General features: G+C 38.2%; 1 protein-coding gene across 2 annotated transcripts; it reads left to right on the top strand.

The window, feature by feature from the left end:
* Window positions 1-22,454: 22,454 nt before the first annotated feature.
* On the top strand, window positions 22,455-100,734 carry LOC129726874 (uncharacterized). Of its 2 annotated transcripts, XM_055684055.1 has the most exons (7): window positions 22,455-23,470; window positions 70,624-72,887; window positions 74,977-75,262; window positions 75,334-75,474; window positions 95,082-95,165; window positions 95,915-96,137; window positions 98,182-100,734. In XM_055684055.1, exons 2-7 carry the CDS (start codon window positions 70,789-70,791, stop codon window positions 99,798-99,800), a joined length of 4,452 nt encoding a protein of 1,483 aa, XP_055540030.1. In that variant the 5' UTR covers window positions 22,455-23,470; window positions 70,624-70,788; the 3' UTR covers window positions 99,801-100,734. The 2 variants fall into 2 exon arrangements, with proteins under 2 accessions (XP_055540030.1, XP_055540031.1); XM_055684056.1 differs by lacking the exon at window positions 95,082-95,165.
* Window positions 100,735-107,266: the final 6,532 nt, after the last annotated feature.

Raw genomic sequence — 107,266 nt, 5'->3', positions numbered from 1 at the left:
AAACCCGCTCCGTCAGCAGCTTTCTGTCCGGCCTTTAGGCTTTCGCTCTGTAGCCTTGCATCAACGGGAATCCCTGAGATTGTCCGTAGTCATGTGCCTCTTATTTACAAACAGGCATGAAAATTCAGTAAATATTTTTCGACACGGTCGGCGCGCGAAATGTTTTTCAAAACATGAACTGAACATTTACGGTCCACCTGATTAGAGTCAAAGTCTAGTTCTCTAAATTGTTCCGTCGCCGGCTGTTTTCTGGAGAACATTTCCCGAACCATCTATGAGCCACTAAAATGAGACCTTAATCAGGATCGACGGCGCTCCGTAGCCAGGAAGTCGGTACGGAATTCGTTCCACATGGTGCAAAGTTCGGCCCCGCTTCTTGGTTTCCACGAACGTCAGCCCTGTGCGCGCGCTGATCGTCCGTGACCAATTCAATTACTTGCAAATATTAACTGCACCCGTTCGTTGTTTATTCGGTATCAATTTCAGTTTTGTAACATCGTACGAACCGACCCGGCCGATTGTGCTGACGGCGCACAATGGCTACTGCTGCGGCCGGTTTAACTGCTGTTTCGACGAAAATCCTCCCCGGTTCAACAGCTTCTTATGACACACATAAAAATCGATATGGCATTATTTTGTGCTGAGAATCAGCGAATTGTTTGCGCTTTATTTATTTATGAGCTGGTGGCGTTTTTTTTTTTCGCTTTAGGAAAAGAACATTAGGAACCGAACGAATGCGAGTGACGAATGTGGCTACAGACGCGGCCAAGCTCACATAAAACCGTCCAGGTACGGCTATGGTGCGATTTTGCATACCACCAAACCCCTTCGGAACAGTGGCACTAGGTTAGTAGGTCTTTGGTGAAGCAAACATAATCAACTTTTTCGCCAACCATCGTCGGTACAGGTACAGCTATCAGCAGGGCTTACCATGCCACAAGTGATGAGAAATTGGATGGCTTTGGGTTGGTAAATGCGATTGTTTAGTTTCCTACATCTGTGGCCTAGTTGCGCTGGCCAGCACCGCGCGAGTCATGCACAATAGGGTGGGACAACAAATAAATATTAGCTCCCATGCACTTTTCGTGTTCCTTATGGGTCCTGTAACAACTGTGTAACTTTTCAGGTCGATCGGTGGAACGCCTGATTTGCGCCCGATTTTTAAAGTTTCCATACAATTTTATATGGGAAAATCCACTTTTTCAAAACTTATCCCCTAGAAATTTCCAGTTGACTCCTAAAAATATACCAATACATGATATTTGTAGGAAATTTTCCTGGGAATAATTCTTTTGAAGACTATAAGGCGCTACAAAATTTAAAGAAAAAGTTATTCACCTTAAACTGATCGAATGTCTGACGAACGGCTCAACATTGAATTTTTCCAGCAACACTGCTGCAGCATGCTGCTGTTGCAAACTCAACAACGTGATAAGAAACAGTTTCGCGTAGAATTAAGCTTGAAAGCGTGATTTTTTGCTCATAGTATCTTCGGAGAAAACGCTTAGAATATCAATCCCTATATTTTGATAGTATTCGTTGTGTGGTTTATACCCCTAAAAGTGAGAAATCAGCTCTCTAAACACCTCTACGTAGGGAAGAATATTTTCGTGTAGGATTGAGCTTGAAGGTATGATATTTTGCTCACGTTATCTTCATTATCGGAGAACTTGCTTAAAATATTAACTATCAAGCACAGCAAGTAGCACACAATAGTAAAAACCAGCATGGGATACGGGAATGATCTTTGAATGGAGATGAACAGTATAGGTATTTTTTCAGCGCATATATTTGTAAACGTGAGCAAGTTTGTCTCATGTCACTCACATCTTCTTCGGGGGTTCTATCTAATCGAGAAATACCTCATATGTGATGAAAATATGAGCGAAATCCCGCCCTATTTTCTCTATTTTTGAAGAAAAGTAGAAAACTTACTCGATATAGGTACTTTTAGCTCACTGATTTCGAGTAAGACTAGTTTTTGAGAAAGCCAAAAGCTATTTTACGAACAATGAAAAGATAAAAAACTACTACTATTGTATGAGGTACTAATTTTTTTCAAAAGTTTGTCGAATGCTTGCTTTATGTCCTTAGTAAAAGTAAAGGAATGCTTTTACATCTTCATTTAGTGAGTCATTTTCCTCCATCAGAAACTTTTTTCAGGATTACATTTTTTGTCAACATGCTGAAAACATATCAGTGTTAGTAATAAAACAGTCAAATTTTGATTAACGAGTTTTAGATTGAAAATGCAATGTCTGGGAAAGTCAGACAACTAGAACGAAACTTGTTCGATGCAATAAGCGGTTCTCCCAGAGTTTTGTGTGATGAAAAATAAAATTTGAAAATTTGAGTTTAGTTTAGGTAACTTTAGGGTCATCAAATAACTACAAAAAACGTTTCTAACACAAGGTTCAAACCTTCCCAAAATAACAATTCTCGTCTTTAAAACTTTTGATCATTTCCAGAACAATTTCCTTGAGATACAACTTAAGATAAATATTACAATGGAAAGGGTAAGTGTTTAAACCACTGTTAAACATCTAAAATTAATGATGGAGTGAAATTTTCCACACTATTTTCAAAGCGCGAACTACCAGGAATAAATGATATTGTAAAAAATGCCTAAGTCGAAATGTTGAAATTTATCAGAGCGTTACCGATCAAAAAATGTGTTTGAAGGTTTTGAAAATTAAGCAATGGTAAATGAAATTAAAATGTATTGTGACATCAAGAATATAAAATATTTTACAAGTTAAAGTGAATATTCAAACACGGAACAGTTATCTGCATGATTTTTGTTACACTGACATGCAAAACAAGGTACCCGCCTCATCATTTTTCTAATTTCTCTTGTTTTTTTAGTTCAAATTACAGTCGCACCACCGTACAGACTGTTCCGAAAATTATAAATACATCTTCTTTCCTGAATAAAACAAAAATTACAGGATTTTTCGGGTCATTTTATTCTGAAATATAGATAATAAGTGTTGTCTTTCCAGTTTCAATTCAAGTTGGGATTATTTTTCGTAGGATACGTGAGTTCTCTAACTTTTCTCTCAACACTACTCATAAGCTTTTGCACAGTGTGTTCTCCGACCATTTTTACCACTTTAAGCCAATCTTTTCTGAATTTTTCGACATTGTCCGCTGGTTTGACATATTTCCTCAGCTTTGCCTTGGTCAAAGCCCAGAAAGTTTCAATAGGGCGAATTTCAGGGCAGTTTGGAGGATTCATCTCACATTCATCTGACACATGTGACATTATTTGTTGTATACCACCCTAGTGCATCCTTAGAGTAATGGCAGGAAGCAAGATCGGGCCAAAAGATTGGAGGATTGCTATGCTGCTTAACCGTGGGTAACAACCTTTTCTGCAAACACTCTTTCACGTAAATTTTAGTATTCATTGTGTCATTCGTAATGAATGGACGAGATATTTTCCCACATTCACAAATGGCCTGCCAAACCATTACCTTCTTGCCGAATTTTTCGGTGTACATGGCTTTCACTGGTCCAGGGACATCCTTTCCCTTCGGTGATGTATAAAATTGCGGTCCTGGCAGAGTCTTATAGTCCAGTTTTATGTAGGTTTCGTCATCCATGATAACACACCCCATTTTTTGACGTAGAACTACGTTTTACTTTAGCATACCACACAGGGATGCAAACTGAAAAACTGGGACGAAATTTGTCCCTTTTCAAATGCTTATACTGCCCATAACCGCATAATTGTAACATTTGCAAAATTGGTTGTTCGAACAAATGACACTTTTATATATCGACCTTAAATGCATTATTCCCAATATATTTTTGCAAAAAGACAGTTCAACTAAACTTAGCATCACGAAGAAAGCACTATTTTACACTATGTAAACGTTGAACACTACTTTTGAAGTCAAATTGGTGGAAATTTTTGCAATGATACTTTTATGCCGTTACTTTCAAGCTACTTTTGGGATTTATCACAGTGGAAATGAAGTTTTTCTTGTATTCAACAAGCATGAGCTAAACATCAGAAACGGATCACCGGTGGTTGGTTACCGGACCAGAATAACTTCCGAGTTCCAAAGGATGCAGATGTGGATTTGGATGGAAGCTCTTATGAAAAATAAGTTGAAAAGGTTAAGTAGTGTGACAATTATGCGGTTATTTACGCTATGTGACAAAACAACTTGGTATTTTTTACAATTTTTTTCAAACAAACATAAGCATATTTTTTCAGATTTGAAAAGTACATACTATTTTAAGCATTTCCCAATAAAAAGCGCAAAATCCATGAAATGTCGAATGTTACAATTATGCGATCACAGGCAGTATAGGTCGGTTGGTTTTCAACCGATTTCTTTCATTCTTGCAGCAATCGATTGGAAAACTATACACGCATCTGCCCAAATGCAGAAAAATGTTGTTTGAATCTACGAACTATTGCACTATTGAAAATTGTCAAGCCTTGTTGAAATAAAAATAACGTCCTCTGATTGGACGCTTGCTTGCTGTGTGTGTATGATATGGTATCATGTGTGTATGTGTGTATGGTATAATGATATGGTATGATGTGTGTGTGTCTATGATATGGTATGATTTGTGTGTGTGCTGTGTATGGTTTTTAACTCGGCACGATCTGCTAACTGCTGAATCCGGTTCACGAAATTCACAACCCTTCATTAGTAGACATTATAACTCATTACCCAAGTAAAAATATTGGTTTTATCAAAGTTTTATAGCGCTCAAAACAGCCAAAAAAGCGCTATATAACTTTGATAAAAACAGTTGTGTTACTAGGGTAATGAAACACTCAATGCATTTGTTAATAGTGTACGTAGTTCTACGTCATTTATGCGGTCGTGTCTTAGATACACCCTCCTACTTTTTGGTCAGAAGTTTGTCATAAAGCTTCCGAGCTCTCGGTTTCACAGATTCAGCTTGTTTTGGATTTCGTTTTGGCTGCTTCTGCTTCCGACGGGTCTGCAGACCCATTCTTCCCTTGGCACGCATAACGTTACTCACCGAGGTTGCAAGCTTTCTCGCCACATCTCGTACTGATACTGAAGGATGCCGCTTGTAGTATTCCTTACCCTTTTTGTCCATTGTGGGATCAACAGGCCCGGGTTTTCTACCACGTCTTGGGGCATCAGTAAATGTGTACTCTTCACAATACTTCCGCAATGCGGTTTGAACTGCTTCGACACTTATACCTTCTTCTCTGGTTAATTTTCTTATAGAAAGACCACTCACGGTGCCCCATTTGTGCTCAATTCGCTCTCTTTGCTCGGGAGAAAGGCACGCATTTTCAAAATTTCGCACTAAATGTTGGAAAAAATGACAGCATCTGTTTCTTTTGGATGTAAAAAACAGGACGCAGCCAACGTTTGGTTGAATACTGCCCGTTATTTGAAATGAGGGTTGATCGTTAGTGTATTTATAATTATCGGAACGGTCTATAGTCTATTTTGGTATTTTATTTTTCATATTCTCTTGAATTTTCCATTATGAAACACTAAACGAAAAAGTGTTTTCACTGAAGAAAGAAATCTTAATTTTAATTTTCAAAAAGTGACAAAAAATTTAAACTCTAAAGATCGATGTTCACTATAAGTTTCCATTGGAAAACTCCTCGATGGCTTATGTTTTGAAATTTGGCATGTTTCCATGAAGGGGGATTGATCTTGGTTCGCACTATGAAAGAGTAATCCTGGTTCGAGCTATTAACTCAATCATTGCTAAACCATTGAAGATTCAGAGATTTTAAACTAAAATAATTTTCAAAGCTGCTTCTGTTTTTTACCGATACATACCCTTGATGTTTTTTATGAAAACTTCTTCGGCTCTGATAATTAAGCTAATAAGAAGATGTAATTTGAACTGCGAATAAAATTCTTGTAACTTTCGTAATTTTCATCCGATTTCGATAGCTATAGCACCAAAAGATTCAGCAACTTATCTACTGTCACAGAAGCGTTAGCAGTACTTACTTACTTACTTACTTACTTTAAAGGCGACAGACCGATTATCGATCCAATGCCGAATCCAGAATACGTCGCCATGTCCCTCGGTCTTGGGCTGCTATCCTCCAATCGCCCCTAACACCTATTTCGCGTGCATCCTCGTCGACAGCACACATCCAACGATTGCGGGGTCTACCTCGAAGTCGTCGACCTCTATCGGGATTCCTGCTAAATATACCCTAGTAACAAATTTGGTTTTATCAAAGTTTTATAGCGTTCAATCCAGCCAAAACAGCGCTATAAAACTTTGGTAAAACCAGTTTTGTTACTTGGGTAGCCTTCGCTTGACGCTCATCCGGCATTCTCGCTACATGCCCAGCCCACTGAAGCCTGCCGTGTTTTATCCGCTTGACTATATCCGCCGATTTGTATAAATGGTACACTTCATGGTTCATGCGTCTGCGCCAAACACCATTTTCTAGTTTGCCGCCAAGGATTGAACGCAAAATCCTACGCTCAAAAACACCAAGAGCTCGCCGATCAGCCTCTTTCAGCGTCCATGATTCATGGCCGTAGAGGGCCACCAGAAGAATCAGTGTTTTATAGAGTGCAAGTTCAGTTCGGATTTGCAGACTGCGGGACCTTAGCTGGTTACGTAATCCGTAAAAGGCCCTGTTTGCGGCTGCTATCCGCCTCTTTATCTCACGGCTAACCTCGTTGTCACATGTCACTAATGTGCCCAGGTAAATAAATCCGTCGACTACTTCAAATGTTTCCCCATCTAGCACCACCGAAGCACCAACCTCCGACGGACTACCACGCACTCTGCCAGCCACCATGTATTTCGTTTTGGCAGAGTTTATGACAAGCCCTAATCTCGCAGCTTCCCTCCTGAGAGGTCCGAAGGCCTCTTCCACAGTACTACGGTTGATACCAATGATGTCGATATCTCCCGCAATACCGAGAAGCATGTGCGACTTCGTAATGATGGTGCCGCGTCTCGGCACACCAGCCCTCCGTATAGCACCTTCCAATGCGATGTTGAACAATAAGTTCGACAGCCCGTCACCCTGCTTCAAACCATCTAACGTCACAAACGAGTCCGATATCTCACTGGCTATCCTGACGCTTAATGTTGAACCTTCAAGGGTTGCACGTATCAGCCTAATCAGCTTTGTTGGGAAGCCATGTTCGATCTTAATCTGCCATAACTCATTTCTCTTAACTAAATCGTACACTGCCATGAAGTCTATGAACTGATGGTGCATCCGCAAGTTTAATTCTCGAAATTTATGGAGGATTTGTCGCAAGGTAAACATCTGGTCCGTCGTGGAGCGTCCCCCTCGAAAACCGCATTGGTACTCGCCAACAAAGGTCTCCTGCAACGGCCTCAGTCTGTGGAACAGGATGCGGGAGAGAATTTTGTACACGGTATTGAGAAGTGTTATGCCCCGATAATTGCTACAGTCCAGGCGATGGCCTTTTTTGTAGATCGGGCATATGAGACCCTCTAACCAGTCCGAGGGCAATTCTTCATCAGACCACACTCTCAGCATGATCCGATGGATGGCACGATACAGCTGTTCGCTCCCGACTTTGAAGAGTTCGGCGGGGATGCCGTCCTTCCCAGCTACCTTGCAGTTTCTCAGCTCTTTCACTGCTTTCTTCACCTCGTCCATGGATGGTGGATCCACAGCTTGCCCATCATTCTCAATAGTCACCCTGCTCCTTTCGACTCCACTGTTTCCCTCACCGTTCAACAGCACACTGAAGTGTTCCTTCCAACGCCTGGCCACCTCTGTTTTATCGGTTAGCAGGTTCCCCTCCCTATCGTTGCACATGACAGGGGCTGACACGTGTCGATTCCTGATTCCGTTGACCTTCTTGTAGAAGCTCCTCGCATCGTGCCTGGAGAATCAACCTTCCACCTCCGCAAGAACACGCTCCCAATGCTGTCGTTTCTTCCGGCGGTGGAGTCTCTTTTCAGCGGCTCTAGCATCTCGATATCTACCCATGCTCTGACGAGTCACAGCCGTGGCCATCATTTGACCCCTGGCGCGGTTCTTCTCCTCCGTCACTCGCTGGCACTCAGCGTCAAACCACTCATTGGACGCAGCTGCCGCAGTTGTACCCAACACTTCTCGCGCTGTAGTACTGATCGAACTGTGGATGTGCCTCCACTGTTCATTCAGGTTCCCTTCAACTCTTTCCTCAATCCGTTCATCAACCTTCTGCGAGTACTCTGCAGCCACTCCTTCAGTTGATAGCCGCTGGATGTTCAACTGCATCCTCCTCGTTGCCTTGGATTTCAGCACGTTGGACAGCCTGGCGCGGATTTTGGCTACTACGAGATAGTGATCCGAGTCAACGTTCGGTCTCTGAACGACCTTACGTCTGTAACGTCTGAAAAGTGCCGTCCATCAATCAGAACGTGGTCGATTTGAGAGCAAAGCTCTCCATTCGGGTGCATCCAGGTGTGCTTACGTATGTTCCGGCGTGCAAAATAAGTGCTACAGATAGCCATCCCCCTAGCTGCAGCGAAATTAACAAGCCTCAGGCCATTGTCGTTCGTAGTAGAGTGGAAGCTTTCCCTACCAGTTACGGGGCGGAAGAAGTCTTCCTGCCCGACCTGTGCATTTGCATCTCCGATGACTATCTTTATATCGTGTCCTGGGCACTCATTGTATGTCTTTTCCAGGAGCTCATAGAACTCCTTCTTTTCGTCATCGGGTTTCTCGTTGGTCGGTGCGTACACATTTATTAGGCTGTAATTGAAGAATTTGCCCTTAATTCTCAACACGCATATACGGTCACTGATCGGCCTCCATCTAATGACACGCTTCATCTGTTTTCCAATTAGCACGAAACCGACTCCTCTTTCTGCTTTCACGCCGCCACTATAGTAGATGTGGTACTTAAATGAAGTGTCCGCAATAGGATCTACTGCTCGGAATTCGCGTTCTCCCGATTTCGGCCACCGCACCTCTTGGATAGCTGCAACCTCCACATTCACCTTCCGCAGCTCTTAGCAGTGCTCAGTAAAATTCTTCTCATTTTTGGTAATTCGGTTTTCCCGGGCTGTGTTCCGAAACTGAAGAATCCTAGGGATGTTTGAACAGAATCTTTCAATAATTGGTTCGAAGTTCATGAATCTTACAGGCCATTCTCATGGTTTTTGATGTTTTGGTGATATACATATCTTCCAAATGCAATGGGTTTGTCCGTAAACGGCCAAGGCTAGAGCTCTTGGCGGCTGTGATAATCACTTGAGCAATAGAACACACGAATAGTACACCTGACAGTCTATCTCATCTGTATTCGTTCTTTCTTTTTGCAATCCTGGTCGTGATCCTTTAAACCACAGATATGGAGCAAACCCATTACCACAGCGGCCAAAAGAATGAGCCGTTGAAAGGAAAAGTGGTACATGTGCCATTGAGTAAATTTTTCGGACGCGACGCGATAAACGGAAACACTCAAATAGTAAATTATTTTCAACATTTTTTTCCAACATAACTGCACTAAATCTTTGCTGGAAAGGGTTCAAAAGACGGTACATGAAAGCATAACGTGTTCTGGTTGAGAAACTTATACAAACTTCAATGGAAAAACATGTACCACTTTTATTCTATGAGAGAAATAATCACAACCAGAAACGTTGAGAGCAAAAGTGGTACATGTCTAATCTGAGCATGAAGGATGCATTATGGCTCACTAATCTTAGGACATTAAACATTCATGTCTTCAGCAGAGTTGTCAAAATGATTGAGTACTATAGGATGATGATCTTTTTGTTAGGGAATTCTGTTACTTCGTGGCGCTAGTGTATATGTATTTGGTAACAGAAGAAATTTTACATAATCTAGATTGACTGGGGCCAATCATTTTTCTTCTAGAAGTGGTTTCGAAAAAAAACAGGACGCTTTAGGAATACTTTTGAAAAAAGACATTTTACGCTAGCTCCGGATCTTCCGGTGAACCATCTGGTTGCCACCTTGAACCACCTTTCGAACATAAGATCATTTCATTTCTAGTCAATCCCACAGAAGCAGTTTCGAAAATTCTAGGAAGCTCTAGGATCACTTTAGAAAATTGACCTCAATTCCGGTATTTATGGATCTTCCGGAAGGCTATCCAGCGTGCCTAAAGCCAAACTTGGGTCCAGTGTATAAATAAATAAATATATATATATATATATATATATATATATATATATATATATATATATATATATATATATATATATATATATATATATATATATATATATATATATATATATATATACATATATATATCCTTCTAAAAATCCTTCTACGCATATGGTCAAAATTCAACTACTGCAGAGTTATTCTCTTTTTCTAGTTTTCGAATATGTTTTATTTCAACGAGATCTAGCACAAGAAGTATGATAGCTAGCTCAATTCTGTTGGCTTCTTTGGGAAGCTGAGAAAATTTTGTAATCGGTAGTGTCTTAAAAACGTCAAATTAGAGAAAAAAAAAGAATTTAGAAAAGAACAAATGTGAAATCGGATGTTTTTTGAGAACTGATATGCAATTTTCTCTTTGAAATGTGTGATAAACATGGGTTTTGTTGTTAACCAAATTTAACATTGAAGACTACTCTACGAGTTGTTCTTTGACATCAAGCACCTAACTCTTTTAGTTTAGCTGCTATTTCACTTTAAAACGATAAGTTGCGCCTTCATGCAACGACGCATCTAAGTAAGCACAGTGAAGCATAAAATTGTGATCCTTACAACACTGAATGAAGGCACGACTTATTGCTTTAAAAACGTATAAGTTGAAAAGGGGCAAGTGGAATCATAATGTCAATACTTTTCCTTGAAATTAAGCTCAAGTAGGTACCATAAACTCTTGTAGGTTCCATTTGTCCCAATCCTTCCATATTCGAGTACGGCGAGAGTATTTCATATAAAAGTTAATTAAAAGTTAGTTTTTGCACTTAACTTTCGTAAGTTACAATTTTCGAGAAAACGTTGTTCTAAAGAAGCATTTGGGCATATAAAACACACGTTTTTGTTGAAGACCGCACATTGCTAGGACTTTTCCTTACAAAGTTATAGGATATTAGGTTATTATTTCTTTTTTGGCCGCTATCTGTATCTGTTCCTATTGGTATCTGTTCCGGGAGAACCATTTTAGAGAAATATCACCAAAATATCCAAAACCATAAAAATATCGTGTTGATATCAATTTATGGATATTGAACCACAGAATTCTTCGGTTTCTGAAGATTTCCCCGGAAACTAGATTTCCAAGAAAGGAAAAAATCCTCAGAGACACCACTGACGCTTATTTGATAAACTATCAAAATGGGATGAAAGTTGCACAAGTTACAAGAATTTAAATTTATTGGTAGCCGGATAACCCGCTGGGTTCGTAAGGGGCGAACAAATTCACCCTCCATTCACCCCTCCCTTTTGTTACTATAGTAGAACTAATGTAGTTAGAAGATGCCCTTTAGCGAGTTCTGAGATGTCACTGATTTATATCACTATTGAGTCAAAATGAATCTGCTCATGTAGGCTTCTATTTAAAAATATATGTGTATGAATGTTAATATTTTGTACGTTATGTCATTGTTTCCATATGAGATAAATCTGACTAAATTTGTCTGAATTTATATTGTTCGAATCTATACATATAAAAATACAGTCCGGTCTGTCTGTCTGTATGTCTGTCTGTCTGATCCAGACTCGAAAACTACCAAACCGATCGACGTGAAAATTTGTATGTAGGGGTTTTTGGTGCCGATAAAGGTTCCTATGATAGTTTGAGACCCCTCCCTCTTCTGGAAGCAAGAGGTCCCATACAAATGAAACATAAATTTCTGCCAAACTCAAGAACAAACCAAGCAACTATTTGTATCTTCTCTGACAGCCAAGCTGCTCTAAATGCGTTAAAATCATTTACATGTACGTCAAAACTGGTGTGAGAGTGCATTCAGCTGCTTCAACAGTTGTCTAATCAGAATACATTAAATCTTCTCTGGGTTTTAAATCTCAATCTGGGTTCCGGGACATTGTGGAATAGCAGGTAATGAAAAAGCTGATGAACTAGCCAGACTAGGATCTTCTAAACAGCTTATCGGACCGGAAACGTTTTGTGGTATCTCTCGATGCTCTATAAAAATGGAATTCAAAAACTGGGAAAAAATGATGATAGATTCAAACTGGAAAAATACTATCACTTCCCGGCAATCAAAACAGTTTGTGATGCCACATGCATCAAACACACACAAAATTCTTGCTCTATCTCAAAAAAGCTATGCACCTATATAGGTCTAATTACAGGGCATTGTTCAGCCAAATATCATCTGAAAATGATTGGAAAGGCTGATAACGATATTTGTTGTTTTTGTAATGAAGAAATCGAGTCTTCAGCACATTTATTATGTATTTGTCCAGCACTTTACAACAAAAAAGCAAGGTTTTTTAATAAGGGACTGTTACAGCCCTTTGAAATTTTGCTGTCTTGTCCTAATAAGGTAGTGCAGTTTATACGGCACATAATACCTAATTGGGATCATACCTAAATCAGGGGCTGAGAGTTACTTCTCATAGTAATTTTTCACTCTGATCAGGTAATAAAAAGCTTATAGATCTAATTTATGGTCGCGGTAGCTAAAACCCAACAAAAAAAAGCAACTGAAACCGAATTTGGCATGTGGATGTTTTAAGGGGTAAAAAATAGGTCCGTAATAGTTGGACGCCCCTCCCTTTTCTGGAAGAGAGGGGTGCCATATAAATGAAACACAAATTTCTGCACATCTCGAGCACTAACCGAGTAAATGGAATCAAATTTAGCATGTGAATCTTTTAGGGGTAACAAATATGTCCATAATGGTTCCACACCCCTCCCTGTTCTGGAAATGAGGGTTTCCATACAAATGAAACACAAATTTCTGCTCAGCTCGAGAGCTAACCAACTAAATGGAACCAAATTTGGCAGGTGAATGTTTTTAGTGGTAACAAATAATGGCCGATTACCACCCGATATTATAATATCCGGAACTAGAATGATACACAGGAGCTAAAATCGACCACAGATACCATTTTGAATTTTAAGATGGTGACTTCCGGTTTCCGAAAAACAGCTGAAAATGACCAAATACCACCCAATATGAATGTTTATTTAACCAGTATGACGTTCAAAATCCAGAAATTGACTCCAAATGCCATTATGAAATCCAAAATGGCGACTTCCGGCTTCGAAAAAACAGCGGCAAACGACCAAATGTTGTTATTTCGATAGAACCAATCATTTCAAACGATTTGTTATTTCACTTTGATCATATCCTATGGCCGATTCGTCGTGCATTTGCTGACTTTAAACACATCGTAAGGAATCAATGAATTTGGAACGTTCAAATAGTACGACACCACATTTAAATTATGTTGAGGCCACATATATCGATCAAAGCAGCTATAGTTTTAAATAGTCTTTGAATTTCTTTTCTTTCCATAACTTTTGAGCCACATATCAAATTGTTATGAAGTTTGTTATTTGTTAGTTTGAGAGATGACTCGTTCGTATGACACTAGTATAATATAAATATGTACATATGTACCAGTTATTTAACACTGCCTAGTAGATCGGTTGAAAATAAAACTGTATTTGGCACAAAAGCACATTATATCACGTGTATTCCTTCAATTTTTATTGCTCCGCTTTTATTCTGTATGGCTGAACTAAAATTATAAATTAGTTAAACCACGATCAACATGGATTGAACCAGGATCAGATTTCTGTTTTCATTAAAAATCTTATCATTATTATTTACCAGCCAACATGTTTTTACAAGTCAAGAAATTTAATCATCTGCAGTTATTCTTTCCTTGAAATCTAAGTTTTAGTTGAAAAGTATTGCAGTTCTGTAAAAATATGTCATTCATTCGCAGGGTGCCATGAAAAACTATGAGAAAGGTGCGAGCCACGATCAATTACCCTAAACGGCAATTGTATACGGGAGTGAATTGATACAGTTGAAAAAAAAAAGAAGATCGCAGAGATTCCTAAAATAAATCCCTTGTGTTTCCAAAAATTGTTGGTTCTTGATGTGCAAAACGGTGAATTACACCAGGCTATATGCAGGAAGTACAGTGTCAGCTTAATTGCGGCTGGGAAAATTTTTCTGAAACTGAAAAGTTCTGACCAGTGACGATGGCAGAGACAAAAAACGCAAAACGGATACGAGAATGGACACCAAAATCATGCGCGAAGAAAAGAGGAACCACGTGATCCTGAGAACATTTCAGCGTCCCGTACCTGAAGGGTCCAATAACTAAGTTACCAACAGCTTAAGTTTGCTGATAAGCCCCTAGAGGTCTATCGAAAAGTTATCTGGACAAACGAATCAAAATTTTAGCTGTTCAACAAAAACTGAAATGCATTTCTTTTACTTCAGTTTTCTTTCTGGTTCTGAAGTGAGCATTATTGTGTAATGGGTCATTGTTTTTTTTTTAACTTTGGTATTTGGTAAACAATCTACAGATTTCAGTCAGCTTTTTTTTTAAATTTTGTTTATAATTATTATTTGCTTGAAATAAGAAAAAGTTAACAGATTTACAATCATTCTTTTCTATTTTTCTATGGCTAGAAAAGCGGATCCAATGGAATGATTGTTGAATAAAGTCCTCTAGATGTAAGTAAAAACATTGCAAAATGTTTAAAAACTGAATTCAATAGAAGAAAGCACATGTTCGGCATTAGTAGATCAAAAATCAGAACAAATAATACTTTTTGATGTTTTGATGTGAATGCAAATGTCCAACAATAACACCCTAGATAATGAAATTACATTCGTCAACATCTTTGCTGTTAGAAGCTAAATTCGCACGCTCGGTTAACCAGAGGTGGTTCCTCTGGTTCCTTTTGCGTAATATTCGGGAGCCCTGCTGATGTCAGTTTTATAAACGGTCCATTACCAAAAAAAAAAAAATTCTGAAAAAAAATAACTTTGACAAATTCACCGAAATTTACTGGAAGTAGAATTCATGTAGATTTTTAAACATTCTTTTTAAAACATACCGATGATGGCACATTCGTTTGGCAGCACTCCTACCACAAACAGCGGAAATTCATCTATCTCAAATTACTTAGAAATCTTTCGAACACTATTCTAGGATTTGAAAAACAGTTAAACATTTTTGAAAATAAGATAGCGGCAAATACAATTCAATATACTAGGGCGCTGAGGGCAACACAAAAAATGCGAAAGCCCATTTTGATCTGAATGATTTTATTCATCTACTAACAACTATTCTTATCTATTGATAAGGTTTATAAAACTTCGATCGCAAATTTTGTTGTTTCTCTCCCCCTCCCTTTCCTTTTCTTTCTCTTGATTTTTATGTTTCTTCGGAGCCTGATCAATTTGAGAAAAAATCAAACAAATGTAGCAGCTTTGAAAATTAAAGCTTTTTATATAAACTGTTTTCAATGTCACTACTACGACGAATAAGAGTTGAGGTTAGGTTACTACGAGTTAGAAACGGATAAAAAATAGTATTAAGCAAAACTAAAGTACCATGCTGGATCGAAATCCGTACACCTAAGCACATGATAATCTTCGACGGTCAATATAAAATCAAGAAATCACATATTGGTTTAAATTGACATGTTTACTTATAGGTCTACTTATATTTTATCACTATTTGCAAGCAAAATGATTAAAATCACTCCGAAACTTGAAAAATCATGTTCAAATAGAGCATGTTTTGAATCGAAATCCGTACACAGTTTTTTGTCTGAATCGAAACCCGTACACTTTTGAATCGAAATCCGCACACACGCGCTATAGACTGGATCAAAGTCCATACAACAATAAATCAAAATCCGTATCCTTATGGAAGTACAAAAATGAACATATTTTATTAATAATTTATCTTTAAATTAACGAATAAATATATTTTGAGGATCAATTGGTTCATAAAGTTTCACACGGTTTTCTAATTTTTTATATCAGCTGAAATAGTGCAATTTTCGTAGCGTTTCGTAGTAACCGGAACACCGGAACCTCTCAAAGCTTCCCGGTACGACTTTCCCTTGCGCACCTCAGTCACAGCTCGTTTAAAATTGTTTGCCGTATATTTATACTTGTTTGTCTTCCATTATATGCTGAAAACAAGAAGAAAGTTCAACAATATATGCATGATACACACGCTGTACGGATTTCGATTCAAGCGAATAACAAGAATCAAACTCCGTACGGCACAGTTTTTGTTGAATAAATACAATTTACACTATTTACCAGACAATATACAGCTCGAAAATGACAAAGACTTACCTTTTCTATCAATTTCAAAAAGATTCACAGATTAAAACACTTATATCCCACTTGAAAATCGTTTTTTCTGGAGATTCTTAGTTCTTAGTAAATTCTCTAACGATACAACGAAATGACAGCTGAAACCGATACACGATTTATTTTTATTTTTAATATTTTTATTTCATGGCCTACTGGCGCATAGTTTAATTTAACAGAAGGCCAACAGTTCAACGGATATGTACATGTAACTATCCTATGAATTTCCATTTTTATAATGCATAAAACTGAAGAAAAACATCAAGGTGTACGGATTTCGATACTGTACGGGTTTCGATCCAGCACGGTATATAACTGTACAATGGTGGCAATATATTTTAGGATATTTGGTAAAAGAGCTCAAAGCATGAAAAATATCAGGATCTTGATTGAGCTTGTAATATATACTAGTGGCTCAAACATCACATTTTGTCAAAACATCGTGGGGGTTTTCTGAATAATAGTTTGCATTCTTGAGCAGAAATAACAGAACTATTGCTAAAATTAGAAACGGTTTTACTTCTCATCTGTAGATCAAATTTACCTTCAACAGTAAAATCAAAATCAGCAAAAGTTATTAAATTAGATATAATTTACTTATTGTGATTATTAACAAGTCGATCCCCTTTGAAAGTGAAAATCCATTCAATTCAAATTTAGCAATGAAGCATTTCTAAAATTGTTCCACGCCCCAGTGGTTGTGCGGTTCTGTACAATTTTCACAACTCTAAGCTCAACTGCCAGACAGGCCGTTGCCAAGCCAGACCACAGCCCCACTAAAGTGCAATCCGAAGCGTGCGCGCCGGTCGATCTATCGATTCTTTATCTCTCCCCCAATAGGTGCACTTAGAAGCCAGTGCGCAACCAGCACCAACTGGCGAGCCGGCTTTGTCCAGTCCAGTCGGCGCGGATTCATCCATAGTTGTTTACTAAAACGCCTTTCTCTCTCCCGCGCTGGCTTGAAACACAATTCGTTAGACTAAACAGAGGAAAGCGCCCGGGAACTGAACCTCATCGAGTAATAGGCGCAACGTGTGCTCGGAACGATTAAGTTTTATCTTGAAAATGGACCGTACGTGCTTTCTGTACACGCAGAATGTCACCCCCGTCGTTGCCAGCGGACCAATCCACGTTATTTTCCATCGCTTTGTGTGCCCCGATCAAGTTCCCCTTTCTAATTCCGCAAATGCACTTTCTTCAAACTGGCCATGGGTTTGCACCTCATGAGTTGCAATTGCGATTGACGTTGAAATGCAGTGGAATTTTTTGACGAATGCAATGCAGCGTTGTTTAGACGTTGGACCGCCTGCATTGAGTCCTAGTTCCGAGAGAAGGTACTTCTTTGCACCATCTGGGGCAGATTTAAATTAACCCAGGTTTGACTCAGAGTTCTGAGAAAATCATTTATCATCTTACTCTGGTGGCGTGTGATGGAAGTGAAACCGTTCAACGAATTGAACCTATTCTTGGCCGTGTGCGGTCTAAAATGGCTGTGTTCGCTGTTACCTGAGCCACAACCGGATGGGACAACCGAGCTGCGAATAAAAATGACTGCAGAGTGTGGTGGCGTAAAGAGTGATTGACTGTGCCACGCCCTTCGATGGGAGGAGCTAACAGGTTGGCTATATGTGTGGAAAGTATTGCTGTAATAAACGTATATGCGATGCAGTGTACAGAGCATGAGAGTGAAATAACTGTGAGCGAAACTGATAGCAGGGCAGTATTCACCTCGGGGGTTTGAATAATCTTTTGGGACATGAAAACATGAAATGTGCAGTATCTAATGTCTCATCTCATGTCATATCAGTCGAGTGTAATCGCTTGCCAAAGAGTAACATCTTCAACTGGGAAACAGAAAATTGACGCTTGTTGCTGAATGTGTCGAATACAGAGTAAATTGGTTCATGGCGCAATCCCTTTAATTTATTTCAACGTGCAATCTATTTAATGGTGTACAGTAATATTGTTTATTGGTGGTTGATAAATATTATACCTTGCAAATCCCAAAAAAAAACACCAACACTTTATCGGCTGGTAGTTGCATTTTTTGGTGTTTCAAATGACTCACATCAGGAGAATCCATGTTTCATTGTCACTATTGCGCATAATCAATGTTATATTTTCCGTCGAAAGTTGGGCAAGTTGATCTTTTCGATCAATTGTTAGAAAACGCGGAATGACACTACTAACGCGATCCTTTGAGATACCTGTGGTCTTAGCTAGCTAGCTCAATTTCACCACAGATAACATATATCCAAGCTAGAACAATAGACTCCAAAAATCGCGTGTAAAATTTCAAATTCTTACTCGTTTGGAATGCTAACTACATCTTTCTCCAACTTGCGACTTTAACCACTTAAGTGATGGCAGCGCTAGATTATAGTCAAAACTGCGCATAAACACATGAAAATTCTCACAGATTCTAGAGTCGCTGTTTTGCAACGATATAACACTGTTTTTGTGAGGTTTGTGTATTTTTTTTTTTCATATCAACACATAAACAAACAAATTTATCGCAAATATAAACTGGGATTGAATAAAATTGTCGTCGAATCATTGACCATTAAGTGTTCTTAGCGCCACAATGCTGCGTATTGCGATATGCTAAAAAATCGTTGCGTCTTTTTACACATGAAGCAAAATCTGCTTAGATGTCTGTTATCTGTGATTTTACTATGCGATCATTTAGCACGATTTCACTTTTTTGTGACATTTTCCAACGTGACTGCCTCATTTAGTCTCTCCGAGCATTGTGCATCAATTGGAAAGGTGTAGTCTCGACAAAATTGAGAAAACCAATACTTTACGCACAGACTAACAGACGTAGTACTGGAACCTAGCTCCATCGCCACAAAAAGCGATTATTTCAAATTCCCAATCTAATAAATAAATAATTTCCAATCTAAAATCCCTGCATGACTTCGTTCGTTTGTAATCGCTACTAACAACAAATTGGAAAATATTTATCGCTATTCGAACTGAATAAATTTAGTTATTGTATTCTAACAGGTTATGGGCCCAGCAGCTAGTTGATATGACCGGAAACGATCTGATTTCCAAGGTTACTGTTGAAGTTTTATATCTTATAATGGTATCCTTCTGACACGGAGGGCAAAATCTCCATATGTGAATAAGCAGTCATTTGGCTAGGTCGAATCTCATCCATTAAACAGTCACAGCAGTGGGAAAAACAGAACCCCAATTCCCACCAATTAATAACGGTTGGGCTGGTAACCTGAAAAATACAAGTTTTCATGTAAAATTGATCGAAAAATCGATTAGTGAGGTTTTCATCCAGTTCAGGGCACGGGAGGAGACTTTTTACCCAAAAAAGGGAAAATATAGGGTGGAAAATTATTGAGCAATTTTACATAAGAAAAGCTTTATATAACTACACAATTGTTTTTTTATCTGTACTATTTTCGAAAAAAAAATCTGTGCGAGAAAAACATTGTTATCTGTTTTGAAAATCTTTGAAAAAACGATGTTTGTTAATTGTTTTGCGAAGCTTTGATTGCTTTTCTTCTGTTAATGCAGTACCAATCCACGCAATACCAGTACGCTTGTCAATCAAACATTTGGATATCAAGATTGCATTTAAACCGTCATTAGTCAGTTTAAAAAAAATTACTGTAAAAAGGGTGTTTAGGGTATATTTTTTGTGATTAGATGTATTTATAATTGATTTTTTTTTGCGGTGCAACTACACCAGAACTACGCTTTTGTCCTATAACTGATCTTTTTTATTTGCTTTTCAAGATGCACCAGAAATACACTGTCCAAACCAACGTTGATAATAAACAACAAACCATAGTTCATTTTTTATACAAAACCAAAACAATATATTTCGAGTGCCTAATAGTTTATGTTGTAAATAAATACCATTCTTTTAGAATCGTTATATCATAACGTCATAACACTAAATCATTAATAACTAGGATAATGAACATCTTAAGCAGTGGCACCTATTTCAATCAGTCGAAGGATACGGCCCTCAAACACCTGAATTTTGATCATTATCGATAATTTGAATGACTAGAACAAACACTCCGATTACCTAGCTGTCTTACGAATACATAAAATACCGTTTAACACAGACAAACATTTATCGAAAGAAATCTACCAAAATTGCAGCTATTCAGCCGCCACTTCGGGAGCTGTAAAAATCCCCTGCAAAACAGATGCAAACTGCTTAGATTAGGTTTGGGGTGATTGAAGTACTGCCCCTCGATTGGGGACTTTAATTAATTATTGTTAAAGTTTGCTAACTCAGTTTCTCAGGTTCTCAAGTTCTCAGTTTAATCTAGTGCTGACAGTGAAAAAGATAGGGAACAAGCTGATATACTTATTTTTGAATTCCACCAAACACATTTCGAGTCGTCACAATACACAGGCGGCTCCAAAAACTGCCCAAAATATGTTCCCTATCCGATAATTTCTTGTGTGCTGCAAAGAAAAAGTCTTAACCCTCCCCCATTTTTGACAAAGGAAACGATTTGCATACACATTTGGTGAAGCCAACATGAAATAGCGTTTTCACAGGGAACGCGTTATCTCTTTCCGAGTGTGGTGCTTTTGAAAATTTGAAGTGTTAGCTCGAAGTCGATATTTATGGTTACAACGCAGTTTCACCTTAATCTTTAAAAATACCCAAAAATAGTATTCATATTTGATTTTTGGCACATTTTCAAAATTTCCTTCGCCCCAATTCCAGCACTGTTGGGTTAATTACCAATGCCCAGGAAGGCGACTCTATCAAAGACCCTAACTAACCTGTTGACTAACGGACGCACCGACATCTTTACTTTCACATGAAATTTCTTCTTTCGAAACATTGCAGCAAACTGTAACAGGATTGCAAACGGAAAGTGTAAATCTAACTTCAACCTCAGTTATTAAAATTCGATTGCAAAAATATTGTGCAGCATAGTATTTGAAAATATATAGGTCAGCGCAATGCGTTCAGTATAAAACTCAAGGAAATGTACCTATCTGTTACATTTAAATATTTATAAATCGTATTACCGGCGTTACTTTATTTTGTGGGCGCTGCAATCCTAATGTGTGTGTTTTGTATGCAAGGAAAAATCTGGGCAAAAATCTATATGTCGTGAAATGACTGATTTACACAGCCGTATTCTAATACTAACAGTCAGTTCATTCTACGAACGACACAGAAAACCGTTTAATAACGATCAGAACCTGACTGTAATACCTGTCACTGTATGCAGTGGTTGTTTCTTGATATCGTTTCCCACTGAGAGTTCCCTCTATATGTCGGTACAGGAACGAACAGTTTGCGTTCTGCGCATCATCCGATGAAATGACAGCACCAGCGCTGACAGTTCTCGTGCATTTCGCTGTTGGCGAAAAAACGTCAAAAGTTTCATTCTCTCTCTTTTTTCTCACTTTCGGGTTATTCGCGTTGAAAGAGATCTCGAAGGCTGTTCGCACCTACGTGAACACTCATATGTAACTGTCAAAATGTGCGTGATGACAAAAGCAAAAATATTTTCTTCCTTCTTTTTCGCATGCAAAAACCAAACAAATATCAGCAACACCGTCAACGCGATTTGCGTTGTAAAAATTTCTGGTTGCTGCAGCGAGAGAAACCCCAACGTCGTTCCCGTTCAAGACTACAGAGTGAAAAAAAATATTTTCGCTGCTGGGTGACCACCACCGAATTAGGGATGGGAAATATCGACTAAAATGGCTATCGATAATTATCGATTAATTCCCTGATACCATCGATAACTATCGATAATTATCGATAGTTTGACAGCTAGAACTAGATGAAGAAAAACAACAAAATGTTGCTCCCGTTGTGGACAAGAACAATATTTAAAAGTTTATTCGCACACATAATTCGCACTTCGGCGAAATCTAGTCGTTGTCCGTATAAGGTAGAGTGAGCGAAAATGAGTATCCCTCAATTTTCTAACAATTTTAAAGAGGATTTCATGTGAAAGCAAACAATCATCGAATTCTCTTTAAAGGCCAAAGTCTAGGCCAATATATTTTTTAGTTCTGGCATCATTGTGGAGTATAAATGCCAATGCGAGGCAAATATCAATAACTATCGATAACGCGGAAAGCTTAACGATTCTATCGATAGCCGGCAACTATCGATACTATCGATAATTATCGATAGGTTTCCCATCCCTACACCGAATGCGTTTTCATTCTCGAAGGTTTTCCTCGCCGAGTAACATCGACGTCGTCGTCGCGCTGTTGCGTATCGCGTAGCTCCCCAATCCTATCAGCAGTCAGTGCTGCTATATAGAGGAAAGGGGCCCTTGTGCGCACTGAAGAAGCAAAATCTTGCCAACTTTGCAAATGGTAATTTTTTTTCGTACACGGTTGTGCAAATAGTTGCTCTAGTTGGTTTATGGTGAATTGTGAAGTGTTATTTGACTCCACAGCACAGGTCTTCGATTAGATTTCTATACTGTGCTGCTACTGCTGCCCCTAAAGGTGGTGATTTGTTTGCAAAAGTGTGAAAAAAATTAGTTAAAATAGGGTAATTTCGACAGAAGAAAAAGTGATGCAGTGAATTCCGTGGGTGGAAGAAAAGTGCTGCGTAAATATTGTTACTCAAAATACAGCTTGTGTGTTGAAGTTGATTAGGCATTTCCTTTAAGTGCGTTATTTCAAATATGAGGAGCAATTTTCAACCTTTATCAAACCGAGAAGAGGTCAATTCTGTGGACACCATTAGCCATTGTTGTTGTGATTGTATGCACTACTAGATTATTGATGTGTCTGTCAGCTGCACTGCACAAGAATGGTGATAAACAAGTTGAGCTCTGGATAAAATTGTTAATTTACGTGAAAGTAGTGTTTCTCAACAAATGAAAAAAAATATATTAATAAGTGTATTAGAAGTTGTTATATAAGCTGAAGTTAGTGCTAGAAAAGTGTGTAATTGTGATAAACAATTGAATATTATTGCAAGAAGTGAGAGTTTTACTATATATTTGAAGCAAATAAGTAAGGAACATCATATATACCCACATCCACTGGATGTGGCATAGCGTGCATCTTATTCCCCCTGCAGTCGCGAGTTTGACGTGGAGGAAAGAATCTGTCATTCCACTTGCGAAAGCTGAAACATCAAAGCATGAAGCCAACGGAACCAGAAACAACCGGAAAAATAATACGGTTGTTACATCAGTAGGGGTGCTCATTTGAGGTAAGACGGAATGCATTGGAATTTTGTCTCCTAGTTTAGCAAAACTTGATGTAGAGATTTTTGTCCATTGAGCGTTAAGATAAGTCAATTTCGATATTACTACCAAACCTACATAGGCTGTAAACATTTATCGATAGTATAGCTGAACTTTAGATTTTTTTAACAGCTAATTTACACGGAATTTGAACCACGCATAATCTATACATCTGGCTTTGTATTTAAAGTAACCATTGTCGTGCGCAGGATTTTCATTAACAATACCCGTGCGCAGGACATTACGGTCTTCTTGACTGAGATAAAGTAAATTTGTTAAAAAAAAACACTGATAAATACAGGTTTTGCCCTAAAGCTCGAACTACAAAAAAAAAATGAAAAAGGATAGCTTTTTAACCATTCCTCTGAATTTTGGTGCCCCTAGTGAAGATAACTTTTTAAGAAAATAAATGATGTTTTCCACAAGCCATCGTAGAAGCGACAAAAAAATGCAAAGGAATAAAAAATCATTTCTTGGGACACGGGCCATTTGAAAATTATCTTATTACATAGCAGCATTTTTTAGTTTTTTATCATCCTGGGGATCGGCTCACCAACACTTCTGTCAATTTTCCTTTCGAAAATTAAACTTTTTTTCGAATTGTTAATGTTTTTAAACAAATATTAACCTTTAAAAGTTAGCAGAACAATCTTTGAAAACAGCCTTTTGAACCCACAAACAACCCTATGATGTCGGAATAATTTGTTGCGTCGAATGTTAAAAATGTTCAAAATACAGGGTGCGTGTGATATTTCAGGACTTAATTTCCAATCGCTATGTATAATTCCACATGCTGATCGACGGCTGGTACTTTTCAGACGTCATAGATGTGCGATCCTTTCGAGGGCCAAACATCGACTCGGATTACTACCTCATGGTAGGCAAGTTACGTGCCCGGCTGTCCAACGTTTTCAAACCGAGATCGGCTAGGAAGATACGTCTTGCCATCCAGAGGTTATAAGCGGAAAGAGTTGCTGCAGAGTATACTCGGAAGTTGATAGACGGATCGATGAAGCACATCCATGATGCGGTCAGCGAAACAGCGCGAGAGGTGATAGGCATGACAACGAAGAACCACGCGTTGTTGGTGATTCGATGCTGAGTGGAGGTGACGGAAGAGAAGAATCGGGTCTACGTCATCACGTTAGTAGCAACTAATCTTGTGACGCTTCAGATTAATTCAGCTCAAAAACTAAACTTTCTTCGAAAACTTTTTTAAAAAAAGACCACACCTTAACTGTTCCGTATAGGAAACTTCATATCCGCAAGGTTACAGAGTCCGCTTTGATAATCGGGTGGTCGGGGGTTCAAATCTTAGTAGAATCAGGCCATTTGGTCGGCGCGATCTTGGCTGAAGGAACGAGGTTTCGATAAAACTCTTTCCTCTTGTCAAATAAGTCCCTCTTAGAAATCACCTGGCCAGGGAGGAACATTAGGTGTAGTCTCACTCCAGGATATTGTAATTTGGCGATATTTGCAGGATAGAAAGAGGCTCAGTATAGTAGATCAGTAAGCTTGAAACGAAAGGGTAAACTCTCACACACAAGCACGGATATAAATGAAAAAGCGTATCATTTACTCAATTAGTGATACTGCCAATAATATGAAGTGCGGAGTGCAGAAAACACCTGGGCAATATCACAATAGATCAAATGTCTCTGGGCGCATTGATGAGTCCACACAGAGAGAAAAAAAACTGTCCCATAAGATAAATAAATGCATAAATGAATAAATAATTCCGAAAAGACACGGTTTTCTGTAGGGATTGTGTGTGAAATAACTGGGAAAACAGCATTCAAGAGCGCTATTTTTCTCTCAATATCAATTCTTTGCGGTTTTCTTGGTATATTTTTAATTAGGGTAGCGAAAACCTTTGAAATCCGGAGTTTCATTTTTCGATCAGGGAAATTAGGCATTATCAGGGAAAACTGAATCATATTTAAGGAAAACTTTTACACTGGGATGCAATTCTTGTTTCAATGACTTTAGCGCAAAAAACTGATTTTTGCAACATAAAAGGATGATTCGGGACCTCTATGGTTCTTTTTCATATTCGATTGAATACTTTTTTCACTGAGGTTTCAGAGTTGCGTTCATCTACGTTGCACTTTTTTATGCCGAATACTGAAACATATCAGGAAAATTTATGTTATATTTCAGGAAAAATAAGGGAATTTGATTTTGAAAAGTTTTTCACCACCCTGGTAATTGTTCCACTGATTCCTCGCACATCAGTTTTAGCTGTTTTTTTTGTGGACAATGTGCTCGAAGTCAATCCAGTGCCATTATTAATAAAAGTGATGTATTTATTCTTCAGATATGGAGGAGATTGGCATTTGTCAATGGTGTATTATGAAGGGCATCTTCAGCGGTGGTCTATTTTTGAAACAACTTTATACACTAAGGTCGATTTTTACGCGGTTTTTTCTACGCGGCTTTTTTTACGCGGCACGTATCCCCCGCGTAAAAAGCGACTTTAGTGTACTAGATTTACAGCAGTGGAACCTGAATAGAACCAGCTAATATAGACCAACTTTTCGTTCTCCGCACCGGTATTGTATATCTTGTTGTTTTAAACCGCTTAGATCTGTCACACTGTCAATTCACTACCCCATGCTATCAGTTTATGAGACTTGTTATAATAAAAAGCACTCAATATTTCACAAACGGAAATTCGATATTTTTACGCACATTGAACGATTACTTTGGCAAGACACAAGACTTTATGGATTTGACGGTTTGACCCGAGCGTCAGTGACATTTCTCAGGATGGATTGGTATGATCGAAAAATTTCTGCTACAAGTAGGGCTTCGGAGGATAGCGAAAAATATTTGATCGCGAAGATATTCGTTTTTCGTTTCGTTTCATTGATTTCTTAGCTCTTAAAATCTCACAGTTCTTTAAACTTGGGCTCGTTTCTGAGGATATTGTAACAAGCCTGCGTTTTGAAAGTGTCTTCGAGGAACATTTTTCTGGCTTCTTGAGACTGATCGGTCTTGGTAGTTCCACTATGATTAAGGCAGTTAACGAAGGCTAGATATTGTAATCCTTTTCGGCTTTTCAGAATTCTCCCTTTTGCTGGTCGGATTCCTTGATGGAGTCTTTAGTTTTTTTCAGCCAAGAACGACAAAGCTGTTCATTTTTTTCTTCAGAAAAGCCACAAAAATGAATTGTGAAATCGATGTGAAAAATCTTTGTTTTGTTTATCCCACAACGCCTACAAAGCTTATTTGGAAATACCTAAAAATGAGGTATTCAATTAAAATATGACATTTTACCTACCAATTGGTAGCGTGTAACGTGTTTTAGAACGATCTATTTGTTCCAAAAAGTGACAAAAATAGATCAAAACGTATATCAGTTTCAAAATTTTTCAGTTTAGATCTGGTATAAAACAAAATTTACAACACCACCGGTGCAACAGTGAGTTTGAGTTTGTTTCAAAAAATAGAACGAAACAACGTTTTGGACCACCGCTGAAAATGCCCTAATAATACAGTAATACTGCCAACCTTTTATACTAATAATTTTCAAGTGTTGTATTTTGATATTTTCTACAATAAAAGTTTGTTCATGGGCTATTGTTAGGGTAATAAAGTATTATCCTTGAAGAAAGTAAAACAATTCTAACCTTGAAGAACATAACAAACGAATGAAAGTTTAATGTCAACATATCATTTTCAGTTATGCTTTTATGGGCAGTTTAGTGAGAAATCGAATTCGTAATAATATTTTAATTGGATTTTTCCGATCTCAAACACAGCTTTTTAAATTAAATTGTAAATCCCATTTTCGCAGTTTCAATCCCGTCACCTCGTTTGCATTCTTGACAATATTTGGTATTCTTAGTCAATGGGAAACAGTGAAGGAATGCTTGTGAAACAATACCAATTCATTTATTTTTATTGTTATGATTGTTCAAAGTACACTAAAGTCGTTTTTTCACGCGGGGGATACATGCCGCGTAAAAAAAACCTCGTAAATTCTGGAATCCGCGTAAAAAAACACGTAAATTCCGGAATCCGCGTAGAAATAAATCGCGTAAATTCAGGAATCCGCGTAAGTTCTGGAGTCTGCGTAAAAAACCCGTGTAAATTCCGAGTGAAGCAATTATCGCGTAAACTCCGGAATCTGCGTAAAAAAACCGCGTAAATTCCGGAATCTGCATAACAAACCGCGTAAACTCCGGAATCCGCGTAAAAAAATCGCGTAAATTCCGGAAACCGCATAATAAAGCCACGTAAAAAAACCGCGTGAAAAGCGACCTTAGTATAAGCGGAGATAAGTTCTGACGCCATCAGGTTCGTATTCTCCAAGGAAAATTCATACTAGTGAAGTCCTTTCTATGGGTGTGTAAGATGCGCGTTCGTATACATGAGTCTTGAGAATTCGATACATGCTATCGTAACTTCCGCAAAATATGTTTCTGCTCTGTAAATTGTTACTATATATATTTGATTACCAACGTGATCTTTTTTATCTTCTCTTCTATACCTATAAAAATGCAGTCCGGTCTGTCTGTCTGTCTGATCCATATAGGCTCGGAAACTACTGAACCGATCGACGTGAAAATTTGTATGTAGAGGTTTTAGGGGCCGAGAAAGGTTCCTATGATGGTTTGAGACCCCTCCCTCTTCTGGAAGGGAGGGGTCTCATACAAACGAAATACAAATTCCTGCACATCTCAAAAACTAACTAAGCAAATGGAACCAAATTTTGCGTGTGGATGTTTTTAGGAGTAACAAATATGCCCATAATGGTTCGACACCCCTCCCTCTTCTGTAAGGGAGGGGTTCCATACAAATGAAACACAAATTCCTCCACATCTCGAGAACTAACTAAGCAAATAGAACCAAATTTGGTAGGTGGATGTTTTTAGGGGTAACAAATATATCCATAATGGTTTGACACCCCTCCCTGTATGGGAGGGGTCCCATACAAATGAAACACGAATTTCGCACAGCTCGAGAACCAATCAACCAAATGCAACCAAATTTGGTATGTGGATGTTTTTAGAGGTAACAAATATCTCATAATGGTTTGACTCCCCTCTCTCTTCTGTGAGGGAGGGGTTCCATACTAATGAAACACAAATTTCTGCTTATCTCGAGAACTAACCACTTAAATGGAACCAAATTTGGCAAGTGAATGTTTTTAGGGGTAACAAATATATCCATAATGGTTTGACACCCCTTCCTCTTCTATAAGAGAGGGGTCCCATACAAATAAAACTCAAATTTCGCACAGCTCGAGAACCAATCAAGCAAATATAACCAAATTTGGCAAGTGAATGTTTTTAGGTGAAACAAACATGTCCATAATGTTCCGACACCCTTCCTTCTACTCGCATATCTCCAAATACCATTTCGAAATCTAAGATGGCGACTTCCGGTTTCTGAAAAACAGCGGCAAATGACCAAATTCCACCCAATATGGGTGTTTCCGGAATTGTTATGATGCACTGAAGCCACAAATCGACCTCAGACAACATTTCGAATTGTAAGATGACGACTTCCGGTGTCTGGAAAACAGCCGAAAATGACCAAATACCACCTAATATAGGTGTTTCTTAAACCAGAATGACGCACAGAGGCCAGAAATTGTCTCCAAATGCCATTTTGAAATCTGAGATGGCGACTTCCGGTTTCCGAAAAACAGCGGCAAATGATCAAATACCACCCAATATAGGTATTTTCGGAATTGTTATGACGCACTGAAGCCACAAATCGACCTCAGACAACATTTCGAATTGTAAGATGGCGACTTCCGGTGTCTGGAAAACAGCCGAAAATAACCAAATACCAACCAATATGAGCGTTTCTTTAACCAGATTGACGCACAGGGGCCAGAAATTGTTTCCAAATGCCATTTCGAAATCCAAGATGGCGACTTCCGGTTTCCGAAAAACAGCGGCAAATGACCACCTAATATGCGTATTTACGGAATTGTTATGATGCACTGAAGCCACAAATCTACCTATCGACCTCAGACAACATTTTGAATTGTAAGATGGCGACTTTCGGTGTCTGGAAAACAGCCAAAAATGACAAAAAAAAACAACAAAAGCCAGAAGTCCAGGATGTTGTCATTCCGATAAAACCAATCATTTCACATGATATTAACAAATCGCAAGGAATCAATGAATTTGAAATGTTTAAAATTATTAAATTGAACACTATAATAGGCGAGACGAAGTTTGCCGGGTAAGTTAGTATTGCTATAAAAATATTTATATGAGTTTTTGCAATTCACTGAATATCAAACAATGCACAATGGTCCAGGAACCAAATTTAGGGGGAAATTTGGGTCTAGAGCTCTATAGCAATGTTTTAGAGAAAAACTTTCTTCTACAAAGTTGTTACATATGATAAAGCGTTTATTAAAAATTATCAAAAATTAGGGTGACCAACATTTTCGATGCAATCAAGTATCTAACTTTTTTATCTTTATAGATAGAAGAAAAACTTGTTCTACAATGTTATAGCTCCAATAATTTTTAGTAACTTTGTAAAAAAAAGTTTTTCTTTATCTTTGAAAACAACCGATTTATATTTAAAAAACACATTTTGCACTCTAAGTTCTTTATTTCAAGTTTCACCTTGAAACTGTTATCAAACGACCTTTAGAGCTTTTTAAGAGAATTAATTGGCAATTCTGATATTGTAAATATCTCAATTCTACTCAAAGTTATTCATGTTTTTCATCAAAAAACATGCGTTTTTCTTTTGCTTGTCATTCTTTTTGGGGCAAACATAAAAAATATCTCGTGGTCTCATTTTTTTTCATACTTGACTCTATAAGTAAGGGCGTTTTCAAAAATATGTTATTTTTTGAATATGAATACATCCAATTTGAAAACATGAGAAAAATTTCAATAATTTTATATATTACGCATATAAATGCAGAAGCAAAAATAATTACCTTCAATTTGATCCAATAAGATTGAAAATCGATCAGAAGTTATGATTTATTTTTAATTAAATACATCGAAAACAGTCGTTTTTTATGGTCACCCTATATCGAAGTTGGTCACGCAAAGTGCTTCAATTGAGCTCAAAATCGCAGGGATGCATCTATGTTGAAAATAATCGAACCCGTATTTTTTTGTTGGGTTGTTAGGGGGACTAGCTCCGAAATAGGGTGACCATAAAAAACGGTTATATTCGATGTATTTTATTTAAAAAAATCATAACCTTTGAACCAGTTCGATCTTTTTGAATCAAATTAAAATTGATTACTTCTAGTTGTAAAAAAAATCCCAGAAAAATAATCTGCGTGCTTTTCTATGCGAAATATATGAAATAATTGAAATTTTTGTCATGTTTTTAAATTGAATTTACTCAAATTTAAAAAATAACATATTTTTAAAAATTGTTCCATTTATAGAGTCAAGTATGCCCTTCAAAATGAGACCAAGAGATATTTTTTATGTTTGCCCCAAAAAGAATGACAAACAAATGAAAAACGCATGTTTTTTGATGAAAAACATTAATAATTTTGAGTAGAATTGAGATATTCACAATATCAGCATTGCAAATTGTTTCTCTCAAAAAGCTCTAATAGTCGTTTGAAGACAGTTTTAAGGTGAAACTTGAAATAAAGAAGTTAGAGCGCAAAATGTGTTTTTTTCAATATAATTCGGTTGTTTTTAAAGATAGAGAAAAACTTTCTTTTAAAAAGTTACTTAAAATTACTGGAGCTATTACATTGTAGAACAAGTTTTTCTTCTATCTATAAAGATAAAAAAGTTAGATACTTGATTGCATCGGAAATTTTGGTCACCCTAATTTTTGATAATTTTTCAATAAGCGCTTTAACATACTAAATAACTTTGTAAAAGAAAGTTTTTCTCTAAAACATTGCTATAGAGCTCTAGACCCAAATTTCCCCCTAAATTTGGTTTCTGAAACCATTGTGCAATGGCTTGAATTGTCATAAACTTGAATAAGAAACAGTTGCGAAGTTTCATGAAAGTTTTCATTGATAGCATAGAATAAGATGAAGTTGAAATGTATTTTTGCTTAAAAAAACGACAATACATGCGACATATGAGACTAAATATTCAGACCATAAACTATTTGTTTTGCTAACTTTATTATTTCAGTTTGTGAGAATGCTAAAATTCTGTTTCAAAGCATAATTCAAAGTATCAAACTAACATAAAAATGGTTCTCGTATTGAAATTGATTCTTAAATTTCAATTTATGCCTTCCGCGATTTCCGAATATTAGCGCTGTTATGAACTTGAATATTTTTAGATGGTTGTCGACAGTTAAGTATTTTATTCTATATTTTTTTTTTGTGTTAGTACCTTTGTGTTTTGATTTTTAATTGATAGTTACTTTTTTCCCTTATTCAGTATCCTAACGTATTCATTTTCAACATTTCGAGTCCCAATTTTAGTGTTTTAGTGTTTTTTATTCAGTGGAGTATCTTGATAAAATTTATAAAGGCCTGCTCACCGATAAACATTTCTTGAAATTGGTTTGTAAATATGACTTAATTCGCTCCTACTTACTCTTTGTCCAACTTCAAACGCGTTTTTTTCGCCTCCAGTTTGAACCCCGACCGCCTTCCTCAACGCACGACTCTAAAACAGACTTTCGGCTATGTTCAAGCATTTGATCAATAAATTACCCAAACAAGTTAAGACATAAGCTTCAGAAGTAGCCTTCTGTCATTCTATTTCCCCGCCTCCGTCTAATAGCGTGCCGTTTCATACTAATGATTGCCACTAATTGGCTGGCCATTCATCCTAAACGAAAGGAAATTAATTTTAGAATGGTATTTGTTTACTCTAAAAGCCGATTGAAATTCGTTTAGTGTAATACAGGGCAATATGCCTTTCCTTACGAGTGCACTCCAACAGTAGACACGATGGCGGCTCAAATTTTACGCACGTACCACTTCGACGTTACTGCCGTTGCCCGGTTTGATTCGGTTGTTCGGCTATTCGCTAAATCATGATGGTGCTAATCTGGTAACACTCTGATTACTACAGAGCTAATGAACTCATGCCGCATTGCGTTGGTTATTTTCGGAAACATACTTTGTTTTTAGCAAGCAGGAAAATCCTACCTCTTTTGTAGAATGCTCTCATTTTGTATAAACAAAGGACGAAGAGAGACAAACTCTCCGTTTGAAGGTTGTAAAGTTTCCGATAAGGTCGCGTTGGTCGATTGTCTATTGAGTTTAATTAAATTGCTACTTACCAGCAGAGCAGCAGTGTGATGGTGGTAAGATAAGTGCACACACTTAAGCCGTTATTTATAAGTCCATGCAAGCAGCACCGGTTTAGAGGGGACCAACCATACGGCGACTACACCAGAACTGCTGTCTGTCGATGGTGGACGGTTGCCACACGAATGAGTGGATGTGAGTGAATTGCTCTCTTTTCTTTTATTTTCTTGCGGCGTCACGATCGTGAAGCACATAACTGAAATGGGGCTGATCCGTACCGTAACCACCAGAGTGCGAAATTATGGATGGGTTTGAACTTAATTAAAACTGAAGTTTTCTACCGCGGAGAAGTTCCAGGCAGAATTAAAAACAGAAGGTGAACTTTTTAGATTGAACATTGCACAGACCTTCATTATCAAAGGAAGGCTGCTCTCTAACCGCTAACTAATTTTTGCTTTTTGCTCTTGTCATTTTCTCGTATTTGTCTCTAATTAGTGGATTCCAATTGCGATTAAATATAGTTTCTCATCAATCCTTGAAAAGCAGATAAATGTATGCATAAATAAATTTCTTTGAGGCCAAAAATGTGAATCTCAACGCTTTACATCGATCGTTGGTAGTGCAATCTTTGTTATACGAATTCGTCCACGTACGGATACTCTATAATCTCTAGGCATTTAGCCACCAGAAAACAATATCTCACTATTGCAGTGCGAAAATAACGAAATATCTAATTTGTTTCGACTAGCGCACACACGTTTTAACTCGTCAATATCAAAGGATAAAAGAATGAGACACATTTATCATTACATTACTGCTATAGTTATGTTCACGCACGTGCAGGTGCATTTTTATATCCTCTCAAGAAAATAAATGAAACCGTTTTGACATTAAATATATATATATATCTAATCCAATCTAACTTTGCTTCGAGAAAAGCTTTTATAAGAATTATGCCTCGTCAGCTACTGATTCCGCGGCTGTCACTCTTTCAGTCAGAGTGCTCTAGCCATGGCGCCCATCTTTTCAAGTTCAACATGATGAATTATGCATCATCATGGCTGGTTAGTTCGTAAATTCAGCATCGAAACCCGCGAGGGATGATGAAATTGTAATGCATGAGCTTGTCTAACGAATTCCGCCCTCCCCCTCCGGTTCGTTTCCCAATTCGCAAACCAGTGGAAACAAACAATCGTGATGGCTGTTCCATCGCATTAATTGTAAAGTGAATTTCTAGCAGAAAATGCAACCATCAAGCGCTGTGGCAAGTTTTGCTAGCGCCCATTAGCCCGGTGGTTCACCTCTGATTTTTCGCCCGAAATATTGCCGGTACCGCTAGGCTGAAAACATTTTGTTTCTTCAGTCTGGTTTCCAAGCAGCATCGGTGGAGGTTGAATATACCACTACCTAGTGAATAATTCCATTCATTCATCAATCATTTTTGTAATGTTTAAATTTTGAATACGACATTCGTCAAACATATTATGCTAACCGATATAATTATGGAATTGCCGCATATTTGTCGCGTGATCAACAATTGCCTCCAGCTTTTCCGATTTGGCTACCGACGGCAAACTCACGTTTCGGTTCTGCTGTACCCGTGTTGTTCAGTGTGGTCTATTATTTTTATAACGTACCACAAAGGCACAGAGTATTAAGGGCTATTCCCACTGCTTCCGTTCCGGGACCGGGCCGGGCCCGGGCTCGTCCGGGACTTTACATGCATTCACACTGCGCCGTGCTTGAACCGTGCCTGCGCTGCGCTCTGGCTGAGAAATGTTGATGTGTGTATGTGAAGGAACGTCTTTCTCTTTTTTCATACCGCAGCTCACTCCGCGCGAAATATGTCACTACAACATACACGCATCCACCCGAGTGCCTTCCGTGCACTCTCCGGCCAACACAAAGTATCGTCGGCAACGATAATTTTTCTCTCGCACTGCGGCAGCACGACGGCAACTCAACGCTGCCCCGGTCTGGGCACGGCGCGTCGGTGTGAATGCGTTCATAAGAACGCATGCAATCAATCTCAAACGAGCCCGGACGACACACGGAACAGCCACGGCCCGGTCCCGGCCCGGTCCCGGAACGGAAGCAGTGGGAATAGCCCTTTATTGTTGACAAACGAGAACGTGCGTGATTATTCGGTTGGTCGCGACCAAATGCGGTTTGCACGCGCGGTATCATGCTTGGCAGATAAGATAAGACGTTTTAAACGAATCAACAACTGGATAATTTTTATTATCATTCGTTGTTGTTTTCAACAAAAATTGTTTTCGGAAGCAAGTTGCATGACTTTTGTGTTTTTATTTAATACGAAACCTGCTTAGAATAAATTATAGAATTATATGTTCAATTTGTTCATAAGTGTTTCAAGTATCTCGCTAAATGAGTAGAGTGCCTTGGAAGATTGCAAAATACGAATGATTGGGCAAGCAATCTACAATCGAGTAAAAACTAACAAAAAAAAAACAAACCTCTTGAAAAGATGCTTTTTTCCTTTTTTGCCCAACTTCCCAAGCCTTTCACTATTCAAATTAGATCAAGCCACTGAACAACGAATATGGCATCACTAAGATAAACCCGAATTTTTACTATTTTCATCCATCGCAGGTTCGACCCTTCTAATAGTTGACCCGGCGATAATGTTGAATTCCTTGAATTCTTACATTTTCCCGGAAAGCATCCTCTGTATGTCTATATATATGAAGAGATATTTGTTTTTGTACGGCAATAAATAGCTTAAATGCTGACTACCGAGGTATATCCTAATTGGTAACCTTGACCTTTGTTATTCACGACACAGCACAATATTCCGGCTGCTACCTTGTTTAGGCAAGACGCGTACCTTGCACAAGTTTCGTTGTGTATCTAATGGCTGTACCGAAAACAAACTCTCGTTGTTACACAATCATTATTTCAGCTGTGATAAAATGTGTTCATGCCCGCAGCAAGCCATTTAGCAACCGACACCACCCACAAGCTATAATAATTTTATGGAGTTTTATCAGTTTGCCTTAATTAATTAGCCCCGAAGGTCGATATTAATAGGTGGGTACCACGTTTATAGTACTTATTACAAGGTTCCAGATCATAACCGTTTGTGGAACTGCGATTGTTCCATGTTTAAAATACCTAAACGAGAAGCTGCAAATTTGCGTAATCCGTGTTGTTTACCGCTCGGTACTTCTGTAAGCTCAAATCGCTAAATTTGACACGCCAAAAAGTAATCGTTTGTCATGACCCGTCACATCAGGTGACTTTATTATTGTACATTTCTCGCTTGGTAGCACAACCGCCTATTCGAAAGTCAGCTTCAATCCACACATCCGCTACCGATTGTGCTAATTGATTGTGAACGTTTCCTCTATTTACTCTATAAGCTCTATTGTACAACCTTTGCAAGTTCTTCGTTCATCATTTGCTAACACTTAGCTGCCAATCGCTGTGAAACTTATCACACCAAACGGTAAACACATTTTTCACTTCTCGCTCGAAACAGTTCAGTTACTATGTTAAAGGGTTTCGCGATTCCATTTCCATTTCTGCTATCAACTCCCGGAATTGAGTCTGCGAAAAAAAAAAATCAAAAACAACTTTGCCGCTAATTGCAACATCATTCCTCGAGCACTACTCCGAATGGTACCGGCACTCAAAAGATACCGTTTTTGCTTGTATTTTACCACCCAACAACACCTGAAGTATTGCGAAAGATAGACAAGCTTTGTTTGGGTTTTAAATTCTTTTCTTCTATCTCTTTGTGCAACGGTAAATGGCCAAAATAGCATCACTTGCTGGTACAAGTTAGCAACGCCAGGGGGCTGCCTAACTGACAACTTTGTACATTTTTATTCGCAAGCCTGTCGAATATATTCATGCTGAACTTCTACTGTAAGTTTCGGTGTTCCCGGTTGGCTCAACTCGACACAAAATAAAACGCTTTCCGACCTTGTAGTTATTCAATGTCAAACAGGAACTGATGCTGATTTTTCATGTATGTAACAAGATAAAAACTCGAACGTTACATAACTGTTGCTCTTGAAGCCGGTGTATATAATGTTCAACCCCTCTGCTGCAGCGTAGCAATCACGATTGCAACGCTTGGCAAACTTTTGATCTCCAAGGGGGTTGCAGCGAGATTGGTTGGCTGGCCACCCACTAACAAGCCTGGAGGATGTGGAACGTGCCCCAGAGCTAGTGTGTGTTTTCTCTCTTCCCATCATCGTCGCATGTCTGTTTTTTTGAAGGCCATTCGAGGTTTTGCTGCAGTAAAAGCCGGGAGAAGTTTTAATACCGTTCGGTTCAAGTGAACTACTAGTTCCGGAACATCTCTAATGCCTTATTCATTCCCCACAGATTCGATAGAAAGAGAGAGAGAGCTGACGCTTGATGTATGTATCTAGGGTATAGACATCTCTACCAGTGTGTTATGAATTATGTATACAGGAGTCTTGTTGCGGCAGTCACCACAACGGAGATGTTTTGCTCCGGATTACGCTGTCACTAAGGACTGGAACTTGAAAGCTGCACCCTTAATCGGATTTCGAAGGTTAACGATGCCAAGTAATAATTCTTATCGGTTATTCAGTAGTGTGCCGGGAATAATGTGATTATGAGGCCATAAGTTCACTGGTGTGCCAAAATCGGACTGTTTTTTTTTTTTTTTTTACAAATTCAAAGTTGTTAAGGTGGAGAGCGCAAAGCCGTTTATAGTTAGAAATTATAGACAACCAACAAATCGTCAACGTCAGTTTTCTTACAAGGCAGCGTTCGATTTTGTCGAGTGCAACGCTTTATGGTAAAGTATGCTCAATATTAGTGTCAGGATAGTGGCTGTAATTCAAAAACTCTTTACACGGATATTTTTGACTATCCTCAATTCTTGACTGAATATTTTGACTTTCTCCTATCTAATGGAACGGTTACCCCCTAGAAATAAAAAACTGAAGAGAGGATTAATATGTACTTCAATCGTGGCGTGAATGTGAAAGGTATAAGGTGATCTGCATCGTCGCAACTCCGGTGGAAAGAAAGATTTGTTTTTTTATGTCACCGTAGTAATTGACGGAATCGAACAATGTTGCGCCTGTAGTTCGTTAATTACGAAAACGAACGATGAGTACCTTGCATTGCCGTACCTTCAGATCGCAAATCACACGACAACAAAGATCACAAGCTTCTGATGATTCTCCAGTCTGCGCCCGAAAAAATTCTGAAACCGGTCTCTGCGAAGCTGCGGTCACAAGTAGGGATGCTTTTTATGTGCAGAAAGTACATACAGATTACAGACTTTTGCAAAACAATACAGGTTCCTGTGAATTTTGCAATTAATTTACAGATATAAACAGATTTTTATACCGGAAATCTGTAAAAGATTTTTGAAATTCAAAATACAAATTAAAATGTGGCATTTATAGTCACGAGCACAAAAGGAATCGTTAAAAGCACAGCGAGAATAAAACTGCTTCAGCTTATCCCTGCGACCATTCAAATCAAACGTAGAACGAAAAACTCACAAGCAAAATGTCACCAACACTAATACTTATCTTTTGATTCTCGTCTCTTATCTGAACCGTTGTGTTAGTGCGAGAAACGTCGCATCTTGCATTCGCGCTTCTGTTGCTTTTTTGATTTCACCTTGCGCTCACTCACACAGATTTTGTGACAAGCGCTTGCGTAAAAAACGCTCCACCACCGAAAAAATGGCTGCTTCCATGAATCATCACTTTATTAGCTAAAACTCCGTTGCCGAATATGATTATTCGTGGCAACCAAAATTGATTTTAATATTGGCGTCACTTTCACCGGTAGTACGAAACCGCCTAATTTCGTATCACCTTAACGAAATTACGATTATGCGGCGAAAAAACTAAATGAATAAAATGCGATTGACGTTATGGCATTTTTCCTAACCGTACACGACTTTGCGGGCGCTACGCAGTACAGCAAAGGAACACCCCCTAATAAATCGGCTCAGAGAATTTGAGATAGCGAAACGCACAGGGCAAGTGCTCGCTCCGAACCGGGTACTTGGTAACTTTAAGTTGTTTTCCAGAAACCGGAAGTCGCCATCCTGGATTTCAAAATGGCGCCTGAAGTCAATTTCCGATGTTTTGGCATCGTTCTGGTTTCGAAAATACCCATATTAGGCGGTACTCAGGCATTTTTGACTCTTTTTTTTCTGTGTGGACTATCACTGCGACCAGAGCTTAGATCTATTATGATATTGCCCAGGTGTTTTCTGTACTCCGCACTTCATATTATTGGCAGAATCACTATTGAAGTAAGTGATACGCTTTTCATTCATATCCGTGCTTGTGTGTAAGTTTTTACCTTCAGTGCATCATTCCGATCATTTTCTGTGCATCATTCCGATCATTTTAAGATGTTTTCCGAAAAAAATGGTAGAAATGTCTGTTTCATTCATATAGGACCCCTCTCCCTTCTCCCTGTCCAAAGTAGAGAGGGCTGTCAAACCATCATAGAAATATTTCTTGCTCTCGAAAAACTCCTCATGCCAATTCTGGTTCCATTTGCTTGATTAGTTCTCGAGTTGTGCAAAAATTTGTGTTTCAGTTGTATGAGAGCCCTCCCTCTTTTTCTCTGTGTGGACTCATCACTGCGACCAGAGACATTTGATCTATTGTGACATTACCCAGATGTTTTCTGTATTACGCACTTCATATTATTCATATCCGTACTTGTGTGTGAAATTTTATCCTTTCGTTTCAAACTTGCTGCTCTACAATACCGAGCCTCTTTCTATCCTACCAATATCACCAAATTATAATTTCCTGGAGTGAGACTTCACCTAACGTTCCTCTCTGGCCAGGTTTATTCTAAGAGGGACTCATTATGTCAAGAGGAAGAAGTCTTATCGAAACCTCGTTCCCCGTGCCAATATCGCCAATTACAACTCCCTGGAGAGGATGAATATTGAGATCAGTTTTATTATAAGATCGGTTTTATTATAAGAAGAATTTATTTTGTCAAAAGGAAGGAGTCTTATCGAAATCTCGCTCCTCCTACCAACACCGCATCATAACTACAATTCCCTGAAGAGGCACTTAGTGCTTTACCTGTGGTCAGTTTTATTATAAGTAGAACTTTTTTTGCCAAGAGGAAGGAGTCTTCTCGAAAGCTCGTTCCTCCAGCCAAGATCTAGCCATAATCACAATTTCCGGAAAAGAACTATTATACGTTACTCAGACCAGTTTCATTATAAAAAAGACCTGTTATTGTTAGGATGAAAGTCAGCAGGAATACTATAGAATTCTGCTTGAAGGAAGGGTATGGAGTGGGGAGCCTGAGAATAAACCCATTTTTAAGTTCTTTGATAACCGAATGGCCTGATTCTACTAAGATTCGTACCCACGACCATCCGCTCATCAAAGCGGACTCTGTACCCTGGCGGCTACGAAGCTCCCTGCTCTGAAGGGGCAAATGGTTTTTTGGGCCCAAAAATCCCTACAGTAGTATCCAAGTCTATATAGATTAGACAGACAGACAGAAATTCGGGATCAATCTGATTGTGACTGAGATCACTGGATTTTTTGTTCAGTACGGTCATCGTTTACTACTTAACTGCTAGAACAATTAAAATTTTAAAATTCCGGTAATACCTCTGTGGGATGTCATGGGAAACGCTAGAAATTCGACAATTGATCAAAACTGACTTTTTTGCAGAGAAAATTAAAAGGAACCTAATTATTATAAAATTACAAACGCAAACGTGAAATATGAATGACTCGCAATCCTTTTTTGTTCATTAATGATACAATGTATGTTTTGATAAAATATTTGCAAAAAAATTGTAATGGTGGAAGGGGGGGGGGGGTCTTGAAAGCTATGTAATAATCTAGAGGGGGTCTGCAACTGTGTGACGAAATGCTACGATGGGAGAGGTCGGGTCAACAATACCTAAAAATAAGTTACGTCATTTATACATGCTCCCTTACATAGAAAGTAGATCGTGTGATTTGCTTCGCATCTCAAAGCTGAATAAAAAATCCAGCCGCCCGTCACGCATGTTCGCTCTTCGAACCCTTTCGAATTTATCTCAGCAGTGCGCACGGAAATGTACTTCTGTATATTCTCACTAGGATAATTCACCACTGTTGTTTTGCTTAGCAGTGGTGCAGACAGCAAGTGTATTAGTTTTTCTGTGAGCAGCAGAAACACAGCACAAAACAGAAAAAAAGTGTGGTGCGAAAAATGCCTACACGTAGCGCTCATACTGCTCTTTTCACATATTAAGGAGAAAAACCAGCCTGGATTTATCTTTGAGACGAGTAAAACTCCTATCATGTTTGAAAGAACAATTCTAGAAATCTTTCGAAAGGGTTAAAAGTGTGTTTTTAAACCGCTCATAAGATGAGTTTCACTTATTAACGATGAAGTTGTGTGGAGGATTCTTCAAGTGTTCTTCAATTACTCTTGTTGATAAAAAACGCAAGTTCTTCAAGAAACCTATGATAAAACTCGATAACTTGAAAACTTGATTCAAAATTTTGTATAAAAAGTAAAAAAGCTAGATGTTAGTCATGAAAAAATATTTTTCTCGAATCTGTTCTCTTAGATTTTTTCTGATTGTTTGTTTTATTAAATTTATTTTTATTAAAAAAAAAAACAAACAAGAACGAAACGGTTTTAAATAACTTGATAAAAGCTGTCCTTAAAACACAGACAGAGTCAATGCAATATTCTCAAGAAGTTCGCATACAAAAATCCTTTTGGCAGACTTTGCTGGTTTTGCTGTTTCATATTTTAAAATATGCTCAATTTATACGTAAAAAAAAAGTTTTTTTTTTAAATGTGTGGTTGTTATCAATTTGACGAGAGTTTTGCTATTTGGTTACTTATGAAAATTTGTGCTAAAATCCGGAGTAATTGTTCTACTTTTGCTATACAAAATATTCATTCAATACAAAATTTCCCAGCTAAAATGTCCTGAAAACACACTCTTTTGATTTGAATAAAACTTTGCACGTGTATTTGACTTACTTTATACACTAAGGTCGCTTTTCACGTGCTTTTTATACGCGTTTTTTACGCGGATTCCGGAATTTACGCGGTTTTTTTATGCGGTTTCTTTTTACGCGGCACGTATCTCCCGCGTAAAAAGCGACTTCAGTGTACTTTCCATGCGTTACACGGACAATTTATTAGACTCAAAAGTAGTTTTGGGAGTTGAATTAGTGCGTATATTCAATTCAAAGGATTGTGACTAACATACGTTTGGTTGTCTGGAAAAAATTTCTAAAAACAATTTATTTTGAATTGTAGCATTCACCGGCTTATTGATTTGAAAATGATTCGATTGTCATTCAATAAGGTGAATGGCCCATAGTGAATCAGAACGATGATACTGATAAGCCCTGTAGCAAGTATTTTATAACTCGTTTAATTTCGCCAACGTTAATAAAAGCGAAAACGGTTTAGCGTCGTTTTGTTTTGCAAAACACTTCTTACCGCAGAAACGGCTGGTCGGGCATTCTCCGCCAGCAGTGTGGTGTGCACAACTATTACAACAGCAACGAGAGGCTGATAATTAAAACACCTTCTCAGATTGCTTCGAAGCTCAGAATTTAATCTGAGAATGCAAACAACGGCAGCGGTGGTGCGCTTCTTCAACACAAACGAGAAACTTTTTCTTCACGACACAACAGGAGAGACGCGTTTGTATGCCGGTAGCTTTGCCAACGGTTGAAGGTAGCACAGCCAACTTTTGATCTCGGAATTAAGTCAGACCGCACCCTGAGGTGGGTGAAATATAGATCCGCTACCCGTTCGAGATGAGGTTCAAAGCTTCGATAGACTATTATTTCGATGTTGTTGCATTGCGTTCTCCGATCTCAAGTGGAGCTGGATGGATTTTCACTGAGTGATGCACTCTGTTTGTTGTTTCAGTTGAAAGGAAATGGTGTCTAGCAAGCTTGCTAGAACTGCCGATGGTAACGAGTGAGCAGCGTTTTTTTTCTGACACAGACTTTGATAGAGGATAAACACAAAGCTGAGGGAGTTATTATAAAGTTTTTTCTCTAAATCCCTACAATCATTTTGAAAAATAGGCCTTCATTTTTTTAAACTTTATTTTCGTTCGTAGGTTGATGAGCTTACTGAGAAGATTTGGAGACATTCTGAGACCTTTACAGTCTCTATTTGCGATTAAGAGCGGTTTAGATAAATATCATCAAGACCAGTTTAAATTGTCTACATGAGCACGGATTCTACTTGATAGTTGATAATTAATTGATGCTTCTGGCACACATCGATGACAACTAAATCTATCTACTAGACAGTATGACAGATGTTTTACAGCAACAGTGTCATTTTACTAATTAGGAGCTCGAAAGCAGTACTATCCAGTTTCGAGACATGCGCACTTTTGTTTCGTCTAGTAGCAAACCAGACTAGAGTCTGGTGGTAATTTTGTGTGAATTCCAATGCCACGGAATCCTTACAGCAGTGGGCTGTTGTGGTTGTTGTTCCACTTCCTACACAAAACCAAACATGTGCTTGAATCTATGCAATCAATGATGACGTTAGAAGGCAGCGTATGAATTGATTAAGTTTGAGACTGATAAAATGACACTGTAGAAGGTAGATAAGCTTGTAACTTTTGCCCAAATGACAGACACATCGTTCACGTGACGCAAACTGGGTAAATTATGGGTTTCGATTGAATGTCAGGTTTGATATATTGTTATCGGACGTGGGCATCGTTCCCGCAAATAATTCTGTTCAGTGTCTAATTTCAGGTCAATCGAATTATGAAAGTACAAACTATGTAATAAACCTGAATTTGATAAAATAAAAAAAAAATTGCGTTTCAGTGCCAGGAGTGACCGACATGCAAACGCCTTAAAAAACACACAAACAACAACCAGACAGTCAATGAAAAGCGAGCGTCCGACACGCGTGCGAATTACTTAAGGCCGGCTGTGTCCCGTGCGCCAGTTTCACAATACAAACAGCACATCCCGTATCATTTCCTGAATAAAAACACAATTTTACAGGGCTCGCGCGCATTCATCAGGCAACCAATAGAGGGGGCGTTCAAATCACTCACCGACGTCGTTGGTCGCCGGCAGCCAGGGCGTAATACGCGCAGTTTGTGTGTTTTGTTCACGCTAAACCCGAGCCGAACTGTGACGCTGCAAACAAGAAAGTCCGTTTGCGCTCCCTTGTTGGTGGATCCTTGAAGGGCACGTTTCCTGCTTCAATTCGGAATGCGACGCAGTCTAAATAACGAGACTATGTTGACAACATTCAAATTGTTGGAATTTTTTAATTCTTCTTGCTGCAATTGAGTTCAAGTTGACTAACAATTATACCATAGCTAGTGTTATCTGAGCGTGGAACAGAAATACAAAGCTTTTGGTGTGAATAGATTCAATACACACAACAACCAGATAAGGTATGATATAAATTTTACAATCAAGCACGATTCAAGACACGTAAGAAAACTCCCGCAACAAGTGAGTGTGAGTAATAGTTTATTTGCTTGATAACTCACACTATAGTCACACACAGTAATAGTTTATTTGCTGTTGATGTTGGGCTGTGGATTCTGCTATTTTCAAAATTGATTTTCGCTTCGATCTCCATTCCAAAAAGCCAATATGCTTCTTAACGTCATTAAATTTCTGGTAGATACCTGGAACTGTTGTGAAATTTATCCGTGCTTTGTACGCCTGAAGCTGACGGCTGAAAATAGCTCTACCGTTTTTCACTCCGTCGTATTTTTTATAGCCACTTTGCAGAAATTAAATTCGCAGTGCATGATTATAGGAAATTTATCTATAGCTGCGCTATGACGCAAAGACCGATTATTTATCAGAGTTTACCGTGAAGGGTAAATTGCTAAAATTTCCATTGTAGAGATTAATTGTCCCCGGTAGATCCCTTATTAATTGTGTCAGAATACATAGCGTAAAAGTCATCCCACATCACACCTTCTCCGAAAGCGGAGCGTGAGGTTCAAAGGTTCGTCTATCTGAATCAATCTAGGTGATGGTAACTGACAGGAAATTGGAAAGAACAAGGAAAGGTCAACACGTTTTCTGCGAAATCAGATCGGAAATGATTTCGCAGTAATGTTTAAAAACTTAAAAATTCGGCGATGAATACCTCTACCGCGGGTTACTAATTTTATCTCTTTAATGTATGAAATTTGGGAGAAAACGAAAGAGCCTTTTCTTGTCTTCTAATTGAATTTGCACAAAAATCTGACATATGTGTAAATATTGTCGAATAGCACACAAACATATTTATTATCACTGATTTTACCAATCCCTTTCTTTTTCTCATTTAAGTTTTGATCTGCGGATGGAATTATTTCTTCTCAAGTTTTTTTCGTAACCTTTGCGTTGTAAGCGGCTTTGGTGTTTCTAAGGGGGGGTATTCGAATGTAGGATGGCCAAATACCACCCGACATGAGATGTATCTGAAACCGAAAATCTAAATTTTAAATTTCCAAAAAGTTGTAACTTTTGAGCCGATTAATCGACATTGAATTTTTTGGCATCAAATAAGGTAATTTATAGGTGTTCTAAGTAAAAATGTCAAATTGTACTTAAAATAACAATAACTATGCAAAAATTACGATAAAAACTGTTCTACGGCATTTTGAGGCCCAGGAGACTATCGTTTGATTTTTTTTTTCGGATCAAATATCTACGGAGGTATATTTTTATATTTGAAGATAGAATTTTTTTAATTTTTAATATACAACAAAACCACCATGCGTCTCCATTGAAAAAAGTACAGCAATGCAAAAATACTGTTAATTGTGTATTCGTATGAAAATCTTCTGATTACACGGGGTCTTAATGGGCTAATGTGAAATACATAGCTACTACGGATACGCTGACGGAGGGTTTTTGTTGACACGTTGAAATCGACCAAATGGTACTCATCTTGGAATCTTCTACTCCCACTTATCATAGAGTCATTGTCGCCATACACAGTGCTTCTGAATTGTTGTCGTAGCCATTGTCTGGATCTTGAAGTGCGTTGTGGTGCGTAGATTTAGAGTTGATCAAGTAATGTGGGACTATCAATCTCGGATTGTAAAATTTTTGCTCCGAAAACTGCTTGGTTGACATTCCGATGAACAACTATCGTTTCAACGCCAGTCAATGCACATCGGTCTCGCTAAGCAGGCAAGTCATGTGGCTGCGTCCAAAGTAGATAACGTAACGCATATCGGACAAACTTATGCTGCACTGATTCAATTCTGGAAACCCACACTTCTTCATAGAGCTAGAAGCAAACTCAAGAATAGATCTGACTAAAGAACTGCGTAGGCAAAGTTGATCGGAGAAGTCAACAGCAACTTTCGAAATGTGCTAAGTGTGTGGTTGGCCTTCTCCACGATAGATGAATAGATCATTTCAAAAGTCAATTGGTAATCTAACAGAACGCCTAAATCTTTAGCATGATCGACTCGAATCAAATGATGAAATAGTTGAACAGAACAGGATTCTTCAAACGCCAATTTTTCATAGAGCTAGAGCATAGAGCATAGAGCTGTTCTGTTCAACTATTCCATCAACAAAATTGTTTTGAATCGAGTCGATCATGCTAAAGATTTAGGCGTTCTGTTAGATTACCAACTGACTTTCAAAATGCACTATTCATCCATCGTGGTGAAGGCCAACCGCCAACTAGGCTTTATTTCGAAAGTTGCTGCTGACTTCTCCAATCCACTTTGCCTACGCGCATTGTACAGTTCTTTAGTGAGATCTATTCTTGAGTCTGCTTCAAGCTCTATGAAAAGTGGCGTTTGAAGATTACACAACACTTCGCTATTCCAATCACACGATAATTCAGTTGACACCATTTGGTGAAGTAGAGCGTATCTTGTAGATGGCAGCAATCGTCTAACTTGTGGATGTCGAGGTAAATTTTCAAATCATCCGCATAAATCAGCACACACCCGTTTGGTAGAATCAAAGAGACATCATTGAAAAAAAAAAACGTATTAAATTGGTCTTCAATTACTTCCTTGAGGAACACCCCACTGCGGACTGAATGTTTTCGATTTTAACGACCCTATCTTTACGTATGACTTTCAGTTTATCAATTAAGATTGGCTGAAAAGCCAATCACAAAGTTTACTCAAGAAACCGAGACGTTGAAATTTACCATCCTATGTTTCATGGTTCACCGAATCAAAAACAACTTCATGTTCGTATATATCACATCAATTCGCGCACCACTGTTCATATTGCTGATACAAAAGGAGTCATACACGAACTTTTCCAGAATGTAGGGAACGTCCGAATTTGTAATGAGAGATTGACAATTACTCGCAGATGTTCAACTAAACCATCGGGACACTTTTTCAGCACGCACGATGGAATACTGTCTGGCCCTGCAATAGATTAAGACTTCTAAATTACCAAGAGCCATAACAACCACCTCAGCACTGATATTGAAAATGTGCAAGTCAACAGTATCTACGGGAACATAGCGAGTGGTGTTGCTAGTATCTGAATCAAGGCCCAATGATTACCTTTAGTTTGATGCTAAAAGATTCAAATTAAAAATCTCGAAAGTTACAAATTTTTGAAAATTGAAAATTTTGAAAAATGTTGATTTTTTAGTCAACTTTATGACAGAAAGGTTCACCCTTAAGCGCCAATTGAAAAAAATACGGGTCCGAAATTTTTCTATAGAGAACAATATGCATAGAATAGGACTTTTTTGCATGGAATTGCTGTATGTATATTTGAATCAGAAGTGTTGAAAAGCCAGAATTCGACCCAAAATGCCATTCCAAGATATTGATTTCCGATTTTTAAAAAACCATTTTAAATTACAAAATTTCACCCAATATGGATATTAGACGCCGTTTCTGGAATACAGCTCAAAACAGCCAGATACCTTACATATGCATATTCCCGACACCAAAAAGTCGAAAATCGACCCCAGACAGATTTTGAAATTCAAGATAGCGATGGTCGGTTCAAATAAAAAAAATAGTGTGAAATGGTCGAAAACAATGCAATATTGGTATCTTTGGAGTTTGGTCATCAACAGATGCCAGAAATCAACCTCAGACATTATTTTGAACTCCTTGAACTTTTGAAAAATCAACCAAAAGTGGCCAAATACCTTCCAATATGGATATTCTCGACACCCAAAGGCAGAACATTAATCCCAGATGCCATTTTGAAATCCGAGAGGGCGATTCCAGTTTTTGAAAAACAGCGTAGAATGGCCAAAAACTTGTAATATGAATATTTCTAGATCTGGAATGATGCCCAGAGGCTGGAAATCGACTCCAGACGACAGTTCGAAAATTCAAATCGGCTTAATGAGCGGTGAAATATAAAATCACAGGAGGGTTGTGTGCAAAACCACGACCGAAAGGTTGAAGTAGAACACTTTTACAAGAAAGATAACCCGGCTTTCTGCGTGTTAGTCATTTTGAAATCAGATTTGTTTCGTATATACCGCTTGTTAAGCACAGTATCAACAAATCGTAATAAACATCACACTGCTGTGCATTTGCAGCAGCATCAAACCTCAGTTGCAGTTTATTAATAACCATTCATTATGCTCTTTCAAAAACATTTAGTAGCCTTGAAAAAGGCAGATTGCTGAAATTGCAATTTTCATTCAATTATTGCATAAATGCTTCATGGTCAGATAACGTGCGATATCCGCTCTGACATAATAAATTTTTCTAACGTTATGGAATGATATATGTAACTGGAAAAGTAGGTGTGACCTAATTATTTCTAGTTATACCATTCTACAACGTTCGAAAAATTTTATTTCGTATGTCGTAATACTAATGTACGAAAAATACATCTCATTCATTCTGGCCCCGCCTTGATTTTCAGTTCCTACAGATTTTCTCAGTTTCGTTACACGGATGTACGAAAATGATTTCTTGTGGACATTCTGTCGAGACGGATCAATAGAGCTCTTATTAAGGCAACAAAATAAGGCGTCGTACACAAATTACGTAACACTTAAAAAAATAAATTTCAGACCTCCTCCCCACCTATGTAACGAAAGGTAACGTTCGACATAACTCCCCCCCTAAAATTACGTAACGCTGATCAGCCTGACCCCCCTCCGAAATTTTGAATTTCGAGCAAACATCACAGTTACGTAACTGTCTCTACTACACCCCCCCCCCGTCCCCCTTACGTAACAATAAGTAACGCAGACTCTACCCCCCTTCCACCCTTCATGCGTTACGTATTTTGTGTACGACGCCTAACATATATTGTGTCGTGTTGCGCGGCTTGGAAGAAGAAAATGTTCCCGTCCCCGTGTCGCATGGAAGCAGATTGTTGCGTGTTTGATATTGCCGATGGTAGATATTCGTATGAAGGTCGAAATTCTGCTGTGATGTCAAACTATAACCATCTTCTTCAAGACGTTACATTCTTGATAATGAAGTGTTGTGAATTCTTTTCTGTTTGAAATCGGATTTGTTTCGTATATACCGCTTGTTAAGCACAGTATCAACAAATCGTAATGAACATCACACTGCTGTGCATTTGCAGCAGTATCAAACCTCAGTTGCAGTTTATTAATAACCATTCATTATGCTCTTCCAAAAACATTTAGTAGCCTTGAAAAAGGCCGATTGCTGCAATTGCAATTTTTATTTAATTAATGCATAATTGCTTCATGGTCAGATATACCCGCTGCAACTGCTACGCTATCCGAAGCCATGCCACATTTGGGGCCGCTATACGCTGCCATTGCACAGTGGGGAATCGCTGGCCATCGACCCAAAATTGAAAATGCGAATTTCATTTTAATTATATTTTTCCTATAGTTGTTTACTATTGAAGTGTCAGAATCCAAATTTTTAGAGTAATACAACAAATTTTGAATTTTCTATGTTTTCTCAAAGTGTACTGAGTCAGCGTTTTTTAGCGTTTTTCTTGAAAAAAATGCAATGTTGCGAAATTTGCTGGAGCCTCAAGGGTGACTTGAATCTTGATGAAGTCTAAGGAAAAGTTGTCTGTAAAATAGTGGAGAATAAATCCTCATCATTCGATAATACATAATCTCATTGTAATACTCAAAAAAATTAGGCGGAATCAAAAAATTACGTATTTTTTGCATAAAACAGCGTTTAAAGTTTGGACGGCAGGGTTGGGCACTATTGGTACTAGTTTTAAATGATAGCTTGGAAAAAATGCTTTTAAATGCATCTAGTCCGATCCTGCGCAGAGTTGCGCAGAGTACCCTTCTTTCGAAGAGAAACAACGAGTGTTCGGCACATATCGGATTTTATTAATGTAAATTTAAATTGTACACTGCAAACCGTCAACAGAATAACAAATGGCCCGCATTAGTTTGATAATAACAACGTTTTCAAACATGTTTCAGTATAATTGATAACACTATTTTTAAGTTAAACTCATCTATATTCCGTTTTTTTACCGATACTGCGGTAACTAATCATTGTTTATGTTTTGGATTACCAGCACTGAGTACCAAAACCATGTTTTAAGTTTGTATCGTACCAGTCACATGTAAAAATAGTCGTGTAAACCCAAACCAAGACATAATAAATCGCCTGCTAATTTCTACAATGCAAATAGTGAATCATTATTTTGACTTTAGAAACTGCGTTTTGGAAACTTTTCTTGAATGTATTAAAACTGTATTGAAAATGAATACAAATATGAAGATGAAGGTGGAAGTGAATAAAAAGAAGAATGCGATGAAAAAAGCAATGTAATATAGTCACTTTTAAAAAAAAGACATATGTGATTTTCAACACAAAGCATATTTTTCAATTGATATTTTTTTTATTTTCTTTATAACTGAATGATATTTTTATGTTTTTTTTTATTGCATATGAAAGTCCTCCAAGCATCATGCATTTTATTTTGCAAAACATTGGAACCGACGTAAAATTTTCGTCATATAATATATAAAAAAAACATTGAAATTCCACTGGCATCAAAATTATGCATTTTCATGCAAAAATAATATCAAATTCGGACTCAGCGTCCCAAAATTACATAAAAACCATGTATTTTCTATGATTTAAAGACATTTTTTTGCTTGGCCAGCATTTGTATGGAGTCGCCCCACTGTGCATTGGTATCCGCTGCCCCTGCATCAGCTGGCCCAGCTGCTATCGATGCTGAGATCCGCTGCAACTAGTGCGCTATCCATTGCTATACCACAGCTGTGGCCGCTATCCGCTATCACTGGTATCCACTGCACTGCTACTGCTGCTGCTAAGGGATGACTGCTGTTGTCGCTGTCTAGAACTATTATGAGCTGCTTCGGCTGAAACAGGCTCTTATATAGGCCAAATAGCATATTTTAAATTGCAAGGTATATGATTCTGTCGACTGTGCTTGGGAAGCAATTATACAACGACCAATCAGAGGTCGAGTTTTTCGTTTTCACAAGGCTTGACTATTTTCAATAGTACTATAGTTTGAATAATAAAATTACAATTATCTTCATTTGGGAAGAATCTTAGAAGAATTTCCAATCTATTGCTGCAAGAACGAAGGAAATCCATCGAATACTAGCCGATTTATTAGCATTTGAAATTGGACATATTTTTCACTTTTTTCAGTTTTAGGTTTTCATTTCACATCCCTGCGTAGCCGAACTTCCTGAGAGAAGTATTCTACATCAATTAATGATTTTGTTGCCTCTCCCGAACAAAGCAGTCTAGCTAGCAATTCAGCTCCTCGAACTTCTCTATATCGCTGGACCTGATGGTGTTCTTTCAGCGGTTTTCAGCGGTTGTTCGAGATAATTATTAATGACGTTTATTCGCTAGCTGTAACCATGTAATCATTACATTGATTTAGTAACTAAAAATTTATTGCAGTTCGCAGCGGATGTGCAAACTATGGATTGTGGTTTTCAAACTGATGCTATTTACCTGGACTTGAACGCTAACTAACTACTAATTGATAAAATGCTTAGGCTCGTTATGACATCGGATTCCGTAGGCTGGTTTAAGTCATATTTGACAGACCGTGGAGTTTGCGTAAAAGCAGGATCTGTTATTTCTGAACACTTTTCCATTATGTCAGGAGTTCCTCTAGGTAGTAACCTGGGTCCGCTACTCTTCTCTATATTCATCAATGATGCTGCTCTTCTGCTGCCACCAGGCTACCGGCTGTTTTATGCTGACGATACGAAATTGATTGAAAAAGTGAAGTGTTTGCGTGATTGCGTGAGCTGCAGAAATACCTGGACCCGTACGTAATTTGGTGTAGAATGAACTGCTTAACGCTCAGTATAGATAAATGCAACACGAAGCGATCGCAAATCGAATAACATATTCTATGGAAAATCAACATCTTCTCCGTGTAGAGTGTATAAAAGACCTCGGAGTAATTTTGGACCGTGAACTGACTTTAAAAATCAATATGACAGCATGATAGCTAAGGCTAACCGACAACTTGTATTTATATTCAAGATTGCTGAATAATTTCGTGATTCGTTATACTTCAAACTACTGTTTTGTTCCCTCTTGAGATCAATCCTACAAACCAGTTCTGTAGTATGGAGTCCTTTTCATGCAAATTCGTCACACAGAATGAAAATGGTGCAGAAAAAATTCATCCGCTTTGCTTTTCGTTTTCTACCATGGCAGAATTCACAGAACTTACCACCGTACGAAAACCGCTGCCGACTTCTTGGTATTTAACCATCAGAACTTCGACGACAAATCGCACTCCAATCGACTGTCCAATTTATACGCTCGTGGCATACTAATGCGTCACAGAAACTTTCTTTATTTGGAACCTCGCAGTCGATTTTATGGTTCCCACGATCTGATTCGCGTCATATGAAACCACTTTAATGAGTTTAATGATTTATTTAATATCAATATGCCGATCAACGCAGCAAGTTATTGATGTTTTACGAAAAACCTGACTATATTTTTTTAGTCTTTTAAAGATATTATACGACAATCTGTTTAAATTGCCGACGTTTCGGCCGTTTTTGATGGCCTTTTTCAAGAGAAGCTGTATTTGGTAATAAAAACTATCACTAGCAAATACAGCTTCCCTTGAAAAAGGCCACCAGAAACGGCCGAAACGTCGGGCAATTTAATAAAAAATTTAATAAAAAATGTCGAATAAAAATGTCGAAAAGTAAAATAACGGTTAGAGCAAAGTAAATCAATCCTATCCGTACAACTCATACCAATCGTTAATAATACACGATATATTTTTTTTAATTTAATTATTGATCAAGACTCATCATTGTCAGATGAATATTTATTTTGAATTTAGTAAATAAATAAATTACTTAATACAAAATTTGATACTAAATTAATGCACAAAATTCAGAAACTTAGAACCCGCTCAAGTAACTAGTTTATTTTAACAAAATATTAAAAAATAGGTCGTGGTGACGGAATAACTCAACACGGGAATAAAGTTTAGCAAAACAACTCAAACACTACATCGATAATCGTGAGGTGGTTTTCTGATGGGTCTAAGTTAAAAACGTTTATCAGATAAACTTTATTAAAGATTCTAGAATTGTTGATGATTGAATTGAAAAAAAAAACATTACAACAATTACAAAATTCAAGCTTACCTGGTGCGTTTTATTCAACCCATAACTTTACCGAAAATTGAACTGAATGAAGAAGGCAACGAGGAACATGTGTATGAATCGTTGCTAATTTCAATAGCTTAATATATATGTGTACAGCTATGCTACAGTGAGCAAATTAGTTATAAACTTTCTTCATTTTCTCGTTCGGTGATTACCGTAAAGTTCAGTTTCATTTCATTTTCAACTTCTAGTGCCAGTGTTTTAATTCCAACGCCAGTGTTTCAAGAGCTATAAAAAAGTTTATTGATTTTTAAAACGTTTTACCACTGTAGGGCAAGCCTCTGCTCCGTACCATACATTCCAAATATGGGATAACGTCAGTGAAGGGCCTCTATTGTGTAACCTATAAGTTGAAGTGCGTTTCCGTTCGCTGCACATGGCGTTATGAGCCAGAAAAGTTCTACGAGCCAGACAAGCATTATACATTTAAGTGCTTTCTCCATACACGTATGGAACGAATCCATTAATTATGTCACGTGCGAGTCTTATTCAGCGTATCCGACCGCATCCTTATGTCAATGGTTTATGACCTATTAGCTTCATGGTGACATCAACATGTAGTCCTACTCTAATTACACGCAAAATGAAGCACGAAACGAAGGGAGCTTCATGTAGTTTTATATCGATTTTCTAATCAAACCTAACCACAGTGTTGACTCCACATACCACTAATAGCCGTTGAACATCATTACGATTACTGGTAATCAATCATTGAAAAGATCGCATGACAACGGGGTACCAGCAATTCAATTGTCGATACCTAATGGAGGGAGCACGAGAGAGAGAGAGAGAGGTTCAAGTGATCACTAAAGGCCAACTGCGGAACAGCAGCAACAGCGTGACTTGGCTGCGATGTGTGTGCACAACCCAATATCAACTGGGATAAAATAGCAGCGGCGGCACACACATAAGAACACATCGTCTTTTGAGGTGCTAAGATTTTCCTGTACCTGTTGTTGCGGTCGCCATATAATGAATCATTGGAGAAAAAAATTATTTGTCACAAATTTATTCGTCTTTTATTCTAATAAAACACAGATGATTTTAAATTTAATTTTTTGATAAAATACAAGTTTGGTTTTGAAAAGGTTGAAAAACCGCGCTGTGAGAATAACCCTTCGACCGGGGAAATTTTCCCTAAATATTTATTCATTCGAATATCAGCTAAAAGTTGTTACGAAAATAACCACACGTGTTTTCATAGCTATTTGAAGTGAAACACATCAAATTGCTGTGCAATAAAAATTAGAGCGTAACGGAGTCTGCTTCCAAATGGCCGGTACATCGTCGTCTTATTCGTCCTCGTCAGCTGCTCGGTTGGAGGTGTGGAAACTGTTAGTGACTTGAGTTGCTGTACGAGTTTCTAAGCAGTTTCCATGTGACGTTGGTCTGTCTGTCCGTTGGTGACACTTTTATTTCATTTTATCAAATGTTCCAAATGGGAAGGAGATGTCCCGTTTGCAAGATGTTCGGAGAATTGCTTATCAAATCTTGAATTATTTAATCATTGGAGAATGCTCCTCATATTTAGATTGGTACAGGCACATTCGTGAGCTCAAAAGAAAGTCTGCCATCCTACCAGTAGACGCCATCGATCTGTGTGATATATGTGTATCTACATCCAAGAAACGACACTTGAATATGACAATGTAGCAGCATTTATGGAAATTAGACGTAGCTGAAAGTTTAGAAATTTATAAACAACACTCATGCACGCTTCTCAATAAAGACGCAGGTAATCACCCCTCATGGCTATTCAATCTGCTTCCCAAAAACCCCAGACATGGTACGGTAAACAATCGACCGCATAATTCCCTACCTAACTCCAATTAAGGGTGCTAAATTTTCATTTTTACCTACTACAAATAAAAAAACAGGATTTACGCTTTGCTCTTTACCAGTCCACATAAGCACTGAGGAAGACTGTACGTCACAGTCGAAATATATATTTGCGGACTGAATTTCAATATTTATTTCCAAAAAATTTAGTAGAGTATAACGGAAACCGATAACTATTTCCTTTTAATGAGCATCCGTGTAGTAAATCCTTACAAAAACCATTACCGGCCTCAGCCGGCACTCAGTGAACTGACTTTTGTTAGAGCAGATATGCGGAAATGAGTATTAGCAACTGCATAGGTATATTGCTGTTGGAACGGAAAGAGAAGGAACAGAATTTATCTGATGCCTCCATCACTGGCATTTTTCATCGGAACGGAAATTTAATTTCGTCGCAAAATGGCACACTATAAGTGCGTGATTATATTTCTTCCGTGCAGCATGGAGCAGACTGGCAATCCATGGAATTTAATTAGATTGTATTATTCCACTCTTTAAATTTTAACACCACGGGAATGCTAAATTAAGGAAAACCGTAATATGATTTAGCATCTGGCACCAGAGTGGGTGAACATTACGAAACAGTTCAGTTGAGATTTATCGCACGACATCGTAAAGGCAAATTTTATCTGACGCGGAAAAGCGGATGTACACATTTCGGTTTGGAATCACACATTTTCCCCAGGAGACCCGGGCTCCACTGTGTCTGTGTCTGTACATGTAGAGTAAAGGATGCCATATCCCGAGAAGCTAGGATACATAAAAACATAGAGCCATTGTCTATTAGTGGATGCACTATTCGCAAACAAGGAGTTATACATTACTATTTTAATGCCAAGTAGAGATGCAGTATAACTTTTCATTCACAGGTTCAACGCTTGGTATGTTTTCCGCATCGGGAAATGTACATTTGTGAGCTTCTCTGTTGGAATGTGAACAATTGAAATATTCTAAGGAAAACGCTGAATTATTCGCTGGTAGCTTGGTGAATTTTTTGAGCATCTTTTTACCGAATTCACGTTATATCATGCATTCCACAAAAATAATGATCCGCTCAATATTGCCGGGTACACGCCTTCATTTGCCAATTTACCATTCCGTCAGCATCATCAACCAGTAGCGAGCAACTGGACTCCCGTTTTTAGGGGGTAATCATTTTTTATGGGAAGAAGGTTAACTCGACCGAAAGAAAATCATCCGTTCGCAGCCAACAAAGGTGACGACGACCCACAAGACGGCGATGATGATATCGGCTTCCCCATACCCGTGCGCCTGCCCCGTGAAAGAGTGATGATTTCGGCCGGCCCAAAATAGAATGATGAACCGAGATAAACAGTCGATCCCCAGCTGGTACACAACTAGCCATCCAACGCAAGTTTGCACTTCAATAATTTGAACAAATATTACCTTTTCGGCTGGTCGTTTGGCATATATAATTATATGGCGACCAATAGGACAACATTTTGGCTGGAGACGCAATTTCCCCCGGGTGACAAACCAGAAGTATTGGAATCGAAACCGGTTGAATTTTCGGCCGATTAATGAGCATTTGTTTTTAGGTTTTGGTGGTTGGTTTCTGTTGTTGGTCAGTGTGTGACGTCCGACGTCCATGTCAGTGGCGATGTTGGCGGCGCGAAATTTTGGCAGGTTAAACGCTTGTGCTAGTAGCGTGTCGTAAATTTGGTCAAAGAAACGGCTTAAAATATTATTCATTAGCTTTCGTGAATGTCATACATGAAGTCAGTCGGAAAAAATTTTAAATGTTGAGTGTTAAACGCTTTTCTCAAAACCCATTTATCAATGGATCTGTTCGGTTGTCAGCAGTTTTTTTACTATGGAAGCGTTCCACTACCTTCAAGTTACGTTCTAATGTCACCGTGATATTTCAATCTCAGCTCGATTTTAAACCTTAAGAATCTCTCAATTTTCGTCAAAATTTTGTTTCTAGAACAGCCAAACCTGTCGATTTGCTCTTAATGTTGACGGGTAAGTTTCGATATTGTTGCTACTGATGATAATTGCTACGGTCGCCATGTAGTAAATCCTTACAAGAACCATTACTTTTCCTGGATTCGGTTACCTCATAAGACCGTTGTAAATTTTATTTTTGTTCTGTGTTATCGAAATTTTTACGCATATCCATCTTATTTTTGTTTCTGCAATAATTTTAAGTTTTATTCTTGTAATAATCCTTAACTTTTGTGTTCAAATTCTGCTTAAATATGAATGTTATAATTTGGCTTGGGTTTAACTGCAATATAACTCTAATTTGTCCCGATTCTCTCTCAAATTATTGTCACGGTCGTCATGCAGTGAAGTTTTTTTATATTGATCTGCAATTATTTGTAATGATTTTAACCACAATTTCCCCTTTGTTGTGATTAGTCGCCGCGCCTGTCTCCATTGAAATTGATTTTGCGGTATTTTTGTTGGGGTAGAACTGAATCCTTAAGCGTGTAAAATGAAAATCGGTGCTGGGGACGAGATCATATCCAATTTCAAATGCTTATTACTCGGTTCGTTTTAAACGAAAGTGCAGCAATCGGTTGGAAAATTAGCTACGCATCTTGAGTTGACGCAGAAAGTTGTAATTTGATCATGTGAACATTCTTACTATTGAAAATTGTTTATCCAACACGGTCGACAGAATATTATACTTAATTAACCGAGAATGCATTTTTTGGTCTACATAAGAGTCTCCTGTCGGCTCTAACAAATAATTTTTACTAATGGGCGGTGCGACGAATGGTCAAATTTTAGCAGCAGCAGCAAACCGTTCCTGTCAGTGCCGGTGAATACTAGGGGTGCTATATGAGAGTCTACCTTCGGCTCAAACATCATTTTACTAGCGGACGGTCACATCTTAGCAACAAATTTCGATCAACCTCTGCGGTTCTTGATTAACTAACAAACTATCCTGCTCAGAACAATTAAATAAAATGTTGAAGATCAAACAATTTTTCCTACTAGTTTTGCGTTGCATTGCAGCTTGTTCAAATTTGTTCAGTAATTCCACATTAACTTTGCGCTCGTGATTTCCACACATTCCTCTCTATTGTAGTTTTATATTCGAGTTTCATTCTATTGTGGTCACTTACATCTTACTTTGATTTTCTACCAAGTCTATCGATATACTCTTAAGATTGATTTTTAAATTTAAACATTGTTGCAATCGATGATGGTTGCTACGGTCGCCATGTAATGGATCCTGAGAAAAATTATTTCTCTTATGTTTGTTTGTCTTGTAGAAATTTTAATTCAGGATTTTTGTATTTTGAAGTAGAATACTTCTCTCAGGAAGTTCGGCTACATAGGGATGTGAAATGAAAATCTAAAACCGAAAAAAGTGAAAAATATGTCCAATTTCAAATGCTAATAAATCGGTTAGTATTCGATGGATTTCCTTCGTTCTTGCAGCAATAGATTGGAAAATCTTCTAAGATTCTTCCCAAAACAAGATAATTGTAATATTTTATACACACTATTGTTCTACTGAAAATAGTAAAGCCTTGTCAAAACGAAAAATTCGACCTCTGATTGGTCGTTATATGCTTGCTTCCCAAGCACGGTCGACAGGATCATATACCTTGCAATTGAAAACATGCTATTTGGCTTATATAAGAGCCTGTTTCAGCCGGAGCCGCTCATAATAGTTCTAGACAGCGACAACAGCAGTCGTCCTTCCTTAGCAGCAGCACTAGCCCTGTGGTTGGTCACCACGTCTCAGGAGCAGAGCGGTTTTTATTAGCGTGTGTCGCCAGACAGCCATTATTCCCCCCGTGTTGGGGCAGCATGAAGATTGCCATCAGGAAATCCAATTTTGGAAATCAAAATGCCTTTTTCAAGGTAAATAAACAAGTCATTGAAAGTTAATAATTTTTGTCAACGTAAGCAAGCATTCTGTGTTGCATCCTAGCAATTTAAATCTGTCGCACCCGTCTAATTTACTGAATGTGAAATAGCTTCCACAGTACATGTTGTCCGTGTATCTTAATTCCCCCAGTGTTAGGGCAGCTCAAAAGTTGTAATCAGTAACCGATTTTGTACCACAAAATGCTTTTTACAAGGCAAATAAAAATATAATTGAAGGTTAATAATTTTCTGGCATCAACACAAGCAGACATTCTGTGCGGGATGCAATCAAATTCTGTTGTAGTTGTCTAATTTTCACTTTATTTAGTAAACCCCCCACTGTAGGGGCAGCGCAAAGGCTGCGATCAGCATAACCGACATTGAATAATAAACTGCCCTGTTAGAACGCATTCACAAAAGCAGTTAGTTCGACTATGCAGAGCTAATATGAAGTCGATTCAATCAATCAGCATTAACAGAATTTCGTCGTCTCCCAGCTGCCAAGTTGCAACATGATGCAACACGCAACAGCGAGCAAACGAAATCGCTTGATGTTACAAACCGCAATAAGATACGGGTTAAAACCGTTGCGTGTGTGAGAGCACCATCGGTGTTTATTCGCTGGATACAAAAACCAAATGCGAATTGTGAAATAATTCGTCTAAAGAACATAAGGAAATGGTAAACCTGAACTGAAAGGCGTGGCCTATTACGTAGCACCCTTCGGCTATAAAAGAAGTGTTTCTGGGAAAACTAGCTACATTCATTAGTCGGAAGGTGAACTGGATGGACCGTCCACTTAGTTGACAGCAGATATCAGCAATTAGCAGTAACAGAGGATAGCAGCGGGTTGCGCCTGTGGCTGCCTTCAAATTAAACAAATCACTTGCCCTGTGGTTGGTCACCACGTCTCAGGCCTCTGCCAGGCTGAATTTCGTACGATAGCGGCGGTATTAGCGGTTGATGCATTTGCCAACACTTACTCCAGTGTCTAATTTTCAATGTGAAAACACCTTTCTATTGTGTTGGCCGTGCGCATTAGGCCTCTGCCAGGCTAAACGCGAAAAGCGGCGCGAACCGATTCGCCCAGCCGTAGGTTAATGTACAGTCGTAAGTAGAGCTGTGTAAAAGTATTCTACTTCAACCTTGCGGTCGTGGCTTTGCACACAACCCTCCTGTGATTTTTTTTTACTTCGAAGATCGAAAAAAAATTCTTGAGTGATTTTTCGGGTTTCTAAGAGACAAACGTCAATCGCTTTGCGCCACTTCATTCTAGTTCCGCTTGAACTTAAATTTTGCACAGGGTATTTTTTCGGACAGGTGTACAATTTGTATAGGGCTTTTTTCGGAATTTTCTGGCCACTATTTCCTATACAAGTGAGTGATTAGCACCCTAATCGCCATCCATCAATACCGCAGTACCAACGCCCCTTAGACTACCACGCTATTTGCCAGCCACCATGTACTTCGGTTTGGTAGCGTTGATAGTAAGTCCAACTCTCGGAGCTTCTCTTTTGAGAGTCGTAAAGGCCCTTGCTTCAGACCATCCGACGTTTTCAAAGCAGCAAAAACGCGATCGAAATTAGTTTGACTCAAAAACATTGATTTTAGAGCCGTAACGTCTTCAGCAAACTTGTTCCATTAATAATTCTCCATGTTATATAAATTGCAATTTTATGATTAATCCACTTAACAGTGAGATAGAACATACTTCTATCTATCTGTTTAAATTGACTTTTGTGGAGTTTTCTATAGATTACCTCAAAAATCATTATTTTCGATTTAACTTTTTATAGTGATTTTCTACAATTTTACAATGTTCTACAATATTGTTAGCTTTAACGAAACAAACAATGTCTCCGAAGAAAGTTTACTTTTATCTCACCTATTTTTTTGGTTCTTGGCGATTTTTACTAGAATAATGCGTTTATGTGCACCAATAACTTTTTACTCAAAAAATAATGATTTTGGAGTCGTAGTGTCTTCAGCAAATCATGCTCCATTTCGTAGAAGTTCGATTTTTTTTATTAATCTACCTAAAAGTGTGAAACGAATTGTATTTTCTCATTTCTGCATATAAAAATCCACTTTCTTGAGTAAAGTTCTAGCACATTTTATAAGAAACAACTTTGTCGCAGACACTATTCTTCTATCTGCTAATTTAAATGAACTTTTGTGTAGTTCTTTTTAGAAAGCCCATTGAAATCATTTTTTTATCATAATTTTTAATAGTGATTTTCTAATTGTTTTAAATGTTCTACAATTTTATTAACTATATTAAAAGTCACAAGTTCACCGAAGAAAGTTGGTTTTTATCTCTTATATTTATTAAGTTATAAAGGATTTTTATCAAAATAATGCACTAATTTGCTCACAAATATCTACACAGGAAACAGCGAGAGACAAATGCCTATATCTGGATTGAATGATGTTTTACTTATACCTCAATATAAAAATAGTTTAGTCTGCAGATATTTGCAGATTTTGAAGATATCTGTTAGTTAAAGAAATCGTCAATAAGTCGACATATGAGAGATAAATATATACTTTATTTGATTGAATTGTTCGTTTTATTATAGCAAACAACATTGTAGAACATTGAAAAATTGTAGAAAATCACTACTAAATGTTATATTGATAAAATTGATTTCTAGTGGTAATCTGTAGAAAACATCACAAAAGTTCATTTTAATAGGCATATAGAAGTATGGCATCTTTGACAAAGTTATTTCTTATGAAATGTGCTACAACTTTGTCAAACAAAGTGAATTTTTATATGCAAAAATGAAAAAAAGTAAAATTCGTTTCTCACTGTTTAGTAAATTAATCACAAAATTAAAACTTTATAAAATGGAGAACAATTATTGAATCAACTTTCGCGAAAGCACTACGGCTCTAAAATCATTTTCTTGGGTAAAAATAATTTCTGCAGCTTTGGAAACAGTGTGCAACGTCACAAACGCGTCCGAAATTTCACCCGCTGCCCTAACGCTTCAAGAGTCGCACGTATCATTTTGAACCATGTCAAAGCATAATTTGCCACAACTCGTTACCAGGTCGGCCACTCAATCGGGAACACGGGAAATGCGGGAAAAAGTCGGGAATTAAATTACATCGGGAAAAATGCGGGAAAAAGTCGGGAATTTTTTTATTTAATCGGGAGTTTGTTATTAAGATTTTTTCAAAATATTGTGTATGATGCAATTACAAACGATTACAAAGTGCAGGACTGAAATTTGGTCCCTTTAAAGTCACATTTTTCTTCAGCAGTCAATTTTTTAACCAAAAAGTCACTAAACTCACTTTTTTTTGACCCGCTGACCAGCTGAATATTTTTATCAGGCCTGCTTTTAAAATGAAATAAATGTTGAAACCAAATGTCTTAGAATAGCATAAAACGTCGAAATCTAGTGTTATCTAAAAAAAATTGTATGGACTCTGTGGGACTTCTCAAAATGGTAATACAAATTGAAACCGGGGTCGAAAACCGGTCCGAAGTCTGGAAATGGAAGTTGCCAGTTTGTCGAGAAAACGTTTTTAGTAAAAGAATTAATCGTAAATTCTCATATGTACAATAGAAACTGTTTCATTTTCTAAGAGCAATGCAAAATAGATTTCACTGTACAATCTTACTAACAATACTAGTTATTAGTTGTTATTTGAATAAGCAAATCGAGGATAAAATAAGTGGCATACAGTTCTGATTCTCCAGTTTTTCAAATAGATTTATATTTCAGCTAGTCTTTCAGAAGAAATATTTGGCGAACTCTAGCGAAACTAGCTACAATTTCCGCTTAAAAAATCAATGCTGGGAAAAATTTGGGTTTGGAACGAACTTGCTATGCGAAGCAGTTAATTGAAAAAACATTTGAAACTTGCCACAAATTAGAGCAAACATTATTTTGAAATTTTTTTTAAAACTATTTTTTGTACATATTTCAAATCCGTATTTTTTCTGTAAATTATACAATTTGACTGTAAAAAAAACTATTTTTGATGTAAATACAATCAGAAATGCATTTAGAAGATAGCATAATCGTTTTCGAGGTTTTTCAAGAAAACATTATATTTATTTTATTTGTTCCTGCATACGACTTTCTACATGCTTTTCGTTTCACAACTGGTCTAAGGGTACGATGCTGGCCCAACTAGTCAGTCGTCGTAGGTTCGTGTCTCGGCTCGAGAGAGACTGTTAGTGTCTACAGGATCGTAGCGCTAGCCTTGCAATCGCCCTCTGCACTAAACAGTTGGCTGCTGAAACTGTGGCCAATAAACAAAAATACTTTAAATATTTTAAAAGCCAGAATAATTAGCTTGATTGGTGTGATGTTTCCGGCAAAGCTTTAGATAGTAGTTCTATTAAAAAAATTGATTGAATATCTCAGAAAGCTTATTTTTTTAATTCTAAGTTGCCAAATGTTACAACGTTGATTATTTGAACACGGAAGAAGTTGAAATTTCTGAAGGTTTCTTTTTCGAAACCAGAACGATTTGTTTGATTGGTGCGATGTTTCCGGCTAAGTTGGTGTTGTTAAGTATTAAAAATATTCTGAATCAAACATTTCAAATAGCTGTGCTGAGAGCTGATTTTTGAAAAATATCAATATATTTTTCAAAAACTGCATAATGTCAACTAAACATTGATGATCATGGAGAAAAAGAAACCAAAAATTCTTTAAAAAAATCCTAAAAAAAAGTATTTGGGAAAATGTCAAGAAACATTTTTATTTTCTTGAAAATTTTAAAAGAAGTGAAAAATAAATTTGTTTCCTTCAAACGGTTTCTGCAAGACATGTTCGTGCAGTAAAAGCCTTTTGATTTGAAAAATAACAATTTGCGATAATTTTTTTGATTTCCAGGTTATTTTTTATGTTTCGAATCACTTATTTTGAAATGTTGGTCCCTAATTTCATTTCTTTTATCAGCTTGACCATTTTGAGCACTGGATGCAAACAAGTTGAAGATGTTGGCAGATAACCAGAGAGATGCAACTTTGATGGACTAGCAAATCAAAATGCTGAAAAAGTTGTGATTCCACATCTGAAAAGTTTCCAGAATCTATGTAGTGCAGTATTTTTCCTGAACGTAAATTAATATCTTTAATTTAAAAAAGAAAACGCAAATCCATGTCACAAGTTTTGTTCCCTAAATAATCAATTCAATCAAAATATACTTTACTCTTAGGTTAAGTAGTTTTATGTTCACACTTAATTTCTCTTTTTTCCGATGATTTGAACAACAACAAAAAATTTGTAAAAATAAAATTTGTTCCCCTCATAGGTTGTTATGCGTAAAAAAGGGTGCTTATATCATCTTTTAAGAAGACAGATAGACAAACATAATGAATGCACAAAATATCTAACACGATTATTGACTGCTTAATGGAAGATTTGCAAATTTGAGAAAATCGCAAAAATTGTATTTAACCTGTCTACCATGGGAAGGCAAATGTTGCATTTTATGTAACTAATCAACTGTTCGTGTAGAATATCCCGAGCAAATTCGGTAGAATTGATATGAGCTATTACTTCCAATTTAGGGTTCGAAAATTGACGTTCAGCCGTCCGTAGAACATAACCTAATTACCGTTTTTGACAATCGGGAATTTCTTGCAAACATGCGGGAAAAAGTCGGGAAAAATGCGGGAACTCAAAAATGTAAAATGAGTGGCCACCCTGCGTTACGTTTCACTGAGTCGTACGCCGTTATGAAGTCTAAAAAGGAGATTATGTGTCCGTAAGTTGTGTTCCCGAAACTTGTCGAGGATCTAGATAGTCCCGCTCAAAAATCGCACTGGTATTTACCAACATAGGCTTCCTGTGCGGACTGACACGGTTACCCCCATATCCGACGAAATCCAGCCCGGTCAGCAAGTAAAATGGCTTGTGAAAGTGTGAAAATTAATAAAGGGTACTATCTGTAACACAAGTTTTTGCTTTTAACAGAATTTGGCACCAGTGCATAAGGCATTGGCCTCTGAATAACAGCGTCTTCTTTCCATTTGAATCCATTGGGCGTAGGAAAGCTGGGTGAAGTAAAACATATGATTCTGGACACCTTTAAGAATCGTTTGGTGAAAATCTAGAATGAAATGCCGATAATTTTGAGAAGCGTTTGCGGGCCGTAATCAAACGCAAAGGCGAAAAATTTAAATTGATCTGATTCAACTTTACAATTCTACCAGGATAATCAAAAAACAGAGAATGGTATAAATAAAATGTATCACTTTCACGGTGACACCCTGTAGTTTGCATTTGTGGTGAAGTTTAATTCAGAAGTTTCCTTTCTAAAAGTTCCAAAATCCTTCTCGCATCTGCACAATAGCAGAAAATAGCTAGCACACATTATAAACTTAGATCCGGCTTCACGCGAAGTACGCTCTAGTACGTAAAACCATAGCATCAAAATGATAAGAGCACGAACTTGAACAATATAACGCACCATTATCATTGTTTCACCTTTGTGCACCTTTGAATGTACGTAACGGTACTCGAAATCCCCACCGCGATGAACCATACTTCAACTGGTGGAAAACGAATTTTTAGTTCAGTGCTTGATAACATTTATTCTAAAAAAAACCTAAATTAATCCACCTAGCGGTCAGACCCAGCCTTTCTCATTCAAACATTAATTTGTAAAAATAGATTTACATGAACGCTTCAATCCAATAAATGTATATTCACTCTTTAGGTTCTAAAATATTGATGTTGTAATCTATACATATAAAAATGCAGTCCGGTCTGTCTGTCTGTTTGATCCAAATAGGCTCGAAAACTACCGAACCGATCGACGTGAAAATTTGTATGTAGGGGTTTTTGGTCCCGATAAAGGTTCCTATGATAGTTTGAGACCCCTCCCTCTTCTGAAAAGGAGGGGTCCAATACAAATGAAACATACATTTCTGCACAACTCAAGAACAAACCAAGCAAATGAAACCGAATTTGGCATGTGGATATTTTAGAGGGTAATAAATATGTCCATAATGGTTCGACGCCCCTCCCTCTTATGGAAGCACATGTTTCTGCACAAATTTCTGCACATCTCGCGAACTAATCAACTAAATGGAACCATATTTGGCAGGTAAATGTTTTTAGTGGTAACAAACATGTTCGATAATCGACCTCAGGCAACATTTTGGATTGTAAGATAGCAACTTCCGGTTTCTGGAAAACAGCCAAAAATGGACGATTTTCACCCAATATAATATTATCTGGATAAAGAAAGATACACAGGAGCTAAATTCGACCACAGATACCATTTTGAATTCTAAGATGGTGACTTCCGGTTTCGGAAAAACAGCGGCAAACGACCAAATACCACCCAATATGGGTATTTTCGGAATCGTAATGATGCACTGAAGCCACAAATCGGCTTCAGACACCATTATGAATTGTAGGATGGCAACTCGTGGTTTCTGGAAAACAGCCAAAAATGGCCGATTTCCGTCTAACATGAGTATCCTCGGATCTAGAATGATACACAGCAGCTGAAATCGACCAAAGACCCCATTTTGGATTCTAGATTGGCGACTACCGGTTCCTGGGAAACAGCGGAAAATGATCGAATTACACCCAATATGGGTTTTTCTTTAACCAGAATGAAGCTCAGAGGCCAGAAATTATCTTAAATACCATTTTTAAATTCAAGATGGCGAATTTCGGTTTGTGAAAAACAGCCTAAAATAACCAAATACCATCCAATATGAGTATCTCTGGAACCAGAATGATGCAATGAGCTAACAATAACAAATGACCAAATAATACTGAACATGGATATTTCCGTAATTGAGATGATGCATAGAAACCAAACATTGACCCTTGACACCATTTTTAATTTAAAGACGACCACTGTTAATTTCTGGAAAACAACCAAAATAACTAAATACCTTCCAATATGAGTATTTCCGGTGTCAGATTGATGCCAGAAAATTTGCTGAAAATGACCGAATACCACCCAATATGAATATATTCAAAATTAGGGCGATGTACAGATGTCAAAAGTCGAGGATGTTGTCATTTCGATAAAACCAATCATTTCAAACGATTTGTCTTTTGACTTTGATCATATCCTTTGGCCGATTCGTCGTGCATTTGCAGACTTTAAACACATCGCAAGGAATCAATGAATTTGGAACGTTCAAATAGTACAAAACCACATTTAAATTATGTGGAGACCACATATGTCAATCAAAGCAGGTATAGTTTTAAATAGCCTTTGAATTTCTTTTTTTTTCCATAACTTTTGAGCCACATATCAAATTGTTATGAAGTTTGTTATTTGTAAGTTTGAGAGATGACTCGTTCGTATGACACTAGTTATGTTCAAATAAGGCATGTAATCTTTGAAATAATAGACTTTCGTTGTTTTATTGACAATTTAATACATAACGGTGGCTTAAGTTCAATTATAATCAAATGAAATGGGAACGTATAGGGCAGCCAAACTTTGAAACCACGTGTTCAATCATAATTCATCAGTTAACCCTTAACTAGCCCGCTCATCTGATAATAATATTGATCAAATCGGTTGTGTAGTTTCTGAGATAATGAAGTTTCGTGATTTTTTCATTTTGGTACTTTACAGACGAAGTTATTGTCCGATTACAGTTAAATTCAATAGGGTGTTACGAGGCAGCTAGACTTATTAATTGACACTAATTTTGTGGAAATCGGGTCAGCCATCTCTGAGAAAAGTGAGTGAGTTCAAGTAGTCTTCGAAATATGTATGCTGGATTTCACATTTTTGAACATAACAGACAAAGTAATAGTCTGATGAATAGTCTAGACCTTCCATTTGACACTGATTTTATGAAAATCGGTTCAGCCATCTCTGAGAAACATGAGTGAGATTAAGTAGTCTTTAAAACACGTTTCTTGTCATAACTTTTGAACCACGTGTTCAATCTTTATGAAATTCAAAAGTTATGGGTATTTTAGGTAGCCCGTTCATTTGAAATCAACTTTGTTCATCGGTTCAATCGGTTGTGTAGTTTTCGAGATAATGATGTTTCATGATTTTTACATTTTGATACATAACCTCTAAACTAAAGATCCGATTACAATGAAATTTAATAGGGTCTTATGGGACAACGAGACCTTTCATTTGCAATTGATTCCATGAAAATCGGTCCAGCCATCTCTGAGAAAAGTGAGTGAGAATAAAAATCTGCACATACACACACACACACACACACACATACAGAAAATGCTCAGCTCGTCGAGCTGAGTCGAGTGATATATGCCATTCGGCCCTTTGGAACACTTTTATACTTTCGGTTTTGCAAGTGATTGCTATACCTTTCTAGGAGAAAGGCAAAAAGCTTCTACCGTTCAGTGCACCGACCAAACAGTTTACTCCTTATCTAATACATATTTTACTCTGTGACGTTCGCTGGATGGCATCTGAAGTGAAAGAACAGAAGTTTGAACACTTTCTCGAATACTTGTGCATCATGCCGTCACGGCGTTTTTTTCTACCGCTTTGCTGTTTTGTGCATATTGGCAGGTTCCCAACAATATTGCTGCCATTGAAAACTGAAAAGTTTTCTTACACTTCACCCGCCAGCTGACCTGTAGCAGAATAAACTTGGTCTTTCTGGTCGGTGTTTAGTTACAGGCACCCCCATGTTGACCAGCTGGTCACTATGACAAACGTTCTAACACCAATGAACTAATTTTTCACAAACTTCCATCCATGTGCAACACATTTGTGATTCAATATTTCCATTCAACTTGATGGCATTAATTAATTGAACCCGAATGTCATGGCTGAAGTGCTTCACCAACCCAATCAATTATTGGATTTCCTACTTCTCCGCTCGATAAACCAATATGCCTGAACCACAACATATCCGGTGATGTGGCAATGCACAGAGCCGCCCTGTCAGGCTATGCACCAAAAAAAAAAAACGAAGAGCGAACATCAAAAATCAACGACAAATGCCGGAATCACGGTAAAAAAAAATCAATAACAAACAGAGTACCGCAGTGAAATGCTGCTTACTGTTTCCTGCGTCATACACGCAAAAGTTGTTTGTCCTAAAAGTGGGTCGAAAAAGTACAGGATGAAAGATATGTAGACGAATAGTAATATTTACTAATGTTGTGGTTAACTTATATTAGCATGTATCAGTATGTCTATCGATATGAGTTGAAATATTAGTGCATGGTATAGATGAAAGCTGGTTTTCGGGGAAAAAATTGTTAATCAATTTTCGCTTGATTTTTCCCCTCAGTGATTTCACTGGTGCAGCAGATGGAAATAGTAAAAATCAGTGCTGGGGGGCAATAAAATAAATTATTTTGGTTTCATGTTAGTCTTCCTGGAAAGAATGGTTTGCAAACATTCCTGACTGTTGAAATCAATTGGACACGTGTTTGCTCTGATACTGCATTAACGTATTCTAAAACACTGAACAGGCTTCGAATTCCCAAATAAAAAAACAAGTCGCTCCTTTAGCGCGCACATCACGTTTCATTCATTATTTTTCTTCGTCGTTCGGAAAACATGGCAATTGATGTTGGTAGGTTGATATTGGAAAGCCGGTCCTGCCAGTTTGTTTTTTCTTCGGTTAAAATGAACAAAAGAAAACACGCTCTGTCAATGTCGTTGAAGATCTGCCAGAAATGTTGTCACTCGGACGGCAAAGGAAAAACCATCGCTTTGCAGTGCGATTTGTCTTTTCTTGCTCAGTTCAAGTTGATAGATAATGGAATGTAATCGTTGTATAATTATTTTAGGAAATTTTGAAACAACGTCCAGTAGAGACTTAAAACAATGTTAACGAGTTTATTTCCACCTAGAATAATCTCACTGTTGTTTAATAGTTCTGCTTCCGGGACATTTGACTAACACTGATTTCGAGATCCGTTGAGTGTAACTTTTTGTTTCCCTTTGGGTTTCGTTTTGGCAAGCAAGGAAGAGCGAAATTATGATGACGTTGCTTCAATTTGCATATTTTATATGGCTTGCAGTTGGTTTCCTCTCTGTTTGTAAGCCAGCTGGGCAGCAGTTGTTCACAACGGTAATTTGTTCAAATTTGTGCATTCCAGTGTGGCAGTCGTAAACAGATAGCTCTAGCATGGTTTGCCTCTCAAGGTCAGCCAATTGGGCGTTTATTGATTTGGAAGCGTTCCCGAGTTGCTCGTTTATACCAATTGACTGATGTTGGGAGGGTATACCATCAAATGGTGTCAAAATCCGAGCAACTGAATATTTGTCAACTAGTAATGAAAGAGAAAGGAAAACAATTGCTAACAGCAACTGAGAATTGCTGAACAAAACTGGATTCAACGTTTTATTTATCTGGTATTCAACAGATTGAGGCTCCTAATGAATATGGAATTAGAGTAAAAATAGCCTCAGAAAAACACAAAGCTAACCCTTGGTCTTCTGGATCACACAATAAAAACGCAAAAATTGAAATATTAGTTCTTGCATAGCGTATTTTATCGCCTTTTTTCCCTCAAGCCTAACTTATCGTAAACTGCCCGATCTGGACACACATTAAACAATTAACACTTATGCCAATTTATCTAAGCCGTGTTGTATGTGTGGGAGTGTTGATAGAAAACGACTTTACAGTATTGCCACCGTCTGGAATCACACTTTCTAATATGTCTTTTTTCTCCCTCTTTCATTTCATTCCAACAGAGTCGTCGGGTCGGAAAAGATGCAGCACGTTTTCCCGTCGGACAAACCATCTTCACGAAGCCAATGGATCAACTATCCGAAGCAGACGAGTAATCGCACCGCCGAAAGCTTTTCGCTAGCATCGAGAACAAGCCGCGGCAAAGTATTCCTCTTGCAGCTCCTAGAATGGCCGGACGTCGGCATGTCATCTTGATACTAACCCAGCTGTTGCTCATTGTACGTGTAGCGGATCAGACAAAATGCACCCTGACGTCGACCTACAGCAGCAGCTTCGGCAGCGGCACCAGCAACTCTCCAATCGACGGCCTGCTGGCGGTGGCGGAGAGAGCCGACCAAGCAGGCCCCCAGCAGCTGCCGTTATCTGACTATCCAACCTACAATGATGACAGCGAGGATGTACATAGTTTTCTGAAAGTGTTAAGCTGTTCCGATACAAGCTTACGAACGATTAACGACGAGTACTTGCGGCCGGCAAACTCCTACAAAGGAGTGCTATTGGATCGAGTATTGGTCGAAAATCCGGCTAGTGACTTTCTGTCGTTCAAGAATGAAAACTACCTAGAAGCGATTCGATGGAGTGATAGTAACGTTACGGAACAGCAACTGGAACTGACATTCGGGAGACAAGACAAGAGATATACTAATTTAATCATACTAGATGTAAGCGGAAATCAGCTTAAAAGTTTAAGACGAAACTATTTTAGCAAACTAGAGAGATTAAAACTGTTGAAACTATCCGAGAATCAATTATTCAATCTTCCAAACGATATTTTCTACGACTTAATACACTTAGAGGAGCTGCAGCTGCAGAACAACCAACTGAACGAAATTGTTATGGGTCTCCTGCGACCGCTTAATCGGTTACGGCTTTTGAACCTATCGAACAACACAATACATGATCTTCCACGGAACATCTTTAATGGGTTGAACAATCTAACAGAGCTGTACTTGTCCAGCAATCGACTGTATGTGGTGCCATTTCAAATCTTTAAAGAATTGCGAGCGTTGGAAGTGCTGGATGTGTCCAACAATATGCTCGTTTCGTTTCTGGACAACTTCTTTCTCACCAACAAGCAGCTGCGCGTATTAAGACTGAAAAACAATATTATCGAGAAGATCTCGAAGAATGCCCTGTACGGCTTGAAAAAACTCCAGGTATTGGATCTCTCCTCGAACAAGCTGGTATTCATCGATCGGAATGCCTTCGACACCCTAGAAGACCTTAGACACCTATACGTCAATCAGAACCAGATCTACATACTCCCTTCGACAGTATTTTCGGCGCTGAAAAATGTGCAGTCGATCAACCTGAGCAACAATGTGATGCGTACACTTCCGAATTCCATCTTCTCCAGCCAGTACAAGCTGGAAAGACTTTACCTAGATGCCACCAACCTAGAAACGTTAAGCAACTGGATTTCCCGCCACAATAAAACCATCAACAAGGACATTCTACGCAATTTGCGGCACCTCTCGATCCGCAACAACACTCGCCTAAAAGAGATCGAACCATGTGTTTTCCGCAACGTTCCGAACCTGGAAACTCTTCTACTATCGAACAATAGACTGACCAGCCTGCCGAAAGAGATCGGTGAGCTAACCAAGTTGCGCTACCTGGATGTCGCCAACAACGACATCATGTACATTCCGGAACAGATCCGGAACCTGCACATGTTACAGGAGGCCAACTTTCTCAACAATGACTACGGTTGTGACTGCCACATGTACTGGATTTTGGGGTGGATCGATGATTTACAGGAGGAAAATAACACGCAGAAAATCTACGATTTACTGCGCCTATCCGAGCTCAAGTGTCGCAACGGATACCCGGGAGACATCGTTCGGGTGTTGCAGCACATCAACTGCTTCAAACCGGAACTACTGCAATCGTCGGACAGCAAGATGCATCTGCTGAAATCGGACGCCGTACTTGAGTGTGTCTTCACTGGCAATCCACCGCCCGACATAATCTGGATAACACCGAAAAATGAAATCCTACGGCACAGCCAGGAGCAGGAGCAGAAATCGCTACTGTACGAATCGTCCGGCTACACAGGGTCGAACAAGTACCAGCAGTCGGTTGAGTTTCAGATGCTGACAACCGATAACGTGACTGGCGTAGGGCCACTGCCGTATAATTCGGGCATGGGTATTACGCTGCTGGAGAATGGCTTCCTGCGGATTCATAATATTTCCAGAAGGGACAGCGGCCTGTACACGTGCTATGCTATCAATATTATGGGGAATGCCACCGCAGGAATAAGGTGAGTTTAAGTACTGGCTTCACGACAACGTTTTAGCTCTGAGTTTTTAATTTGTTTTTATTTGAGGTTGCAACGTATTTGCAAATTTGAGTCTCTCAAGCTTTATAAAATAGTGAGTTAAAAAAGCTCAGCATAAATTTTTGAGCTGTAAACTTATTAAATTTTCCTTTTGAAATTCTTCGTATACCATCTATAAAAGAGAAACAACAAATTGGTTATTTTACACCAATCGCTGATCTCGTACTGGTACAAAAAGTTAATCGAAATTTCCCTATTAATCAGGCGTCCCATAATTAAGCAACATGAGACCCTTGTTTGATGGGCTGGTTCTTGCTGCAGCCGAGTATACGAGTCTGTAACATAACATTCCTGCATGCAGTTCTCTTGTTTGCTTCTCTGGTATGAAAGGTCTTATAGAGCATCTGGTTAGAAGCTTAACCAAACTTCTGACAGCTTAGTTATCCCCATTCCAATCTCGAAAAAAATTGACCAAAAACTCACCATGTTGACCTTTCCACTGAAGCATCAATAAGGAGACATCACGTATTAATTAATTGCAGCCTTCGCTACCTGTTGAAAGCTTGCCATTCACACGCTCGATCTAAAATAAGTGCACATTGCGGTTTCACTAAGTTTTCTACCAAAGACGCTTCAAGGTGAGACGTACGTTTCGTATTACCTAAAGTGCATGATTAAAATCGGCTTTCGCTTTTAATATAATCCTCCTACGTTGATGCCACGTATGATATGGCTTTCCTACAAACCTTCCCAAAAAAATTATATTTAGTTTCATTAGTAAAATGAGAATTTTCAAGAACCTCTACGCGCTGTTGACCTGAATTAAACTGCTAATTCATCATCATCATCATCACCATTGTGAAACGCATAAACCGGAGGAGAAAATTATTTGCGAAACACAATATTTAGTGGAAGGCTAGCGCATGATGGACGCTCTCATAATCATCATCATCGTCATAATCATACTACTAAAACATTTCCAGCGTTTCATTTTCACGTGATGAATCCGATCCGCATCGTAAAAAACCTAGCAGCAACCACTTTATTCAGTTCGTTAGCTTCTCGGGTTAAGACTTTATGTAAATGCAAAATATACGCTTATTGACTTCGATTTGTCACTGGCTCACTTCGTTTGATTGGACCGCATTACGACAGATCGATTCCGACAATGCCTTTACTAGCAACTAGACACTTCACTAGCTTAGTTACTAGCACACAATGACATCGAGCATCGAGTAAATTTCTTCAGTTCGCTGATTATGGCGTGACACTCACGACGGGGTCGCCATTATGAAAAGAAAAGCACGGTTCAAAAGATGCTCACACAATCGAATTATTGGAAGGTTTTTGGTTGATTTGGTTTTCCCAGGGGGTTTCTCACGCGCCATTGAGCCCCTCGGTTGAAACGGAAGTGGAAAAATGGCTTCAGCCGCGTGGGCGTCTTACCACCGCAACGTACAGTGGGGTGACTCCAGAGAAGCGGTGGCCAAGTAAAGAAACGTCTTTAAATCAAATGATGTTGTTTGTGACCAGCGATTGCCTACTGTGCAACGGCAAGGAAATGAAAAAAGTTTCGCATGGAAAAATGATAAATCAGGATACTTGGAAGCTGTCGTGTTCAAATAGTTGAAGTGTTGACTGCCTCAAGCATGCTGTAAACACAGCTACAGTGTAGCCGCCTCACACTTATAACTTCGAATTTTATGATGATTATTGCCATGCCCGAAAACAAGTACAATGGCGATGACCTTCAATGGGGTCAGCCATGCTTGCTAGCAGCACATCATTCACTCTTCTCTGTGTCGCCAATTTTACCGCAGCAGCGAAAAAAGTAGGGCAAATCCTTGTGCTTTGCCATGCATGCTGTCATGGTGCTGTAAGGCTCCGATCTTATAACCCGTTCTATCGTATCGTATCGTTCTATCGCCCCGAGAGCCGCACTGATAGCAGCGACTATCAGCGCCAAATATTCACACTGACAAAGGTCGTTCAAGAACTGATTGCTCGACAAATCGGCAGCGCAGCAAATTGAGACTAATCGAATTTTCTTCTATCTTTCGCCCTCCTCTAGATTGTACATCGATCCCATCGTGTTCTATCGGGTGAAAATTGGCAGTATCATTACCGGTGCCATTTCGGCGGCAACCTTTCTGGCGTTGACGCTGATTTTCCAGGGAATCCGGCGGGTGTTCATCCGCTTCCACATTATCGATTTGATCTGCCAGAACTGCTGCAGCTACTGCTACCGGAGCGACAAATCGTCGTCGAAGGCGCGCCAGATCTATGCCATGCTGGATAACATCGAGCACTACAAGAGCCAGCAGCTGGAACGGCTGCGGGAGAATTACACTCAACAGGTGCGGGCTGGATGTATCGAATATTGCGCTTTAACTGCTAACCTTTGGTACTTTTTTTCTGTCTTGAGTAGGTCCATCGCATCAAGGATAATTGCGCCCAACAGGTGGATTGGATCCAGGGCAGCTACTCGACCCAGGCGAAACACTTGCGGGAGATACGTGATATCGGTACACATCATTTGACTACCCTGCGGGATCAGTATTACGATCAGGTGAGGGTTGGCTTCGTTTTTGTACATCTGGGTATAGTTTTGGTCTCTGAATATTGCAGAAAATTGCAAACAAAATTAGACATTTATTTCTTTTACTTTTCTTAAATTAGTTGGTTATCTCGATACGTTACGTGTCTGCTTCCCAAAGTTTTTGATGTCCCTTAAGCTGGAAGTACAAAGTCAGCAGAACAAAGAGTTAATAGTATGAAAATTTAGTGCTCATTCGATGCCCATTTAATACCATATCGCCGAATTTAATGCTCCATCATTTCTTTGAAGAATGAACTTGTTTGCTAGCTTAAGAAAATAGCTAGCAGTCAATATACGAAAATAGCATTTTAAGTCACAAAACAGTTCTATAACGGTCAAAAACATTTAATGCTCATTTAATGCTCTTGAAAAAACCTGATGGTCATGATAATTTCATTGATTTTGTATAAATTTTTCAATAATATGATAATACATGAATAGCTTCAATTTTTTCAAACATTTCCTCTGGAAACAATCAGAATCCTTTTGATACGATTAGATACCAATTGAATGCTTCCATATGCGAGTAGTTTCAATAACTTAGGTGCATTTTTCATTAAATATATTTTTTCAAAAATATTGTTCTGCTAGCTTAAGGAAAAAGTTAGCAGAACATTGGCCAGAAATAGCATTTTCAAGCAATGAACTGTTGTAGAATGGTCATAATAATTTAATGATCATTAAATGCTCCTGAAAAAAACCTGATTTTTATAATAATTTTATTGATTTTGTATAATTTTTTTCAAAAATATGATAATACATGAATAGTTACAATTTTTTCAAACATTTTCCTCTGAAAACAATCAGAATCCTTTTGATACGATTAGATACCAATTAAATGCTTCTATATGCGAGCAGTTTCAATAACTTAGGTGCACTTTTTCATTAAATATATTTTTTTCAAAGATATTGTTCTGCTAGCTTAAAAAAAAAGTTAGCAGAGCAATGGCTAGTAATAGCATTTTCAAGCAATAAACTGTTGTAGAATGGTCATAATAATTTAATGCTCATTAAATGCTCTTGTAAAAACCTGATTTTCATGATAATTTTATTGTTTTTGTATAAATTTTTCTATAATATGATAATAATATGAAAGTACATGAATAATAAAGAACTTAAGTTAATGTTTGTGTACATGTAGCAAAATCAGCCTCGCGACGCCTTTGGTGACGCGACAAGGCTCGTAGGCCGAAAACACACCGGCGCGACCCACGCCGCGGAGTAGTAGAGCTGTATATCAACCCGCGGCAGGACGCGCCAGTATGTTTTCGGCCTACGAGCCTTGTCGCGTCACCAAAGGCGTCGCGAGGCTGATTTTGCTACATGTACACAAACATTAACTTAAGTTTTTTTCCGTAAATTAAAGAAGAAAATCAAACAAAAGCATTCCATACTTTGAAATAAAAGACCTCGCTAGCATGCTCACTTGTTTTTTTTTTTAATTACTATTATTCTTCGATAATTGCATGAGTTTGAATATTAGGTAACAGAGTACTTGTGCAGTACACATGTTGCACAGGTGGACCCTACGCCACTGCTCGTCACATGAAAATGGGAATTCTTTTGCGTCGTACACAAAGATATCTCTCGTTTTTGACAAAACGAATGAGGTGCATGGGTGTCGCGTACATGAGACAACTCGCGCACAAAATTCTCGTGCGCTCGTCACTTATTATGAAAAGAGAGAAATTGATTTTGCGCAGAAGGATAAAGACAAGAGATTTTATGCAACTTACTCACCAGTAGGAGTAATAAAAAAAGTGAATAGGATATTAAAGCATAGTTAATATTTTTTAGGACATTTGGTCATTTGAAGCTGACACTTACGTTAGAGTGTGTGTTCGTCACTTCAGCATGTTGTGTGTGCACCGTGTGCACAGTTACGCAAGGATTTAGTGAGAGAGGGAAGCATTTAAACATCTTATAACCGTTTAAGAAAAGGGATAGGGAGATTCGACAAAACCGCAAGGTTTAAAAAATAATGAATAATGCAAAACTTAAAAATCAGTTGAAAAACATCTCACTGATATTCTAATAGTTGAATCTTGCCTAAGCAGCAGGGCTGGTAGTGGTCAACGATGTCAGAAACAGTTATTTTAGTGACTAAGTTGATGTAAAACGTGACCAAATAGTGCCCAACAAATCGAAAAAAGGGACCAACAGTTGCTAGAAAATAGCCAGAGAAGCTATTGTTCTAGAGAAGAGTACAAAATAAGGGTTTCAACCCGTGATTCGCTGGGTACTGAATTTGATGTGCTATATATTTGATGGAAAATGCATTTAATTTATTGAAACTGGTCGCATATGGAAGAATTTAATTGGTATCTAATCGTATCAAAAGGATTTTGATTGTTTTCAGAGGAAATGTTTGATAAAATTGAAGCTATTCATGTGTTATCATGTTTTTATCATGTATTGAAAAATTTATACAAAATCAATGAAATTATCATGAAAATCAGGTTTTTTCAAGAGCATTTAATGAGCATTAAATTATTATGACCATTCTACAACAGTTTACTGCCTAAAACGCTGTTTCTGGCCAATGTTCTCTGCTAACTTTGTTCTTAAGCTAGCAGAACAATATTTTTGAAAAAAATATATTTAATGAAAAAATGCACCCAAGTTATTGAAACTGCTCGCATATGGAAAAAAATAATTGGTATCTAATCGTATCAAAAGGATTCTGATTGTTTTCAGAGGAAAATGTTTGAAAAAATTGAAGCTTTTCATGTATTATCATATTATTGAAAAATTTATACAAAACCAATAAAATTATCATGAAAATCAGGTTTTTCAAGAGCATTTCATGAGCATTAAATTATTATGACCATTCTACAACAGTTCATTGCTTGAAAATGCTGTTTCTGGCCATTGTTCTGCTAACTTTTTTCTTGAGCTAGCAGAACAATATTTTTTTTTTAAAATATTCAATGAAAAATGCACCTAAGTTCTTAAAACTGCTCGCATATGAAAGCATTTAATTGCTATCTAATCGTATCAAAAGGATTCTGATTGTTTCCAGAGGAAATGTTTGAAAAAATTGAAGCTATTCATGTATTATCATGTTTTTATCATATTATGGAAAAATTTATACGAAATCAATAAAATTATCATGAAAATCAGGTTTTTTTCAAGAGCATTAAATGTTTTAGACCGTTATAGAACTGTTTTGTGTCTAAAAATGCTATTTTCTTATATTGTCTGCTAGCTATTTTCTTAAGCTAGCAAACAAGTGCATTTTTCAAAGAAATGATGGAGCATTAAATTCGGCGATATGGCATTAAATGAGCATCGAATGAGCATTAAATTTTCATGCTATCAACCCTTTGTTCTGCTGACTTTGTACTTCCAGCTTAAGGGACCTAAGTTTTTGTGTAATAGAGATCATTTTTCGGCTTGTTCAAATATGTTGCGCAATCTGAAGGCTTGCTTTTTTAGCTTTCTCTTACCCAAAATTTTATGCAGAATTCGACCCACGCGTTCTGAGATGCCTACTCATCTATCTCGCGCACCTTCAATCGGTGGTCTGCTAATGCGAGATCGTGGATTTATGTCACCTCACCCTCCATGGTAGTTGCCATAAGTTTAGAATCCGTGCGATCAGTATTGCAGTAGAAAGTTGCAATTTTAAGCAGACTTGTTCAGAAGGTCAAGGGCTTCTAGATGATGGACTTTTTAGTAGGGAGCGTTACGTAGCACTAATGTGAACGAAATTGTTCGTATGTTGACCCTAACTTATCTCACGATTTCAAAGGCTTTTGGTTGATAAACATCCTATTGCAGAATTCTTCCGCTATGTGGCACTAGTGAGCATGAAATGCGCAGTACTTCGAGCTTAACTTATCTCACGAACTTTTTTGGATGCTTATCAAAATTGTTAAGAAAACCTAGGGCTTCTGAGTGATGGATATTCTAGTACTGAGTTTTTCCCGATACGTGACGCTAGTGTGCATGCTATTCCTCGTATTTTCATCTTAACTTATCTCACGAATCCGATTTCCTCTGTGGATTTCACTAAAATTGTTCAGAAGGTCGAGAGCTTCTGGTTGGTGGACAGTTTAATGCAGCATGATATCACTACGAGGCGCTAGGATTTTCGAGATTTTCGTGAGACTCTGTTAAAGATAGTGACTTCCTTAGCGGTTGAATTTACGTAATAAAGTAAAGTAGAAGGGACTGAAGACTTCATACACGCAAAACTTTTCCTTATTACTTTAGAAGCAATAGCGCAAAATTGCCTTTTAGGTAACAAACCTATTACTTAAAAGGCAATAAAATTCTTCCCCAGTCAAGTAACAACACATACTGTCATATATTTAGCATGTGTTACGGGAGTACGACTATCTAATAATGATCGTTTCAACCACATGCAAGATTTTTTTCTGTCAAAAACTGCTCCCTTTCCATCTCAAGTAAAAAATAATCACACACCGTCGCATATGTTGCACATGTTACAAGTTTTTTCAATCTCCAATTCATCCGGTGAGCGTGTATTAGTTCGCTCGTTGTATGCATACGGAGTAGAGGAAGAATATGACAAGAGCTGCCAAGCAGCATTTTCCCTGTCATAGAGTATGCTAACGTTGATGATTTCAAAGACTTGAAATGCGTCTATAAATGACATCACGATCTGTAAACTGCGTTAGAGAAAAACAAAAACATTCGCTTTTTTGCAAGCTATCCAAAACACATACTCATTGGTTCATGGAAACTCATTTGCACCTGTTTGAAAATACAACACTCGTGCCCATCCAGAACAATATTCGCAACTTCGGCAACTCTGTTCAGACAGTATAACAAATTTTCATTTCAAGTAAACACTGGGGGACGAAACGAAAGTGTTTCTAATTAGACATTTGAGATTGACGGGTGAGATTCTCATTATGTGTGGATGAAGGGGACAAAATGAATCTGATCGTTGCATCAATACAAATGCAGCGAGTGAAGTCTTGCTAACACATGCATTGCGGTGCTTGGCTGTATGTTCTCCTGCAGAAACACATACAAGCGTGTGCCCGTCATAACTTTTGTTACTTTTTAGTTATTACTATTTGTGTATAATGCGCAGTCATAAGAAACAATAAGTAAAAAAAAATTACCCTAAAGTAATAAAATGTTCCCCGTTTGCGTTGGGTGTACGCACCAATACCACGTTGTGGTAGAGTTCCGGGCTAAGCTGTTATCCAACCAAAAGTTCGTAACCTTCCAAACAACTTTCCTGAAGACCGCAACTTTCTGAGTGAATGGGTTCACGAGATAAATTATGTTCAAAATACACTAAGGTCGCTTTTTACGCGTTATTTTACGCGGCTTTTTTTACGCGGGTTTTTTTACGCGGCTTTTTTTACGCGGATTCCGGAATTTACGCGGTTTTTTTACGCGGACTCCGGAGTTTACGCGGTATATTTTTTTTTGCCCGGATTTCGGTTTCCTTTCACTCGGAATGCAAAATCAACGATGGTTTTTTTACGCGGATTCCTGAATTTACGCGGATTCCGGAATTTACGCGGTTTTTTTTACGCGACACGTATCCCCCGCGTAAAAAGCGACTTTAGTGTACTCAAAGTGGTATGCATACTAGCGCCCTATAACTACTGATTTTCGAAAAAAACCGTGCACCAAATAAAACCCTTGGCCTCCTAAACAATTATGCTGGAGACGGCAACTATCTAAGTAGTCAGATTTACGAGATAAATTTAGATCTATATGCTCAAAACTATATGCACACTACCGCTTTGTTGCGGCTGAATTTTAAACCATAATGTTCACCGATCACAAGCACTTGACCTCCAGAACAACTTTCCTGAAGAACCCGACTCTCTAAGTTGGCAGAATCACGAGATAGAGTGACATAAATCTACCCATTGTTGGTCATGCTGAACTTTTTGGGGTGCTGTAATATTCAAACTGGGTGGTGCAATACTCAGTGAAGCGATTCCAAACTTATGGCGGGTAGTGTATGTGTGGCGGAGAATCGTACACAGCATCCAAGCGTTCTTTGATTTCGCTGCGTGACTTTTCAAAAATAAGAATCGAATCACCAACCGATATTGTGCTTTTTCCATTTTAATCAAATTCACAGGCACGCTCTTTTCCACATTCGATCGAAACAAAACTACGTGTACGATTCGGCTTAAATTTTGGCAGTAGCCCTGGTGGTATGTAATACACGATAGTAAATCTTTCTTGCAAAAGTGACGCGTTCGAGCGGTGAAGCTAAATGCTCGGGCCGTCCTCGTAAATCAAGATAAAATTTTTTGCTAGAATATCAAAATTGTTGGTCAAAAACAAAGAAACCAGCAGCGTTACTTTACAGTTTTCGGATAGGGAAAATCAAAAGCTGATGGAGTCATTTAGGACGGCTATGATTACAAAAAAACCTAAAAGTTGGTTCACTTCAAAAGCCTAAATCCTGTAGCACTACTTAAAATGCAAAAAAAAACTGGAAACAATTTTAATGAAAAAGGTGCGGTAATTACTTCGAGAGGATGTACATATATTCACTGCCTGAAACACAAGGTTTTGCACATTATAAAAAAAAACACAAACGGTTTTCAGTAAACTTGATTGTTCAAGATGTTCAAAATACAGAGCGTAAAACAAGTTAACTAGTTGTTTATTTGCAAGATGCCGCCGCTTCCGACGACGGGTCGATCCTTGTTCTAGAATCCGCCATTTTTATATTTTTCAACCATTCGTATTCCGGCTTCTCGAGATTCAGCCTTTCAGTATACAATACAATTACCGATAAGAATAAGAATTTTGCTTTTTTTGCGGAACTTTGACTACCAAAACGTCGGAATAAAGTATAGTACCTTGACCCAACTTTCGAAACTTTATCAAAAATTACGCTTTTTTTGTACAATATTGAAATGGTTTTCGACCACCCAATTTGTGTGAAAAAAAATTAAAACGAAAATGAAAAAACATACTTGTGAGAGCTATTCAAACTTTATTTAATCGACAATGTCATAGAACAGTGTCATTTTAAGATTAGGTCCTAATTAACATACGGGCTAACTTTTATTAACGCTTGCATCATAAAAATGAATGAAAATTGCCGATTTTTTATGGGTAAAGGATTTTTCGAGGCGAATGACCAACACATGGTTAAAACCTCGTTAATATAATAAATAAATAAATGAATAAATAAATGGGTAAAGGTGATGTGATGTGAAGGTAACACACTGGAGAAACTGCCTATGCAGCATCAATCATAGTAACCAATGACTCAGCAGAAAAAAAAGACAGCTCTATCCGTCGTACTCTAACTGTGATGGCGAAAACAATGAAGCTGCTCCGTTGAGGTGCGCGTTCACAGTGCCGTTAAGGGCCGCGTTCACAAAACACTGGACGAAGGGCATCTACAACATCATGGCAACAATCAGAGCTTCTTAAAACGACCCTGAGCGACAAGAAGCTCTAAAGGATGGTGAAAAGGAAGACTTTGCCGAGAGATCGGTGCAACCGGTTAAACAGTGAAAAAATACGTGGTGTGACTGACAATCAGCGAGAAGGGGATGTAAAAGCCGCTCTACGTTTGCCCGGACTGGCCGGACGACATAAGACCGAAGACGCCGTGTTTTGGCCGGATCTGGCGTCGGCCCATTACTGGAAGCGATCGTTGGAGGAAATAGAGCGGCTGAATATCGAAGTGGTACCCACGTTGACGAACCCGCACAACGCCCCCAAGTTGCGTTTCATTGAGAATTTCAGGGCAAACCTGGAGCGTAAGGTCTACTTCAGCATTTTATCGCGAAAGGAATTAATAAATAAAACCGAAATACTACAAGGTATACAGCCCTAGGGTTGTATGAAATGGTGACGTGGGACTAAACACTGTAATTAGAAGGATTTTTAGTTACAAATGGTACAGAATCTCCAGACAGCAACAGTTCGTTTGTTCTGTGATTTAGTATTTTTTTATATGCAGAATCCCCATAAATTTTCTTTTTAGAAATATATTGAACAATATTAGAAAGAACTTCGATTACACTTAATGATATTGTGTAGTGTTTCTTTGTACGAACAACATTTCTTCAACAAGGCACAAGCGTTCGTTGTTATTGAAGAATCACCAAGTATTTCTCGCAATGCTTCTGAATCAGAATTAACTTTATTTCCTCATAAACCAGATCCAACAATATTCACGTTATCATAATACATGATTTTGTCTTATTAAACTCTGATCAAATTAAATTATTTATATAAATTTCATTATGAAAATAATTTCGAAGCCGTTACATAAGTTCACTCATAGCGAAACATTAAAAGATAAGTTGAACAAAATTATCAACAAGTTCCAGCGAAAAATCATAACAATTACAAGGAAGTTAAAGTTCGAAATGAATAATTTCTGTTTTTTGTTTGACAAGTTTTTTTTTCATTTGCCAACAATTACATTCACTGTATTACGGAGACAGCTAATATACGTGAGAATATTTTTGTTAAGTTGAAAACAAAAATTGATCATCTGACAATGTTGAAATGTGAAAAAAGATTCTGAATAGACAAAATATTCAGAAGCATTCGCTGGATCTTAAGCTTATATAAATTTGTATTTTCAGAAATCTACTCTCTCGATCACGATCATTTAGTGAATATCGAAGATAAAATGCAAAAAAAAATCTTATGACCGTTGCAAAAATGCTCAATTCTTGTTGAGTAGTTTATGTTTTTTTATATTCATAAGTTAAACTTTTCTTTCAAAACATCAGTTTTTAATATGCTCTGACAGTAGGTTTAGAAATTGTTCAAGTAAAAGGCTTGTTTCAAAACATTTCGAAAGATCTTTACCTTCGAGACTTCAAATTAGTCTAAGTTCATGGAAGCAAACTTGAATCGACCTGTTGGGACGGGGGAACTCTGTCACGGTGTTCCAAATACCGTTATTAAAAAAAAAAATACGCCATCAAAACTGTTTATGCCAGTTGGTTTGTATTGCTGTCCTGCACTTCTGGGCCAATTTTGAAAATCATCGTTGGACTAATTTTTGAGTTAAGTCCTTTTAAAGTTTTAGGGAGGATTTCTCATACAAATATACTTAAACTTTGCCCTGAAACGAACATAAATCATAGTAGGTATTGTTTTGCAGACAACATATGCCCTCGACGACCTTTCTGGAAGATTTGAGCTTTATTAGGACCATTGGGAAAATTTCCGAGTCAAAAAAAAAACCCGGATAAAATAGCCATTTGTCAACCAAACCAATAAAACATCATTTGAACCTCAGTTCACACTGGAATTCGAAAACTAGACCAATGGAAACTTTATATCTTGATGGCTTAATACGAACAGTTATAAAAAATATACCTTAAAAACTGTTCACGTTAGATGGTTTCTCGAAGATTTATTATAAGAATAATTATTCCTTTCCTTTTGAGGTATGAAGGATTTTTATCGCTCCCAAGTTATCGTGAAACAGGGTGCATATATCGTTAGTTGAATTAATGATTGGCAAAATTCATTTTTTTAGCTTTTGGTTGCAAACGATGCCTCAAAGACCCGTTCCAAAATTTGCAAAAAATCAGTTAGTTGCCTCAAACCTCGAATATCATAGAAAAGATTAAAAAATGAGGTTTCAACTTATACAAATTGCTCATAATATGTACATAATAGACCAAAAAGGTTCAATTAAAATAAAAGGTCATGTCCATGCCTCCTGTGTGGGAGTATCGTGCCCCCCCGAAGTAGTTGCTAAAAGCAGAAGTTGTCTGCGTATCGTTAAAAAAGACAAACAAGACAAACAAGATAAACCAGCCGTAGATCCAACTGCATTTCTGCTACCGTGCTGCGATTCCTGCCAACTTTTAGTAACGGCATCGTTTGAATTGAACACGTTGACCAAACAGCAGAACAAGCTGACAAAATTGATTGATGATAATACAGAGGTGATTCATCGACTTGTGACCCAACTCGAACAACCAAGCACAATTCCAGAAACTCTAGAGGGTATCGACAAGTCACTTATACAAATAAACCAAGCGCTAACGTCAAACATCAAAGCCAACAGTGTGGCTGGTGTTATGCCTACACTTAAAAATCACCTGACGCAGCTCGTTAACATTGCTTTTTCGGAATTCAAGAACGAACTTCGGAACGAATTAATGGAATCGCTGACCAGCATAAATAACGAACTTTCTCAGTTAGGACAGCTGTTTGTAGAAACAGCAACCAGCTGTTCAATACAAACCAATCCGTTAGAGATAAACATTGTAGATGAGCTTAAAACTCTGTCATCCTGCATCGAAGAACTAAGATCTAAGTCAGCGAGTGTTGCCGCTCCCCCAATAGCTTCACCTGTTTCACTTCCAAGTTTGGCAACAGAACTTAATTTGGATAATGCCAATAATTCAGGTTGGCGGTTTCTAGGTTCAAAAAAAGTTTGGAAAGCGGATTGGACAGATTATGATGAACGTAAAAGGCGTCGTTTGGTACAGTTGAAGAATGCAGATGCAGCCAGAAGAAGGAGGAATCGACGACAACAGGCTTACAACAACAATACTAACAACAACAACCGCAATGGTAACAATTACAACAACCGCAACAATAACAACCACCTGAACAACAATGACAATTACAATCGCAACAATAACATCTACAACCACCGCAGCAATAACAACCACCAGAACCGCAACAATAACAACTACAATCACAACAATAACATCTACAACAACCGCAGCAACAACAACCACCAGAACCGCAACAATAATAACTTCAATCGCAATAATAACATCTACAACAACCGCAACATTAACAACTCCAACAACAACAATGACAGCATCAATAATAACAACAATCAAATCCCGAATCGTTACCTCAATCTTAACAGGAATCTTAACAACAGCTACTACAACCAACTACCACCAGACCGTGTGCTTCTTGCTGCAGCGAAGGATAAATTTTCTCGACCCCCACCTAATCTCCAGCATATCTTTTTTCAACGAGGCGAAATACTTAATCCGTACCCAGCGAATAATGAGCCACAATCATCTTTCATGCCTACCGTTTCAACGAGCCCGCTCAACTTAACGACTCCCGCGACCTCTTCAGCTGTATCGTGTCCTTACCATTTGGCTGGCAGCCACAACTATAAAAATAACAATAATTTTAGATCAGCAAGTTTCCCGTGTGATGTGTGTATTGTAAGCATTCGTGTTCTCAAAATCAGTGACGCTCAGAGAAAGAAAAAACAACGCCAGTAGTCAATGAAGTTTTGATTTATGCTCAGAATTTCAACAGGATGCGCAGTGCACTCAAAATTAATCACATTAATAACAGAATAAGTGGATGTTCATACTCAATCATCTTAGCAACGGAAACGAACTGGAACGAAGATATTAAAAGTGAAGAAGTTTTCAACAGTTCCGTTAATGTGTTCAGGAGCGATCGTGATTTATCACTATCTGATAAGAAATCAGGTGGAGGAGTGCTTGTGGCTGTTGGGGTTCAGCATGATTCTGAGCAAATCATAACCCAGAAACATGCCGAATTTGAAGATGTCTGGGTTAAAGTTCTGTTGAAGGGTGAATTCATATTTTCGTATCTGTTTACTTTCCACCCCACTTTGCCAAAAAGCAATCATATGAAAAATTTTTAAGGACGGTAGAATTAGTGAATGATGAGTCCCACACTAACTCAAAAATTCATATATATGGAGATTTCAATCAAAATGATGCTGATTTTATTGTAAACGATGATAATGAATCGCTTTTACTTCCTGTAGTAGGAGAAAACGAAACTCTGCAATTTATTTTTGACGGTTTTAGTCAACTTGGATTAAATCAGGTAAACTCAATCCGGAATGAACAAAACTGTTTTTTAGACTTTTTATTCACCAATTGCACGGAAGATTTTAGTGTTGACAAAGCAGAATATCCCCTATGGAAAAATGAAAAATTTCATACTGCAATTGAGTACTCGCTAATGATTGATACCGAGAGATCACGACCCTCTGATCATGAGCCTGAATATAAATATGACTTCACTAAAGCAAACTTCGAACTAATCAATCGTAAATTAACTGACATCGACTGGCAATCACTTCTAAAAAATGAAATAGATATGAACAAAGCGGTTGATAATTTTTTATCATCACTGTATAGTGTTTTAGACTCAACTGTACCAAAATCAAAAAAGAAAACGGTTAGCTCAAAAGATCCCATTTGGTTCACCAGAGAAATCAAAAATTTAAAGAATAGGAAACTAAAAGCTCATAAAACTCACAAAAAACTTAAAGACCAAAGAAATTTAGACAAATATTTGAACATTTGTGATGAACTGAATACTAAAATATCTATTGCGTATGAGAACTACAACACAAGGGTGGAAAATAACATTAAATCAGACCCAAAACAGTTTTTTAAATTTGCAAACGATAAAATGAAGTCTAATAACTTCCCATCTCGCATGCAATATGAAGACTTTGCCAGCACTGACTCAAAGCAAATCTGCAACAAGTTTGCGAGTTTTTTTCAAACCGTTTATAAAAATAGCGACGAAGTCAGGGACTTTGAGTATTTCTCGCACTTGCATGAACAAATAAATAACGTATCTATTAAGCAAATAACTGTTCAAGAAATCCTCGCAACACTAAAAGAACTGGACGCTTCAAAAGGTCCAGGTCCAGATGGAATTCCACCCTCACTCATGCAAAATCTTGCTCCTGCCTTCGTAAAACCCTTGTTTTGGCTTTTCAACTTATCCCTTACGTCCGGACAGTTTCCATCAGTCTGGAAAAAATCTTTTCTTATACCGATTTTCAAGTCAGGTAAGAGATCTGACATCAAAAATTATCGTGGCATTGCAATAATATCATGTATTCCTAAACTTTTTGAAGCTATCGTAAACCAAAAAATATTTAATCAGGTAAAGAATCGCATAACGTGTAACCAACATGGTTTTTACAAAGGGAGGTCTACGGCTACCAACTTACTTGAATTTGTTGATTTCTCTCTTGCGTCTATGGACAGAGGCAACTTCGTGGAAACTCTATACACGGATTTTAGTAAAGCTTTTGACAGAGTAGATATTTCCATGCTTATGTTCAAATTAAAAAAACTGGGATTTGAGTCAGGCCTACTTAAATGGATTGAATCTTATTTGACGAACAGGACACAAACGGTTAGGTTTAAGGGACACCTTTCTGTACCAGTAAAAGTGACATCTGGGGTTCCACAAGGCTCCCATTTAGGCCCTTTGCTCTTCATTTTATTTGTTAATGACGTTACCCTTGTGTTGAATCGTCTCAAAGTATTGATATATGCCGATGACATGAAACTGTACATGGAAATAAAACACAAATCAGACATCCAACAATTCCAACAAGAGGTTGACATTTTCTACATTTGGTGTAAAAAAAGTCTTCTTGATCTCAACGTAAAAAAATGTAATATTATATCCTACACAAGGAAAAGAAATCCTGAACATGCCAGTTGCACTCTTGCACATCAAGTTGTAGAAAGGTGTTATCAAATTAGAGATTTAGGAGTAATTATGGATTCTAAGTTAACATTCATTGATCACTACAATACGATCATCAATAGAGCCAACAGTATGCTAAGTTTTATAAAAAGGTTCAGTTATCATTTCGTAGACCCGTACACTATAAAAACTCTCTTTGTTACATATGTTAGATCTATTTTAGAATACTGTAGTGTTGTTTGGTCGCCTTATCAAGACGTCCATTCCAATAGAATCGAATCCGTACAAAAACAGTTTTTGTTATATGCACTTAGAAAACTAGGTTGGAATTCATTTCCTCTCCCTTGTTATGAATCGCGTTGCATGCTTATTAATATAGAAACGCTTGAAAAAAGAAGAGAAATTGCTTCGGTAACTCTTGTCAACGATTTAGTTTCACAACGCATAAGTTCGGAAAGTTTGCTTGGAAAACTCAACTTTTATGCTCCTACACGCTCATTAAGAACGCGAAAAATTTTCGTATTAAATTCTTATAGAACAGAATATGCCATGGCCGGGCCAGTTAATAGTATGATGAGTCTTTACAATAAATATTGTGAAGTTATTGATTTAACGATGTCACGAAATGCTCTTAGAAAAATATTGAACACTAGAATTACATAACTATATTTGTGATGTTAGCAATAGTTTTTAAGATGTAGTCTACTATGATTGACGAAATAAAATAAAATAAATAAATAAATATGCAGTATTCGTGGCAATGAATAAAGAAATTTTTCGACATTGATCTCATAAAACGTGAGTTTTACCTCTTTGTCTAGTTACTACATATACATTTCAATGTTGAAAGGATTTGTGTGCTACTTTAATGTACGTATATGCTCCATTCATCATGTCTAATAACTAAACATTACTGGAAAAAAAGGGTTTACACAACATGTTTTTCATTCGATTCTGCTCCTGTTTCTAAAACGAAGTTCGTGCATTGTTCGAAGAAACATTGCTATTTCCCAAATATAGCCACGAATATACATAACAAATAATATTGATAGATTTACCACAGATATACCTCTTCGAAAAAAAAACCTTGAGAATCCTCGTCCTCGTTCGCAACGTTATTCTTTATACTTCGTAAAAACGGATTGGACAAAGAAATCATTATTGAGTGTCACGTCTGTTTATCTGTGGATTCACTATAGACCTTTTCAAGAACTGACAGGTGTCACCGAACTTGCTGATGTTGATGTTGCTTTAAGGTGCGGTACGTAGCTTTGAAATTCCAGTAAACTGAGGTGTCAAAAAATGTTTTTGATTCAGGCCCCGGGTAAAATGGCAATTTTTGCATTTTACCCGGGGTTCTTTAATCCAAACAATTGTCCGATAGTCTTGATACAGCTCAAATGTTCCAGAAAGGTCGTCGAGGGCATATGTTACCTGTAAAACCATTCCTACTATGATTAATGTTCGTTTTGGAAGGGTTGTTTAAGTATATTTGTATGAGAAATCCTCCCTAAAACCTTAGAAGGGCTTAACTCGCAAATTAGTCCAACGATGATTTTCAAATTTGGTTCAGAGGTGCAGGGCAGTGCTACAAACCAACTGACATTAACAGTTTTGATGGCGTATTTTATTTTATAATAACGGTATTTGGAACACCGTTCGCGTGAATTTCCTTGTAACTTTTTATCAATTTCCACCGTTAAGCAGTGAAATAATAACGATGACTAGCGTATTATAAAACTGTTACACATTTTATCTATCCAACAATATATTGGTTATTGTTATCCATCATGTGGTTATGCTGTTATTATCGTTTGAAATCTGACGTAACATTTGCCAGTTGCGTCTCCTATTTTACAGAATGCATCCCAGTATATAAAACAAAGACGTAGTCCCACGTCAAAAGAACTCAAAAACATGCCTACACTGAAACAAAGGCTGTAGCATGTTTAACTATAAATGGGGTTCAAATTAACTACAGAGCACCGACGATTTTGAACCGAGCGCGTTGAACATTCATTATAACTACAACTGTAGTATTTTCTACGAAACAGTAACCGAGGGCTACGCAGTCGTTTTGACTGTTTCACTGTCAATATAACTAGATTTTAGTGTCATATTTGCTGTTGTTTTAACAGCGTTGATTTTGTTATCTCAACAATGAGTTTGTTAAAACAAATACCGCGTTGTAGTGTATGCTACTACGTTTAGTATTCAGGAAAAGGAAGTGGATATGCTAAGGCTGATCTTTCCATCTCCGCTCAAGCATTAAAACAGGCCAAAATTTGCATAAGAATATAGCAAGCTTGGTTTAATGCACCGGCGGAAGTGGAGAGACCAACCCAGAATGAAAATAAGTTATTAAAGAAAGCAACAAACAATAAAATGTATTTCTTTGCTTCACCTAAATCACTTTTATACATAGATTTAATTCAAAATACAGTCATACCTCGATATAAGGCAACTTTATTTTTATTTTCGTTACGTTATATCGAGTTACGTTATATCGAAGCAAAAAAAATTTTTTTTTAATTTATGCAAGAATGTTAATGGTAACTCAAATATGCGCGAAAACCTATTTTCCATCACCTATCAGTGTTTTTAAACCTTTTTATGCCCATTGAGAAATATTTTCAGAAGCAAAAAAATTTTTTTTTTCAATTGATAAACAGGTTACTCAAAGATGCGTGAAATCCTATTTCCCATCACCTATCAGTAATTTAAATCCATTCTTATGCCCATTTAGGACAATTTTCAACAAGCAAAAAAAAATTTTTTTAACTGATGCAAGACTGTTGGCGGTTACTCAAAGATGCGCGAAAACCTTTTTCCCATCACCTATCAGTATTTTTTAACCTTTCATATGCCCATTTAGGACAATTTTCCCATTAGTTTCATTAATTTTAAAACTTACTACAAACATTTTTTTGAAGCAATTCATACCCCAAAAACAGTTGCTGTATCATTTATTTTCAATTTCAATAAAATTTCAAAGTTACGTTATATCGAGGTAAAAGTTACGTTATATCGAGTTACGTTATATCGAGGTTGCCTTATATCGAGGTATGACTGTACTAAACAAAATACTTTCCCAGCCTTATGGAGTGATCTGAGTACGTCTAAAAATCAAAATTTCACATCCTTGGCCAACTATAAAGCAATCTTCATTGAAGCTTCAATCTCATACAACTCCATTTTTTGGAGGCGCCTAATTCTGAGTGGCTCTTAATTCTGCGCACTTCGTATTGTGTATGGAAGAGCGCGCTACAAAGTAACCTTTTTAGGAAATCAGTACGTCTATGGTGAACTTTGCTTACTGTCTTGAATTTGAAAGTAAGTTGTTTACTATTGAAAACTACCAACGGAAAATGTGGCATTTCAACGAGTTTAATGTCTACTGGGTTCTTATAAAATTAAATTTGGAGCTATTCAGATTGTTGTAGAATATACGTATTGCATTGTGAAATGCTTCTTGCCGTACAGGATTCGCGAAAAACTTAAAAATTATTCTTCCAAAGTGCTTCGTAAATCTAAGCTATCTTCTTCGGTATTAGTTTTCATTCTCTCAGATACTTTTTCTTCGAACTCGTTACGCCGAAGTGATAATCGATATCCATTTCATTCCCCGATGCTCTTGTCTGATGGTTGGTGTCCACTTGATTCGCCTTGCGAATTTTGATCAAGCGCCGAGGTAGAATGTTGATTGTTAGTACAGGAGTCCGAATCAATCTGAAAAACAATCTTGGTTTTCAATTCTAATACACTTAATTATCACCAACAAATACCCATTCATATCAAGGTAACAAGACTACTCCGATAGAGCCATCGATTTATTTATGTTTGCATCTTGCTGGATACTTGTCAGCCTTAGCAGACTTGAGTTCTTCCACTGCTTATCACTTGTTGTAAAATTATTTCGCAACTAAACTTTGATGGCGCCCAATTTAGTGATATTTGTAAACAACAAAATACAAAAATGAAAAATGAAATGCTGCATAGATTGCTGAATTCAAATACCCTCTTATTGCAGTTGTGATGCAGCTGTTTTCTGCTCCGAGAGAAAAGTTTGATGCATGTTAAACAAAATGAAAAAGAACGAACGGGTTACAGCAACACTACAAACGACTCATTTATTTATTTAGATTTTTAGTTTATTTAGAAATGGTGTCTCTTTGTTGACATGATAAAACACGGAAAGCAATAACTACAATGTGGTTGTAAGTTCAACTACAATACGCCGTTAAATCTATTTTGTGGGTAAGGTGTAGTTAGTCGCACTACAATTGCAGTGAATTGTAGTTACTTCAACTAAATCAAAAAACCTACAACAAAGGCTGATAATTGTTATAAAATTAACCGCAGATTGTTGTTGAAATCTGACGGTCAATTCAACTACACTACAGTTGTCTTAAATGAAAGTGTTGTTATTTTGACAAGAAATAAAAATAGTAGATTTAACTACCAGAGCGCTGTCATTCCGAAAATGATATTATTTTCTGTGTACGTACACGCATGTTTTCGTTCGCCATGGCGAATGTTACGGTTAATTGCCGAAGGGCTTTGAAAAAAGTTACGGAGTTACTTAGTTCATGAGTTGTTCCACTTTTTACGGAAATGCGTCAAATCTGACTCATTTTAGAGTTATTTTACCCGAGGGTGCATTATGTTGCGTATATTATGCGATTTTCCTTTCATTAGCATTTTTGGATGACAACAAATGTGTTGTTGAACCGTGAATTACGTGTGAAATTATTGAGTGAAAATTATGTTTACTTATTTGCGTTTCTTTATCATTGCTTGTTTCGCCATAATCACAAAGTAGTTCGGAAAAACGCTTTCTTGCTTCTTCGTGTTTCTTTTTTTTTTGTTATATTAATTCTCCCGTTACCTAAATACACCTAATCAGCGCAGTGGATGGCATTTTATGACTCATACTGTGAATTTTCGAGTGTTTAAGAGTTTTCTACTTGCAATAGGTTTTCTACCGTAGAAAACGTAGAATACAGTTTTCTACGCAGATTACTTACGAGTCCCGAAAAATCGCGTAGAATACCATCCCTGACCATAAGAGTTCTCTCCGCTGCTTGAGCTTGAATTTTGTTGTCAACTTCATGTGTTCTCAAATGATAGCAATCCAATGGCATTGTTCTTACGATAAAAAGCTGTTGAACTGGGTTTTTTGAGAATTTTTAATTTTTAAGGACATATTACGCAGACAAAACAAAACGAACACAAAAGTAACACTACTCGACAAAAGCGAACAAAAAAATTGCCCCAAAGCTCAATCAAGTTGCCCTAAAAAGATTATTTGGTGCCCCTAGTAAATGCAGAACTGAAGACATCAAAAGGCCGCAGAGTAATTATTCACCGGGTTCGTCGCTTTGACGTTCTACGTTAAAATGTAAAACAGGATGCTGAAAAAGAATGCCGAATAGCATACAATCTGCTTATCACCTCAAGGTCTCTTTTTACTCATGTAACGCCATGGTAATGTGTAAATGTAAATTTTGTAATTTTACGATGAATTATACAAAATCCCAATTGGTGCAATTCACATTTCCCTAAAATATGTAGAACTTTGTGGAAAGCTTTTTATTCAGTTGCAGTTTCATTCAGCTATTGGAGAGTTGAATAAGAATTGAACCACAGCTGGTGATTTGATTTGAGCATCTAAGTTTAGTAAAACAACAGAAAAAAGTTAGATTTGACTCACTCTAAGACTGCAATATCGAATTATAAAGAGATTAATTATAAATAATAAAAAAAAATTTTGAGTTATTAGCTTATTCATGTAAGTTTTTTGGATATTATTATACTCCTCTCACTAAACTATAATCCCGTTTTGTAGACTAGACTTCTTGCCCATTCCGATTTTTTTAATTCAAGAACATTTCCCTCTCTATTACGCTATCTTATTTTGTTTTAGAGAAAGTTATAGTAGTGCTAACAGGATCTGTAGTTATTGCCTTGCAAATGTGTTTTACACTTTACATTCCTTCGAGTGTACTTGTGCACTGGGCAATATTCAAACTTTTATAACCACTCTAATCTGCAACAACATTGATGTATACCACACTCAAGCCACAGAAGTTTTTCTTTTATGTACTTCGCGTTATCGGAAATCCTAATTATTTAATATCCGCACTCTTCCTCAGATACAGTACCAGCGCAAATGTGCCGACCCAAGCGGTCAGCTTTTATCGTTACAGGAGGGTGTGATTGATGCTTCGCTGGAAGCGGTAAGTCTTTTAAAACCGGTTCCGCTTCGAAATGATTCCTCTTGCACTCTGTATGGCAAGATGCGCTTATCCACCCGCCCGGATGTCAGTATAATGGCTTGAACGGCACTTTTCCCCGGTTTAATCTACTTGAGTTCCTTAGTTAGATATTCTATAAACTTACTTTCAGTCGATTATAAGAAGAGGTTTATAAAGAAAGAGTCTCCTCTGTTCCTTCTTAGTTTGCTTGATTTTATTTAAATGCAGTTTCAATTCTGTCAAATCCTGCTTAAACTAGAATATTTCAAGCTAAATGACAATTTTCCAATATTTCCGAAAAAACTCAACCACTAACTAGGGACGTCAAATACTTCTACCAATCAAACAATTAGCATGAAAGAAACTCGCTCAAACTATTTTTATCGCTTGGGTCATCAATTTCAGCAAAAACGAGCTCCGTTCGTTGGTCAGCTCGTTATCTTCCCCAACTCCCCAAAATTTCGTGAATCACCTTCCCCCCGTTCTCTCACATTACACTGGTTTGCCACGTCTCTTTTTCAAACAGCCGACTATCAATGTCAATTAGGGAGGAAATGTATCATACGTTTCATTGCAACTGGAGAAAGTTTCTGTCCTCTACATTACAGGCACAAAACGCCAATCCAATTATGCTACGATTAGGAAAACAAGCTAGAGACGGCCTCGGCCTCGCTGGGCGTAGCGTCAGCAAAGCGTATAGTTTAACGTTTTGTCTTCTTTCTTTTTTGCAGGTACGCCGTGTCCGGGACTACTCGACCGGTCAGCTAAACTGGGTCCGGGAGAATTACGTTTTCCAGCGTAATAAGATTCGCAAGTTCAGCGCCCACCAGGCGCTGCGGCTCCGCGAAGGCTACAAGTATCAGCAGCAGACGTTGAACAAGGTGTTGGAAAATTTGCCCAGTTTCTACTTCGAAAATTGCCGGGGTCGAAACGAGGACGACGAGGAGTTTGACGGTGGGTATTGAAATGGGTTTCCGTTTTTTACACAATCAATTCCGAACAAACAAACACTCCAACAGGAGAAGCGACATTAGCGAATGAAAGCGCATACCGACAGTGGGAGCTCATGACTAAGTTATGACCAGAGTTGCCGTTCACTCTATTATCTTATGTAACAAAACAACAGGCACAACATCAACAACAACCAAGAACCTTGATCCAGGCCCCATCACCTGTAGAAGTAGAACCCTCCACCAACGACTTTAACTGACTAATTGAGTGAGAGTTGAATTGTTTAGTTTATTTTTTGCGAGCATTCTCATTAGCTTCGGATTCATAACATGCAAACATTTATAAATACGACACAAGAAAAAAGCAGTTTTAACTAGTTTTCGGCAGTGGTTATTTACTGTTACACATTAGGCTTCGTCATTTATTCATACATCTCATTGTTGAACCATTCTAATCATGCTTCCAGCAGTTTCTTCTCGATTACAGTCCAATATCCCGATGGAATGTGTGTGTATTCCTTGTAATGCTATTTCCGTAACTAACTTCCACTAACTGTTATTCCTGACACGTTATACCAGACCGTGGAAGCGTTCGATGCACGCCCGCCAGACAGCCCTTGCATAACGTGCAAAGCGAATTGCACCAGCTGGCAGCGAAATGGTTGGTAGCAAGGAAAGGCAATTAACCTTGAACCTTTCAAGGCACCCGAGCCACCCAACGTGGTTGTTGACGGCAATGGAGGCAAGAGAAAACAGGGTTAAAACCCTAGGCAAAGGACGATTGGCAACGTCAGCAATTGTATTAGCAACCGATCGTTTGACAGACCGGCTGCAATTAGGAGTTGACGGACGTATACAAAATAACGTGTCCAACTGTCCACCGACCGTTGCACACCCACTCTCCGAAGCTGGTGCTGGTGCTAGTTTGCATTCCAACGAATTGCATCGAACGATATTTATTACGAGTGTTGTTGTTTGCTTCTTCGCTGTCGCTCCCACGCCCATTTCCACAGGGAAAAATGTGAATTGCAGGACGAGTCGTGTTTCGAACGATCCGGAAGGAAGACAGGACACAATTTAGTTGGATAATCGCTTATCTCGGAGCTCGCTTTAGACATTTTGATCGTGTGTTCTATTTGCTTTTACTATTGCCAATAAATTTCAAAAAAAGATGGTTGATTTAACGACCATAGGAAATAATTCAAATATATATTTAGAATATACGACCGGGGCAGTCCACCTCGTATATTTTTACTAGATGAAAAAATGTGCATGAGGACAAAGAATGAAATTTTGAACCATAAAATGAAAGCAATGGAATTGTGAAAGTCAGGTGACTGTGATAAGCGCGTCATGCGATGCAAACATGTGACGTTTTACCTCTGTAAGGCTGCATCGAACGATTATTGCGCGACGGTAACTATTACAGCTTCTAGCAGCAAAATAGACGTAATTCAGTCATGCCATGCATAACATTGCCCGGGATAGAGGGTGTGCATGTCCACTAATTGCACCCTACCTAAAAGCCGGTTGCAAGGTCTATGCACTACGATGATAAGCTGATTAAGGTTAGGTCTCTACGTCACGAAGCTTTACTTCAGCGCAGTTCAGTTTAATTGGGATGTTTATCTTTCGTTTTGAACAAATTCCTAGCAACAATTGAATAAAAAAATTGGTCGTAAACCTGATTTCCAACTGATCAAGGTCACCAGACGTCATAACCTCTGCACCGACTGTTGCGTTTTTCACGCTTCGGGTCCTGTGCGTTTCTGTGAAATTGATTTGAAATTGAGTCCTGAGATTGAGACCATTGAGACCTGAAAACAACCGTCGAAATTGATTAGCCTTTTGAATCAAATCATCTCATAAGAGACATCACGGTCTTCCATCGCACTACAAACCACCGCGCGTACCCATCAAATATCGTCACTCATTTTTTGAGCTTCTCGATTTATGCGAAATCTCCTGCTACGGTGTTGGACTTTTATCACACACATCTGTTTTCACTTATCTAAAAACATTTTTTAAACCTTCTCCTTCAATTTCAGGTTTCGAAGTCTACCTGAAGGCGAAAATCGAAAAGCTCTCGCAACTGGACCCAGCAACAGCGGCAGCCGCCGCGGCTGCTATCGCCAATGCGGCTGCGGCCTCGAAGAACGGTGGCCACCATCTGAAGTATCTGGAGAACTATTCCACCAAGAGTGTGGACGAAAGCAAGGCGTCGGTGTATTTCACCCCGAACGAGGGCCACCTGAGTCCGGAACCGTCACTGCAGCTGCAGTTGTCACCGATCCACATAAACTATATTAACGATGGTACGATGATTCCCGTGGATCGCACCGCAAGCGGTGAAATTGGCTTGGAGGATACACCGCGTTCGTTCAAATCCGTTGTAGCAGGATCCACAGTGGCCGAAACAAGCGCAGCGCAGGCGGTGCGATCGATTCTGAAGCCATCGGGCAAATTCGCGTACGATAAAAATATGTACAAGTACCGGATGGGTTATCAGCCCAATCGGCTAAGTGGCGGCTATGCTTGTGACGAGTTATTACCAAGTGTGCAGTATAACTGTTATAACGACGTGATGCATGGCGCGGATTCGTGTGAGGATGAGACAACTTTCAGTCTCAAACGTAAGAGAAACCATAAGCGCCGAAGAAAAGCGGGAGGTATTCCGGCAGGAGGCAAGCAATTGTGTGAATATGAGACGCTGTTGATGAAAAACATCTCCAGCGATCCCAAAGACTCGCACTATAATATAATACACGTAAATAAACTTGGCGGTGGGCCTGCACTGAGTGGCTGGGAAAGTGGCTGGACAGCTGGAAGGGCCGCTAACAGAAGAAAACCACCAATGACAAACGACTATTGCTATTCTCTGGAGCATATGATTCAAGACAGCAACGAGAAGATTCGCAAGCTAATATACGATTCTAAAATGGACATTATGAACGAGATGATAACAGGGAATAGTTCTAGGGATAAGGTTAGTAGTAATAGCACGAGTTACAAGAGTAATTTAAACATAGACAACAGCGAGCCCGAGCGAAGTGCGCCGTCAGCAAGCAAGCAGATATCTCTGAACGTGCCTACGACCGCTGCAGCAGGGTCGGTAATGGCAGCCAGCAGTAGTAGCAATAGTAGTAACAACTGTAGTAACAACTGTAGTAACAACAATGGCCAGGGTAATGGCAATCACGGTAGTCGAGAGTCCACTTCAACAGCGCAAAACCTCAATTACCAGCAGCCTTTGAAGAAAATCCACAAACTTCATTTCGATTCCAGTACAAATCGTATTCAGCAGAGCACCAGCCTTCCAGAGATCTTCTGTGGTTGCTCTAATTCGAGCTCTAGCTCGATGTTGATGCACTGTTCGGTAGGCAACCATCAGCACGCCACGGGTTCTAACAAATCCTCCAACCAGTCGATCCTTCAACAGCAAACACTTTCTTCTGCATCATCGTCCGGCTCGAACACGATGACAACACCCCCGTATTCCTCTTCCATTCCATATCATCAGCCCAAGGTGCACGGTAAGCACGTGATCCTGGCCGTGGAAAACGAGGCGGAAGGAGATACGGAAGATTCCGTACCGTCATCACCAAAGCCAGAATGTAGCGGTAGTGGTAGCAAAGCTAATAGCAATGCACTCAATGTATTTATTTAAGCGGTGAATTTGTTTTAGTTACTGTAGTAGGGAGTTTGCGTTTCGGTCAATAGTCGAGAGGTCCGATTCTTCGAACCGGTAGTGGGTCGCTCAAGCATATTCATCAGTAGAGTCAAGGTTTTATGTCAAGAGAAAGAAAAACCATGTTCAACTTTTCCTTGGAGACGAAACAGTTTCCAACACTAAGCTCATAATTGTTCTCATATAAACAACTGCTACTGTAGCGGTTTTGATTTCAAAACTTTTGAGATTTTTTTTCTTTACATACTACATATTTTGCTTAGAAATGTTATGTTTTCTACCTACTTTGGTTTTTAGAAACAAAGATTGGTTTTTTAGTGAGTACAGTCACGTGTTAAAATTGTCGTTGGTGTGTTGTGTCCCAAAATGGGAACCTTTTCGGTTCAAAAACGTTCCTTTTGCTTAGAAAATTCATCATGTGGGAGAACAGGAAGATAGGGTTGACAGATGAACTTTTAATATATAATCACTACACGAAGTATTTGGAGTTCTTAACTAGACACTAGATTTATGTATTAAAACTATCCACACAAGAAAGGGCGTGGTTATTATGCCATGACAAAGTAGCATGAGAGAAGCAGCAAAGTGTTATGCATGAAACCAGCCAACAAAAAAAAATAAATCTAGCTGCAAACAAAGCAGTGAATATTATGAGCAAGCAGCTGAGTAGCAGTTTCAATTTCAGAATCTTTTAAAGAAAAAAAAGTTATGATACGAAAACACTCACACGTGCGGAGCAGTAAACTAATGATAACAAAAAAAGTGAATATTATTATACAACTAATATGCAAACCCAAGAGCGAAAAGAAGCAAAAAATACAATAAATTACACACAGAAACATTAACTTCATTGGACATGAGAGTAGAAGACAGAGGAAATATATCAAATTTAACTATCTTAATAACAAATGCACCCCCGTACGCTGTTTGTTGATAGGACGGGAAAAGAAATTGCTTGGTGGGTCATAGCAGGCTGTGCGTAGGTACAGTCGAACGCAAAATATCTTGCATTGTCACCTGTTTGTTTTTGTTTTTAGCAAAACGTGTATATTACAGAGTTTTTTGTAGTTCAAAAACACAGAAAAAGTTTGTGGGTACAACCAATTTTGTTTGAAGTGAATCAAGTAATGTTCTCCTATTGATCTGTTTTAGAGTATCACGATTTGGAAACTTTAAGTAAAGATACCTACTTACATTTTATTTTTATCATCTACCATTCATCATTTTAATGGCCGTAATCTTTTGGCCCCAGCTGAGAGGTTGCCAAGCGATTTGTTCAGAGGAATTGTGGGTAAAATGAGCAGGTATGGTAAAATAGACACGTTAAACGTGGCTCAGTGAATGCGCGTTATCGACGCAAGGTTTTTATGTCCAATTATGGGAAAGTTAAGAAATGCCTTAGCGTGTTTGTTTTATCGTCTCTATTAGTAAAAATAATTTGGTGAAAGTGTTTGTTTATACTTTCCTCCAGCCCTGACCCTGCGATCTGTTCTACGTCAGAGAAAAATATGATAAAAGAGATATTCTATCGTGTGTTACATTCTCTAAGGGCTGCTTTCGAAATTACTAACCACATTGGACTCACAGTTTTGTTTTTGATTAGCCATGCCCAACTGCCCCGAAAACGGCTTCCACGAATGATAACGTGAAAAAACTCCATGATTTGTATTGGCAGACCGTCGATTGAAGTTGCACAAGATATCCGATGACAGTCCGCGTGGGTCATTTCCTGCATGAATTTTAAGTGCATTTGAAGAAACTCCACGATAGCTACTCGCGTAGAGACATCAAAATCGTCATCGGGGACATGAACGCTCAGGTCGATAGGGAAGACATATACAAGTCTGTGATCGACCCGCACAGCCTGCACACCATGTCGAATGACAACGGCCAGCGATGCATCAACTTCGCAGCTTTCTGAGGACTGGCAATACGAAGTACCTCTTTTCTCGAAAGGACATCCGCAAAACCATGCGGAGATCACCTGACCAACGTACAGTATACCAAATTGACCATGTCCCCATCGTCGACCGGCTCTTCTTAGACATTACAAACGTACACACCAACCGCGGATATTGGCTCGGACCACTACCTAGTTGTGGTATCTTTGCGCTCAAAACTGTAAAGCGCATACCACGCGCAGCATCGCTGAATCCCGCGGTTGGAGGAATACGCGTGGAGGGGCTTGGCGCATCGCCTCTCGAGGAAGGATGGTACAGCATTCGCACAGCTGTTGGGGAGACCGCAACGGCGAGTGACACTAGAAGTGGAAGAGGCGGGCGGCAGAAACGACTGGTATGACGGGGAAGTGAGGCAGCGGTGTATGAGAAGATTTACCTGGGCAGGTCAACGAGAGAGAACAAGGCCAATTACAAACGGACACGGAACGACATGACCATGATTCGCAAACGAAAGAAGCGCCAGTAAGAAAATCGTGAATATGAGGAGTAGGATACAGTCAACAGAAGCGGAACAGAACTGATCAAGGAGCACCTGCAGCAGATGAGCGAGTACCAGCCCCCCATGTTCATGAAGTTCTTTGTGAGACCTGGAAGCTGAAGAACAACAAAGCCGCAGGCAAAGACGGACTACCGAGCGAGTTCTTTGAACATGGGAGAGAGGCGCTGGCTAGAGCGCTGCCAAGGTTCATTTCCAGGATTTGGGAGGAAGAAAAACTGCCAGACGAGTGGATGGAGGAAGTTGTCTGCCCCGTCCACAAGAACGGCGACAAAGTGGAGTGCTGTAAGTACCGCGGTTTCTTGCTTATCAATGTCGCCAACGAAATACTCTCACAGATCGTGTTCCATCGTCTATCACCTTTAACCAAAAGGTTCGTGGGCCACCACCAAGCGGGCTTCATGGGAGCCGGTGCCACCACGGACCAGTTTTTCTCAATCCGACAAATCTCACAGAAATGTCGCGAGTACAACGTGCCCACTCATCACATCTTTATCGACTTCACGGCGGCCTATGATACAGTCGATCGGGAACAGCTATGGCAGATCATGCACGACAACGGATTTCCGGATAAACAGACTCGACTGATAAAAAGCCACCATGGCGCAAGTGATGTGCTACGTGCGTGTTTCGGGGATACTCTCGAGCCCCTTTGAATCGTGCAGAGGGTTAAGACAAGGTTATGGACTTTCCTGTTCGCTGTTTCCCATCGCCCTTGAGAGTGTGATCCGAAGAGTTGGCATCGACAAGAGGGGCAGGATTTTCACAAGGTCTGTTCAGGTTCTAGGCTTCGCAGATGACTTCGACATCATAACACTTAACTTTGCGACGGCGGAGGAAACTGACGCCCGACTGAAAGTCAAAGCCGGTCAAGGCCGGTCACGTCGTAAGGATGCCGGACGACAACCCTGCGAAATCACTCCTATTCAGCAACCCTGCCGGCACCTAAAATAGAGAAGCGCAGCTTGCACGATGGCTTGACCAGATCAAGGGAAACTTGCGGGTTATTAGACGCCTGGGGAACTGGTGAAACAAAACCTAAAACCAAGCAAATAATAATAATACAATACGAGGCACCACGGCTTTCGTCTGATTGGTAATGTAAGGTAAGTAAGGTCTGGCGTAACACTGCTAAATTATTATTATTATTTATTTTCACTAACATCGGTAAGATTTTTTTTTGGGAAACGTTATAACTCCTTAGCTAAAGTTATATTTTTATTTCACAGAAAATTTAAATATTTGTTGGCAGAGTCTATCACTTTATTTTTACCCTTGCAATATTATTGTATTTGGTGAAATTTAACTAAATTATACCAAAAATTGGGCTAACAGAAAAAGTCATCGTCAAGCTCATCGTCTCCACCATCGTTGATGTAATTGTACATAGTTATATCATAATTCAACTATGTTTTTCATGGCAAATAAATCAATTTTACATTCAGAACAAATAAAAACATTGTTTTTGCTATTTTTAGCGTGAAAAAGTTGGGTTTTTATGTATCCTAACAGCATTTTTCCAGGCATGTTCCCATACATTTAGTAGTCACTGACAATGTTTTTCATGTTAAAATTGTTGTCAACAAAAAACGTTGTTGAAACATGGTAGTGACAAAATACGTTTGCAAACTTACAGTAAAAATACCATGGTTTTATGGACTTGTGTGAATTCGCCCAACAAGAAACGTACCCAACAAAATCGTTAAATATTTCATTTTGTTGGGTAGCTGGTTTTGTTGGTTTAAATCCGGATTCATATATGCTGCGTGATTTTACCCTCCGGAACTAAGCCAACAAAAACGAAATATTTCAACAGAAGAAAGCATAGAATGCAGCGCTAATGGTGGGCAGCACTGAAACTAAAAATGTGAATTAAACCAACAAAATTGATAAGAGATAAAACTTAACAACTAATTAATAGGCAAGATAGATCAATATAATGAATTGGAAATGTCACTAGAATCCTAGAAATGTTGCAAAATATTGAGTTGTTCGGCCCAATTGACATTCCTGGTCACCAGGGTAGATATGGGAAAATTCAAGATTTTTCGATTTTCCCCATATAAGCCTCCTTATCGCATATGACAAAAGTCTGCCTACTGATAGGGAAATCTAATCGATTGGAGATGTTGACTAGGACCCTAGGCATGTTGGAAAATATTAAGTTGTTCGGCCCAATTGACATTCCTGGTCACCAGGGTAGATATGGGAAAATTCAAGTTTTTTCGATTTTTCCCCATATAAGCCTCCCCCTTATCGCATATAGCAAAAGTCTGCCTACTGGTAGGGAAATCTTATCGATTGGAGATGTTGACTAGGACCCTAGGCATGTTGGAAAATATTGAGTTGTTCGGCCCAATTGACATTCCTGGTCACCAGGGTAGATATGGGAAAATTCAAGATTTTTCGATTTTTCCCCATATAAGCCTCCTTATCGCATATGACAAAAGTCTGCCTACTGATAGGGAAATCTAATCGATTGGAGATGTTGACTAGGACCCTAGGCATGTTGGAAAATATTGAGTTGTTCGGCCCAATTGACATTCCTGGTCACCAGGGTAGATATGGGAAAATTCAAGATTTTTCGATTTTTCCCCATATAAGCCTCCCCCTTATCGCATATAGCAAAAGTCTGCCTACTGGTAGGGAAATCTTATCGATTGGAGATGTTGACTAGGACCCTAGGCATGTTGGAAAATATTGAGTTGTTCGGCCCAATTGACATTCCTGGTCACCAGGGTAGATATGGGAAAATTCAAGATTTTTCGATTTTTCCCCATATAAGCCTCCCCCTTATCGCATATGACAAAAGTCTGCCTACTGATAGGGAAATCTTATCGATTGGAGATGTTAACTAGGACCCTAGGCATGTTGGAAAATATTGAGTTGCTCGGCCCAATTGACATTCCTGGTCACCAGGGTAGATATGGGAAAATTCAAGATTTTTCGATTTTCCCCCATATAAGCCTCCTTATCGCATATGACAAAAGTCTGCCTACTGATAGGGAAATCTTATCGATTGGAGATGTTGACTAGGACCCTAGGCATGTTGGAAAATATTGAGTTGTTCGGCCCAATTGACATTCCTGGTCACCAGGGTAGATATGGGAAAATTCAAGATTTTTCAATTTTTCCCCATTTCAGCTTCCTTATCGCATATGACAAAAGTCTGCCTACTGATAGGGAAATCTAATCGATTGGAGATGTTGACTAGGACCCTAGGCATATTGGAAAATATTGAGTTGTTCGGCCCAATTGACATTCCTGGTCACCAGGGTAGATATGGGAAAATTCAAGATTTTTCGATTTTTCCCCATATAAGCCTCCTTATCGCATATGACGAAAGTCTGCCTACTGATAGGGAAATCTTATCGATTGGAGATGTTGACTAGGACCCTAGGCATGCTGGAAAATATTGAGTTGTTCGGCCCAATTGACATTCCTGGTCACCAGGGTAGATATGGGAAAATTCAAGATTTTTCAATTTTTCCCCATTTCAGCTTCCTTATCGCATATGACAAAAGTCTGCCTACTGATAGGGAAATCTAATCGATTGGAGATGTTGACTAGGACCCTAGGCATATTGGAAAATATTGAGTTGTTCGGCCCAATTGACATTCCTGGTCACCAGGGTAGATATGGGAAAATTCAAGATTTTTCGATTTTTCCCCATATAAGCCTCCTTATCGCATATGACGAAAGTCTGCCTACTGATAGAGAAATCTTATCGATTGGAGATGTTGACTAGGACCCTAGGCATGTTGGAAAATATTGAGTTGTTCGGCCCAATTGACATTCCTGGTCACCAGGGTAGATATGGGAAAATTCAAGATTTTTCGATTTTTCCCCATAGAAGCCTCCTTATCGCATATGACAAAAGTCTGCCTACTGATAGGGAAATCTAATCGATTGGAAATGTTGACTAGGACCCTAGGCATGTTGGAAAATATTAAGTTGTTCGGCCCAATTGACATTCCTGGTCACCAGGGTAGATATGGGAAAATTCAAGATTTTTCGATTTTTCCCCATATAAGCCTCCTTATCGCATATGACAAAAGTCTGCCTACTGATAGGGAAATCTTATCGATTGGAGATGTTGACTAGGACCCTAGGCATGTTGGAAAATATTAAGTTGTTCGGCCCAATTGACATTCCTGGTCACCAGGGTAGATATGGGAAAATTCAAGATTTTTCGATTTTTCCCCATATAAGCCTCCTTATCGCATATGACGAAAGTCTGCCTACTGATAGGGAAATCTTATCGATTGGAGATGTTGACTAGGACCCTAGGCATGTTGGAAAATATTGAGTTGTTCGGCCCAATTGACATTCCTGGTCACCAGGGTAGATATGGGAAAATTCAAGATTTTTCAATTTTTCCCCATTTCAGCTTCCTTATCGCATATGACAAAAGTCTGCCTACTGATAGGGAAATCTAATCGATTGGAGATGTTGACTAGGACCCTAGGCATATTGGAAAATATTGAGTTGTTCGGCCCAATTGACATTCCTGGTCACCAGGGTAGATATGGGAAAATTCAAGATTTTTCGATTTTTCCCCATATAAGCCTCCTTATCGCATATGACGAAAGTCTGCCTACTGATAGGGAAATCTTATCGATTGGAGATGTTGACTAGGACCCTAGGCATGTTGGAAAATATTGAGTTGTTCGGCCCAATTGACATTCCTGGTCACCAGGGTAGATATGGGAAAATTCAAGATTTTTCGATTTTTCCCCATAGAAGCCTCCTTATCGCATATGACAAAAGTCTGCCTACTGATAGGGAAATCTAATCGATTGGAAATGTTGACTAGGACCCTAGGCATGTTGGAAAATATTAAGTTGTTCGGCCCAATTGACATTCCTGGTCACCAGGGTAGATATGGGAAAATTCAAGATTTTTCGATTTTTCCCCATATAAGCCTCCTTATCGCATATGACAAAAGTCTGCCTACTGATAGGGAAATCTTATCGATTGGAGATGTT

Source organism: Wyeomyia smithii, chromosome 3, assembly GCF_029784165.1.
Source record: "Wyeomyia smithii strain HCP4-BCI-WySm-NY-G18 chromosome 3, ASM2978416v1, whole genome shotgun sequence".
NCBI lineage: Eukaryota > Metazoa > Arthropoda > Insecta > Diptera > Culicidae > Wyeomyia > Wyeomyia smithii.
Note: the sequence above shows the minus strand (reverse complement) of the source record. Positions and strands in the feature narration are given on the sequence as shown.

Coding starts and splice junctions, on each gene's coding strand:
- LOC129726874 (XM_055684055.1), top strand. CDS start 70,789: ATGGCCGGACGTCGGCATGTCATCTTGATACTAACCCAGCTGTTGCTC. Junction 75,263..75,333: donor GGGAGAATTACACTCAACAG/GTGCGGGCTGGA, acceptor TGTCTTGAGTAG/GTCCATCGCATCAAGGATAA. Junction 75,475..95,081: donor GGGATCAGTATTACGATCAG/GTGAGGGTTGGC, acceptor ACTCTTCCTCAG/ATACAGTACCAGCGCAAATG.